General features: G+C 36.6%; 1 protein-coding gene across 5 annotated transcripts; it reads left to right on the top strand.

Annotated features, from left to right (window-relative positions):
• Window positions 1-60,636: 60,636 nt before the first annotated feature.
• Window positions 60,637-110,982, top strand: MDFIC (MyoD family inhibitor domain containing). 5 transcript variants are annotated; one of them, XM_010706768.4, is made up of 5 exons: window positions 60,637-60,778; window positions 62,666-62,818; window positions 73,434-73,565; window positions 94,933-95,202; window positions 107,444-110,982. In XM_010706768.4, the coding sequence occupies exons 2-5, from the start codon at window positions 62,728-62,730 to the stop codon at window positions 107,689-107,691; spliced, it is 741 nt and encodes a 246-aa protein (XP_010705070.1). In that variant the 5' UTR covers window positions 60,637-60,778; window positions 62,666-62,727; the 3' UTR covers window positions 107,692-110,982. The 5 variants fall into 5 exon arrangements, 4 of the variants coding, with proteins under 4 accessions (XP_010705070.1, XP_085075325.1, XP_085075314.1 ...); XM_085219199.1 differs by lacking the exon at window positions 60,637-60,778 and adding an exon at window positions 61,818-62,020; XM_085219188.1 differs by lacking the exon at window positions 60,637-60,778 and adding an exon at window positions 62,109-62,299.
• Window positions 110,983-144,179: the final 33,197 nt, after the last annotated feature.

Genomic DNA, 144,179 nt, shown 5'->3' with positions numbered 1-144,179 from the left:
CTTACTTCTACACTGTCAACTTGAAAGTATTAATCATGCTACCAGAAGCTTGGCTTTACCAATATTTCCTATGCTCAGAATCAGTATTAAAGCAATACTGTACATTAAAGAATACACCTGTGTGTTTCAGGACATTGTCATTTTGGGCACAGACTTTTGCCATTTGGACTCCTGACTACTGATTCACAGATCTGAAAAGATGCGTATAGAAACTGGCCTTTACTTTTATTTACAGATAAGTTAAATATGAGCTATTTTCATGGGTTGGTTTTAATTTCCTGGGTCCTTTGGAAAAACGAAAATAAAGGTATTCATCAGTGTTTCACAGCTCTCAGTCTTTCAGCATTCATTCCATACAGAATAGCAAACCCCTCTATCTCTTGATTTTCTGCGTCTCTCCCTGTAAGACAAGTGTGGATGCAATATACATTTTTGGGAAAAGAGCTTAACTTGAGTGCTCTTCATTTTAATATTTTGGATAGGGATTATCTACACTTTGCGTTCTGGGAACCAAGAAGTAACAGTAATTATTAAGTTGATTGATTTGTCTTTCAGCATCTTCACTGATCAGGTAAGAGAGCAAAATGATACAGAGGAAAGCTGTGACTGGCAGCTCCCTGTTCCAACAGCTGATTCTTTTGGCAGATCTCTTATCTCCCAGTCTCTGCAAATTCAAAGCAACAAGCAATGGCCAGTCCCAAGAAACAGCATTTCCCTCCTCAGCACTTCCCCATCTGAAGACAATCCCATGAATTTTGTAACATCTGTTCCATACTAGTTTCCTATGAACCTTTTTATTTTCTCTCCCAGGATAAGTTGAAACTTGAACTTATTTGAGATCCAGTTAAATAACTAACAAGAGACACATTGAAAAAAAGGAGACAAAGTGACAGAAGCGCACATCAATTTGCCTGTTTGCAAATGTATGTCATAAATAAGAAGTCCTAGCATGTTTATCTCCTATGGAATGCTCTTGTTAAAACACTCAGTTGCTAAAGTCTCCACTTGATTTATGATAAATCAGTAATGGGTAACACTAACTAAATTATGGATACACCTCAGTCTTCATGCTGTTATTTTCTGGATTTTCAGGGATTAAAAGTGAGTGAGACATTAACCCCAGTTTTGTAGCCATTTTTCTTCTAACCTGTTTTTTTTTTTTTTTTTTTTTGGCTCAGCCATCAAGCTATGAGGAAGCACTGGGGTAATTTTGACTCTTCCTTATATTTGAAAAATTAGTTTGTTAACTTCAGGCAGGTGAGCATGCTCATTACTGGCAAAATGATAGGAAAGGATCACAGAAGCAAATCAACGTAAACAGCATATATACATAGCATAATCTCTGGAATGAATGCACTCTAATAACATATTTCCAGGCTCTGGATTATGATGGATGTACCCAGCAGGGATAAACTACTTCTCTCCACAGCATGACTGTGCCTGGAAGACACATGCTTTGCCTTGTGTACTTTTATCTTTCCCTATACTTCATAGAATCAGAGCAGTACCAACATACAAATGTTCTTGTTTGCTTGCCCCACATAAAAGAACACATGCCACTATCCTGTTCTTTGCAACACAGGGCTATACTCACTGAACTGGATGCCCATCTTCACAGGCAACTGCACAAGCACATTTCATTTTGTTGTTAGATTCGCTCTGCTGTGCTTTAGTTATTCCCTTGGGGCTGGTATCTAACACAGGGGAGCTTGACAGCTAATGGATGGTGTACATTCTGACTTCCAGAGTCTGATCTGGCAAACACATACGCATAGTGGCTGAGCCATTTAAACACTAACAACAGGGAAGGGAAGTTTGTGGGGTTACATCTTTCTGCTATTATTGTTATTATATCGGTACAGCCATGAGTACTTAAGTTGTGTTTTAGTTGCCTCTGGTTGACAGAGTGAGACTAAGACAAAAGAGAAAAAATACTGATAAAGACCAGTGAAAATCTTTTGCTTGCAGAGACATTTTAAGGTGTACAGAAGCCAATCCAAGAGAAAAAGCAAAGGTCCCTTTGCTTGTGACATTTAGGTAGAGAGAGCACAACAAAATGTACAGGAATAAACAACTCCTAGTTCTCAGGCAGAACTAGGGGCAATAACATCTTTGGGTTTTACGTTTGTGTTGATTTAGGAATCTTGTTACCCATCAGTTCTTAAGAGATAATGTTGTCTCTCAATATTAGTAGGTAGAATAATAAATCAGCAGTAATATTTACGTCAGTTGCCAATGCATTGTTTTTTTGTGACAGCTTTCACCTTGGACAGACTTCTAGTATAAACCCTTAGTGTCTTGGATCATAAGTCAGCTAAGTTCTGTAACAGATAAGGAAGAAATTTTCCTGATTTTACTGTGATTATCAATAACAAAATCGATAAAGCAGAGGATAAAATGAAATAAAAGTGGCTACAATCATGAGCAATGTAATACAGAAGGACATAAGTATCAGTAAGGGTGATAATAACCAGTGGTGTACTAACTAAGGAAGATGTAAGCATTTCGGCAGTTGAAACAGATACTGGAAAGTCTGTAGTTCCCTATTTAAAAAATTATCACCATTTAATATGAAGCAACAGAAAAACTGGATGATAATAAATTGAACCTGAGAAATGAAGTGAGAGAATTGGAGCTGTTAACATAGCTTATGAGACTATGTACTTACAAAAAGTGTATGCATGTGATAAATAGAGTAGATCCCAGAGTAAAACACTGTTACTAACGTACATACTTGTAAGTAGCAATATATAAAATAATTAAAACATTGCTGTGGAAATCTGTATTTAATGACATGACAGTCTGTAAAGAGAAAAGGAATATAGAAAAATACTTTTTATCATCAGAATCGCTTTGGTGGTGAGCAGCCAAAGTGGTTTGAGTATAGGCCAACGAGCTCAGATTTAACAGGATAGGGTCCTCTTCCTTCTGGGCAATGGATTATTCACTTGTATCTTGATTTTTTTGCAAAGAGGGCATTAAGAAAAAGCTGGTAGAAAATAACCTATTATCAAATCATCACTGATTTATTCTGTTTAATTAACTGGAAGAGAAGTAGCTTGGAGGGGGATCTGAGGGGAGCGTGGCATCCCTTTCTATTAACAACACTTGGAGCATCACGGGCACCAACTGACATGCCAGCACCAGCAGCTGCACCACATTGCATCCTCCACCCCCACCAACGCAGCTGCATCCAAGCTTGTAAGGATCTCAATTTCAAAAGGATAAACTTCGAAAAATTAAGGAAACTAGTTAATGAGGTCAACTGGATTAAAGAGCTTAGGGATTTTAATGTGGAGGAGGCGTGAAATTTCTTTAAATCAAAGGTGTGAAAACTGTCTGGAACTTGCATCTTAATCAAGGGTAAAATCTTGTAGGGAAGGACTCCAGAGCTGACTGGATAAATAGCCACTTCTGAAAGGGCAGGAGAAATATGCAGATAGCCTAAAGGGACAGGGAGTATACTATGTCTGAGAGGCCAGAAAATAGAGAGCTAGAGATAAGTGCCAAAAGTCAAGCTGAATTAGGCCTTGTAAATTACAACAAACAGAACAAACATTCTTTTTCTTTTTTTTTTTTTTTTTTTAATTTTCCCTAGCCATGTATGTTTAAATGCAACAGACAATAAAGGAGATGCTCTAAACAGTGTAATGGATAAGAAGTCAAGAAAAAATGCAAGTGTGGCATCAACTCTGAATCAAATGTCTTGTTCATTTTCTGCAGGGACGGAAGTGCTGACTGTGGGAGGCAAGGGCAAGATGGAAATTAGAATATCCAGGCTGAGAGTCATGCTAAAAGCCCAATGCCGCTGTGTTATGTAGGCCTGAACATTTCTATCCCAAAACACCAAATAAGTAAGTACATGGCAGTGGAGATACAGTGGCAGTGGTCTGAATACATCTGTCAAGAGCAATAAAGAAGCTCCGGGCAGAGATCAGCAAATAGGGCCCTTATATTTTAGATGACGTTAGGGACCCAGAGTAGCTTGAACACTAGGGGCCTATTATTCTTATTGCAATATTATTCAAGACTACAGGAAAAACCTTGAAGGAATAATTAAGGAAAAAGAAATAAAGCATAAAATGCAACACGGGTTTTCCAAAGGCTTGTCTTGCCAGACTACCTTGATCTGTTTTTCTGATAAGATAGATTACTTCCTAGGCAAATGAAATACAGTAGATCTAATCTATTGGCATTCAGTGAAGAATTTAATTTAATGCCACCTGGGAAATGTTTTAGAAAAAGTTTTAAAAAATGCTTGGGTAACCTTTAAGGGGCTGCCCAAAATAAGAAAGGAACAAATATAAGTAAAGCTGAAAAGCAGTTAATTCCCCTGAAACAGTTCATACAACTGGGGAAAAAAAAAAAAAAAAAAAACAAAAAAAAAACCAGCAAACTAAAACCATAAATTTGTTAATTTTGTTTTCCACTGTAACACAGAGATAACTGATATTGAAAGAAATGTGTGTTGCATTAACCAATTTCAGCTTATATTTATTAATGTACTAGCTGGACAGAATATTGCTTGTTTTTCAGTAGAAATAATGAAACAAAATGAAATTACATCATTAGAAAAATATGTTCATTTTAAGTACATCATATGGAAAACAGGAGAAAAAATGGTTATCTACACTGGTGCCGAAATGAATCAAGCATGGTAACAGATTGCAGAAAATCCATGTTTTTGCTTAAATGTATTAACTAGAGAGGCCAATTGAGATTACTATAGGCAACCCATCCCTGTACACTCTCATTTACAGCACTGCCTTGGAGAATAACGTGCTGGCGCATATTTCTTTGTTGTTGACTATGGTTCCACTCACTCTTCAGCTGGGAACATTTGCTCAATTTTTTTTCTTGGTAACGGGTGTTTTCATGCTTCTACTTTCTCTGTTTACCTGAGCATTTGTGTGAAGTCCATCCAGGGTTTGTGGTTTGAGTATTGATTGTGCTCCGAATAGTTCTAAATTTTTTTGGTGCATCAGTAATAAAACAAGTTGTAGTTGTGTTCCTTTGTGGGGAAAAAAAAAAAAAAAAAAAAAAAAAAAGCTTCTATGTGTGCAATGTTACTTATCACTTTTTACAAAGAGTCTTTCCCCTCCTTTTCCTGTATTATTTAATAGCATTTGGTATATCTGTATTTTTAAAAGCCTGGGTTTGGGGAAATAGCCAGTGGTATTGTGAAATTTACCTTCCTTAGCAACAGTTCCAGAAAACAGATCCCTAAAGACTTTTTCTCCTGCTTTAGCCTCCTACATATGGAGACAGAAGATGCAATAGAGAAACCTGAATATTTTCTAAAGCTGAAGTGCGGCACTTGCTAAAGCACTTTGTAATTCACTTGCTTGGTGGAGATGCTCTGATGCAGATTATGTTTCAGTGGATAGTGATTTGTGAATAAATACTTGGCAAACAGTTGGGAGGCAGAGATGTGAAACAATCACAGGCTTGGCTATTGCGTTAGCCACATTTTAATGCTTTTTTTTTTCTCTTTTGAGGGAAGCTCAGCAAAATTGTAATTTCTTTAATAAATAATTAACAGTGTATTATTTCAATAAATAAATTAGTGTTTATATAGTAAAGAATACAAATGTTTTGTACATACATTCTGACCTACTTCTCCAGTCCTTCTTGGCTGTTTCCCAAAGAATTATTTTTAAAAATTAATGATGAACATCAAAATATTTCTGTTTATAACATCATATCAATGGTAGTTAGATCTATAAAATAATTCAATCGTTTATCCTTCTTATCTTGGGAATGTTTAATCAAGCATGATATTTGCTTTAAATTAGCACTGTCAAATGTACATTTGTATAAAATCTCCCAAATCATGAAAGATTTATAATTTGAAATGTATTTGGATTATTCTCTAGTTAATCAGTTAGATAAAAATTAGTGGAACTGTAGCTAGAACAATTAATTGGATTTAAAAATTAAAAAATAACTGACACATGCTGCATCATGTATTGCTTCACTTTAGAAACACATAATATCTTATCTACATCAAATGATTTTTGTGAACTATTCACTAAACCTTAAATTCCTTATTTTATCTGGCAATACTTTTCCTAACAGGGTTTTGAACAAGAAAGGGTGGAATACGTACACCACGTAACAATCTCATAAAAATATTTATGTGCTACAGTTCAGTAAAACACAAATGCATCGAGCCACAGATGAAATATACAGGATTACAATCTTAGTTTAAGTTTAGGGGTCGGTATTCCTTTATTCATCATTGTCACAGAGGTTTCTAGGAAGTGAGATTCACCTACACAATATTCTCACTTAGCTCTATACATTATTTTCATTAGAAACTGTTAAGTGCTTAGCATCATTAATGATCAAAATCAACTTGTAAGTGGGCAACCAGTGGATAGATTTTTTTTTTCATGCATCCCTGAGAAATGACTTCCCTGACAATTTTCAGAAAGCTCCTGATGATTTCACCATTTCTGTGAATGATGAGCCGAACTTGTTGGTAATGGTGGCATGGAAAGCTTCAGAGGTAGTTTCTGGGCTGTTTAGAAGAGTCAGCTATGGAGCAGGGAGTTTAATGTCTGGCAGATATACTCAATGGGGAAAAGGAGAATTTAGAAGGAAGGCACGTTTGCTCTTGTCTGGGAAAGAATAAAGAAGCTGAAAGGCAATGGCATGGGCAAGGAGAGGCTTACAAATGTCTTTTGCTCCTTATATTGTAAGGAGTATTTATAGTTTCTGTAGCTTTTGGGAAAGGAAATGAAGAAAATTTACTAAGAAAGGAAAGAATAAACAAGATGGATTTACATTTATAACCCAATCCCTGCATCTTTCATGCCAGTTCATATATTAGAGAACTGTGAATGTATTTGTCTATCATCTCATAATACATTTGTTTGAAGGAAGCCATGAGGTGAAGTGCCATTTGAGTGAACAGGACTCTTGGTAAGGGTTTCAGGAGACCATTAGGATGCAAGCTGAAATAAATTGATGGGTCACATCTCCTGTGTTCTCCAGAAGAATTTCTCTTTCTTATTGCATTCACCAAACATTAATTGCCCCTGTATTCTACTGAAACCCCTAATCTCTTTCCTTGCAGTCCAAAATTTTAAAATGATAAAATGTAGGTCTCCTCATTCACAGCAAGATGTGCTTTATTCATTCTAGCAGGCTGGCCATGCTTTGTGCCTTTAAATTATGTAGATCTGACAGATAAGTCAGAATCTGTTTCATGTGGACCTTGTTGTTATACTCTATTTTTTCATCTCACTGCCATTAGTTTTCACAGCCAAGCTTTACAGGCTAATACAACATTTGATTCATCTTCTGCTACTGGAAATGCTGCCTTGTTTTTTTCCTAGAAACCTCTTCCAGATCTCTAAAGCAACTCAGACAATTCTCTGGAGATCTGGAAAATAAACAAAAACTACCATATAGGGTAGATGCAATTTCCTATAATGGTTACATATGCTTGACTAGCCTTCTATAGGCAGATCTAGATTTCATAATGTGAAAATTATTATGGATTTTCATTGTGAAAGTAATTTAAACAGTCACATTGCGGACATTTTCTGAAGCTTCAAATAAAAGAAGCACCTACAGTAACAGCGGTCTTATACTACTGAAATCATGGAAACATGGAGCTAAAGGATCAAGGAGAAGGCTGGATTGTTTCAACCAATACTGTCTTACAGACGAGGCAGCTTAAATAAGGCAAAGAGTTCAGCAAGGCCCCTCTGCTCCACTCTTGTACTGTAAAGAAACTACATAGCAGTTCAACATTATCAAGAAAGTATTTTGGGATTGGGCTGTATGGCCAGGTAGCAAGAGGTATATTATTGTACTGCTCACCTCTGTTTGGTGAAATGGCTCCTTAGCACATAATTGAAGTCTTGAATATTGAGTGTGCAATTCTGATAGTCTTCCCTCTCCTTGACTAGTAGACTTATATTCGTGCATTTGCAACCTTTTTCTTGGCTTTTTGAGTATACATGCTAACAGTATCTTCCAGACAGGTGTAAGATACCTTGCTAGGTGCCGAGGTTCCCAGCTGCAGGCCAACACTTCTACCTCTGCCTTTTCACATGGTCCAAGTGCAGTATTGGCTCATCATTCAGAGTCAAATGGCTTGGAGAAGTCTACCAAATGCTGTTATGAATTGCTGTGGAGGCTGAAGTTGTCCCTAAGAAGTTCCCAAGTGACACAAAATCATTTCTGTTTATTTTCTATCTTTCTACCAAGAAAACCTGGGCCTGTAAGAACTATGGTTACGAAACATGAAGCTACAATCTGGCTAACGTGGAATATGAATGACCTGTCTCTCACTTAAAAGTATTGTTCTGGTGCAATGTGGTACTATCTGCTGAAGGGACATACAAGGAGTAAGAGAAGGAGGAAGCCAGAACACAGCGTTTATCTGGAGCTATGTGATCTGCTCAAAAGAGGAAATTGTAGCTGTGGCTGCAGTAGGGAAATGCACTGAAAGCATTATTTGCTTACCTCAGAAAAGGTAACAAGTTTTGTGGAAAATTAGCTTATGCATAGACCTGCATAAGGTTTTAAATTAGAAAAACCTATAGATCTCACACCTGACAACTTTCTGGCCCTGAAAGTCACAGGAAATAGCAGGTGTTCACAGCACGGCCTGGTGCCTGGTCTGTGACATCATCGTGTCCCTTAACATTCCTCACACATGGAAGTGCTGGCAGCACCACAGTGGAGGAAGGCAGGGGGGAGGGCTGCCTCTTTTTTAGAGCTTCTCCTTTCCTCCTCTCTGGAGAGTGAGGGAACTACATGCACTGAAGAGAACCCAGGCCCTCTTATATTTCAGACAACACAAAAATATTTAGTTGTATCCTGTATTGTTGACAAAGAAAAGAGAAATCTGATTCTGCTCTATTTGGACTGTGCTGTCTTGAGTTTGGCTGTTTTGGGAAGCCCTGTTTTTCATGGTAGTGAGTTCTCACGAATGTTATCAATTTAAGAGTAGAGAATACTGAGGGCTTTCTGTTTGTTTGTCTTTCCTTCTCCTTCATTTTCCTTGTTTTGGCTTTCTAAATATTTAAAGGAAAAACAGAGGTTCTTGTTTCTGAGATCAACAGAAAGATATAATTGCTCAGTTTTCTTTCTGTCTTGTTTTTGTTCTGTGGCATGGCGACCACTAATTTACAGCAAACTCCCAGCAATGCTTCTTCCCAAACTTTCCTTATTGCTGGCTGTCCCACTAAAAATCTCATCTCAGCAGGCCCTAGAAATGAGAGCTTTTTTTTTTTTTCCATTCATATTATCGAGCTGTCCATCAGCAGCAAGAGTCTGCAATACTGGTTTTCAAGAAATACCACAAAGCAGAATTAAAATTGTCTAAGTCACAGACTCTACTTTTCTGTTTTCATCACAGTAGCTTAGTCTGGAGATCTCTCTTTCCAGTGGTATTCAATCTGGAAAGCAAAACCATGGATTTTGGAATTCAGATTTGGCAAGAAGGGCTGAGACATGATTTTCCATTTTCTGTCCTATCTGAGTAGCCCAATGTGCATCTCCTTAATCTACAGGAAGGAGAGAGCAGGGACCAGGGCAGCATCTTCATCCAACTAGGCACTTGTGCTCTGTAGGTCAGGGCTTTCTGCCATCATATTATGCTTTAGGCATGGGGTGAAGCTTTTAGCTTCTGCAAGAAGTTATTAAGGCTGTGACATTTGTGCTGCAGCCATCGATCAGCTACGATGTGATTTTCTTAGTGATTTCCTGGTCAAGTAATCCCTAGATAATTTAAGAAAACACAACATAGTTGTGCTTCTTTCTGCTGCTTACGTGACATGAGTATTTTATCAAGAAGAAGAAAATCAGTGCTCAAACTCATCCATGATTCTTTGCAAGTTTTGGAGGTAAATGTATTTTTTGCTATGATGTTTTGATTTCATTAATGTGTCTGTAAAGTCAGGATTTATTCTTTGGACTCTATTATCTCTCAAAGAGACCAGCGGGCCTACATTACTGCTGTGGGTTTGGATCTTCACTCATATTTTAAACCTCACTGCAAATCAGGGCCCCTGGGCAAAAGGGTTTTGGGTTTTTCTGGTGGCTGTGCCTGTTTCTCATTTTAGAGAAAGAACAGCTCAAAGTCTTGATACAATGAGATTTCCCACTGCATAGCTTAGCTTTCTTTACAGACTCCACAATGTTTAGATATTTTGTGATATTTAGATATTGGATTCTGCTTCTGTTGTAGATTATGACCTGGACAACAACAGACATTCAGTAATCTTTATTTATTCATTATTTTAGTCCTTATGTTTTATTAAATTTCTTTGCATTTGAAAGAGAAAGAAGATGAACTTTCAAACACCAGCCAGTCTTTCACTCTACCAGCCACATTGTCACTTTTTCTGGATCTTTCAGTTTTCAAGAGGGGAACAGAGGTTTCAGAGGTTTCAGTTTCCAAGAGTTATAATGATTAAATCAGCATTTTTGTATATGAAAAAGTAATCAATAAGTATGTTACCAAATAATGATATCCTTTAGTCTCCAAATGCTGAAAAATATTTTTTGAATGTTATGTCCAGAGGAAAAGATATTTACCTGGGATGTTTATAGTGATGGACAGAGCTGCATGGTGATTGGGAAGGAGACTGGGCAGCCTTCAGAAGCTGCTGGTATCCAGAGATGAAAGAATGATGAAAACCAACCAGAAAGCTGCAGGATAGATATCCCTGACATAATTACATAGCGTACTCATAAATTAAACTTATCTCAGAGATCATAAAAAGTGTGCTTAGTTCACAATTTTCAAGATAAATTATTTCGGCTGTTTAATTTATTTTTTGTTATTTCAGATTAATTTAAGCAAACGTTTTCATCTGAGGAGCATGCACTCTCAAACAAAAGCAAAACATTACCAAGCTGGTTCCAAAGGAGATTGAATGTTTTCCATTTTATAAAAGCACAGTGCTAAAAATGTTTATTTTTTAATACTCTGTTGCCCATAAAGTAACAAACACAACTATGGTATTTCAAAGTTTATTGCTCTGGGTAGGATTGGATAAAAGGATGTATGTTTCTAGCAGGGTCTCTTCAGACCTATAAATGTAATGTTGCTTTGCTCATTCAGAGCAGAGAGATTCAACTGTATAACCCTTTCAGTTTACTACAGAAGCTTCACTACAGAAACTTTTACTGCAGAAGCACACCTTTATCCATGGGGGCACATGTTTTGTTTCTATAATGCTAATAATGTCTTCCTTCTTTCTTGGAATATTTAAATATGATTATTATAGCTGGCTGGCACATCCTTTGAATGCCAAAGTCTTCTCAGCCTTCTTAAAAATTCTGCATTGGGTATTATTCATTTAGTTTTTAATTATTAGCATTTATATCTGTTTTTATATCTTTTGCATATCACTCAGCTTTTCAAAGAGAGTATTCCCATGCTGCTGGTCTGAAGAGCTTCTGTTTGAAGGTACCGGCAGCCCGGGGAATCCTCCCATATGCTGTCTGTAGCCAATCCAAAGGGCTGACAACTAGGTTCTGCCAGTGTATATTACACTGATACTATTTTGGAGATACATTATCTGTGATCTTAATGAGCTCAAAAATATATATATATATTTAGTGTCTTTCTAAAAACTTATGCTTGCTTTCATTCCTGCACTTTTTTCCTACTCATAAGCACTTTATTTTCTTGTACATATTTATTCATTAAAGCCTGATGCTCTAGTCACCTGTCACTTCTGAATGAGTTCAAGGCTGTTGTGACGGACTTGGCTGGGAATCTCCTGTAGAGGCTGCTAGAGAGATAAAAGTGCAATTATCAGCATTATCTGGGTAGTGTACATAAAAACTGTATTTGATGACATCTAGAACATTTTTCAGATGAATTACTCAGTATTTCCACTAGTTTTCTTCACAGTTTCTTTGTACTTGTCATTTAATAAGTCATTTAATCTGTAGTTTAAATAGCATGCAAACAACTCTGTGAGTTTCTCCCCATTTTTAGGGACAAAATTAAATTGTATTAAAAAAAAAGTCTTAATGCTATAAACCTATGAACTGTTAAATTTCCAAAGGTAACGTCTGTTATGAATCTTGATGTCCACTCTTCTTGCTCATACTCTCACACTCTCATCTTTTGCTCTCACATTTATCATCTTTCTAAAGATTCTTATCATATTGTACATGTTCATAGCATGTATATTTAACATTTAACAATATTAAAATTTACTGATATATATCTCAATACATAACTGTAAATAGCTACCATTTTTGTAGAAATACTTCAGAATGCAGATCTTGATAATTAATCTAGAGATAGTTGCAATGTTGAAGCAAAATTGTATTAGATATCAGAGATAGAGATATTTTAGTTGGGGGAAAGTAAGGGAGACTTTTTTTTTCTAAAACTTAAATACTTGTATAAAACTAAAGTTTGCACTGTATTACAAATCAAATTATCTGATCTTCAGTTAGGTTTCTCTATAAGGTTTCCTGTGCCTTTTTTATTTTCTATTGGAATTTTTATCTTGATTTACATTTTTCCTATGATTAGGTCATTATGCTGTTTCTTCTCCTCTGGATTATCTAACAGTTAGGCTTAGCCTACTTTGCCGCCTTAATATAATGAAGAATAAAAAGTGAACCAACACAATTTCTTTCAAAACCAGTCTGCCTGCATTCCACTTTACCCAAAACTTCTGTTTGCTTCACAGTTTCCTCTAGCCCTTAAATCCTCTAGCCCTTGGGTATCTTTATATCATGCTATCATCTGCAGAATAGAGAAACCCTTTCTGTTTGCTAAATGTTTTGTTCTAGATTTGCTGTTTCACTTGAAAAGTTGGATGAATTGTCTGATGTTTAATACAAGGTAAGCCTCTGCATGGGTGTTAGTTCAGAGGAGTTAACGAACCGTGATTTGCCCACCTGTATACCAAATACTCATGTGAACTGAACGTATTTTGCCTTGTCCCACTGATACTGTCTGCACACTTCCCAATTCCTCTTCATAACGAGATACGTTCAAAACTGAAGTGTGCATGACTTTTAAAAATATTGTTGTCTTGTCTGGTGGGAAATTTTTGACCAGCTACAATTAATGACTGAACTTACAGAATAGCATGCTGCATTTTGTTTCTTGCTTGCTTATAGCTTTTTTACCTAATGACACAGTGTTCTGTGGGACAGAACAGTACTTTGTGATTTCAGAAATGTTTGTGGGTGTTATTAGCTGCTGCAGTTGCTATGCTTGCATAATGAGTTGCAAAAACCCCACGGTGCAGTAGTTGCAGTATGGGGCAGCAGGATTAGATTTACATTTGATGAAGTTTCACCTGTTTCCTGAGCATAAGCTGAACGCACTTCAAAAAGCACAGCTCCGTTGCCAGTGAGGGTTTTATTTTTGGGATTTTGCTCACTAAGAACAGCTGTAGCAGTAGTATTTTCATGTAGTCTTCCCCTTTTTATTAATTGCCATGTTTTGCTTTTTTTTTTTAAATAAAAATTAAACCTGGAAAGACTAAACATCAGCCATAGCCAATCCTTGGTGTATTCCTTTGTACTCATCAACAATGGAAACATCTTTAGAAATGCCTGTAATATCAAAAGTTAAAAGCTTTGCATTATGTTTCAGGTATCTCGGATGGTTTCACATTGCTTAGAAGCTAATGGGGTGCTGTGAGTATGTGATCCACTTGCTCGACTGCAATGAAAGCTGGCTAATGAAACGGTATAGAAATTCACTACCTCTGTCTTGGTCTACCAAGTGCATTTTTTTTCTCCACAACAGGTAGCTCTTCTGCTTTTTTTTTTTTTGTAGGTCGTGGAGATAGTTTTTCAAACAAAACGTTTCAAAACTCAGATACTAATTTCATTATTTTCATTATTATTTTTACCACCCTATAACATTTCAATATCAATTTGAAATGTTTAACCTTGAGACAGAAGGCACTGTAGAATCTTAAAGGAGACGAAAAATGAAGTGTATGTACGAAGTTTCTAAAAGCTAAAAGTAGTTTAGAATAGTTTGGGATACATCTGACAGTTGTCACGTGGCTGCTTTCAGTGGATGCAATGCTAAAAAGGAGACAAATGTTGAAGAGTTTTTCACAGGTCACAGAATCACAGAATTAAGTCCTTGAAGTCTTAAGATGTGGTGCCAAATCAGATTATACAGCAATAAGCATGCAGAAGTATTATATCATATATTATCTCTGGTGCACATAGGCATTTGGATATTGTAGAAGACACTAATACGTATCTGTACAGTGGTTTTCTTAAGGGGAGAAACGGTACCTACAGAAACACATAGTACTTCCAAATTTCCACTCTGATGTTTCCAGTTCCTTGAGGACAATGATAGACAGAAAGATGGGGAGAGAAAAATGTACATACCAATCAGGAGAGAATTTGAAGGTTACTGGTATATTGAAGTTTTACAGAGCATTAGAGTTCTGGATACTCTAACATGAAAAAGGTCTTAGGAAGAGATTTGGTGCAAAGCTGGTAGAAAGGTGAAGTACAGCAACAGACAGAGTACAGAAAATGCCCCTCTAAAATGAACTATTTCAGAAATACCATTTACTGTGCCTAGTCAACTTACTAGTGCTTTGAAAATCTGAAGCATGTGATGCACACCATCAAGTAGAGGATTTCTTAAATTACAGTTGTATGCTAATTAATCATTTTAGGCAGTGGTTTGTCTGAAGCAGTAAATGATCCTAGTCTTTTTGTCTTAGTAAGAAAAAAACCTTACCACTAAAATGTTGGGGACTGTTAGTCACTAGTGCAGCTATTGCCACTTTTCTAAACCTTGAATAGAAATGAATTCAATAAAAAGAGACATAATGACAGATTTATAAAAGTAACGTTCCTTTACATAATGGATTTTCCATTCTAATGTTTCTGTACTATAATCCTTTAAAATTATGCAAAAAATTTATTATTTAAGTGATAGTAAAGAATTCATTAAAAGATTAATAGTTCTGGTTTACCAATTCGCTTACCAGGTCACTTAATTATTTAGTTCATTAATTCTGTAAATGTCAGACTTACCGTGAACTCTAGTGATTTGCATAACTAAGGTTATAGTTCTGTGAGCAATTGTCATTTAACAACTTCAAACAAGAATTTGGCATTATTCCTCCATTTCAAATGAAATAAAGTTTATTTGTCTACTTTTATATATGGGTAGATGGGAAACCAATCTAGCAAATTGATGTATCAGTTCTAGAAATGACTATTTAAAAGGCTTTGGGGTGGGCAGCTGAAGGAAATATTTTTTTCTGAAGCATCAGTAAGACTTCAAATTGAACTGTATGACAGGGACTTCTTTTAGAGCCACATTTCCCATTGAAGGAAAAAAAAAAATCACTAACTGAAAGAAATATAAATCTTCTAAAGTTTCTTTCTTTTTTTTTTTCCCTTTTTTAATTAAAAATGATTGCACATTGAAATAGTGAGATACTCATTCACTGTATTTTTCAAAAAGATCCTAGTGCAGAGCTGACATGTCAGATGAAATGGACGTTTAAACTAGAATATGATACCAAAACCAGTACTTACATACATAGAATTACACATATACACATCTATATATTCATGTTCACAAACACACCTTGAGGAATACAATAAATACTTGCAAGAACACTGGAATTAACCCAAGTGGCCATTAGCAATGATTTAATCTTCGTTAGTAGCCATCAATGCAAGACACTGTACAGTGTGGCATGATGAACCTTCCTTTTACATAGGTGAAGTTTTCCATTCACTTGGTAAGCTTGAGTGGAGAACATCAATAGCTGGTCATTATGCACCATGTAAAATAATTTGATGCCCTATGATGCATACACGCTAAGTAAGGCCATCTTAAATAATTTTTATTGTGGAATGATTTCTTCCATTACAGATTCTATGCACTGTAAAATAGCACAGAGCTGTAACAGTCACAAGCTGGTGTGTACCCATGTATCTTGCTGCAGAGAACAGTTCAATGTGAAAATGAATCCTTTCTGGCAGGCTAAACTCATGGCTGTCTGTGTTAGTGGCATCTGCTCTCACATGTGAATCAGCCTGAGTTCTAGTGAATATACACCGAGCAAGCACAGGTTTCTAGGGGGCAATGCATAGTTTGTTCAGAGCCAGACTTGCAGCCCCTGAGACAAGATCCGTTAAATACAGTAACTTGTGTAATTAAGAGTATCAGGTCCTTCAAGTTTTATTTTTGTATTTTTGACTGCACAGATCAATCTCGTGACAGCTTCCCTGACATAAAATCTTAGATTTTGGTAAACAAAGTGCAAGGCTTATCTGTAAGATGACATCAAAGTCAGTAAGTCATGAGCTGCTCTTATACAAATCTGACTCCTCTGATCTGTGGAGTAAATAGAATGATGGTAAATTCAGAGTTTTTATTTGTTTGTTTGTTTAAAAAAAAAAAGGAAGGAGAGTAAATGAGTATTACATATACAAAAGGATGTATGGAGGTATAAAAAAGTGACTTTTATAGACAAGAATCGTTGGGTATTTTCACCTAAAACATTTACATTTCTTCCTGGAATAAATTGTTGCTTTTGCATTGTCAGAAACTTGGGGAGAAGTGCTTTGAATTTTTTTATGGCGTTAGGAAACAGCTCAAAAGCTATTCTACAAAGAAACACAGAGTGGAAGTTTTGTGAGTAATCAGCTACTATGTGATTTCCTGGGATTGTCTCTGTGTGTTTGTGGACAGAGAGGTAGCATCTGGGCTTATATCAACAGGTCTGAGACACAAATGGACCACAGAAGTCCTATGTCCCTTAAAAAGTATTTTAGGTTAAAATGAGACCGTTAAGGAGAAATGATTGAGCAGGAAAAGAAAATGAATCAGCAGTGTCATTTGATGAGAGCTACCACAGAGCTGGCTCTGAATAGGACCCAAAGTTTGTAAACATTCAAGAATGCTGACAAACTGGAATGACCCTCAATAAATGACAGATATCTTATAATCTGATCTCGTTTTACTTGCAACATTGCTGGTAGTGTGCAATAGTTACTCAAATATTTTTATGAGCTCTGAAAACTTTTGGGGAGAACACAAACCCAGTCATACTAAGAAACATTCAAAAGTTTTCAAGAATAGTTTAAAAATTCTGTAGCCAAATTAGTTTGCCATATTTTTTAGTGTAATCAATGTTTTTATTTCTTAATTGAATGCTTGATTAAAGAAAAAAAAAGAAAAAACAACAAAGCAAAACAACAACAAAAATTCCAACTAAACAGATTAATAAAGACAAACATTTGTGCCATTAATTCACAAAATCAGAGGGTCACAGCCAACCTTAAGGCAGAGCATAACAAATCTGAAGATCTCATACTAATTGATCACAAGAGCAGATTGTAAAAGTCACTATAAAATCAGGGTATGACAGCACCAGTGTGGTCTTGCCTTAGTTTCTGATGCTTCAGTTCTTCTGTGTTGTATCTGTGTTAGTGAGATTCTTTATGGTTCACACAAATAGTAATAAACAGGTGAGTAGGACAGAGATTACTGACATCTGAATAGCATTAGAACTGTTTCCTTTTCTTGGTTCCTTTACTGTCAGCCAAAAGGCAAAGCAGAAAGACAGACTGACAACAACCTCCCTCATTCTGGTGAGAGGCAACAAGTCAGGTGGCCTCACCCTATAAAAATTAGTGGTTGATAATCACCAGATGAGTTAATTGCGCTGTAGTGCCTCAATTATGTTTTGTGCTTTGACGTTTTCCTACATTCTTGGACAATGACATGAATGCTGTAAGCCACAGTCAGGATGGCAGAGTACAATACCTAATCGTGTGCAGCTCAAAGTGGGCGTTGTGCCACTCTGTTGTTAACAAACATTACATTTCTGACCTTACACACATAAGAACGGCAAAATTGTACTTCTAAAAACCTGTTACTGCTTGTGATATATTGGTTTTGAACATGAATGACTGAAGTGATACTGGGCAAATCAAGGACAGAAATAGTTCAGGCAAAGTTTGCAAGGCAGTTCCCTTGTTGCTCGCAGCTGCAGCTGGTTTGGGTTGGAGGCCGCAGCTGGAAATGAAGTGTGGCTGGATGCGGCTTCTAAATATCGGGCCAGAACCCCAGCTGCTGTGTACTGGCACAGCTCCACTGAAGTAGTAATGTTGGTTTATACCAGTTAGGCTTTTGCTCAATGGCTTTTCTGATGTGCTAACTTGGTGTTACTGGCATTTGTTTTTATTGCTTTTCTGATCTAGATAAGATAATCTTGATTTCATAGAAAGACATTAGCCTTCTCAAAGCAGGAGATATTTGTGTGTGTGCCGTTATTAAAGTAAAAAGAAAGCTGACAAAACTAAAATGCTCGTTAAAAACGAGGAAAAAGCTCACACAATCACTTTATGTTGTAAAATAAAGTGTGTTTGGAATAAGTGAAATGTCACTTGCAGGGTGTATTTGGAAATACAATGCCTTTTGGAAGTGATGGATGTCAATGTATTGTCAGCTTTGTATTACTGAAAAATTTTAGGGCTTCCTAACAACTGTTAATAGCCAATGAGTATATATTTGTTGCTACCTTCTGGTCAGTAGAGTATTACACAAATGTGCTTCTATCCATCAGATGTGTCTCCTCTGTTACTGTGATCAGTGTTGTATCTACCTGGACTTCCTGATTCTAATAGTACTTTGAAATTTGAAGATTTAATAATGCTTGTAAATTATGCAGCACATATAAACTTCAAAGTTATAAATTAAGAACTGAATCCATTTACATCTTTACAAGTGCCTGTACATTAAGTGTTTACCTATATTGTGTGACAGGAGAATGAATTAGATGTAAAATCTCGTGTATTTTATGTTGTCAATGCAAAAACATTTAAAAGATATATATTTTTAACCACAAAAACTAAATCTTAAAGCAAAAATTCTCCTTCTGAAGAACTGGAGAGATCTGACATACTCAGTTCTAGTTTGAATTACAAAATTTAGCACTACGAAATAACAATAGGATTAATATTCAACCTGTGACTGTTCAGACTATTTCTCAGATAAAATGACAAAAACAAACGTGAAAGTTCTACAAAAAAAAAAAAATCATCCAAAGCAGTGAAAGTCTAAGTATAGGGACATATTCTGTAGTATCTATTCCCCATCTTTCTATGGTTTAATCAAATACCATGTTAAAAACTCTGATTCTGTAAGACCTTTTACTAGCTTGCTCTGATGTTTCTCTGTCAAGGGCTAACTAATAGTTTTAGCTCTCCAAAGAACAACATAACAAAGATAAGGCAAATGCCAGGAAATGTATTCATTAAATAGTCAAGAGAATGCCAAGGACAAGCTCACTGTATAATGTGTTAGGAGAACATCAATATTTGAGAAAAGGAAGATGCTGCTTTGGTATAACATATTTGTGAAAACTGGAATAAGCATGTTTTAAGCAAGGCTTCTCTTTAATTATTGTCTGAGTTTCACATAAAGTCTGCTTCATCAACTGGATAAATATTTGACTGCTGTTCAGTAAATTGCATTAGTTTACTTTAACTGTATGCTCAGCCTTATTCAGGCATCCTACATTAGGCAATGTAGTGTGTAATGCATCTCTGCAGGTGACCAGAGCTATTCTCTGTATGAGGTAAATTAAAACTCATATTTTAAAAATTAAACATTCTTGCACTTCATGATTTCAATATTTAATTATAACCTGTGTCAGGGCCTAATCTCTGACTGAGTCAGGCATGAAATTAATCAAAAACGAGGCAAAAGCTTAGCAATTCCACTGCACTGTAAAAATAATTCTTTTTTTCTTTCTTTCTCTCTTTCTTTCTTTCTTTTTTTTCATCAATTCTGATCATTACAGCTGTTTTTTGAAAAAGATGGTAGTGATCAGGTAGTTAGGGCAACAGTTAGAAGGCAAGTAAGTTGCTAAAATTCTAATTTTTGTTAGTTGCCTTGAAGAAAACTGACAGAACAGTTTACTCCTGAGACATGAATGCACAGAGCACATTGTAGCATGACAGACGTGATTAGAAAACAAAATAAATCTTTGATTCTAAATCTATTGCAAGAAGAACGTTAAAAAAATTAACGAAGAACAACTTTATCATTCTCATAGAAGTTCCATCAGATTACTAATACAGTAGATTATTTTATGTGCAGTTAAGTATATTGTAGCTATACAGGATGCAACTATATTTTACTTTGCAAATACTTATGCAAATTAATTTGCTATAACTTAACCATACCTGGTAATATTTTTTGGTGAATAGAAGGAGCTGATAAAGAGAAGTGATGAGTTGCTTTTTCATTGTGGAGAATTTCTCCCTTATAACATGCATATTTTAAACTTAGCAAGTTTACCACCAAACTTAATGGCTAAGAAACAAATGGAAAAGGTGGGCTTCTGAAAGGGGCTAAAAATTCTTCACAAAGTTCAAGCTTCTTTGTGCAAAGCCACGAGATTGTTCTTTGGTATTAAATGGGAGGAAAAAAAAACAAAACAAAACAAAAAAAACAAAAAAAAAAAAAAAAAACCAACGGAATTCAGCCAGGTATGGTTTATTTTGATGAATTTGCATAGTTTTTGTGGTTTCAGCACTTCCTGAAACATATCATAAAAACAGGATGTGCAGATGCAGCCAACAATGGTGGAAAAATTCCCAAGCAGGCTCCTAAAAGTTGATTGAACTATTTTACACACGAGGATATAAAGTATATAAATATGTTGAACATACAGTATAGATGGTAACTTTCTCCTAGCTTGGCAAAAAAACTGACTGTCTTGTGAAGGCACTCAGGTGACAGGACGACAGGACCTGCAATTACTTTATTTAGCTCAGCTCTCTATTCTGCTCAAACAGCAGCTGCTGTTGTGATTTTAGGGTAACCATATGGAACCTCCCATGTTTCACCTATTGAAAAACTGTTCATACTGCTAATGAGTTGTTGAAAATCAGGAGGCAAAAAAAAAAAAAAGATTTACTGTTCCTGGAAGAAAGGTTTGAAAGGCAGTAGCTGCGAACTATCTTAACTACTAGCTTGTTTATTTGCGAGAAGAAGTAGTTTGAGCAGTTAGAAGTCTTGAAGTTTATTTTCTTTCTTTTTCTTTTTTTTTCTCCAAAGAATTTATGCATACAAGCTTTCTGTCCATTACGTCCCTTTGCAGGGCTTGCCTTTCATGACAGCTCCAAAACCATCAACTTGGTTTCACTTTATTTATTTTTCAGGATTATCCCTTGGCTCTGAACTTCATTACTAAGAATGTTTTGTACTTAGTTGCAACAGTCTGAAAATCAGCTGTCAAGTCATCTGTAAGGGAACTGTTATGTCATGGCCTGAACTGATGATCGAGCACCTGGTGAAGGGAATGCCTGGCCCAGGGAGCACAGGTAGAAGCAATTCATTTGTGCTTCACACCTGACCACAGAATCATAAAATCACAGCATCACAGCATGGCCAGGGTTGGAAGGGACCTCAAGGACCATGAATCTCCAACCCCCCCTGCCACATGCAGGGCCACCAACCTCCCCATTTAATACTAGACCAGGCTGCCCAGAGCCCCATCCAGTCTGGCCTTGAACACCTTCAGGGACGGGGCATCCACAACCTCTCTGGGCAGCCTGTTCCAGCATCTCACCACTCTCTCTGTAAAGAACTTTGAAAGAGTGGACCCAGGGTTCACCATTCCCTGGGCTCATTTAAGGGCTAGTGGCTGACTGGAGAGTGTCCCTTGGATGAAGGTTACTTTCTGAATAGGAGTGTTCTGTAGCTAAAGATCCTATTACTAATCAGGTGATTTTGTTTTTTCCCTGTATATGATTATTGACTTTTCCGGTGATGCTTTGCCTGGTATTGCCAAGAATTTCTCAGAAGCAATTTCCCTGCTCCAAAGGACCAATACTGTGACAATGCTAAGAAACTAGAAACATACGTAGCTTCAGCTAGCCAGACTGGTGTTTGCAGAAACATATGGCTTGTGCATGCTGCTCCCTTTCTTATGGTGGGAGAAAGGTTTGGACCCAGATTTCACCAAAGAGAAAAGATATTTCTCCAATACCTTGTATGAAAATACCTGTTTAGTACTGGCCTAATGTTTAAGTGAAATCAAATAACTTATTCTATTTAAAATAATGAATTTTGCTGTTTGTTTTTAACTTCAGATTTGACTTGATATATTCAACAGTTGCTGTAAGAATGTTCACTTGCATTTGCTAAGCCTTACAAGGCTGCATATGTTAAAGCTTATTTTTATCTATTTTTCTCATTTTAAATTATATAGAACACATTGCATTCAGAATGATAGTTGCTTTGTTTATAGAATTAATGAAAGCTAGGATATTGTTATATGTATTTATTGTTATGCAGCAATAGAAGATGAAAAAGTAACCACTTTCCTTTAATGCAATTCAGAAAGGCTTTTCTTAGCAGCTAGAGAGTTATTCGGTGTAACACCCTATTTACTGGGAAACTTCAATAATTTCCCAATATTTTCATTTTTAATAATGGCATAAAACAATTACAGTTTTAGGAGTTCTATAGCCCTTACTGCTCTAGAGGTTTTCTAAATATTTTCATTATCTGATAGAAAATGGCTTTATGCTCAGTATACCGTACAAATCTGACCATGAAGTTACTTACTAGGGTAAGTGGAAGGTGTTGGTCTGTGCTTTTATTGCCCTATTTATGGAGTGATTGCTAAACCCAACAGTACCTTATAACCTCATGAATAAATCATGGAGTCAGTCACTGTATTTATAAAAATGTCTAATACTTCTTTCCAGTTTCCAGCATTTGAACATCTTTGGGTGACTGAAATACATAATTACTAAATGGCAAGCAAATAAAGATATCGAAGCTGGCTTTTGTGCTTCAAAATGCTCACAAGGGCTTCCCTGAATTAAAGCACTCTTAACTTCAAAGCTAATTTGTCTATGTTTACATGTATGTACACTTTTTCATATTTTTGTGCTTGCCTGGCCAAGAAGGAGTTTACACTTCTTTTTGAATGTAGCAATTGCCTTGCACTGAGAGGCAAAAATCTCAGCTTTGGAGAGGTTCCACAGTGCTGTACCTTACCTAACCTTCTTTTCTGTATGGTCTTGAGATCTGGAAATGTACAAGCAGAGCAGGCAGCTCTTTAGGCAGACTGTTAGAGTATTTCCACAAAGGGGCAATGATAGCACCGCTGACTGCATGCTTGGCCTGCTGCGTGCAGTTCTGTTGTAGACACAGAGGAGGGGGAAAAAAAAAATCATAGAATATCCTGAGTTGGAGGGGGCCCACAAGTGCTATCAAATCCAACTCCTGGCTCCACACAGGACTATTTGAGAGTGTTGTTCAAATAAATGAACAACAGGTCACCAGGTTCTATCCTATTCTGTGGTGTTAGGAGATGAGAGCCTGAGGGACAGAAGTATGGATGTTCCAAAGGAATACTGAACAGAGTTCACGTTCCTCTCGTTCCACTGAACCTTCAACCTGGCTTTAGCAGAGGCTAGAGAGAACAGTCAGATTTTCCTCCTAACGTGCAAAGGCAGATTTAAACCCATGACATACATGTTGAGAAATCTAATGTTGCTGCCAGGGCTTGAAAGCTTTCTTGTGCTTTTCTTGACTCTTACATTGATATTGCCACCCATTTCCTATTGCATGGTTGAATATTGAAAGAAAATGACTACAGCAACAAATCTCATTAGCTGCCATACAAATATAATGCTGCATTAATATTCTATAGACCCACATGCTTGCTTTAAGATGCATTTTATGGCTTTTATTTAAACATCTGCCATCTCTGCTGATGACTTTATTAGCGCCTTCTAGACAGCTGTGGAGATGTTGACAGTATTCAATTTAAAACAAGGTGGTAGTGCTCTCCTAACCTTTTGTGCTATCTCTTCCTAAAAGTCAGTCCCTTATTGCTCAGTGGCCCCGGAGTTTCACTGAGCCTGGAACTGTTAGTCAGTTCTGCAGGTGGTTGGGAAGATACTGTAAGTGGTGGTATTGATATTTATCCTCAGGCACTCATCTCCAACCACTGGGTCCTGAAGTATCACAAAGCTATGACAAAGGTTATTCCTCCCATTCACAGCTCACCTACTGGGAGAGTGAGAGCCACCATCTATGCTGGCTCTTTGACACCAAAATATGGACAATATACACAACAGGGCCAAAATCCAATGAAATCTTTGGTACTTAATGGTAAAAAGCTGGTTTAATTTACTGAAAGCAAGTGAAAAATCTTGTAACAGAAACTGTGACTTTGTGTTGTTTTCACTGCAAAAGATTCTGGCTGGTGAAATTATTCTTTTATCCATGTGCGGTATCAGTTTGGCTGTAAATACTCCAGTTCTGCAAATAAGGAAATGATAAACTGTTTTTCCTTTCAGTGCAGTAAAAAGAAAGTTTACATGATTTACCTTGAAGGAAGTGTAAACATTTCCATGCAAATTTGGTCAGCCTGGGACTCTCATGGAAAGGATATGAGAACATTCATTCTTTGAATGCTGAAGATATCTAACCTAACAAAATGTAGATTCAGTGCTTCTGACAGGCATAGGCTGCTCCTTAGAGATCTCAGGAACAGTTTTTCTCTGTGTTTGACTTGCCAAGTGGAATTCCTTAACCTTCTCCTGCACCTGCTGCATTGTTTCACATTGGTTCTGATCATATTTTGAATTGTTTTGTCTTCTGTACTATTTTGTTGTACACTTCAGGTGCCTGAGAATAAGTCAGCAAGACCTATCTTTCAATATCTGAAAGGCTGTACTCACGTATATGTATATATAAAGTGCTAGGATTAGATAGAAAGATAGATCACTTAAACTTGGACTTTCATGTAACAAGTTTTTTGTGCACTTCTGATACGTTTTCAATCCTTCTATCTCTGTGCACACTAAAGCAAAGTAAAATAGATAAAAATTCAACCCCTAAACTCTAGTATAAAAACAGTACACTCTAATATTAAGTCTAATGACTCATTAGTTTTGGAAATATTAGTAGCAGTCATACTCCATGCCTGCATGATGCTTCAGTGATAATTTTGGTTTTGTAAGCATTTTTAAATCGCTTCTGATACATAAAAATCAAATGTATTCAAAATGTGGATGGTTTAAAACTTATACAAAGACAGTTCACTTTTTATGCACTATTCACTTATCAAAATATCAAGAAAGTATAAAAAGCTCTTCTCGAGTAATTAGTATGCTGTACATAGGTTGCTCCAAAAGTAATGCTTCCTATTTCCATGGAAAGTACAACAGATACAAAAACCACGATAATGCTGTTTGATAGAGCAAATTCTAGCTGCAGAACACTTCTTTTCGACATAGTCACCACCATTAACTGATTCATGAGATGAGCTGATCAAAGTGTTCTTTATTTCATAGTGTGACAGCAATCTGTGGCCATCTGGAATGTGACTTGTCTTTCACGTTGCAGTTGCCACTGCTGAAACGAACCACCACCACCTCACTGTGTTCACACCCACTGTTTGGTCTCCAGAAAAGTTCAGCAAGCGTTGATGAACGTCAAGGGATGCCATTTTTTTTTTCCACATAGAGAAATTCAGTGATGCACATTTGCTTCATATGCACTTCCATGTTAAACATCATTTTGCCAGATTGCCCCTCTGCTGCCATCTCCTGCACAGCGACAGAGTGTAATGGAACATCGGTGGGAAAGTTCAGCCATACTGTCAACATCTGGCTCTGATTTCATGGGCTGACATAATAGCATAGGAGGCATTACTTTTGGAGCAGCCCTTGTAGAAATCTAATTTTCCAAATAAATGAGGAAAACAAACTTATTGGTAGTCTTAGGCATATTCTCAGTTAACTGGAAATCTATTTCTATTTAGATAATGTCCTTTGCTTTTCAATATTACCTTATCGTTAGGAGGGCAGAACCAATATGAGGGGTAAATAGATTTTTCTTAGTGTTCTTCAATATTATTGTTTTTCATATTATCTGAAATATCTATCAAGAAAAGGAAAAGATGATTCAGAAATCAGGAATGGTTTACACTGCATTTATCTTGAAAGAACGAACAACTAAGTGACTAAATGAAATAAATATATATTTTTGTTACAAGCTTTTTCCTATGCTAGTGCCCAAATGATGTGGAGGGCTTATTACTGTTTTGTTTTGTGTTTTTTTTTTTATATCTGATCCCCACCTATTTAATAATGTTAGTGAAAAGATATTAAAATGAGGGAACTTAACAGCTAAACAAGTCTGTCTCCAGTACAGATTTAAAGCATGCTGTCAAGATAATGCAAGTGAAATCCCAGAGGCAATATACAGAACACATGCGTTTAGGGCAAGTTTTAGACAGAGAGACATAAGATTGCAATCTTTTAGGGGAAGGGTTGATTTTTTTTCCATGGAGGTATCATCCATGGTCAAGTTATCTTCAGTGAATCTGATTTATTCTCCTCTGTATGTTAGTATAGTTCTATGCAATTGGATTAGGCTATGAGAATTCCTCTCAACTTGTCTGACGTTTCCAGACATCTTGAATCTTTGATGAAGTAGGATGAGTCCTTCCCAAGCAAAAACTTTTAGTGGGAAAAACACCAAGAGAAATCCAGACATACAGTTGTCTTACTGAAGATAAAGCCTTACAGCCAAAGAAAATGTTTAGGTAAAATGGCAGGATTCTCTCACATACCTGCATTCCCACTCCAGCATAGATAACCATAAGTAAGAGACAGAAAGGAATAAGGAGAATTTGTGTAAGACCCAGCTGTGATGAAGCTGTGCCTTTTGACTTCCACTGGTGTAGCACAGAGGAGAAAATAGATAAGAGGTATGATGTTAGATAAAGAACTTGGGCTCTTGTCCTGTAATACCTTGTTGCACCCTGAGAAAGTATTTTGATCCTAAATGTTCGTAAAAGTCTTTTGTTGATTCAAGATACAATTTGGGTAGTAAAGAAATCCTTAATAACACAATGATTATCACAACTTTTGCAAGACATTTAGCAGTTTAGCTGAAGCCAAGTTTTAGATTGCTGGCAAAGGATGCATGAACAAAAACACAATTCTTTACTGCCACATCCAGCTTTAGTCAATGCTGTTTGTTATCGAATAATATGCAGCAAGGGAGGCAAAATTGCAGAAATTCATGGCCAAATAAAAAGATATCAGTAGTGCCATATTGGAAATTGCCAGTGAACTGCCAGTTTTTGCACCATACAAATTAGATTTCAAGGAGAATATGCTTACATATTTTCTGGCTTAAAACCAACCACCAACCCTGACTACAGGCAATTCTCTTGCACTGGAAATTCAGTGGAGAAATATGGAATATTGTAAAAACGATACAGTCATGCAGAGATACAAGAAAATGATAGGAAACACATAACACAAAAATCAAACTCATTTTTATCTTTAACACATCTCAGTGAGTACTCAGAAACCAAAATATAGTTACATTTGCCATTTTTAATGAAGAAAATATTGAAGCTATCACATTATTTCTGATCAGATAATCTGGTAAGAAAAAAGATAAGCTGTCATTCTAAATTTGTGGATAATTTGTATTTCAAACTTATTTTAAAAAACAAATACCTTTCTGTATAGAGTTAATATATATTGCCTGTATTTAAACTCTTCAACATTAGGCATTATTAATTTCTTTTTTTCTGAGTTTAAAACTTTTTCTCTAATTTGTGCTTAACAAAATGCCAAAAGTATGGCTATTTTCCTCATGTCTTGTTATACTTCACCTTGTTCCCAAAATTTATAATTAACATTCATGTTAATTATATGCAGAAAAACCTAAAAAATTATGCATATATGTGACTAATATAGAATCATAGAATGGTTTGAGTTGGAAGGGACCTTTAAGATCATCTAGTTCCAACCTCCCTGCTATAGGCAGGGACATCTCCCTCTAGACCAGCTTGCTCAAAGTCCCATCCAGCCTGGCCTTGAATGCTTGCAGGGAGGGAATATCCACATCCTCACTGGCAGCCTGTTCCAGTGTCTCACCACCCTCATGGTAAAGAATTTCTTAATAATATCTAATCTAAATCTACTCTCTCATAAAATCATTGTCCACAATTTCCTGCTAGCAGAGACAGAAATCTACAAAAAAAGTTACTATGAGGTGTGAGCATTTCACCTATTGAGAATGCTCAATGAATGTCTTAAAAGAGAGCCTCTTTTACATTACTTTAATTATGGTCTCTTGCAATTAATTTTGATTAATAGTTCTGTGGTATCTACACCAATGAATTTTGAAGAAGCAGTTGTAAAGAAAAGCTTGCAGTGTGTTTTGCAATGTTAACGTGGTGGCACTGCAGTAAACAAGAACCATCAGTATCATTGGATCAGTCCAGGCTGAAAAAGGTAAGTTGATAAATATTTAAAGCATGCCGTGGTCAATCTTGTTTACCTCAGCATAATTGAGCAAGTATTTATTTAACAATCTGTGAGTTTTGTCTGGGTTAAAGTACTGGTCCTCTCTTGCTGGACCAGGGGCAGAGGCTTCTGGGGGCTGTGTGGAAAGCACAGTTTGTGGGTGCTGCTGTTCCTGCTGCAGAGTGTGGGGACCCCTCTGCTGAGGTCCCTCCCTCCCTGCCTCTGCCACAGCCCTGGCAAACACTGTCTTCTCTGTGTCACTGCTGGCACCGTCTTTTCTGCCTTTTCTTCCTGCAAGTCAACAAAGGCAGGCTTAAGGACTGGGCAAAATCTGACTCTACGCAGAAGGCCTGTAAAGCAGAATTAGGCAGTTCAGTCAGTGGCCTCTAATTGGCTCTATTTATAGGCCAAATAGTAAGCAAGTAACGTGCTGCAGGCAACATTCTGCTGTTGGCTTTGCTTTTTGCTTTTTAATATATACTGGCATGAAGTGCACCAGAAGATCATACGGGCTGCCAAATTGGGAATTACTGATCTAATGGTTATAGCAGAGATTTCAGAAACAGGACATCTGGTGCTCCTTCCTACTATTTTCATCAGCTTTCTGTGTGATCTAAAGTAGATCATTTCCCTCCCCTTTATATTAATTAGCTTACTACCTATATGATAAAGATATTAATTCTTACCCATCTTGGCCTAGATTAATTATTATTATGCTGTTGCTTCACGTGAATGTGAATTGTATAAGTAAGGAGTATTTCATAAATAAAATTATTTGAATGTCTTTCTTTTGTTTTGTGATATGTCAGTTAGATGCTCTCTTCAAATCTGAACATGGTTGATTGTCTCCTATATCTTAAATGATGCTTCTGTCTGAATTAATCAAAAAGAGTTGTTTCAATGATGATTAGAACTCCTTCATTTGTCTCTAATAGGACCATTTTTAAGATTGGAAAAGCTGTTAGTCCCTCTTTCATGCAATCAAACAACCTTTATCTGCCATTTGGCATCACAAGTAGCAGTTTTCTTTATGCCCAGAATTCACCCAGCCTCTTTGGTACAAGAAAATAAATTTTATCCCCTTCCTCTATTTTATTTGCTTCATTTTCACTGAATGAATGGATGGGATATTCTCACAGAACGGAATGTTATAATGCCTGAACTTTATCCCTTGTGTTTCCAAGCGACTGGATCATTTCTTTCGATCTAGTAAAATTAGGCAGTGTACTCAGGTTTTCATAATACCATGACACAGGCTGGCAAATAAACCACAGGATACTTTTTTTTTCTATTTCAAAGTGACAAGATCATCAGAAACTCAGTAAAGAGACTTTGCAAGGGGGTTAAGAACATTTTTCTGCCTGTTTCTTCATGAAGATAAAAGGAACACCCCTTTTTTTTTTTTCTTTTTTTTTTTCTTTTTTTTTTTTTTTTTCATTTGGCTGTGGGTGGCCAATTATAAAGAACTGTCTTTGGATGAAAGAAATAGGGAGAGTCAGGCACCTACCTACTTCAATCCTCCTCATACAGAGATACTTTGCACTATGTGGAATCTCGGGTCCAGCAAGCTGTTTCCTGGCTGTGTAAATGCCTACAATTTAGCCAGTAAGCGGGGTGGGGGTGCTGATGCTCTTGTGTCCTGCCCAAATGTCAACACCTGCCCCAGTGCTTACCACCTGCCCAAATGCCAACAAAACTCTTAGCTTAAGTCCAAGGCACAGGTTCAAACCTCAGAAGTGTTTCTGGACCTTGCAGAAATTGGACACTGTAGCAGAAACCAGCTGGAAAGGGATGCTGACTTGGTGTGTCTTGATATACAGGGCAAGACCTCTCAAGATGCTGCAATTAGTTTAACTTGAGACAGGAATCTGAAGCTACATTCTCTGCATCTGATATGAGAATGTCCAAATCACCAGGCTTCTCAAAAAGGAGTTAAAGCTTCCTCAGTATTTCCTGTTAAGGCTATTAAAGGCTTTCTTAAAGAACTACGTGTGAATTAGGAGAAAGGGTAAGGGGGAAGGTGGGCGGGGGGGGGAAGAGAAGGAAGGGAGGACACATTCTTCTGGAACACAGGAAAAATATTTGTGTACATGTTCCAAAGAATGCTTCATTATTTATTTGAAATGCAGGGCATTTGATAGGTGAAACTTAGAGGTCTTTCTAATAAGTGTCAATTAACTGTACTTAAAGTTCGTAATCTGAGCAGAAGACAAATGCATTCTTCTTGTCACTTCAGACCCCTTGCTATTACATTCATGTTTTTGGTGGGTAATTTCTTTCTGATAACATAAGAGATGAAAAATAAAGTATTTTCATATTGTCCACTTAAGCTGCAAATGATTCCTCCCCACTCCCTTCAACAAGGTGCAGTCATACAGGTACTGCATAGAGGGGCAGCAGAAGCTGGAAGCTGGTAAACTAATTTAATTCTTCTGATTTAGATTTAGTAGCAGCCCCTTATTGTGGAACTGGCACTCCCAGTGAGTAATCAGGGAAAGATGGTTTACCTTTCAGTTTATACCAGTATGGGTTAGGCTGAGTAAATGCTAGGTGTACAGGGTATCATCTAATTGTCTAGTTTTCCCTACAGGGGTCTATTCCTGTTAGGCAAATGCTGTGCCAGCCCAGCGATGGCTTGAACCTAACCTAGGTAATAAGTGCACATGAAATTTAGTAGCTCAGCAGAACCCTAAGCTTTTGACAATCAAATGGTTAACCCTTTCACAGATCTGTTTCTTGGGAATTGAATAAATGAGGGTATTGTAATGTAAAGAACATTTGTTGGCTGAAGGCCACCATGAGGGAGATTAGTGGGGGGTATTAAAGATGAAATTATAAAGTCTCAGTGAAAGAGATTCAGTTGAATTCAATGATAAATGACAGTGAAAGGAAGAGAGGGATATTTCTGAGATGAGCTGTATTTCCCTAAAGAAAAATACTTGTGAGATCAGATTTTTAAAGAAGGAGTATTCTTTTTTTATTATTGAAAAGGTTAGATTATATCATTTTTGAGAGCTCTGTTCTACTGAATGTAATAAAAATTGACATGAAGTGTTTTAAGTTTGTTGATAATTCCATACTATTCTGACCCACTTTATCTGAATATCTTAAAATTCAATTTCACTTGTAGAAGGTATTCTCATATTATCCTGCTATATAGGCTACAAAAGGCTGGTAAATCCATAGATGTTCACGACCACTCATGCAGAAATGAAATATTTAACTACAAGGGTATCTTGTATTTCAGAAGTTATTTGCTGACACTTCACTCTCTGATCCTTGTAGTCCATACAAAATGATTTGCACATAGGAAATATAAGTAAATGCTTTACAAATTGACTTTTTGAATATTTTGTTACTACTGCTAATAGATTTTATTAAGTGCTTTCTGCTCAGAAATGCTTCAAATGTTGTGCTGTTTTTTTTACTATCATTTAAAAGCACATTGCATGTATTAATCCTCTTAACAGATTCATTTTTCGCCAACAAAAACAATAAGAGGATAGGGGTGTACATTCTCATAACAAGACATATGAAAGCTGATGTGTATTAATTATGCTTATTAATTTAACTTTTGTTGAAAGAAAGATTAATTATAATGCTTTTATTACGGGGAGAAAATCCTTCCATATTTTACGTAAGTCTAAACAGGTAGAAGTCACTGATTTTTTTGCTTAGTTTTGAGTGGTTATTAATATAGAAATCTAACTAATCTTCCTCTTTTAACATTTAGAACAAATTACACTGCACATTTCACCGAGTAAAAATGCAGCCTCATGTCATTCTAAATCACATTAAGAATCAGTTGAAGTTGGGGAGGTGGATGTCGAACTGTCAGATTTTAGAAAGAGTGGAAAAACTTGAGATCAGATTTTCAGCCTACAAATTCAGATGGAAGAATTTAATCAGCCACTTTCCGTGTGCTTCACTGACTATCAGAAGTTCTGTCTGTCACATACAGATGTGGATGTGAATGTCTGATGTGTGTTTCCCAGCTCTACCTAATTGGATAACTACAGAACTGGTATTAGGATAGACAGTTAGTAGTCAGACCTGTAAACTGGTCAACAGCCAAATTTGGAACCAGATGGTGTTTATTTTCAGTGTATACCTTCTATGTCAATAAAATGGTAAAAAATACTAGTACTGAATCAGCCTTTCTGCATTGGATTTTAATATGTGATTTCTGTTAAGGAAAATAGGTTTACGTTGTTTGTTTGAAAGCATGACTTTTTAATTTCTATGTGTGTTTACATATATAGTCTTTATTTCTATTATGTGTGCCCCGGAATGGAAGGAGAGTAGAATGACACTTAACCAATGCTAAGACATTTGTCTTTGGCCTACCTCACCCCAAAATACTGTTGTCGTGTTTGAGGTTAGATTTTCATATTTAGCCCTCTTAACCCATAGGTAATCCCAAAGTATTATTAGCCTCTTTCAAGGAAGAAAGTGAGAACATCACAAATTTCACCACTGTAAATGACTTTCTGAGCCTGCCTCATGCACTGTGCAAAGGCTGTTATGCCATCCAACTTAGCAAACAAGCTGTCCCTTATTATGTGTGCAATAGCATTAGCATCACAGACAGTGTTCATTTTCTTGCTGTTCACCAATACAGGACATGTAAAGAAAAAAGATTCATGATTGGAGCAGACACTGTTCAGCGGGATTCGAGCATTGACAGAGTAGGTTGAATAGTAATGCGCTTTTCAAACATTATATTGTAAAATTCCTGTAACATGTCTGGTCAGTGCTGTTGCAAGAAGTCATAGCCTGACTCCACTGGGCACACCGTTTTGCCTCAGTTCAGTTGCTTGCATTTAAATACAGCCTAGGCAGAATGGAAAGGCAATGAGATTTTGAATAATTTGCTGGAGGGCTTAAAATATCTTACTAAAACAAGACGACTATCTAAAAAAAAGATTCTCCTGGGTGGCACATTCATGGCTTCATGACTAATTTGAGATGGCATAATTTTAGAGATACTAAGAAATCCTATGACGAGGACAGAGCTGTCGCATCCTAAGACTTCAACCTACTGTCATAATGTGAGGCTATTAGGACTCTAGAAAGGGTGCAATACTTGTCAATTAAATTAAAAGTGCCAGGACGGTTGTCCATGTTGTTGAGTTCCTGAAATGGCAACGTGTCTTGTTTTGTTTCAGACATTACTGAAATCCATACTTTCATCGACTCAGCTTTGGAGCACTGCAGAGTCTCTGCATAGAGATGCAGTTTAAATCAAGTTGTGAGGTAAAGCAGGAGATAAAATGTTTTCTGATTCCTATTCAGTTTTGGGTAGAATTTAACATTTGGGGTTATGCAACTTTAAACAATTTGAAAACTGCTTATTTGTGAGAAGTTTATCTGTCTGTGAGATGCAATGCCAAAAATGGCAAATGGAAGTACATTCAAAGTAAGGGCTTTTCATATGATCAAGAGATCTGGTACTTGGTGTTTTCCAAAGAAGTTCTTTAGTTCATCAGACTGGCATGCTGCCTTGGTCTGAAATATTCCAAACAGATGAGCTTAAAGGAAACATAGGAATACCAGATTTTTATTTATGATGTGAAGAAAGCAAATTGTCTTGTGAAACGGCTCTTTGTGATATGATAAAGAACTGAGAAGACTTTTTGTGTGTGTGTGTGTGTTTTCTCCTTCTTTTTTTCCCCTTTTCCTTTTCCATTCTGTTTCCCTTTTTCTCTTCTTGTAGAATAGGAAAATCTGTTATATTAAATGAGTTCTTTATAACTATTTTGGGGGAAGCACCGAAATAATTTTCCATAATTTTCAAAACAACAAAAAAGAAAGTGGTATCTAAGATAGCTAAGACCCCCAAGATACTACATTTAAATTGAATTTATTGATGGTAGAGAAGTAAGGTGATTTTAGGCCTTCACTCCACATTTAGTGCTCTTAGGTAGGACACTTACAATAGCATGGCTGCTTTGCTGTGATGTCCCAGTGTGTACTCCCCACTTTGCACACTCCTTTCCAACACATTGTGCCTACATCTTGAACGTATTCACACATTACTAACTGTAAAACTAAACAGACAAAGAATGAAACTTTTTAGGAATTTACTGGAAATTCAGTTTTCCAGATTCTTAAGTGTAATATCACTTGAGTAGTTTGTGCCTTAAACTTGTGATACTACAGAGTCTGAAATTTTGATGCTGGGGCCTTCCAAGATGCAGCTATATTTAGATGGCAGAATAATAATGATTTAAAATAATATTCAGCAGCATTAAAATGCTCCTTCTCTGGCAATAAATAAATAAATAAATAAAAATCTGGGTTTCTTTTGGATTATTACTGTTGTGTTAAGAACAAAATGGGTTGAATATGTTCTTTTACTCTATTACCAACCACCAGCACATAGAAATGCCAGATGGTTTGGTTTTATAGCCAGCAGTTTATGTACATTAAAAAATATTTAATGACACTCTAATCATACTCAAGAGTAGGCTGGATTTAGAAATAATGTCTCAGCCACCAATCACCTGCAAACAATGAATAACCCCTGAGAAAGAGTGCCAGAAAAAACAAGAGATTGTGTATATGTTCCTGGAATTATGAACAGATTTCTGACTTGATGGAAATTCAAGTAATGTTGAAAGTTGTGGAAAAGAAAGGTGTAGAAGAACCATATATATAATAACCCAGAAACACAGCTATATTATTATGGCAGAAATGTTTAAGTTTAGCATGACAAGAAGTGTGAAGAAATTGAGTTGAAGTGCAGCTAGATATGGAGATGCTGTCTCAATGAAATTTTTCACCTCATGTCTGGAAAAGGTCTTTAGAAAGTTTAAGTAAGAAGAAAATGACACAAATATTACAGTACTTGAGTTACGCTGGATTTGAAGATGACACTTTCATGTCTTCTGAAAGCGTTAAGGATCTTGAAATTATGAGTAAGGAATCGTGCAGAAAAATAAAGGCAGTAGTATGAGGATATGCATGTGGGATGTAAAAACCCTTGTTTTTATAAAGTTTTTAATGCACAACCTGTTTACACTCTAATAGAGAGAGCTCATCAGTCCTCATAATTGTTTCATGCTTCCCAAAGTAAGTGCGTTTTCTTTGCTTGTAATTTTGCCAAGCCTGAAACATCTGTTCTGAAATTTCCCTTGCAGACTGAATTTTTTGGAAAATTTTAGTTCCAGTAGATAAGTTTCTTCCAAGAGCAAGATTAGACTGAAAAATTGGATGACTTATCCTTGGTCAGAATGGAAAATGAAAGAATTTAGCTTGCACCTTAGAAATTGTAGCATAGTATCTCAGTTACAAAGTAGCTCTTCTTGCAAATCAACATGATATATATTTTTTATAATTCAGTGTGTTTTAATAAAAATTTGTGTCCCCACACAGAAGCACTTGCCGTAGTTATTGCTCTGTGTTAACCCTTCCCCCCCAGACACAAACATGCACAAACACTTCTAATGGGATAGTCACATAAAATGGCAGGAGCATAATTAAGTAGATACCTACAAGCTGTAATATGTTTTGGGTTTTTAGGAGATGGTAATGTGTAGCATGGTAAAGAAGGAACTGATGTTGTAGATTTTTCCTTTGTGTATATTTTGTTACTCATTGGCGTAAATAATAATAATGTATTTTAATTGCAAAAAAAAAAAAAAAAGGAAAATAGAAAAATAGAAACTCTATCAAAATACGATAGAAGTGCAGAATTACTATTGAAAAAGGTTTGAGTCTTCTCAAAAGAAAGTTAGTTACCCCAAGAGATTTCAGTTCAGTTCTCAAAAGAGCCATCTAGAGATTATTGTTAATGGAATTGGAGAGGAGCCTTAACTGAGAGCAGAATTTAGCCCCCTCTATTAGGAAGAAACCTGGATCATGAGCCCAGTTTTGCACATCGGGACCATTTCCATAAAATTCAGAGGGGTTTAGTTCAACATCTACTATTTAAGATGCACGTAATTCAAATAGCCTTCTGCAGAGAATCTTCAGTGTATTCATCCTTCCACAAAGAGGTTCTCCATAAAAGCTCTTTCTTTCAAGCCTGATAGTTCCTGCACATGAATAACTTTCACCATAGGAACTCACTGAGGCAGCAAACCCTGAACTTAGTGTCTTTTCAGAAATAACAGGCTCTTGGAACAATATTCTCTTAGCTCCCTTCAGAAGCAATTAACTGCTTCAAGTACACCTGGACCTTATTAAGTCTGGGAGAGGCCTTAAAGCTACAGTTCACATTTCACTTCAGTCTGGTAAGAAATCAAATAAAAGAGTGAATTTAAGAAGTCAGGTAATGCTTATTCCATATTTCTGGCAAGCAAAATAATCTATAGAAGGTGCTTGCTTCCTTTGGCAAGAGAAACCCTATTTCCAGCCTAGGAAGCCTTATATTGTATGAATATTTCATTTCCCTTTTATCTGGAGAAAATGTACAGTAGGATATTTTAAAGGCTTTTCTCAGTTTCCAGCTGTGTGATCTATACAGCCACATAAAGATCTATGGCATCTGGTAGAGCTGCCTGCTTTCAGAAATGACATAGGTGTAGCAGTGGTCACTGCCTTGTGGATCTGAGATGTCTAATTATGGGACCACAGCATCAACCTATTAAGTAATAATGATACTTGATGACACACATTAATTAAAATCACCAAATTAATGACAGCTGTGTCTCTCTAAAGATTCCCCTTTTGCTTTGAGTCTAATCTCAGCACAAGGATGATTCAGATAAAATCTAATAATATGATTTCATTACTTCTGTTTGGAAAGTGCATGTGCATTCTCTGCTGAAATTTTTGTCCCTCTGTACATACTAATTCACAAAGGAAGGCATTACCTGGATTTGAATTTCCTTTTCCCTGGGGAAAATAAGAAAAGCAAAGAAAATCTTTTAGAGAAATGGAAGAACATCTAAAGCTCCAGCTTTCTTTTAAAAATCAGATAAGACTTTTGGATGGTGCAAAGCTCTTATGGTCAAAGAGGATGAGAAATAGTAGGAGTACATATATCTCAGCATCTGAATTGAAGAAACAGATTTCATATGCTAATCAAACCAATGATGGCCCTGTCACATTTGATCATGCTCCACATAAAATCAGAGTTGTGAATGAAAATAAACTGTTTGCTTTTGTAAAACTGCATGGACCTCTAGATGAAATCTAATTGGGATCTAGCAGAAAGAGTAAAATACTGATTTCCAGCATGGAAGAGCCAAGACTTAAATGTAAGCATACCGCACTTCAGAATGAATGTGACAAATCTACATGGTGAGCTTTATTATCTAAAAGAGACTGTAGAGAACATGTCAACACATTCTGGAAGATTGATGAGAATTGATCAGCATTCTTGTTCCATAGCTTGCCTTGTAACTGGCAAACAATTTTTTTGCTAGTGGTCTAAAGGCTCCACATAGACAAGGTGATGTTCTGAGAAGTGAAAAACAATGCATGTTCAAGTGGCCAAGGACGTAAGAATATGTATGAAATTTGGGTAGATAGTCTTTCAATTGGTATGCCCTAATATGTGAATCCTCTCTGAGACACTGGCTATTCAACTTTAATGTTCTTGAACATATTTTAAATAGGCATAAAGTAAAGGATATTCCCTTAAATTGGCACTTCTCCTGGGACTTGCATGCCTTAGAGCATTTTTAATAACTTCCATTATATGAATGCAATAGAAAACTGCCTATTGTTCTTCCAGTGGTCCAAGAGGATTTACCTTATTAAGAGTATCAGGATGTATCATGACTCTTTCTCTCCAAAAAGCAGCTCCAGCAGGCCAAAAGTAGAAAGTCTATACTGATCATGGCATTATTTATTTCTAGGTAACCTGTCAGACTGGGCAGAGACAAAAGGAAAGTTTACAACATGCACACAAATAAAAATTACATGAAAATATCCAATTATCTCAAAATGAAATTTCTGCATTGTTCCTGTTATCAGTAACCCATCCAAGATTAGAAAGGGATCGCTTTAAGTGGTTTCAGGAGAAAAAAAATCAGAATAAAGCAGAGTAATTTGGGAAACGTCGGTGAGAATGATGACATGGGGGTCTCAAAGAAAACAGTAATAAAGTTGGGAGATTATTCCCAGGTCCTGTCTAATAGCTTGAAGCGTGTAATCAGACTGGTATTATATGTGTTCCATCCTCAGTTGTTTATTTGGTGTTTTCATAAGTAGCTGTGCACTGCCACAGTGAAAAGATTCTGGAGATAATTGTACACTGACTCTTCAATTCACGTCTTCTCAATATCTACTGCACTCTAAATTTAGGAAGAAATGTTTTTCTTAAATATATTTTGTTTCTTTTCCTGTAGGTGTGGTGTTATGAGGATGTGATTGGTGGTAGTGAGCATAGATGGCATGGATCTCTGTAAACGTTTTCTCTTCTTAGGTAAAAAATTTGTGAGTCTTAACATAATTGCTTGTTATAAAGTAATGGGAATATGGCATGATACTTAGAAGTAAGACTAGAAAAGAGAACTAGTGTAGGAAAAAATTGTTGTGTGAATAGTGCAAAAGAAATAAGAGAAATGAGAAGAAAAATATTTTAGAAATCTTTAGGTTCATATTGCTACTGCTTTGTGAAAAGCGTGTATTTTTGTGGAGTTCTGTATTTTACAATTAAGACAAAGTGAGAGACATTATGTATTTGGCAATTAACTTTGTCAGTTAATAACTGCATTTACAACATTGAAGTGAACTGTCCATTTGTAACATTGTAACATCAACTACAGTAATTCTTAGAAAGCAGATATGTAAAAACTTCGTGTTTGGATATAATAAGAAGTGTACATTTTCCATGTAATGCATTTCTTTATATACTCGGTTTGCTGGAATCCTTCCCCCATCCATTTCCCTCAGATTAGTTTTTTCCTGTTTTTTAAAAGACTTTAGCAGAAGGAGGGAAAGCAGTTTAGATCCTGTCTCTGTGAAAGCTGTTTCATTCAGCAAGAAGTTATCTTCCTTTAGCTTGCATTTTTGTACTCCTGCCAGGAAGGAAAAGGATGTGGTATTAGGCTTTGAAGATTATTGCTTTCATTTTGTCTGCTTCGTGCAATGTTTTTTAGCTATCTTGAAAAATTATGTACAAAATAAAAATGTTTTAGCACTTATTCTGGGTATTGGTTTTATATCTAAGAATGCCTAGCTAACACTCTTTCAAAACCAATGGGTTTTTCATCAGTCTAAGTTTTAATCCTTCCAGAAGATGCTCTTCAGATAAATCATTAAGTTCTATTACTGAATTTAGATCCACTTACATGAAATTATGTGAAGGCCCATTCACTTCAAATAGCTTGCAGGCACCTAATGTTTGCAGGTCAGAATCTAAGTCTTCAAAGACATCGCTGTAGTGCTGTGGGTGTCCAAGGAGTTACCTATAAAGGACGTGTCATACCTTCTTGTAGGTCACAACTATGATCCTAGTGGTATCAACAAGACAACTACTTGAAGACTTTACAAATTCATCTTTTTACCTCTTCATCTAATCACGTAGATTACTTCAGATTTCCCTTACCCTCTGCAAAGCTTTTAGAATCAGAAGAGAGTTTGCGTCTGATAATTCAAACAGGGAAACAATCATCAGTGTCCTGCTGGAGATGGACCTGGGAGTTATCTACCTGGGATTGCTGATAGATATCCTTATTGACATTTTTTACTTTGTGCCATTTCCCTGGTTCTGTGGGTCCTACTCTCATGAGCCTATTTATTTGGGGTCTCAAGGCAGCAGGAGGGTGCGTGCCTATCACGGAGTTCCAGATTCTACTGAGATGCAGGATAATTAAGTTCAACATTGCAACAATTTAATTTGAAATTTCTTACATGGATGTAGCCTTGTTTATGACTGAAGGATACAGAGTGGAATACAGGGATAGTAATCTAGAATGTTACAAAATATAGCCCCAACAAATAGTATCAGGAAAATTACGAGGTCTCAGAATAAAGGAATTAACTTCATAGTTTATAAATAATGATGAACAGTGGAAAAAATGTGCTTTTGTTTTCGGAAACGAAACAAAGGAGCTAACAGTATTCACAGATAAGTAGAAGCATAACATCTACAGCAACCTCATCTGTCAGAGGTCATTCTGGAGTCACATTTTACAAGTCTCAGGCTTTAAGCCTTCTTTGGTAAGATTTCAACAAATAAAACAAAAGCAAACTTCCAAGATTTCTCAGTAACGTAGCAGCTCTTCATCATTCTAGATCTCTATCGGCATTTCAGAGCTTTTCTGTCACAGTCACCAGAGTGGCAGGAAATTCCTGTACGGAGCTTGTCTTTTCACCCAGCAGTTCCAATTACTTCAGTCCTTGACTGCTGCGTTGACAGCATCGCTTCTGAGTGATCCCACAGTGTGATAAAAATTAGGAACAACAAAAACAATGCCTGACTTTTGAATAGGCTATTTCTTAAAAAGTGTTTCAGTACGTGTCAGTTAATTACCATACTCCATGGTCATAAACCAGAGTGCATTTCACCATTTGTATTTCTTTCGTCTGTAGTCAGGTGTTTCTTCTTTGATATCTGTCACAATAACTGATACTGCTTCTCTGTGTCTTCATTGCGAGGCAGAGTTGTTTTTCTTTTAGCTGTTACTGAAATTATCCTCTGCTTTAAAATGATCATAAATGCATTATTAAAAATAAGTAAGAATGGTCAGAAATTCCTGGACATTTTTACAGATGACACTATTGCATTTTAAACCCAAACAACTTCAACTACGTGTTTACAACTAATTCTAAAGTATCGAAAAATTGAAGTAGAAAATAGCAATGCTCCTTTTGGATGAAAACTGCACTTTTGCAATTTATTAACAGTCTGTGTTTTGTGTGCATAGTCAAATAGTCTGTTTATTTGAGCCATTCCTTGGGAACAGATTTTACAATAATAACATTTTAAACTGTATTTGTGTCCACTGGGCTCATAAAGACCAATTTCTAGAAAAGTGAGTAAAACAATGACAGTCCTACTGAATTTTGTGAAGCCTTAACACTGAGTTTCCCATTGTTAAGAATCAAAATGTGTCAGAAATCTACTGACTCAGAATAAAATTGCAGGTTACAATTTCACCCTTGGGCTTAATCAAACATGTGGTGTAATATCAAATTTATTGTGTACTTTTGCTTTGAGCTTTGCTGACATTTCAATGCCATCAGCTATAGAAATGTCGAAAAATGTGATTGTCTTTTTCTGCATTTGGATGTGGTGCCACAGTTCACCGTGGCTTTAACAAGTTTCATGATATTGTCCATTTTTTAAGCTGATAGAGGCCATTTTAAAGATCATATTTGTGTATATAAAGAATCACATATCACTAAGGTTATTATCATGAAAAAAACTACCATTCTGCTTTTTCACATTACTATATTGTTGATTTTAATGTCCACATTTCATGATTACTGTATTTATGAATGCAAAGATTATATGATGTAATACAATGAATAATTTACTGGATATTTTTCTCTTCCAGGCACTCACAGTTGTTGTGTATTAAGCTCCAGATATATTTTGTATTTTAATCAAATAAATAGATAAGTCTGTGAGAAATACAGGTATTTGGTATCATATTGAAGATATGATTTGTTTTTCAAGCTGATATAAATCCTTCAGGGTAGCTAGGACGTATGCATGATTCCTACATACGTGTAATATATATATACTGTTTCAGTATGTATATATTAAAAATGTATAAAATAAAATAGGGATTTGAAAGCTTGTTTGCTTTCTATTCTAGTTGTATTATGAAAACTGCAGTTTATCTATATTTGGAACTAGTCTTGAGCTTTATGCTATTCATGTCTTATTTAGACATCTCAAATTTTTGAGGCAATCTTAACAGTATTCAGAAGAATATAATCTTTTTTCTGTGTTTGATATAGAAATTAAAAAACAAGCCTCCTATTCAACAACATTCTTCCTTCAAGGATCACAAACTACTTCATGAATGCTGGAAATGAATGTTTGCACATACTGGTGAAGATAATATTACTTCTGTATTTTAAAAGCAGAACAGATGAGATTGTAGAAGAACTGGAGTTTAGATCCACAGACCGAGGTCTCCAACTACATCTCCATTTTGAAAGCACTCTCAGGCCACAGGCTCACATATGATGGTCATGGCAGTAGCAACACTCCTATGTGAAATAATCCCTGCATGTCCCCACTGCCACTGCAACAGGGGGTAGCAACTGCATGTGTTGGTGTTGTCTCTCAAGATTTATTGTGATGAAACTGTTGCCTATTCTGCCATCAAATCAGGTTGGTGCTTCTAGTCTTTTTAATAGGAGTTTCCACCATCTAAGTTACCTGGTCAACTATGTGACCACTTTCACCTATGTCCAGACACACTCAAGTCTTGATACTGCTGACATAGCAGACACCCATCTGCCGCAGAATTGCAACAGGATAATTTTGTTCAACCACAATGTTAAAGTAGAACTGGTGTAAAATGTACTTCACACATTTGCACAGGATCACAGCTGAGAAAATGCAGAACTCCTGAAAGCCAGTAGTGAAACTTCAGAACTGTTTTTTTCTTCATGTTGTGTTGCTGATGTCTTTCAGGAAATCAAAGGCTTTATTTTCTTTTTGGAACTACGAAGTCCATATGAAATGCTACTTATTCAGTGCTGTGTGAATATCAGTGATTACCTTTTAACATAAGTGCAACTCAAAAGACTATTACACTCTGATTAGCGCTTGTTATTATTGTTTGTTTCTCTGCTCCCATTTTTCTGCAGACCCTCATCTGCTGCCTACAGAGAACGCTGGAAACCATATGAAACAGAAATGAGCTTTAAGTGACATTCACACCTCCTAGTCTGAGCCATTTGTAATTATTTTATAATCTTACAAGAGAAGCATTAACAGCTGATTGAAACTAGAAATGCTGCAGGTAACAGCCACAATGATAAGCCACTGAGAGCTTGCTGTTGCAGTTCTGGCTAGGATCCTTCAAATTCTAAGCCACATGTTAAACACAATCTACATATGACTGACTAAATTCTGGACTGCTCTTTGGAAACTCTCCTAAATAGGAGTGACTTTGTACTGAGTATTGAAAGCTATCACATTATTCCAAACTTCTGTGCTCAAGCTCTGCCTCCATTAAGCAAATAAAATGCATCACTGTGTTAGCTGCTAGTGCATACTGTAGTATCCCTTACTTTTCTTTAACCATTCTGTAAAAAAATCAGTTGCCATCTCTGTCTACTTCAATGCCATTTTTGCCAGTCTTATTCCAATTTTATCTATTTATTGCTTCCTCTTGTATTTGGTTTAATAAGTATATATTTATTCCCAGCAGCCTACTGCTACATTCACGAGGCTCATACGCCATGTGCAGAGCATTCTAGGCTGGAGGACCCCCTTGACATCTGATCTACAGGTTGGCTAGCATCAGGGGCTCATGGAAGGCTCAGTAGAAGTGTTGTGACTCTAACGTGCTTTTGTGTATCTCTTTTCAGTAACCATCCCTTCTGCACCATGTATAAGCCATCACGTCAGCAAGCAGCCCTATACAAGGGCTTTGTCTGTCACAGAACTTCACCATCACAATGACTTCACTGGGGAAATATATTGGAACAAGATAATGTTCATCAGAGGAAGGTTTAAAGAAAAAAATGAAGCTCTGGGCAAGAAGTGAACATGCTGTGATGCGAAGTAATACCTCAGAGCTTGCTATTGCAGCAATCGTTTTCTGACTGGGCCTGAGGGCTGCAAACTATTGCTGATGCTGGTCTCCAGCTCAGCAACATGCATGGAACATTATCTATCTGTGCAGGCTGCAGGTGATGTCAAAGTTGCACTGAGCCATGATGGTTTTTGGCTACTGCAACTCCCTAGCTTCAGGAAGATCAAGAAAAGAGTTTAATTCCAAGATGCTATCATTATATTATGTACTATGCCCTTTTCTTGGGACATCAAAAGTTCATTTCACTTCCCTGATATTAAAATAAATGGTGTTAATGTAAAATTTATTGAAATTATAGCTAAAGTAGGTTTTAATTTTATTTTTTTTTAATCTTGGTTTGCAATCCATACAGGAAGCTTAGCATGGTCATAATGTATTTAATTGCAGAATAATTGCCAGAAAAACAAAGCCAAAAATCCCATAAATTTTGTAGAAGGGAACTACATTGAAATGAAGAACCTTAAAGAAGAAACCGAAAAGGAGAGCCAAAAGGGGACAGTAGGAATTGAGGAAAAAATTGCAGAAGGCATGAATTAAAAATCTTTCTCTTTTTTTTTATTTTTCCCCAAATAAATGAAAACCAAGAAGTTTGTAAGAAGGAAATGGGAGATTGTAGAGATATTGGATAATCAGATATGCCAAAAGTATTAAGGGAAGACAAAGCTGTAAATACAAGCATTTTTATATATTTAATGTGATGAAAGGACTATGAGATCTGTTTCAACAAAATAAGTCATGGGAAGAAGATCAAGACTAAAAGGTTGATATTGATATAAAGGATATGGATATAATTTATGAAATCAACAACTTTAGAGTAATTCAGATATGAGGAAACCAGACAATTTACTATATAGTGAAATCTTTTGCTTAAACTGCTTTGATATCTCAGAACTGGAAAGCAAATAAGTGATGCTGATTAAAAAAAAAATAAGGAGGATCAAGGAACCTACTTGTTCTGGCATGAACTTGGCAAATATGAACAGAATAGAAAAAAGGAATTAGCAAACATGTAAATAAATAATATATGTTTTGTAGGGGAAAGCATTGGTCTTTGTACAGAGAAATCACACATAAAAAATCAAGAATGAATGAAGAGCCAGTGATCATTTAGAGAAGAGAAGTCCGGCTGCCAGTCTTCTTGCAATCCCAAAAGGCTTTTTACAATGTTATTAAATACCTGTAAAACAGACTATGTTGCCATTGAGTAAGAAACAAAGTTTTGAATGGATGAATAATCACTTAAAATATAAAGGAAAAAAATCTAAGTTTATACAGTCAATTTTCTCAGTTGAGAAAAGAAACTAGCAGAGATCTACAAAAGTGTGTGCTAAACCTATGATCTTCAACATTGTCATAAATGAGGACAAAGGGTGGATGAAGAGTGAAACAACAAAGTTTTTTGGTACTATAAAGTCATTCAAGACAAGAGAGTTGAGGACCATCTGAGAAAAATTGCAGAACATAATATTTGGTAACAAAAAGCAATTTAAATGAAAAGTAAATAAACATGGGGAAAAATAATCTCAACTTCAATTATATATAAATTCTAACTTAACAGATGCAGCCTGTCAACCAGGAACGAGATCTTCAAATTATAAATAGTAGATAATTGTAGAGAAACAGTTATATGAAAATGTCAGCTTAAAATGGAAAATATTATTATACCTCTCTGTAATTTCACAGTGTGCTCACATCTTGAATGCTGTAAATATTTTTGGCCCACTTTCCCCTCACTCTTTCTCCAAGTAAGAATGATACAGAGAAACTCACAAGGATGATCAAAAGTATGAAATAGTTTCAGTACAACGTTTAATTAAATAACTTAAGAATCATAAGGCTAGAAAAAAAAGACAAGAAAAGAGGGATGTTTATGAAAACATCGAGATTATGGAGGAGTTAAACAGGGTCTGACAGCACCAAACAAGTGGCTCTCAGATGAAGTTAGTATATGGCAAGTTCAAACCTAAAAAAAAATAACTCGTTGTGCAATTAAGTTACTACAGGACATGTGTGGTGTTAAAAGTTGATATAAGCTTAAAAAAGAATTGGAAGAAAAATCCACAAACTACTCAAAAAATGCTGTTGAATAGCAAGAATTGTCCAGTTAGTTCTAAACTGCAAGTATCTATGGCCTAGAAGAGTAGACTCAGGAAATAAATAAAATTATTATTATTACCTGAGGCCTTCTGAAGGCAAGTAACTCATCTCTTTCCTTCATTTCTCTGCCCACAGCTGTTGCATTTGAGCAAATTCTGTCTTGCTGCATCCTAGGACCTTGCTATTCTGCTGTCATTGTTGTGCTTTCCATTGCATTACACCAGTATAATGTGATATATGACTTACACCCATGTAACCAAGCTGATCACCTTGGTTGCTTGAAGCTCAGCGTTATCTGATGATCCACTTTGCACATTGGTTAAGTTTCAACCTCAGCTGGAAGCACTTATGTCAGAGGGATGAGTGAAAGGTTTATGGAAAGTTCAACACCCGATCTGCAGTAAGGGCAAACTCTGTACCAGTTTTGTTGAGGTCACAGAGCACTTTCCAACCTGGATTCAAGAGATGAAAGAAAAAAAGACCCCTGTTTTTCTACCCTGATATCTTTTCTGAGGAATGTTGGAGCAAGTTTAAATCTAATCAGGCACTTCTTCCTAGACAGTATTTTAACAGCACTGTAACTGCCCTTTGCACTTCCAGCACTGAGTTCTGTTTCCCAGCACACATCATATTTCACATGGCATATGAATTTCCCTTAAATAAATAACAATAATAAAAAAGACAACACCCAGCTCATGAGAATGGAGAAGGCAAGCATTGGCAGGAAGGCTTCTGAACTCAGGCTGCTACTAGGGTCAGAATTCGGGAATTCTTTTCATTCCTGGTTTTGCATTGAGGTCATCTTGCTCTTTGATGTAGCTTAGAAAATGAAACAAACTATTAACATCTGGATATGTTTCTCTGTTGAATTAGAAACATTTACAAATCCAACACTACATGTAAAACGTAGGATTTCTCATGATACACTGCAACTAGAGTTTGTTTCCAGTATATTCTAGACTGGGTGACCAGTGGCCTCCCTTCCTCCTCTTGGCTTGCATTTTACTTCGTTACATAATTGTTACATCTTCTTAAAGGTCAGCCAAAGTATAATTATATTTCACTGGAGGTGAGATGTAAACAAATGCTTGATCTTGCCCTGCCAGTTTTCTTAGGTCTTCTGCAGAGCTGGCTTATAGTGTGCCAGTATTCATAAAAGGAGATCATATTTTCAAATCATATTGTATTATTCATAAATATTTCAAGGTACCTGCGAACCTAGGTTAATAGCTATCGTGTCTCAGGAAACTAAAAAGGCAGCTCGTTTGCACTCACTGAATTCTGTACAATAAAAACATGCTTCTGTGCAACTGGACGCATATGAATATTTACAATGCCCACTTCATTCGCTGCTTCCCCATCCTAGCTTGAAAATAATTAAGCTCAGGAATGCAAACAAGGAATTTTTGCAAACTTTGTTTCACTAGATGTAAACTCTAAAGCCCAAATATAAATTATTGAATACTTGTTTTAAGAACTTAAGCATTTATTCATTGAATTTTTACTTTAAACAGATGCTGTAGATACAGATGTAGCCTTTTCGCATTCACATAGGGCTGATATTATTAAGAATATCCACATGAGAAAAGGTTACAAAGGTGAATTGGCATATATAGTAATTTAGAGTACTTTTTGCTGTAGCTGACTGACAGACGCATTTAGAAAAGCAGATACTTTGATGAGAAGATCAACTGCACAATATTCTCCCAGTATCTTCTCCAGAGTCTCAATGCAAACGAACATAAGTATGCTACGTATGTGTCAAGAGAAATAAACACACATTAAAACAGACAGTCATTTTCCTCAAACTAAACTCTGAAACCACATGCAACAAAATACTGGGAAAAGGTAGAACTGCCAACTTAATAGCAACAGTCACATTTCAGATAAAGAAATGCTTTTATATGAAGTTGTATCCACAGTGTCTAGCATAAAATATTAATAGTACCAGCGATGTCATTTATAAATGGGAAGGAAATGTTCACAAGAGAGAAGCATTTGATTTAAACATTCTACTGTTCAAAAAATACATAGCATTTGTAATTAAAAATGTTCATCTGTTGGCTATTATCAATAAGAATACTGGTGTTGTATGTTCGATGACTTTATTCAGGTGTATGACCAGAGCTTAACATAAAGCAGCTTTATCTAAAATTGCGAAGTATTAATACTGAGCTTGTATACCAACACATTAAATAGCCTTATTCTTAATAACTTAATTAACCTAAAATGATCGTCCTGTTTTTTTTTTTTTTTTTTTCGTGCAAGGCTAACTGTAGTTAAATGTTGTATTCGTTTGTCCTCTTTTCTTAAAATAGCCTGGGAGGAACTGAGCAGCATTGTACTTCCTCTCTATACATGCTGGAGGTCAGGCAGTTTTGTTTCACACAGGGCACCTCTGCTTTACATCACATCTTTCCTGCACAAGGTCCAGAAGAGGCGGCAAGCAGCTTTTGACAACGTGAACCTTGCTGTCCTCAGTGTGAAAAGGGACCTGGTTGTGGTCAGACGTGGGCAGCAAGCTAGCATTTAGGAAATAGTTCTCAACTAATGGATAAAGTATTTTTAAGCATGCTGGAATGGCTCCACAGCCAAGCTGTTATAACTGAATAGGCCTTTTGTTGGGAGCCTTGATCTCTTCCCTCCTTCCTCCCTTGCTCCCTCCCCCTTCCCCTTTGTCAGGATGAGTCAATATCTTTCTAATTGGGTGTCCTTTCTGGACGTTTTTTTCCAGGTTTTAGGCATTAAGAAAGTTCAAATCCTTAAACACATAGCCTTGGCGCCCAGAAACCATTTTTCCTTTAACGGATTTATTGCTTCAAGAGGTATTCATTTCAGAAGGCTCAACAGTATTGTTATGGTTTTTTTTTTTGCTGCGCACAGAAAATGTAAAAGGCGCTCAGTTGTACTTCAGTGAAATGGCATTATCATCCCTAGAATGAACAAACTGATTTGTTATGTCCTTAACAAGAAGTCAGTCAACTTCTAAATAGTGTTGTGGGATTGTTCTGAAGCTGTGCCTTGGTATGCTTTCTGAGATAACTATCCTGCTGTCTCAGTGGTAGCTCTTATTTTGTCGTCATGTCTTCACTAACTCTTTGAGGAAAGAGAAAGGGAGTAAAGCGATCTCTGTCAATAATACTGCCAGTGAGACAGGCCAAAACTGAGGACCAGAGTCAGAAACAAGACTGAAAATCCAGCAATGGTGCCTCCTAATGGAGCCTCCTGACATCCTCTACAGGATGGCTGCCAGGTACATTTGCTAATTTCTCAGATAGTGGTCTGGAGATTATCAACAAAGAATTACAGCTTGGAGTTTGCTGGTGAGAAGCTAGACTATAGCTTTCCTAGGAAGTAAATCCTGCTTTCCTTACTTCATAGGCAACAAAAAGAAGGCACACACAGACTGTTTTGCTTGTTGAAACTATGAAAGTTTGTGCTAGATTTTAGAAGAGAATTGAGGTTTCCTACATTATATTAAAAAAAAAAGAAAAAGAAAAAGAAAAAAAAAGAAACAATGGTAGTGTGAGATTCAGATTAATAAGCTGTGTATTTATGGAAACATGGCTGGGACTCAGAGTTTAGATGCACTGAGATCATATTCACCCTGAGGCTTGAGCAATTTCTAGAGGGAAAAAAAGGAATTCCTCATCACATTAAAATGTGATTTTTATACATTTCTTTGTGAAGACAAGAGTGTAATGTTTGAATTGTATGAACAACTTATGGATACAGATAGTCTCTTAAATGGACAAAGTCTGATGTCAGAGGTAATGGAAGAGCAACGTATTGCAAATTAGTGTAAGATCTCATGGTGTGTAGCTGTGTAGGAATTAGAGCTCATTTTGTTACTAAGTTTTTGTACGTTTCCCTGGTATACTTGCTGTTGACTGCTCTCCAGGAGAGCAGATGGCTCTAGGAGAGTTTCTGGAGTGAAACATGGCAGCTCCTTGCTCCTGCCCTCTCACTGCAAAAGCGTTATGGAGCACCTCTGAGTGAAGGGGAGTGAAAAGCAGGGTCCCCCCACAACAGTGTTTCTCTGCTTATTTCCTATCTGCTTTCTGAAATTCTTTAGGGAGAAAGAATTAGACATCCAAAGTTGTATACAGAAGTACTCATGTACTTTACTTTCCAGTAGTAGCCCATCTCCAGTTTTTCTTAGGATGCTGTTGAAAAAAATCTGTTAGGTATGTTCAGCAATTTGGATTTTCTTCCTTTTACCCATGCAGATAATTGCTAGTACATGTACAGAAAACTGAAAGGCAGGAAACTGATGGGGCAAATGAGATCTTTCTTTTTCTGCCTACTGGTCAGTAAGACGTAAAAACATTTTCTATTTCTTTTTGATTAGCATTTATGACAGATTATCACTGGAAGCAATGTCACCCGCTTCCAATATAGTCTTTGAGATGTTCTCCAAAACAGTCTTTCTGACTCTTCAGCATCTTCTTCCTATTTTTCCTTTGATTCCACTAAAAGAAAAGAGAGTTGAATTTCTTGGCACTTTAGACTGAAGTATGTGAGTTCAGAATAGGACAAAGGAGTATCCTGAGCAGAAGTACCATGATGAGATTGGTACAGATTACAGTGTCACATTCTTGATTTTAATGATTTAGCTGCAGAAGACATTGTCTGTTTATTCACAAGAATACCACTGACGCCTTCTTTAAAAATAAAATAAAATAAAAAATTAAAAAAAAACAAACAAAACAACAAACATGGTTATTTTATGGACAACAGACTACCACGTGGGTTCTGTGCATGATTTGTATCTCCTGGTATTCACTGTCTAAATAAAGATGGAGTAGGATCTCAGCATTGGTGTTTTTATTTGTGACTCACAGCATTAACTAAAAAAAATAAATTCAAAATCCCCCAATCCCTCAACTCCAATTTCCTCTCCAAGCTCTCATAGGGGTTTTCCAGCAGAGCCTCCGTTCTTCTCATTCCATAGTGGCTTACTTCTACAGTGTCATTCCTTACTTCATTTATACTTTTGGAGGTATAAATGAAATGAGCCCATTCCCAGCAGACAGGAGAATTGCGGCCACTTTAAACCTGCTTCCAACATGGGCTAACAGGCCAGCTTAGTAGATGACAGTTGTTACTCATCTACAGCAGCAAAATGAAAATGAATCATAGATCTTGACTCAAATCACAAATATTCTCCCCTGAATCTCAGCCCTCAATTTCCACACAGGTAACTCCCTCGCACAATGATTTCCCTTTAGCTCAGCTCTTAGGGAGATGATCATGTTCCTGATGAATTCTTCATGTGCTTTACCTATATCTGCCCTTCACGTGAAACAAGTGGGAGCTCTCACCTGCATATGCATCACAGCATTTCAAAGTTTCATTTATCCAGCAAAATCTGTCTTTTTAATGTTGTCCATTGAATGGTCTTATCTTGCTGGCTGATGGGAAAAGCGTGGCTGGAATATTCTACCAATAAATAACTCCTGTGATTATCAAATGCCTCAATTCCACTTCAGCATTTAATCACCCTCAAAAGCCATAAATTGCCTCATATACTCCTCCACTATGAACACTGTCTCTTAATCAAACTGGACTAATAAGTTTAAGAGACATTACCCACTTATATGTGGATTTTGGTAGGTCATAAGAATAATGAGCCAGATGCACAGGAGATGTAAAGAACAATAAAAGTGGCAAGTCCCTAACTTAGAGCTCACACAATATGCACAGAGCAAAAAAATACATGGTATTAATAGAAAAGGCTACCAACTGGTTCATGCTCATTTACACTAGACACGATGTATTTATTTACATCCAGCATTTAAGTTTTTATGTTATTTTTCATCTGTAACTGTGTTTAAAAAAAAAAAAACAACTAATTTAGATCTGTTAACAAGTCTGATTTTCAATACTGTCTGAAAACTAGTACAGTATTTTTACTTGGGAGAGGTATTATATTAGAGCTAAATCCTTTATGTATTAATTCTATAATACTGTGAAGGAGATTTCTTAAATGGATGCATTATGGCCTTTTTGGACATTCTTATCTGTGCATCGATGGCTGTATGTATGTCATTTAATTATATTTTTTAAAAGTTTCCTGAATATGTGTTTATACAAGGTGCTGTAAGCATTCTTGCTGAGAGCTGTCCATAAAAATCTAGTGTACAAACCTGATCACTGCTCATAAATTGTATTAAGAAATTAAAGTTTTTAACAGCTTGCCTATCCCTAAGCACTAAAACTCAACAATGTGAACTATCATGAGTTACAAGATAAGCAAACCACAGCTGTATGAGGCAGCACAGTGTGTGAGTGTTTGTGTTTTGAGTCATAAAGTTACAACGAAATTACATTATGGTAGGATCCTCTCAGTCCCTGTTCAAGTCACAAATTCCGGCTGTAATAATCTAAATATAATGCTGACTCGATACAGTATTGTATGTGTTAGCAACAGGAAATAAAAATCTGTGGCTTTCTGTATGCTTGGAGGCATAGCCTATGCTTTGTGAAGATAAGTGAGACATCATAAACTGAACAGTTTTAAATCTTCTCTGATTTTGCTCAGTGTATGGCACGGGTGACGATTCTACAACTTTTCTGATCTCAATAGAGCCATATCTCCTTTAATTGATAGAGCTATATTCCCAATTTGCCAAATTGCACACGGCATGCAGAAAGCTGATTCTCTTCCAACAGTGGTATTTCATGAGATTGACTGTAGATTTATAAACAGCCAGAGTGTTTTAAGAGGAGAGCAAAGTCTGAAGGCTGAATGGAAGAGTAAAGAAGAAAGAACCTTGTCATAAATTAATGAGCCTAAATATTCTTCATACATTAAAAAATAAATTGTAGTATTGATTAGCGCAGTGAGCAGCCCAATTCCATCCCATATTATTGTCACTTCAACCTGAACTTGCAATTTTCCCATGTTTCAGCATTTATCTTTGGAACAGTCACCTGTCATGCTTAATAAAACTAAGTGACAATTGTATTTCTTTTAGTACATTAATATAATTAGGGTTTTTTGAAACCAACTTCAGGGTTAAAATAAATCATAGAACTTCATTAACTACTGCAAGATAAGAAATACAGCTTTCTGCTTTTTTCTTAAGTACTGTAAGGTTTGCCTTACTGTTACTTTGTCTCCTTTAATAAATATTGATTAGGATTAAATACTTTATAATATATCTTTTTCCATTCAAGAGTTCTAGGCATCCACCTTCACAAATGAGGATAAATGTGTAATCTCATGGTCTATTGTGGCATATCCTTTACACATACACAATGTGAATGTAGTTAAATGTGGGTGTCTAGATAGATACTTACACAAACACTAATGTATATGAACAGAAATCTACTGTGTATTTCTAAGACATTCACCTTGTTTTGCCAAACAACGCATTTCTTGGCAGAGCAAATATAGTATCTTGCACATTGCTATATCCATGGACCAAGATTCTCATTTTGTTTGCATCAGAGTCATGGTAATGTTCTCAAGTTCACTCATTTATGTTGAGTAGGAAAGATCAAACGTGTTCTGCTTTATTTTAAGAAGTCTCTGTTGTCACAGGAGATGGTCGCTGTTATTCACCACTTCACATTCCATAACAAATGTTATATAGAAAGAGAATTTGAAGTGTTTCAAGATAAAAGAAGCAGCAGAAGTTATGTGAGAGGGATTGCTGTTGTTTTTTTTCTTTTGTATCATAAAGGAAAAAATTACGTATCTACGTGTTTCTCCTTACCCTCATGTTTTTGTATGTCTAGTTTCAATTTTATAAATGGAGAAATTGACGACCAACAGCCCAGATGCTTCTGAAGATTTAGTTTTTGCATACTAATCCTCATGCATGTTTTTGCAGTATGATTTGCAATAATTTAAAACTTTTTTTTTTTATATTTTATTTGTCAGTATATTTGATTCCATTACTACATCAGGCATAAGGAGGCACATATTGAATAGAAGACACATTCCTATGTTGAAAAGACTTGTTGCACAGTTTTATTGTCATTTTAGTCAATGACTAAACCTGGGCTGTGGGATGAAGAGCATCATGCATACATTTCTGAGCTATGTTCAATACTATGTTTTGGAACTCCAAGCTGCTGATGAGTAGGAGAGTTCATATTAGTTTGAGTGCTCTGCAACAGAAACTTTTGATGTAAATCATATTTTTTCCCTTAGGAAAATGACACCTTGGTGATACTACAGTGTTTTGAGAGAACACTTCAAAAACTCTTCTCTAAATTAGCTATGACTCTTTTTCAGAACTATTCACAAATGGTAACATGAGGAGGCAAGACATCATCAAACAGTCAGCAGCATTTACTGTTTTGGAGTGCAGGGTCACCACAGACGGAGCACTCCTACTTACAGCCCCAGAACAGACTGATGGTCATGTGATGGAAAATGGAAGGGGCTGGAAGTCTCATGTCCTTGCTGCCAGTGACAAATAGCTGAGAAAAAAATGGCAGTACTCTGTGTGAAAAAATATTGTCTTAATTACATTTATGGTGTAAACTAATTAGAAGTATATCTCTGACCCTAGAAACAGGTGTGCAAAACTTAAACTAGTCTGTGTAAAGTACTGGATGAAGTTTCGGATAGGTCCAGTACTACTGAATTAAAAAATCTGACATCTTTTTTTCCATTTTCCACTAAAACAAAATTGGGCAAAAATTGGAGGAATGGATAGATTTCCAGGACTGGAAAACCAGTGACTCTACTTTGCAGTGAAACCAGCAGTGATACAATGCTGAGGTTGATTCAATTTTACTTGGCTGTCAGAGACAGTTACCAGAACTTTACTTTTATTATAATAAAACATACTGAATGAAAATACAAACAATTTATTGCAGAGATATAAAAGTAACCTTGGAAAACTATGGAATTTATTTAACTTTTTTTTCTGATTCTTGACGATCACAGTAATTTGTGAACTGCTGGCATTTGTATCTTGAAACAATCTGAGACAGAACAGCTAGCATGTTAGAAACCTAAAATAACTGAGTACAAACTATCTTACTTTTATTTACAGTCATAAAAGAAAGAAAAAAACAGCTCAGACCTCAAGATAACTGGTTGTTTAAGTTTACTACAGCCTGTTTATAGCTCTTACATGTAAAACAATGTTAAATAAAATTATACTTTAACATTATAACTTTTACAGTATTTTCATTAATACTTTAAAATGGTTAAAATAAACCACAGAAAGAGAGAAATGGAGGAATTTGTACACGGCAATAGCCTTCCTCACTATACTAAAATGTAACCATTTATTTTAAAGGAAATCAGTAAAATTCCACTGATTTTATGTACATACTCTCTCTCTCTCTCTCTCTCTCTCTCTCTGATATGTAACAGACATTACACATTGTACCAGGGAATATAACCACACCCATCATTCAGTGGGTAGGAACATACCTCCATAAGCATGATCTGAAGGTGCTGCATGTGTGGGACTTTTTGATTCTAATTTGAGTTTTCTAAGTTTATTATTATTCTAGATGAGATGTTATAATGTTTATCTATAACGGCATAAATATTTAATTCTTATATGGTTTTCGGTTTATACTTGCCATTAATTGCCAAAGTGCCTATCTGAACACTTTTTGGAGCTAATGTCTGCATTAGTATAAAACCCATGAAATACTTTTCAGTACTACTTATTAAAGTAATACAACTGAAAATATTTTAAAACTATTACTTGTCACTGTGCACCATGGACGCAATCTAGTTCTGGAAATGATGTGGATAATTTCATTCTTTCTGGTTATTCCAGTTAGTCTACAGGATGAGGAGGGACAAAGCCAAGTCTTCTCTAGATTTTCTTTTGCTTCCTGCGGAAAACCCCCATCCCATGGGAACAGACACAGAACTATAGAGACCTGGACTCAAGATTCCAAGATCTGTAATACTTTCATTTAGATAACAAGAAACTGAAGCAGAAGACTTTATTTACTTCCCTGCCTTTTTTTCCATCTTTATTTGCATGGGTTGCCAGGATGTTCATTTATCGATGCAGAAAACAACAAATTGTTGATTCAAAAACCACCATATTGTGTGATGTAGAAGAAAGAGCCTTGTCCAATCCAGACTGCTGACTGGGTTAGCAGAAGAATTGTATGTATACTTAATATTCAAATAAGCACTTGATGCTAAGACCTTACTTACAAGGATGCAAAAATGAGAAATGGAGACCATGTATTCAGGCCATTTAAAAAAACAATATTTTGATTATAATTAGCAGATAGGAAAAAAAAGAGTGGAAAAAGAGATATCATTAAATATTTTACTTTAAGAAAGTCATAGTTTGAAGAATGTTTGCAAAACTGGAATTTTTTTTTTTTTGTGAGTTTTAAAGATCACGGTGAGAAATTACTGTGCACAGCTTTGAGTGAGAAGCATAAACAAATAATTTCTGCTTGTCAGTAGAGAAACAATTTTTTATCAAAGGTTTGATTGTGCTTTCAGCATTATGGACTCATAATATGCAAGTGCATTCTGTTGTTAACATATATTCACAGCATACATGCTGGAGGTTCCAAAGGAGCTTTTATAACATACGCTCCAAATATGCATTAGGAATAATATGCAATACATAACTAATACCATTCTGTATTACAGAACTGTAACACAAATGCACAATATCTTTAATATCTGTTTCATAGCATACTGACATCTCCAAAGCACACCTGTACTGTACTGTGCATTATGAATTCATATTGAAGGTGCACAAATTTAGCTAAATGTTTAGAGATCTCTGGATGTGATTCCATGATGTCATACAGCAAAATAGCATACCGTCTTTCATTCCACTGCATTATTTACTTACGTGTAAAATATGCTTGTTCAAATATTTTTCCTTTTAATATAATTGGGAAGGATTGATTAGGTATTCATTTTATATGGAAATATTTTTATTTTTGTGAAATTCTAGAAATGGTATTTTTGCAAGCCTCATTTGATATTGGCAGTTAGTTTGGTAGTGCTGAGAAATGATAATGTAAATTTCATGAATAGTCACAATTGTTAAGAATGTACATAAAATACTAAGGTAGAATAATGCCAGATGCAGATACTGCCCAGCTTGCAGAAGCCTTGCTAACTTGGTTTTCTTTCATCTGTTATAAATGAAGCTTCTGGGACCAGGTCTAATGTAGTTCTGTGGCAATGCCACAGGATGGGGATTTCCCCCAGGAAGTAAAAGAAAAGCTGGGGAAGACTTGGCTTTGTCCCACCTCATCCTGTAGACTAACTGGAATAACCAGAAAGAGTGAGGAGGAAATTACCGACATCATTTCAAGACTCGATGTCCATGGTAAATTCAGTAAGCTATTCTAAATTTACTAAATCTCTATGTATTCCATGTTCCTACATTTTGTATTTAGTTTAGTGTATTTAGTTAGCCACAATTTTTAATCCATATTCATGTAAACTGCTTAACTGTCCTGTTAACTCAAGAGATGGTGTTGTCCATCATTTCTCTTTGCAGAGATGATCTGTAGTGTCAAAAGAAATTCCAAATAATCTTGAATGCACTGAAGAGTCTGAATAGCCTTTGAAGTGTTTGAAGCGTTCACTTCTGCTGAATTTCAAGTTTCTTCTGAAGAATTAAATAAGTTTTTTATTAAGGTGCAATATTAACTGCAAAGTGAAAAGCTGAATAACTGAAAAGAATATATGCAAATAAATTATATGTTGCAATCCAGCAGACTTAGTTTTAATTGAATATTGAATATTTCTTTGTGACTTATTTGTAGGAATGTAATAAATTACTAGTTGCCGTTTTGTTGTGATGAAACGTCATTTTGCATACCTCAATACATGATCTGTTACTTTTTCATGTGAGATCTATTACTTGCCTGAGTGAACTACTTGCTTGAGCTTGCTAAGCAATAGCTGAAACTACCATAAACCATATCATGTGATGTGCTTTGCCCTAAGTAGGATAAAGCTTGCTGAGCTGCATTCATCTTTCATACAACTCCTTTGGCTTCACTGGAGTTACACCAGGAATAATTCTTCTCAATATATTTTGTTTCATTTTACAATTTATCAATTTTAATGAAATCTTTGCTATAATATTTCACAGAAAATAATTCATTATAAATAGGAAACCAGCACAGAGAAGAAAGATATATTTTTTATTTTCTTTTCTTTTTTTTTAAATTCATATTTACTTTAATTCTAATTGCCAGCTTGAGTCTGCACAAAGCAACATTAAGCCTCACATTCTTTTTCTCCCCACTGAGGAGTCCATCCCGTGGCAGAGAAACACTAGACCTGGGCAAGAATCATTTATGGTAGAAAGACTTCTTCCAAATGGCAGAGTGCAGCATTACTGGAATTAATTGCTTCTCTGCATTTCTTGACTCCATTTCTGATTGTGGAAGGACTTAAATCTGTATGCCTCCAATTTAATTTTGGCATTCTACTGTTTATTTTTCTCTCTGTGCTCTATAGAGATGGATTTCCTTGGAATAGAAGGGATTGGTTGCCCTGTTACGACCAGCTGATGTTTAAAGTGCTGTCAATCCCACCGCATTTCAGTGGTTGTGTTTTAGAGAGTACAAAACCTAATCTAAAACAATCTGCAGGTAGAATCCAGCTATGGTGTGGCTTCTAAAGATGTTTCGGAGAAGGGTAATATACAAATTAGGCCATGAAAACCAAGAGCCCATCCGGTTCAGGCATGCTAATGTCCTTCAAATTGCCCTTTAGTGTGTTTCTCTTCTGCTGAACTTCTTATATTACATATATTCTTGATTTCAATATGAATTAAAATGAATTTTTAAACTTAATTTGAAATGCTGTTATTTTATAACATGATTTATCTTTAAAACTAACTTTCTTTTTTTATCCCTCTCAACTGTAGTGGTCTTCCCATTCCAGTGTTGCCATGCTATAAAATATTTAGGGCAGAGAGCCTGCCGGTATCCTATCAGTGAAAATAGTTGTGAAGTTTAAAATAATAAACATATGCTAAAAATGCTTTTTACAAAATTGAGAATTATGCTTTTAGGTATAGGAGAAGGATGACTTGAGGTCACAGGTACTAAAGTACTAGCTATCAGTCATGGGTTTACTATTTTTGTTCATCTTTCAGAAACCTGAAAGTTACATGGAACATTAAGGACATAAAATCTTTGTACTTTCCCCTGCTCTTGCTGACAAAAGGAAGACAACATCTGTTTAACAGTAATCTTGAGGATGTAAAGGTATGGGGAGCAAATCTGGGCAGCTACACCTGTATCGATCCAACTATTCAACAATTGCTCCTCTTTACCATGTAAACAGTAATATTTCTTTGAAGATACACACAAACTTTCTGCAGCATTGCAGAGAGAAAAGTAGCTCTGCTAGCCAGAACTTCCTCCTTAAGAAATTGATATTCAAAAAAATTCAGACTGAAATTTTTACTTGGAAAACTCAAGCTACAATACAGCATAAAGTTAAAATAATGTAAGTAAAAATACCCTAAAATTTGGAGCAGTTTATTTTGGGATATAATGGATTTAGTTTAAATAATAACTTGTGTCTTTCTAAAATACTTTCACTCAGTGATGAGCCTTATTTTGGTTGGAGGTGATATCTACTTTATGTCTTGTGTAGAGGTCAGTTTTGTCCTGAAGACATATGACTGTGTTCTGCATTTTGTGTACTTTTAATAGGATTTTGTTTTCCAGAAATGTTCAATAAGGAAAGAAACATAGAGCAGGCTTTTAGAAAATCTTTACCTGACTACAAACCATACTTACTTCACATAAAAATGTTTTGAGCTTACCTTCACATTCACCTCTCAGATCTACCATTATGGTCTTGAAAAGCATACCTGAATTTTCTGATATAGCAATGAAAGAGTGTAGTGGAATAGTGCAATAACCTGTACCCTGGCTCCTGTAGTAAGATCCATTGTGTCTCATGTTTGTAACATACTTGAAGGGCTGCTGCTGTTAGGCTGCCCACTCCCTCAGAAGTTTCAACAATAGTTTAGAAAAATTAAATAAGAAACAGTATGAAACAATCAGTTTAGATTGGCAGTGTTAGGCTGCCAGGAGTGTGCCATATTGTTGGCTTCTGCCAATGAACTTTGTCTACCTGCGGTATCTCACTAACAGTGACCACATCTGGATCTATCTTTTCACGATCAGTAAAACAACTGTGGTACAAGCAGCACCTCAGCTTTTCAATGTAATTGAATGTGTTGCACAGTATTTTTAATGTTATTTCAGCGAACTGAACTTTTTGCATATTGAATTATCTGAACTTGTTTTATTTGATTTTGCTTGGGCTTATTGCACACTGCATCAATGGCAGTATGGCAACACCATCTGAAGATCCAATTCAGCTCATTCGTTTGGTTGTTTCAATCTCTATGTAGGCAGCTACACAGCAGAACCTTCACACAGTGAGTTCATGCCATCATCTTTTTGAAAAAGATAAACTGAACACCAAGACATTTACCATGTGTGTGTTATAGATAAGGTTAAAAAAAAAAAAAAGCCATAAAACCTGCATGATATCTGCTAGATAGACACATATTATCCAATGAAACACTTTGAAGGCAGGGTGTGGCCGGCTAAATTGTCGCTCCTCCCACTGTTCTGTGCTGTTTCCCAGTTTCAGAGGGAAAAACACAGGCTTGGACGTTGAGGATGAGTCATAACCTCTCTTCTGCTACTGACTCACTTGTGAGTTTGAGGTAAGTCCTTCTACCTTATGCCTGAAGTGCTCTGCCTCCAGGCCAGCAAGGAGAGAAGCAGTGTTATATGCTGGTGCTGTGGAAAATTAGGCAATGTTTTCTTAGATGAGGAGTGCAGATATTGATACCCACATTATTATTATGCAATGCAATATTAAGTTTGTGCATGCTAAATGGAATTTTTACTTGGCTTCTTCCGGACATAACGCATTTTTTTTTCCATTATATCATGAAAAAGCTTAAAGAAATACTACGTTGTACCAAAGAACATTCTAGTTTACTGAGAGACTTAAAAACGATCGTATTTCTCGGCAGAAAATATATAAACCTGAAATAGCATGTCTTTTTAGTTGCATAACACTTGCCTCTTGCACCAAGAGTGACCAATAATAAAGCTGAACAGTGATGGCTTTTGCAATTAGAAGAGGCCCTAAAGTGGGAGGTGTCCCAAAGGAAATAGCTCCTACTCAGGTATTTATGCCGTATGGTCAGTTTGTGAGCGTTGCAGGGAAATGCTCAGCTTTAAGAAGAAAACTTTTAATATCTGACCACATTACTTAGTGCTTACGATATCAGAAGCAATAACCATCAGTTTTCTTTTCCCATGTTAGGATGCAGCCAAATTTATAACTTGGCTATTTTTAATTCCTAATTCCAACTTCCTAGAAAGTACCTGCTTGTCCACTGTAATGGGAGACAGCAATAAAGCATCTTCACTAAATTACGCAAAAAATTCTATCTTTTAAAGAAATTACAGACTAAAGATGAACATGTAATTAGGAGGTGTACAGAGCTGCAGTAGGATGTGCAAGGTATCTTAATGTACAGGTACAGTGGTGCAGTAATGGCAACGCTCCATAGTGTGGGCAGCAGCAGAGCGTAAGCCAACCAAACCAATTGGTGTAATGGGAAAGAAATGTGTTTGGAGAACCACAGGTAAGGCTGCTAGGCAGGTACTAGCGGAAGGAGTGGCTTGCTCTCTGGGTTTCTGCATCTGAAAAATACTTGTCCCGTCCTTCCTCCTCGCATACCCGTGCTGTGGGAGGGACACAGGCCGGGGCAGGTGTGAGGGGCGGCAGGCCGGGCGGGCAGCAGAGCCCACAGCCCTGACCAGGCTGCCTGCTTTCTGAGGCGCGACGAGGTGAAGGCAAACAGTAACCACTGCAACGCACAACTTCTGAGGCAGCGGCTGCACCACGAGAAGTGCCTCAGCCAAACCCTACAGCTGCAAGCACTGTCCAGGCATGAAAGCCTTCCTTTCAGGGTGGTGGTTGTTTTGGTTTTTTTTTTCCTTTCTCCCTATTTCTGCCTGACGGGTTTCGGCCTCCCGGGGACTTCCCGTGGCGGGAGGCCCGGCTGGGGGCGGCCCAGCCCGCGGCCCGGCGCTGGCGGGCGGCGGGACACGCACAGCGGCCGCCCCGAGCCGCGCTCGCCGCCAGCCGGAGTGGGATGTTTCATCGTCCGGAAATGATGGCAAAGCAGTGACTGCGGCGGCGGGGGGCCGGCGGGGGGCGAGTGCGGGTGCGTGAGTGCACGCGTGTGCCCGGGGGAAGGCCCACGGGGCGCGCGAGGCGGCGGTCGCCGGGGGAGCGGGGGCGCGGAGGAGGGCCGGGCTGCGCGGCGGAGCGGGAGGAAATGCGGAGGTAGGGCGCGCCCCTCCGCGCCGCGTGGGGCCCCGCGCCCTCCGGCTGCCGGGCCGCCGCCGCTCCCCCCTCGCCGCGGCCGCCGCCCCCCGGTCCCGCGGGTATCGCCGCGGGGGGCGGGCGGCGCTCCCGGCCGCGAAGTTGCCGCCGCTCCGTCGCTGTCCCTCCGCGGTCCCGCGCCCCGAGCCGTGAGTTTTCTGCGTAGAACGCGCTAACGAGTCCTTTCGCGTGCTTGTTCCTGCAGGGCGGCGTGTTAGTTCGGCTGGAGGGAGTGCAGGCTCTGCGCTACTCGGTGAGAGCTGGCAGATGTCCCAAGTGAGGGAACCTCTTCCTCCGGGGCCTGAAGGGCCAGAGCGGGCTCCGAGTGACAGCGGCGCTTTGATCTCGCTCCCTCGAGGTGAGTCGCTTTAAAGTTTCTCGGTAATTGTTGCGCCTTTTATTTGAATGATGCGTTTACTGACTCGTTCTTTGGGTTTTAACCCCTCGCTGCTCCCCGCTTCCTGCCCCTCCTTGGTGTACCTCTGTAACACTTTCACTACCCCGCCTTTATTGTTTCAGCCAGAAATATCCTATGTAAAAAACGCGAAATGGGAAGAAGTAAAGGATGCACTGGTGTCAGCGCTGCTTCTCACTGCTTGAAAAACTGCAGTCACTGAGAGGCAGATGCTGCTCCTTGAAACCGCCTCCTCGTTGCTCAGCTTTGGCGTTTGCTTTTTGGAGCTCTTTGCCAAGCTCCTCTTCTTCTCAGCCCTGCAGCGAGTTGAGAAGGGCAGTCCTGGGCCAGCAGTGCTGCGCAGGTGGGAGGGCACGCTCCTGTTTCTCCTCTTAGTTTACTGTGGTGCTGCACCTAATGCCTGTTCAGAGACTATTCACTTGTTTTGTGTTTACTGCTCTACTGTTCTTCAGAAGTGTGTTCATCATAGCGAGAAATCCTTCAAACTGTGTGCCGTTTGCACTTGCACAGAGTATATTGATGCTCTGATCACCTTCATGTAGAGGAGTTTGACAAGGTGTTCTGTAGGTTGTCCTCAAAGCAGGGCAGTGTGTTTGCCTGCTGAGTTCTGGCCTGTGAAGATGAGACTTATTTCTTTTCTTACGTTTACAGCTACTGCTTTGTTTTTCAGAGTTCTGACAGCAGTTTTCTGTCTCTGAAGAACAGACAAATAAGGTTGTTCAAAGGCTGTGACTTTATACATAAGAGGTTAACTTAGCAGAGCCTGGTAACTCAGTTGTGCAACAGCGGATTAAAGATGCAGCCTCTGCTTTTGTAACATGGAAAATCAATAGCTGTGTGAAATCAAAGTTGAAGACTCATTTGAGAAACCAGAAAGTATCCGTAGCAAAGTTTAAAAAAAAAAAAAAAAAAAGTCTGGCAGGGAGACATATTACATTGGCTTATACTTGTCTTATTGTTTTGGGTTTTTTTTTTTTTTGTCCTGGAGAATGACTCATAACTTCTAAACAGTAAAAAAAAAAATAATAAAAGAAGATTAGATACAGAAGATCAGGCGGAACAGAACTCTCAGAACCATGTTTTGGCCAGAAAAGAACAGTATTTGTGATACATGCTTATTTTCTATGCTTTTCTCTGTCATGTAATCCAGTGGCCACCCTGGTTAAATGCTTTGTGTAGGCCATACATCCAAGTTAGAGGAGTTTCAAGCCAGTGAGCGAAGTAGCCTGGAGAACAGTCTTCTTACAGTACCACTTTGAATTGTGTTTTAACTATTAAATAACGTTGTATATGATTCAATTTCCGTAAGATTTTCAATACCTGCTCTTCTTCTTATGGAAAGTAAGGAGAAGAGCAGTGGCCTGCACACAGACAAGTTCTTTGCAGAGCCTGAAAGGCACAGCTGCAGCTCAGAGCTGTCAAAGTGAAAGGTTGTAGAGTGACTTTTTCAGGGATCACTAAGGTACAAAAAAGTGTAATGTCTTGACTCAGGCTTGCTCACCGGCCACACCTTTCAAGGCACATGATCAGTTTTAAGGGATGTGCATAATTCACAGAAAGATAAAGCCTTTTTCATTTTTTTTTCTAATTTCAGCATTCAAATGTGCCTTTTAAAAAAAAAAAATTCTAGTGAACTTAGATTTAAGGATAACTGTTGATATTTGTTGCTTTTTTCAAGTCTAATTCTGTTGGGGAAATGGGGGTGGAAAGAGGAAGAGGTGAGTTCATAACATTTCCAGTCTATATTCCAGCATTTCTGTTGTCAGCTTTGCAGTGTGTGGTTACAGGGTTAGGTAGTTGAGATATTCCAGGACTGAAGATCTCAGATAATATATCTGGAACTTTCAGCACTCTCCAGCACTTTCTGTACCATCCCACAGGGCACACAAAGTACACTGACTACTGTAGAATTTGGAGATAATTGTAAAAGCTGTGGCTGAAATTCACATTATTTCTGGAAATGGGCTAGAGTTGTAGTAAGTTGAAATAATTATTATTATTATTAATAATTATTACTTGGAATCATCTCCTAATCACAGAATCACAGAATCACAGAATTGTAGGGGTTGGAAGGGACCTCTAGAGATCATCGAGACCAACCCCCCTGCCAAAGCAGGTTCCCTACACCAGGTCGCACAGGTAGGCGTCCAGGCGAGACTTGAATATCTCCAGAGAAGGAGACTCCACAACCTCCCTGGGCAGCCTGTTCCAGTGCTCCGTCACCCTCACCGTGAAGAAGTTCTTACGCACATTCGTGCGAAACTTCCTGTGCTGCAGCTGATGTCCGTTTCCCCTCGTCCTGTCTCCACGTACCACTGAAAAGAGACTGGCCTCACCGCTATGGCCGCCACACCTCAGATATTTATAAACCTGGATCAGGTCCCCTCTCAGTCTTCTTTTCTCAAGGCTAAACAGACCCAGTTCACTTAGCCTTTCTTCACAGGGGAGATGCTCCAGGCCCTTCACCATCTTTGTGGCCCTCCGCTGGACTCTTTCCAAGAGATCCCTGTCTTTTTTGAACTGGGGAGCCCAGAACTGGACACAGTACTCCAGATGAGGCCTAATAGATGAGGCCTAACAGATAGCTGATGACTCCCTATATTTACGATGACATCTTTTGGGTTTGTGTCCACCTAGGAATAAAAATTCTTTAATCAGAAAAAAATAATCTACATGCAGCAAAGTTTTAAGTACATCCTAATGAGAAAAAAATTCTGTTTGGTAGCAATATGTGTTCTATATTTGTTTACCTGTTGTAGATATCTTGCTTCCTGAGAACAAACTTCTGTTCTCTTCTGAAGTTCAGTGAAGTGTCATAAAAAAATCCAAATTTTGAGGTGCTCATTTTGTTTGCTCTCATAAATATTCAGATGCTGAAACCTAATTGTTCTTTTTCATAAAAGGAAAAGAAACTCCAGCTGACCTGTAAATACTCAGCAAATAACTATGCTACAATGTTAAGTTCTTTTGTTTGTTTCCTCCACTTTGGGTTGAGATTTATCTTGGCCTACAGATGTGGCATTCTCTGACTTTCTCAACTTGAGAAAACGTTCATGCATTGCTTTAAGCAGTAGACTCTTATCTTCTCTGCTGCCACTGTTCTTTTCTAGTTCATTTTTGATTTAACACATATATAAATATTTGTGAGAATCTTGGGACTTTGCTCTCCACACTGTGAGAGATAGTTGATGAAATGGTACTCTTTTTTTGGCAATATCAATACTTGGTTTCAGTCTTTCAACCATTATTTGTGTGAATAGTGTGCAGCTGAAAGAGAATGACAGATTTAACCTAATTTCTGCAAACACTGGGTTCATGTTTTGCCACGTCTTTGCAAAAGCATAAGTCTAGTTGTGAGCTGTTGTTCAAGATTTTGCTCACATCATCTCTGATCTTCTGGGCTCCATAGGTCTTGGAATCAAAGTATGACTATATCTACCTGTGTGCAGTACAATGTAGTCAGAATGCGTATCGTATCTATACCAGTTTACTTTGAGTGTGATCAAGTATTTTTAGAGCTGGCAAATGGCGGAATAATTCAGCATCCCTAAGCAAGGAATTTGACAATTTGTAACCAGCAGCCTTTCTGCTTTAAGGAAAACATTTTGTATATTAGAGGTCACACCATGATTGTTGCTTAGACTATGGGTAGACTTCTTCCATTAAATCCTCTGCGTTTGAATAAACCAGAGAGTGCAAGAGAGAACTTCGACAAACATGGAAGTATATTTTGGGAATCAAGCCACATTTTAGAAGATGCAACATTATCATCTATAGAGTATCTGGAATGCTTCTACTTTTGCCCATTATCAACTGATTGAATAGAATAACATGTCAATTAAAATTTAACTTTCTGAATCTGCAAACAGTCTAAAGAAATGAAGAATAAAAATGATAATCACACTTAAACTATTAGAAATTTCGAATAGCCATTTAGACAATGGAAATCCATTAGATTTCTTTATTGTGTGATGTGGTGTGTATGGCAGAGTCTAGTAGAAGTACTAAGAGATTCTGTAAGTGGCTGTTCTCTTCTGTGCAGATCATCTTGTTGTTGCTGAGTGGAGATTCAGTTATGTTTTGGTGCCTGAAGAAACCATGTACAGCAATATTAGTTCATTCAGAACCTCCACTCAGAAAACCACAAAAACAATGTTCTCTTCTTCAGCAATGTGATTCAAACCCCTTAATGTTCTGTGCCTTCAAGTGTTTTCATGACCAGGAGCACAACAGCGCTAGGTAAGATGAGGTGACAGAAAACTCAATCTGGGAACATCTGGGAATTCTTGAAGCAGCACCTATTACTGTCACCGTGACTGTTGCGCTTTACTAGCAATGCCCCATTGTTGAGAGTAATGGATTTTTGTTTTAATGGTTAAGTTATACACGCAAATTGCTCAAACCTAGGAAGGGTTTGCCCTATTTGAATTTCTACTTAATCTGAAGAGAGTTTAGAGAATCTGTGTTAATTAGTTTTATAGTTTTCTGTCAGCAGTAAAGCATTTATTAAACGTTACTGATTACAGTACCTAAAGCTTCCAGAAGTGTCTGACTCTAGCTAGTCATAATAATACACTTCTGCTTTCAGTTTCATGTACATGCAGTTCCAGTAAAGTGATTCATGTCTACATGGGTGTGATAGACTTGTACTTCACAGAGCTGACTGTTAAGGTCTTGCATCAAATTTGAAATATTTTTGTTCTATCTCATAGGCAAGCTTTATATTGCAATCATTCTTCTCAAATTCTATTTCAGACCTTCAGAAGTTAGGCATCACTTTAAACACTTGATTTTTCTTCCTGTTAAGTAGTATCCAGCTATGAGCGTGTCTTTGCTAGTGTTGTCATTTGGATCAGTAGTGCTGTTTTGAACTGAACCTCCTGTTCACCCCTGCTTTGATTTGCTTTCCTGGGGAGTGACCTGGACTGGATTCCTTTTGAACTAAATAATCTGGAAGATGCACTGTAGGAATGTGCCTGATGCAGCCTAGCCAAGAAATGATCTTGAGACTAGAGCACTAGTCCAGAGTGTGTAGGTCGCTCCAAAAGTAATGCCTCCTATTTATTTCCATGGGTCTGCAACAGAGACAAAGAATACAGTGACACTATTTGATACAGAAAAGTCTCAGCTAAAAAATGCTGTTTTTCAACATAGTCACCACCATTAGCTGTTTATTTTCACTTGTGATGAACAGGAGCCTGCATACTTTGCTTCTAAAAGTCTGTGTCAGCAGAGGTGACCCACTGTCAGTGTCACCACTGCTGAAACACCACCCACTGGCTCACTGTGCTCACATCCACTGTTTGGTCTTCATAAATATTCATCAAGCATCAATGAATCTCAATGGACGCAATTTTTTCCACATGCAGGAGTTCACCGACACGCCTTTTCTTTATACACCCTTCCATGTCAGACGCTGCTTTATAAGACTATCCCTCTGCTGCCATCTGTCGCACAGCAGCACCGTGTAAAGGAATGTTGATGGGATGGTTCAATCCCTACTGCCATACCACCAACATTTGCCTCAGACATTGCGGGCTGATATAATAAAATAGGAGGCATTACTTTTGGAGCAGCCTTTATGCATCCCATCAGTGTCATAACTAGGTGTCTAAGTAAGCTTTACCTCACGCTTTCATCATTCTTCTGCCCTTATATAGTGAAAGTGTTGAGTTGTTCTGTTTCGTGGTGGTCAGCTATGCAAGTCCATTCTGCTTGTTCCTGCATCCTTGATGAGAATGATGCACTCAGGTTTCCAGAAGGCTTTCCCAGCAGCTGCTTTTACTTGATTTGGTGCTGCCTCCCATATTGTTGGTGAACAGAAAATGAATGCCATAACAACAAAGCCTTTAGTTGTGACAATTGCAGGATTTTTAACTTTTTTTGTCTGCCACGCTCTGTATCACTACGTGAACTTTGAACCAGTGTCTGAAGTCCAGTTTGTCATGTTTAGGTCTAGCACTTTTCATCATTCAGCTTTTTGGAAGAGAGGGCTATGTCAGTTTATGGTATTATGTGTCATATAAGAAATAGAAATCAGCTGCCGGTGACAGTATTAGGTTATCTGACGCACTCAATATGGGAAGTCGATTTTATTTTTTTCCTTGTGGAGGGGCTGGATAGTACATAGTTTCTATGCATTAAGGTATGTTTCTATGTTTGATATCTCAGTCTTGCTGTAGCTCTGTTTGAACTCATTGGGACATATTTCTGTGTGAGCTGAAGAGAGGCGGTAGGTGGTTGGAGACAGCTAGCAGGTAAAGGTATGAATGGACAAGCACTTAAAGAAGGAGAGGTGGGTGTTTGTCAAGGACTGAGGTGTGTTCTTCAAATGCACATCCTTTACCTGTTTTTATTTTGTGTTTTCTGTCAGTTTGCATGCTAATGAAACCAAAACAGAACTTAAAAATCAATATTGCAGTCATTTGCAACTGCAAATACAAAGATTTATTCCATTAAATATAGATGTATTGCTATGTAGTTCTAGAAACAAATATAAAAAGATTGTGACTCAATGAATTAATGTAGCATAAAACAAATTTATATATGCTTTAATAATTCCAAATAACTCAGAAGTAGGAGTCCACTTTGTTCATTTATTTCATGAAACAGACATTTTTAGATGTGAATCAAGTTTTTAATTTTTATCTTGTCCATAACATAGATACAATTTAGATTGTTAATTGTCCCTTTGGCCTCCATGTTCCTTCTTTTCCTTATTTAAACCTTACATTTGTATAATTCCCTGCACGAACAGAGTTTGTGCCCATGCTTATGTTCATGATAAATCACAGAGTGATCTGTGTGGCTATCAAACCTACAGGACTCTTGACTAGGAGCTCAGCTCAGGGACTGCTGCTCGTCTAGAGGAGGTACATAGCCATCCGGGTTACTAATCAGGGTGCTGAACACATCAGTAGAACCAAGTATCTGGGTAAGAAGCCTGTGTTGCTTTTGTGACATAACCTAAAGTAACTTGCAGTGGTTTTGAGGAGAGATTGGATTTCTAAGCACAGCCAGACACAGAACATAATGGTTCTTTTCCTTCCATCATTTGAACTGTGAGGAAGAGCATCTGGTTTTCTTCTTGGCTGTCAGTTTTGAAGGTTAGTCACCGGAGAGTGGAAGAGTGTACTAGATGAAGCAGAAGCTAACATACCAAATAAATATTACATAAAATTTCTTAAGGCTAAGCTTAATTAAAGCAGAGAAGTGTTACAAATTTATTTGAAAATACAGCGGAAAAATGACATGCTTGACTGTGGCAATATCCAGCCATTAGTACTGGTGGTTGCTGCAGGTTTTATTAACCCTGTTCTGCCACAAGCATGGCACATCAGAGAACACTGAGGTCTTTATGTGCATTTTTACTGGTCTCATGAATTCATTACCTTTTCATTACCCGTAACTATTCTTACGCACCTAAACCAAAAAATAATGACATCAACAAAATACAGACTCATGTGTGATCAGTTGATATGTTGATGCTACACTTCAAGAGGGATAAGAATAAAAAGAGAGATACTATGATCACATCATCAGTTGTTTCTTGTAAGGAAATAGTAAATAAATGCCTTTGTACTAAAATTTAGGACTGGTGCATTTCTGAGAAAAACAACAATTAAGACACCAGTATTTGTTTATTTTCTGTTCTTTGCACGTCAGTTTTTTAGTAGTGTGAACTTACAAAAAAAATTTAAATACACACAACTTAAGGCAAACTTCTTCTAAATCCCCACTGCATCAAGTCTGGCTAGGATGGAAATAGGTTTCTTCATAGCAGCCAGTGCTGTGTTTTGGATTTCTGACTAAAACAGCATTGATAACACCAGTGGTTTTGCTGTTGCTGAGCTGTGCTTGCACAGCATGTCCCTTAGTCACTTGGTGAGAGGCTGGGGGTGGGCGAGAGGCTGCCAGCTGGAACAGCTGGACTGAACTGACCATACCATGTACCCTCATGCTCTTCAGCAAGAACTGAGAGAAGATTTTTTGGGAGGATGTATCTGTTGCCTGAAAACCCGTGGGAGGTGGTGAGCAATTGCCTTTGTATCACTTGCTTCTGTTTTGTTTCTCCTTATCTTCACTTATTACTAGTGTATTTCGACCCACAAGTTTTCTCACTTTTGCTCTTTCTGCTCTCTCCCCCATGCCCCACCGGGGAGGGAAGGAACAGCTATGTGGTGCCTAGCTCTGACCTACTACATCCCTGTGGAAGCATCTGACAGGAGTCTGGCTTCTCTGTTGGGTGATGAAGAAGTGGGAAGTAAAACATCAAATAAATGCTTAATGTCACTGATGCAATTTTGAAGTTATTGTTAGGAACATTCATGGGGAAGATTTAATACAAATTTAATAAATCAAAGAGTAGTCACTCAATTCATGTTAATTGGTATTCAATTGCAATTGTTCTCTTTGTTTCTTAATAGCGCTTCTTTCTTGTTAACTAATAATATTGTTTACAAGGTTTTGACTGGCTGTTTGTCATATCCAGCTAGAACAATGGAAGTAAACATGAAAAACACAAAACCTGTAAAGAAAACTGTTTATGTATATACTGAACAGAAAACACGCAGAGGAATGAAAACTAAATTCCTATGAATAATGATGTTTTGATTGCATTCTGCACTCCTTCAATTTTTGTAGATAAAAACGTGATCTAGAACACCAACAGCCCCACAAATGCTAGTAACTAATCTTTCCTTACAGTTGTTTGTTGTTTACTACATCAAATAGTAAGGCACTACAAACTTGTATCCTATACAAGAAAATTGTATACAGCAACTCTCCTGTTTTTTACTACAGCTGCAGGGTAGATATTGTTCTAATCTTAAGTGTTGTTACTGCAGTAAAGTAGTTCAAGAGCAAAATCTCTTAAAATAGCTCATTTAAGCTTACTCTGTATGAAAAGGAGATTGTACTGTGCTTGCAGTTCTTCACGCTAGCTCTCCCTAGGACACTACTTATTTTCATTCAGCCTATTTCAGAGCACTTTTCAAACACTTTTGAGATACATTTGCACCTAATGCCCAACTGCACAGACAAAATTGTTATACTTCAATTCAGTCATATTTGTGTCTGATAGATATCTGGGATAAATAATTTGTGACTGAGGTCTGTGAAAGAGCTTCAAGAAAATCTGTGATTGATTTTGGTTTTGGTTTTGGAGAGGATGAGTGTCTAGATGAAGTTAGGTTATAAAGGGCAGTATGCAAAATTCCTCATTGAAGTTGATGAATATCTTTCCAATCAGTGAGGTGACTTTACACCAATCCTGATGAAATTATTCATCTTAGGATGGACTTGAGGAGATATTGACAAGGTATTGAGGAAATGGTGATATGAGGGAGCACTGAGAGAGAAGTAACATGTAGGTAGCAGGATCAGAAATTTCAGAGGCAGAAAATAATAGAAGAGGAGCAGCAGTGCTTGAAGGCTCATGCTACTATACATATAATATGGCATATATTATTTTGAATGATGTTCAGTGGCTCAGTTTAATAGGGTGAATAACAAAGGCAGAAAGTTAGGATTTAAAGTCAAACTACTGTTGGCTACATAAAGAAACTAACCATAGAAGCTGTAGAAATAAGTGATTTTTCTGCATCTCAGAGCCAGAACAATTGCTTTACTAGGGGATATGAAATCATTACATTGTGATAAATTTTTCATATATATGTGTATATATATATACACACACATATATATAGTTTATAAACAGGTTCTAGTTTGAAAAAAAGAGATCTAACAGTTTTCAACAGCTGCTCTTTTACAGTAGGCATTACATCTCATACATGTACTGAAAAGTAATCCACATTGAAAATGATATAAGCTAATATTCTACAGCAGTGAATATGAAAGCTGTCAGTCACCTTGGTTTGAGAATATAAAGGCCATCAGAACACAAATACCTGCTATCTTTTAAAGTAAGCATAAGAATTTCTTCTCTGGAAACTTCCCTGCATCTTGTATATGCTCAGAGAGGAAAAATAATTCTTTTCCTTACAGGCTGTTGAATATAATTACTAATTCACAATCTAATTTTTTAGTGGCATACTGTTAAAATAAATTCAATTGTAGTCATCATTGATGTTTCAAAAATATTGATCTTCAATCATAAGTTGCATTGTAAATAATGGAAAACAGACTTTTGTGGAATTTCTGTAGCTTTTATGTGCCAGAAGCACATGCACATGGGCAAAAAGTAATGTTTTTTTGTGTGTGTGACAGATTGAAATTGTTATCTGAAAATGTCATGGAAAGTAACTGAACATAAACAAACTCAATTGTTGTTGTTACAAAAGATGTTATTGTGATGACTGTTATTTTGTGTGACTAAACAAATGATAACTGAAAGACTTTTTTTTAAGGAGGGAACATTTTCATCTGGTTAGGAGAACAAAAATTGTCTTTTTTAGGAGTTATATCTAAGGAAAATATATGAGATGTTAATGAAAGTTGCACTGTACGTTCTCTAGTTTTTAACTTTTAAATACAAGATTTGCTCACCCAGAAGAAAAATACCAAAGAAACTAATAATCTCACATTTCTTTTGCCTTAGAAAAAACTGACCAACAGAATATTGCAGCAGGAGATAAAGACATAAACCAGTCTTCCAGTAACCAAAGTATACAGCCAGAGATACAAGAGCAGTCTGTCTGGGGAAATCGCACTGATGGTGACCTCATCAGAAGTAAGTATTTCCAGAACAAATTGCTGCCATTTAGGCTTGCTTTAGTCGTGTAAAGGGGATACTGCCTGTTGACTCCCTTAAATGTGTGTCAAATGCAATTGTTTTGCAACTGTCATGCATGTCTGAGAATTTGTTTCCTGGAATGACTTCTGTCAGCATCTCTAAGAAACAATTTGAAATAACAGTGTGATGAGTGTGGTGTAATATAATATATACCTCTACAGGATCAATATTTTAACTCTTAATTATATATTCTTCTAGTAAAATTTGTGTCATTTAGTAAGCACGTGAACTGCAGTATGCAGCTGTGCTCACTCTCATCACCTCAGATTTCTCAGGTTATGGAGGTAAACCATACTGAAAGCAGTTTCTTCCAGATACACTGAGTCAGATGTAATTTTAAAAAGAACCTTTGAATCTTTAGGTAGCTAGTCCTCTCAAAAGTTGAAGAGTGCGGTATGACTAGGTTTTAGACCTAAAGTATTATAGATTGGGGTGTTCAGGTGTTACATTTTTTTTTTCTTCCCAGTTGTTTTTTTTCTGTAAGCCCACATTCCTAGTTTATGTCTTAGGTGCTTTGAATCATAAAAAGTGTAAGATTATTCCCATTTTTCTCTCCTCAGGATCATGTGTTGTCCAAAAGATCATTTTCAATTGTACCCTCCTGGGGAGAAAGTATTTTAGTTACCAGAGCTAATGCTACTTTAAAATTCTGTGAATTCTTGAATCTGGATGTTGAAGGGAGAGGCAGCATGAAAAATTCTTCTTAATTATAGGGTGTATTCAGGAAGCAAAAGGGCTGAAAGGAGAGTGGTGCTCCAGATTCCAGTCTGAGATCGTTGTTTGACCACATGCTTTGGTCTTTCTTTACACTGCACATACACTCCACTATTCAAGACAGATAAATTCATATTTTTTGAGCCCATTTTTGCAATTGTTCATTTTCTCTGGAGTTATACAGTTTATTTTTCTCTTTACATGATCGATTTCTCACAATTTATAAAAATATTTCTTCATGGGCAATAAAAAATTGTTTTACATGATTTGGGAGTTTCCTTAATCCCTAAGGATTATTAATTTAGGCCTAGTACAAGCAATTGGCCAGTGCTTTTGTTGAGGATGTGGTGTGTGGATGCAGGTGTGGTGTTGGCTATTTTTGGAGTGTTCTTACTCTAATTCCCCATTTAGTCCCAGACCTTTGGGAAAGCAAATTTATCTGGTAGTGGTTTAACAGCATGCCTGAACTATGGAAGGAAGGAAGAATCAAGGACAGTAGTATGGCAGTGCTGTGTTTCCTCTGATCTCTTTGATACAAGGGTGTGTATTGGTTGCACCAAGGAACTGCATACATTTTTCATTGTATGGTAGAATTTGCAGCAGATTTTGCAAGTTGCTGGTAGTGAAAGAAGTGTGAAGTGGCTCGACAGGTGCAGCTGTATGTTTCTGGGATGGGAATGAAAAAAAAAAATAGAAAAAAGGCTAGATGCATGGTAAAATTCAGAGGTATTTTTTTTGTTCTGTGCATAAAAGTGCCCTTCCTGGAGTTCTTCCTGGTTCACCTTTGTTGAAAGCAAATTTAGGTGAAAGGTGGAAGTTTCTGTAACTCCTTGTCTTGATAATTGTTTAATATACTAGTGGTTTATTATGAGTTTGAGTAGCTGTTGTGACACACTACTTTCTGTTTCAAGTTTGATTTTTTTTTTTTTACCCTTTAGTGTTCCTATCAGCAAACAAAATCTTCTAGAAGGAAAGAAGAATTGAAAATGAGGAAATTAATGCAGCTTTTTTTTTTTTTTAATTTTTACTTTTTTTTGTCTGTGTCTATGAGTAGAGAAGTCAAAATTGAGGAACAGTCTAAGACTGAATGACAGATATCTCTTGTAGCATGCAGGAGGTCTACAAACTAATCTATATGGTAACTAAAATCAGAACAACGGAAGTAGGAGAGAGAAAAGTTGGTTTATCACAGACACCACTTAAACACTTAGTTTTTAATGACTGGCAGTGTAGCTCAGAATCACTTTCATTTGACCAACTCTGTTATCTCGCTAGACTAAATTTTGTGGAATATCGCATATTGAAAGAAACTTGAGGTTAGGAATAAACAGTTTTGACATTCAAAACTGTTTTAAAACTGTTCCTTTAAGCTGCTTTAGACAGGACACACTTCAGTTTTCTCAAGAATTAAGCAACTAGTCGCTACTATCCTAGTGATTTTCTCTTTTTTTTCCCATACACATTGTTTTCCTGCCCCACAGCTGATACTTAATCCATTAGTGTTAGTTAGTTTTCACTTTATAAATGGTTCCAGCATTTATTTTCCAAGGTTCTCCTTGTTTGCAGCTGTTTTATCCTGCTGTTATATGGAAGTAGATTAATCAGTCAGTTTTACTGGCACACCAACAACGAAGTCCAGTGTTAGAGACTCTGTAATGACTTCATTATGTATGATTTCTTATTTGCACTTGTAAACTCAGTTTACCAGGCAACATCAATAAGCTGAAATACTGCACTCATTTTCCACACGAAGACACTTTCAGTTCACCTTTACTTCACAATCCCTTTCTCAAGCCACTTTTAAAAAAGCTGTTAGATTAAGAGACTTCTCCCAAATTACCCTTTCCATAACCTGCTTTGGAGCATCCCTTATCCTCAGAATGAAAACTATCATAGTATTCTGGCCAAATGGCTAATCTTGGGAAAGCATTATGTATTTATTTAAGCAAGGAATTAATGGGCTTTGAAAAGAGCTTGAGTCGTGATAGATGAGAATTATCTTCCAGTACAACCCTGTGCTTCAAAAGGCTACTGTATACTGACATGTAAACAGGGAGAGCTAAATAAGATGGAAATGTTTATATTATCTCTCAGTATTAATTGTTAATGGTTTTCATAACTGTTACTGGAATACTGTGTTCAGTTGGAGAAGGATCAGGGAAGAACCACAAATATCTCAGGAATGGTTGAAAACATGCCGTATTGTGAAAAAACTCCTGGAGTTCAATCTGTTCAGTATTAGCAAGGAATGACTTAGAATCATAGAATCATACATCTTTAGAGTTGAAAGGGACCTCTGAAGGCCATCCAATCCAAATCTCCTGCAGTGAACAGGAACACCACAGCTTAGGGCCTTACCCAGCCTCACCTTGAAAGTCTCCAGGTCTCTCAGCCCATCTTCATTGGAGAGGTTCCATTTTGTGAATCATTTTTGTGGCTCTTCCCTGGATGCACTCCAACAGGTCTACGTCTCAGACTTGCTTAGTGCCTAAGAAGCATGATGCCACAATGAACAAATCCGGTAAGATCGGTAAATCTGGTAAATGCTCTGACTGTAGCAGACAAGAACAGCAAAGGGAGAATTAGATTGAATGTATGGAGGTTCATTTGGGCTGGAAATAAGGTGCATTTATTTAGTTTAAATTAAAGAATATTTGAGAACCATTAGAACTGCCAGATGTTCCTTAGATGCGTTAATTTGACTTTGAGAAGTGACCATTGCTTTTCAGATCCTTCAGTTTTAAAACTTTAGTGAGACAGAGTCTCTTTTCAGTGTAGTTCTCCAAACTGGAATAACTAGATTTTTTATACGTTTTTTTTCATTTATTTGGAGCAGTGCTGAGACCTGTTCCTTACCCTTCACAAATGCATACATAGTTTACATTTTGTTTAAGACTATGGTGGTCTTGCTTTTAAAAAGAGCTTAGACTTACATAGCTCCATCTGCTTTTTCTTTGCTTTCTGCAATGTATTTTAAATATCTGCAAACACCTTCTTCTTATTTTCATTTTATGATCTGGTAGTCTTTACTGGAGACGTTCTGCTTCTGTTATCACTCACCTTTGGCAAGTGAGAAAGAGCAAGTGTTAAACCACGTAGCAGCGTAGCCATCGGCAACAGGAATGAAACGTAGGAGTTTTTGCTGCTCTGCATTACCACAATGACCTGCTTTGTTCTCTAGAAAACATAATTTTGTCCTTTAAGAAGAAAAAAAAGTGGTAAAGGTGAATTTCAGAATGTTTAGTCAAAAGTTCTACAGAGGGTAGAGGGTAGGTAATTGGCAGTGTGTGCTGTTATGTAGGGGAAGGAATGCTTAGGAAAGAAGAAAATGCCAGTGCCAACACTATTTGCTTGTGAGGATTTAATCTCATTTCTGGTTCTCAGGCAGGACCTTAGCTATGTGATATTTAAGAAAACAAAAAACATCTACCATAGATTCAAATTGTCATGAATAATTGATTAATAATAATCCAATTCTCAAGATTAAATACCTAAAATATGCCCATGTTTTACAGATAGAAAGGTCATTGCTATCCATCATTTCCTAGCTTCAATTGCCTCTTTCTCCTCCAGGAAGCAGCCTCCTGATAAGAGTGGTTCTTTAGGGAGGGAGATGCTTCATTCAGCTCTGTGGGAATTAAACAATTTAGCATGTTCCCGTGCTCACTCTTTTATTAGTACTTTCTTGCGTTTTATTTTATTGAAATCTAAAATTAGATTTTTTTATATTTTTGTTTGAGATATTTTACATTGATGTTTTTACTTATAACGGCGATTTATTTAATTATAATAGTAATATTTGGAGATTCCCTTTTCCTGCTGGCTAAGTGGGTGACTTCCATAGTTATGCAAGCTTGGATTTGGGGCTATTTTTGCAAACGAGTAGATAATTTGTTGTTAGAGCTGTTTGTTCCATTTGATAATCAAACAAAAGTACCTTTTCTTGTATAGAGCACAGTCATCTTACTGTGATTGTGATTATTTCAGATGACTGTGTTCATACTGTCTAAAAAATAGTACCAGTTCTTGAGATAACTTAAATGACTCTTTTCAAAGTTAGAAAGTATGACACTTACAGACTTCTTTCATTGTAACTGAATGTGTGAGTATGGAAGTTGTGTAGAATAGATTAATGGAAATTATTCAAAATATCTTGCTGAGTCTGAAGGGTGTATTCTTTTACTTCAAAAAGTGATTGCATAATGTTCCCTATATATGCAGGTACTTGCTCCATCTGGCTGTGAAGAAATTTGGGGGGGAGGGCGGCTATGAATGAATAGGACTTCAATCAATTCAATACTTAAACATTGAAATACAGGAATGCAATATTTGATATTGTCTTCTTTAAAAAAGACAAGTCTTTGAGAAATCTGGCTTGTAGAAGTTAATGCAGTGTGAAGCACACATCAATATACAAACTCCCCTCCCAGAAAGATTTTCTAATCCTTTCTCCAGCAGACAGCTATCCTGTGTCTCTCTCCCCCTGACCTGGCAGATCTTACTGTTTCTGTTCCAAAATTCCTCAATTATTCTCACGCTTATCAATGAGCTTGATGTTCTATTGTTATTTATTATTTATTTGTATCATTATTTTTTATTCCAACATATTGTAGTAAGATGGTAAGCAATACATGCATTTTTGAAAAATTTCTTTCAAGGTAATGTGCATCATTAAATGCCTCTAGAACACACAGAAGCTATAACACCTGTGCAGGACCTTTGGATTTAATTTACTTTGAAGATGAGCCTGTTTGGCTGAAGAGAAGAATAAGGATTAGCTCTTGCAATGGGCTGAGAAGTGCAAATAGGAAGCCATAAGTAGCTGCTATTAGGATGCCAGTAATTTTTAGCAGTTTGTAGGTGGTGCACACATACCTCAGATTTGATGATTCTGCTGACACTGTTAAGGTTTTTCTCTTGCGGTTTTAATGTGTAATGATAATGATTATGTCCCTCTTCCCAGTCTCTGCCTGGAAGACTTCTGCAGAAAGAAGTGTTTTGTTTTTTTTTCCCCAGACTGTGTATCTGTCTTCTTGCCATTTTGGTTTCCTCTTGGAATTTTTGGGATGACGTGACTCAGATGAGAAAGTTTTGTATCCAAGACATTTCACAACTCCCTGTTACACAACCATATCATTTTCATTTAATTTTCATTAAATACCATTCTAATCAGGAAGGTGTAATTACAGTCTTCACAGAATCACAGAATCACCAAGGTTGGAAAGGACCTTCAAGATCATCCAGTCCAACCATCCACCTATCACCAATAGTACTCTCTAAACCATATCCCTCAACACAAAATCCAAACGTTCCTTGAACACCTCCAGGGTCGGTGACTCCACCCCTCCGTGGGCAGCCCATTCCAGTGCCTGACCACTCTTTCAGAGAAGTAGTATTTCCTAACGTCCAGCCTAAATCGCCCCTGGCGATGCTTGAAGCCATCCCCTCTAGTTCTGTCACCAGTTACACGAGAGAAGAGGCCAACCCCCAGCTCACTACAACCTCCCTTCAGGTAGTTACAGAGAGCAGTAAGGTCTCCCCTGAGCCTCCTCTTCTCCAGACTGAAAAGAATGTAATGTAAGACTGGGTCTTCAGTGTTATCTGAAGCCATTGGTGATCCGAGTGTCACTGCTGCAGTTAATGGGATGCAGAAGGTTTCCATGTAGCCTCTGCCCTTTGACTCTAGGTTGAACATTTTGAAGCACTGCAGTTAATAATGGAATGTGGCTAGTGAGGAATTTGCACACCCTGTGGTGACTCCATGCTAAAAAATAAAATTTTTGCTTTTGCTGATCGGTCTGTAGAACAGTAGTTAAACTTCAGCGAGAACTTTACGCTGTACCTGATGACCACTGATAAATGCAGTATTGTGCATATCACCGATAGCCAGAGTTACCTGAAACCTTTCATTTTTTTGTTTTACCTTACTTCTGACTCTGACTACATCATCTGAATATGTGGTCTGAGGCTGAGGTTTGGATGACGGTAATCATCAATGCCAGACAAAGGTGAAGTTCTAAGTAATGTAAAGTAATGCTTGCTGTGTTTTGGCTTGAAGTAAATTGTATCTTAATCTCAGAATATTTTCATTTGTTGTATCAGTACAGTCTCAGAACCCATGTGCTGTTGTGCCTTAGCACAGAATAATACTTATTCTTTTCCTGATTAGTTCCTCATATAAGGAAAAAAGCACAATATGTTTGTAGTGGTTCCTTAAAAGGAAAAATAGATTTCTTGAGTGGGTTCTGCATGAAATGTTATAATACAAAGCCAATGAGTCAGTGTAGTTTCAGTCTGCTATTTTCAGTAATAACGGTATTCAGTTAGCCAGTTTTAGCAAAAAAAACACCAAATTACAAAGTGCATGGAAGTATCGTCATACAAGTTGTACTTTTGGGAACCTGTTTTCTTGTAGAAATGTCTTGAATGTAAACCATGGCAAAACATCTGGTTTTTGTTTTTTTTTTTTCTTCAATGTTTTATTTTTGTTATCATTTGTGGATCACTCAGAGTAATTTTATACACCTGGGAAACAGTAGTGCATATTGTGTGTACATCAAAATTCTGAAATTAATTCTTCAAAATTTAGAGAGCCAAACTAGTTTCTAATCTTCTGTATTTACTGATATAAAAGGAAAAGATGAAGAGGGGCTTAAGGTCACATCAGAAAGCTTAACTAAGTAATTACGGTTAAATATTTTTCTTCTTTAAATAGCAATCCAGAGGAAAGTAAGGTCTGAATACTACTTACTTATTCTGCATTCTGGTAATATCTACAGTGCCCACAAGTGCCCTTTCCCTGAAGGTATTTTTGTAAAGGACGAGGAAAAACAGGGGCCTGTGGCCTATTTGCATGTTATTGTGTTGGTTTTCTGTTTTCTCTTAAAAATAAAAATATAAAAAAAAATCATGACCCAGACCCAGAAGGTCCTTTTGAAAAACATTCAAATGTCAAACAGCTGTGGTCACTCAGGCTATTTCTAATACTGGTTTTAACTCATTATACTAGTGAGGTATGCTTCCAGAAATATTGAGGTTTGATTTGAGGAAGTGATGAAATACTTGCCACCTGAGTCTTGGCTATTCATAAATGAGCTGTAGTGTTCTGGCATGTAGGAAATACAGTTTTCTGTGGTGACTTTTCTTGAAATTTGTGATCATGAGTACTAACTAAGAGCATTCTAGCAGCATTCTAACACAAGAGTTTTCAAATGCCAAGTTCTGTATTGGGGCACATGGAAATAAGAGACAAATTTTACTTGAAAACTTGCCTCTCTCAGAGTCTGTGCAAAATCTTGTTTGTCATGTTTTTACTTTAAAGCTGTAAGTGCTGTGACATTTGCTTAGAGAAAATTGTAAGATTGAGCAATGTTAATATTAATTACAGAATTTCAAGTAAGAAACTATTTCCTGATACAGAGGTTCCTCAAGTTTAAGTGAGTTTTATTGATTTATGGCTCAGACTTAAGGTTGTATAATGTTTGCATAAAGTGTTATGAAGTTTGCTTTTGAGACAAGTCAAGTAGAGCAAACTGTTAGGCAAGCCTATAAAATATGTGTCCTGTGTGTCAGATCTGACCTTCAGGGCAAGTTTTTGCCCCAGGGAAACGGTATAGGCTGTTTGCGTGTTCCTTAGCAGAGCAGGAGTAAGCTTGCCTCCATGTTTGGGTAGCTCCAAAATGCATCTTTCTTAAAAACTGAGTCTAATCTGGTTAGAAGGCACTCCTCTTTATTAGGAGACATGCATCTTTTGACTGCTATTCTGTAAGTTGCAAGTTAAATAAAATTCGTATTTTAACAGAAAAGCAATGAAAGATTTGTGTGATGACCACAATTGGCCGTAAGAGCAGTTAAACTGGAGAACGCTTTTTAGGTCTTCTATATAGATTAGTGAATAATACTCATTTTGCTTGAATTCCAACACAAGGAAAATGTTGTGTTTTGACGAGGTGATTTGGGATCTTCCTGACTGGAAAGATTTATCTGGATCATCAAATTGAGTTTTTCGTAGAGGTGACTGAAAAAAAAAAAAAAAATTCAGATGATAAGCCAAAATAAAGAGCTAAGTTGGGATAATGCATATGGAGATTTCATGTAAGTCATTCTATCAAATTAAGCCAACTCATTTAACAATTCAGTATTCACTTTGTGAACTTAAAAATAAACATATTTCCCTCTTAAATAAATGCTAATATAAGTATACTGTCTCTTTCTAGTGACAGTAGTTTATATTGTATTTGTAGTGTAAAATTGGTATTGAGAAATATTTTTACATGGAAATAGACCTTTCAGTGGAACAATGCACAGACCACTCTAGAAAGTGTTATGTAGTGTACCTTTGTGTATCTGAAGTAGTCATAAAATTCTTCCCCATGTTTCGTAACCATCCTCATAACAGCTATTCTGTAAACTGTTCTGTTCAGGCTTGAGACTTGGAAACTTTAATCCAGTATGAGTTTTGTATTTAAAACAATGAAGACAGTGTTTAACTTCAAAAAGATGCGGAGGGGGAGAAGCAGCACAGAAGGAGAAATTTCAAGGGAGGAATTTTGTTAGTGGTTAACTATTTTGTTCTTTGCTCTTGTTATTTCCTTTGTTGTTTAATTTACCACTGTGTCTGCTTGATTTTCTAATTCCATATGTATGTTAGTGTTCTGCCGAAGGAATCTTTTCCCTATAATTCAAGTGATAAGCTCAGTTCTCATTTTAAATAAATTCTTCTATTTTGTTTGTTTGTTTTGACCATTTGTGTATTACATGGTATCTACTCTGTGACCAAAGCATTCTAATAGGGAGACCTCATTTACTGTTATGCTCACCTGTTGAACACGAGCAAATAACCTGGCAAAAACTTGCTATTATTGACATGGCTACATCCACACTGGAGATTCTGCTGGAATGGGTGGAATAGGGTGAGAACTATAGCCCACATTATCAATATTTTTTCAGATATTTGTGGAACAAGTCCTTGTGGAAAGGGAAATATGGCTTGTTTTCTTAGCTCTTGCAGAGGCAGGGGTCTACTTTGCTCTCAAAACTTAAACTTAGTGTTAAAAATAATCTTCACAGATACTATAAAGGAATGGCAATTGAAGGTTTTAATCCTAAAATCTTTCCTTTAGAAATTATGGTAATTTTGAAGGAAAATAAAGAATATGGATTCTTGACATCATTGGAAGAGATGTGGTGGCTATCATGGTAGAGTCAGAGTTGGAGGGATGTTGAAGGTTTGTTCTCATTCTTAATAAACCATGTTCAGTGCCCTCTTTTCCATATTAATTTTATAAATTATGAATAGAAAGAAAAGGATGATCCGTTCTTGTTCTGGTTACTGTGTCTCAAGGGCATTTTTCTCTTCTCTGCATTTTCTTTACCACACCCTTACCCCACTTTTTTTTTTTAATTATTATTATTACCAATCCTTTTTAGCATTTCCCCACTTCTTTCTCTACTACAATAACACAACTGTAAGCAGTGACAGGAGGGTCATGTTTAGAGGGTGGCTGGAAAACTCTTTAAAGCGCTTTAGTATGAAGTCCTGTTCGCTTTGACTTGGTGTGTTAACATCAACATTTTAAACAACTTCATAAGTAGCAATGAGAACCTTCTTACTAAAATCATTGTTTTTATTACTGGAGAGTGAACAGTAAATTAAAATTGTGAAAAGGTATGGTATGGTGGATTCAGGAAAAAGACCAGCAGTTAAATATAAGAGCACACTATGAAAATCTCTGCTGTTATTATGTGGGATTTAAATTTTTATAAAACAAAAACATTAACTTGGTCTTAATCTTTGTAGTTTCTAACAAAAGCTGAAAGTTAAAGGCTCAAAATTGAGAATGCCAATAGAAAGGATATATTTAAAGATAAAATGACTGATAGTGTTTACATAATCTGAGTTGGCAGTACTGTGCTGGAAATAAACCAGGAATTCTGACTAATTAAATATAAGGTAGCCTGGGGATGTTCCCATTGTATTCTGTTAATCCCAGCAGCCTAAGAAAACAGTGTGGCACAGTAAAACGTAAACGTAACTAGTTATGATGGACGGACAATAGCAAAAAGGGTGCTGGTGTTAATTCATAGAGGCAAGGCTATAGCAGCAGTGCAAATAAAATGGCATGAAACTTTAGTAGAGTTGATAAGGATGTTTCAAAAATGCTGCAGTTGTGTCCTTTTGGCAGTTAGTTTGTTGTTTCCTAAGAGTTTTTCTGCTTGGGGCCAAGAAATGCAAGGAGGGAGGCTGACGTGTTCCCTCAGTGCCAAAGAGCTGCACAGCACAAAGGGATGGAGGCAGCAGTTTGGCTTGTTGATGACCAATCTTCTTGAGCTGCTGGTGCTGCTGAAGGCCTGAATGCTTCTGAAGGCTTTTGTATAAAGCAGAGGAAGGTTGTTTGCACATAATGTAGTTGCTGTCTTTGCTATGGAGTGAGGATTGGTACTGGCCTTTTGATCCTTCTGGGAAAGAAAGGGTTTCTGCTTGTGCTGTGACTTACTGAGGCTCTTGAATTGTGAAAGGACAAAAGAACACGGGCATAACTTTAAACTGTAATGTTTTCATTTAAAATGCTGTTTCGATCTTATGAGTCCTGCTTATGTGCAAAACCTTCTAACCAAGAGTTCTTAGACGTAAAAACCGGTACTTTTCAGTATAGAGAATAAAGCTGACGTAGTACAAATTTCACTGCTCTACCTGCACTCCATTTAAAAAAAATAATTGTGATTGGTGTGAAAATTAATTTTCTTTTTCCCCTAAATAAAAGGAAATGTGTCTTCTAAATAAAAGACAAAGCAGAAGGTTTTATCGTAAAAGATCCTGATTCAAAGCATGGGCCTTATCCAAATTTAAATGCTATAGGAGTATTTCTAAATAATAGGTGAACTAAATAAAGTTTTATAAGTTGAAAGAAGTATTTTTAATATTTAATAGAGAACGAAAATGATTCCACATGTATGCTGAGTGCTTTTGAACATGTTGAAATAAGAAAATTCGCTTTCTGTACGTTAGAGATAAAACCCAGTATTCTACTGCTATTCAATCAATTTTGTAGCATAAGGACTTGCAAGTGCTACTAGCCTCTACTATATTGAAATGGTTTGAGCATAATAATTTTGCAGAGATTTATATCTTGTTTCATGAACAGAAAGGAGAATCAGAGTTTTAGCTCGGTTGCAGGATGAAATGAAAAAAAGTTGTATGGATTGTTTTATACAACTAAGACAATTTACCTGTTCCCTCATATGATCTGGTACTTTCTCCTTTAAATTAATGTGATTGTTTCTCTGAATTTTTGTGCTCGTCACTGGTGATTCTTAATGTGACGCTATATTTTTCTAGCAGTACAGATTTGCAATTGTGTGACTCTGATATCAGAGCTTTCTTGGGAATTGTTTGAGCAGCTTATGTTTTGTTTCCTTTCAGGAAACTTAGTGCATCGTTTTACAGGAAGTTCAGTCTTCACCAGATACAGTCAGCACTCTGACATTTGCTCTTCTGTAAGGGCTGTGTGCATGAGCAGCAGGCAGAAATGCCGATACTATGCAGATACATCTTGCTTCTCTTTCTGCTCCCATTTTGTTTTTTTTCAGGATTGGGAATTGGACACCTCATACATTCTGCTAGTTTCCCTTTCTCTTTTTCCCACTGACAGTCACTTTGTTAATCAGCCACTCTGTTGCAAAGACAAAATCAAGTACTGTTGTGGACCTCACGTCCAGTCGCTGCTGACACGGGATTTCCATTTTCCATCATTCCTCTGTGGCTGAATGTGGCTGATTGCTGGCCTAGGCTCCTGGAGCCTCTCTGACCTTTAGCAGAAGGGGAACTGTTGTTTCAACTCTGTCTGAATCACTGTGCAAGTATGATCTTCATTTTATTTCATTGCTTATTGATGAATGACTTATCATTTAATTCTTTCCTTACGTGTAAAGTTTGTAGCAAATGCTTCATCTCTAGCGGATTTTACTTAAAATTGTCCTTCTTTTCTGCCCTCACAGATCAAGGGGACTCATCTCATCATGTATTTTTCCCTTTCCTATATTCTTCCCCTCCAGTGCTGTCTTCTTCTGGGTGTTTACTGTCTGCTCCTTTTGATGTTTTTGCCCTGCTATTGGCTTAATAGTGTAAAATCCCAACTTTTTGCATGTTCCTTTTGGCTACTACCCATTTGCTTCTCCTCTTCCATTCTCCTCGCAGCTGTGCTTTACTTCTTTCTTCCTTTGGATTTCTGGTACTCAATAGTTGATGCCAAACTTTGCATCAGCTCTAGATTGCTAGAAATAATAGCACAGAAAAAATGAGTGCAGCGGAGAGGTCAGAATCTCAGATATATCAATTTATATGTTACTATTTTTGTTACGATCATCTATTTTTTTCCCCACTCACTACCTTTCCACATTCTCCATTCTTTCTTGTCCTGTTTTTAATCCTATATCTTTCTTTCTGCATCTTGTTAATTTTGTTGATAGCAGTACTGTGAAGTGTTTAGAATTACAGAGATGATGCAAGACAAAGCGGTAAGAGCAGGAGCTAGAGACATCTGAGCTGGAACACTTTTTGGAGTCTTGGGAAGTTTTGTATATAGGGTCAGTAGTGAATAAACTTGACCTTTGGGTGTTTGTGTCTCAAAGGTGAGTGCTGAAAGGGCTTGGCTGCGAAGCCAGCTCTGCTTTTTGCCTCACCATTCCACCTTCTTTCCTACAGTTCAATGATAAGTAGTTTGTGGTTGTTGACCTTTGGAGGAAGGGAGTAGAAGATACTGGAGCCAAGAGGACCTGTTTGTGCACTGGTATAGCCTGTGGCTATTAATGACATTCAGGTTATCTCTCCTGTCTGGTACATCCTGTTGTGCCGCTTATGAGGCAGTACCCAGCAAGAGATATCCTGTTGTTTGTACCTTCTCTTTGAAGTTTGTTTGATTTGGGAACAAGTAACACAATGGTGAGAGGCATCAAAACTCTTCCAAATATTTGATTTAATGTGTTAGTTTCATGGGACTCCAGTGTGCCTTTATGCATTGATATAACCATATGTTGTAATATGTACTAATTGCATAAGTGCTGTAATTGTCGTGCCAACAGCTTGGATTACTTTTTTGCGCCTGGTGGTTAATTAACCTTCCCTTCAAAATTAGAGCTCCAGAAGCAAACAGTGCTGTTCCTCAGTGAGATGGGATTGTGTTGGTTTTGCACCCTTTTGTATCTTTTATAGCTTTGGGGACTGTCTTCGCATTTATTGAATTACCAATTATTTATGGTCAGGGAATAAATCACTTTTGCCACTTCAGAAATTAACAAAAACCCTAATTCTCTGATTCTTATTTTGTGTATCATTTTGTTTTCATATTCAATTTCTATAAGTCACCGTTCCTTAAAAAGCATCATTTAACAAGAACAACAGAAAGTGAATCATTATGCCCCTAGATAAGTAAGCTATGTGGAAAACATAGGAAGAAATACCTAAGCGTTTTACCTAAATAGAAAAAAAAAAATCACCTTCAGAAGTCATCAGTGAATATGTAAACCACCATCAGTATGCACACAGAATGCTGGAATGATGACTGTAAATTAATCTGGCATTGCACATGTCTGTGCCATGACTGCCACTGCTGTGAGTAGTTGAAATGAGCAAATACACTGCAGTTCTTTTCTAGTTCCCTAGCAGAACATACGAGGTAGAAAATGGGTAGATCATTGTTTTAAGGGGAATGGTTGGAGTAAACTTTCCTACTTTTGAACACAGCTTTATATAGAAATGTATTTCCCAGAAATCTGAGTGCTTGTTACCTACAATGGCTTGTTTTGTGTTTGGGTTCTTGTGGATTTTTTATGGCAAGCTACAGCTGTTTGTTCTCATGATTCTGCAGAGAGAGCTGTGTCCCACTTTATGTAGATGTAGTATAACAATCACTGCATTATGTGAATTGCTTTTATTTCTAACTGTATTACGTTCTAGAAAGAATTTTTTATCGTCTGCACAGTTTATCGTAGATGTCGATAGTTTCAGTCTCACCAAGAAACACTGTGAATGGTGGCAAGGTTTGTGTGTGATAAAAAAGCAGAGTTTGCTGATAATCTAATGGTAATTAGAAGACAAAAGGATGTTTGGAGTTTTGAGATAGCTCTTAGATGACAGGTAATTAAAAAAATGTGAAGGCTTTACTCAATCTAGCAACGATGAAAATTTGATGTTGCTGTCATTAAAAAAATCAGCAGGCATTTCCACATTTTGAGAAAACACTTCAGGGAAGAGGATTTGTAAATACAGGAATTCACTCCACGTGTTCAGTTGCCTATCAACTTTGTAAACCTCTGGCTACTGGCCCTTTTCATGCTTCCCTGTGGTAACTGCTTCTTTTGGAGTATGTCAAAGACATCTTTAAACAATTTCTGCAACTCTTCAAACAATGTGCGAGATCCCGCGGTGCTTCCAGAGGAAGGCACTGCAGGTGTCTTTGCACAGATTGAAGAGTACTTTGGCACCTTCTTGTGCACGTGTGTCACCTTCTCAACCCGTAAACACACATGCACACATGCCATTCTTGTTGGCCCTTCTCAGATTGAGAGCTGACAGCCTTTTCCCTTTGTCCCCCTCCAGCCCCATTTCTGTTATACCTGGCGCTCCCTGGATGTTCTCAGGCATATTTTAACAAGGTGTTCTCAGTGTGGGTCTTGCAAAACTCATGCCAGCAATTTTACTGCAGTATTTTCATTACAAAGGGCATCCTGTTTCATAATAATGTATTGTATTCATTTTGAAGATGTCCTCGTGTCTTACAAGAAACCACTAAAAAAGTGGTTGATGTCGTTAGTTGAACTTTGTTTTCCTTGTAAAGTCAGCATGGTATAAAAAATTCAGTGTGAAAAATTGATTTTAAAAGATAGATTGTACCTTGATGGTACCTTGTTATTTAGTTAATGTATGCTTTCTATGATATGGAAGCTGCAGTATATGCCATTTATGTCCTAGAAAATATTCAAAAATAATTGCTGACAAAAGCCACTTCACACGTTGACTCAGAGGCACATCTTGTAATCTGAATGTTAATATTCTGGATAGCTAGGCAGAGGAAACTATTGATGTAGTTTGAAGATCCACATAGAGACTAGTCAGGATTTTAGTTAAAATGTGGGGAGGGAGAGAGACTGAGATATGTGAGTTCTCCCAGTTTCACTGAAATTTTATGCTCATTGAGCATATAAATGCATACATATAATTTGTAATATTTTTGAAAAGGTGAGATTTTTCTAGTCACTTTGAAATGTTGCCTTTTATATTTCAGGAATTTATGTCTTTTCCAGAAGCAGTGTGGAATTACCTTAATTTTACTCTAGAATACAGGCAGCTCCTGGTTTTACTGTACAATTCATGTCTATCTGTCATGTGCTTTATTTTTCCCCTCAAGCTTGGGTTTGTGTTATGAAGCAGTACTGATAAGGAACAGAGGCCTGATTCTTACCTTCCTCGCATGTGGTCTCTTCAGTGTGATCCATGCGGAGCGAGCAGGAGCAGCTACCACTGAGATCAAACAATTTCCCAAGCTCAAATTAGCATGTAGATCTTGGCTTTCAGCATTAACAGACCGAAGCAGGACCTCTCTATTTCCTAAAAGAGTTCATCGCTTATTGCAGATGCAACTGCAACTTTTTGGGGGAGGCAGAGAAATGCGAAGGATATTCTGAACTGAAATCCTATTTTGTATTTTCCCAATATTTGAAAATGCCAAAGGTTATATTTTTTAACACCCAGCAGTTGTACGTTTTTGTTCCACCCTAGTCCACCTGGAAAAATATTGCCTTTCTGACCTGATCTGATGTCGTGAACCGATCTGTCATAAACGAAGAAAATAAGTGCTCTTAACTCTCTGGGTGTGTGGTCAGATGACAGGCTGTAACTGGAGAGTACTTTTTCCATCGGTGGCGTTGGCCAGCCTATAAACTCCACGGGCATCTGTATCAGCTGCCTTGGAATTGCTTTTGATGTGATTAGGCTACTAATTAGCTGTCTCAATTTTTTCTCCCTCCTGATGCTTTCTTTTGATTCGCTTTGACTCTGAGGAGCCTGTATTCTGTGCGTGTTTGGTTTTTTGTTTCATCTAAAATCCCTAATGATAGCTTAAACTGTCCTCTTTTTGATGAGCATTTCCCTGTGTTTACATACATTTTTCTGTTAAATGCATACGTCAGGATTTTTCTCATATGAGTAGCTGTTATTTTGTAGAGGTATAAGCAACGTACTGTCAGTGGGCATACATAACCATTTTAGGATTATACAGTCAGAATGTGCATATTTACTTCATCCAAAACCATTAGAATCACAGCAAATGTTTAGTATGTGAATATTCACCAGATAGTAACCACACAATTAAATAAGAGCAGAAGTGACTGTGCTAAGGCCCAGTTTTCATGTGACAAGGAAGCAGTGAAACGTGCTAATAGATTATATGCTATAGCAATATATTGCCTTTTTATTGCTTTTCCACAGGCAGCAGATTCATGTATAGTTATTACTAGCTACATTATCTGCTAGTTTTCTATCAAAAAAGATTCAGTGTATTGAATCATTAATCCAGTATTTATCATTCTTATTGAAAATACACTAGTGTTACTACTGTATGAAATATTGATTTAAATGTACTGGTTTTGCTAAAGATTAAAAACATATTAACCTAAAAAGCACAGTATTTTTTAGTACATTTGAAACTATTCATTGTGGATGCTTAAACTGACAGTATTTCTATGTTGTGTAAGAAATTAAAAAAAAGTCTTCAGCATATACTGTGACCAATGCCATCCTGATTTGAAGATGCTGAACATTCATCCAACTCATATTTGAAATTTCGATGTGTATTGCTGTTACTGACTATCAAGAATAAAATTTTTGCTCATACATAGAGTGTAAAATGGGATCTTTTGTAGCAGCACACGGCCTGTTTAGAATGATATAACAGGCGCTGAATGTTCACATATCAAACAAAATGCCATCTTTCTGTAGAAAAGAGGTGTCAAAAAGTTTCTTTGTACCTTTAACGCATGTGATTATGTAGTACAAAATGCAGAGTTTGTAAAATTTCTTGAATATACAGGCAAAAAATGAATAATTCAAAACAACTCATAAGTTCTACATTCTATTGTATCTTTTATAACGCAGGCAGAAGATAGCATTGTGTTCCCAGTAGAGCTGAATTTGCACAAGTTACACCTCTGAAAATGCCAGATGGTCTATGGTCTACTTTTGAGAGCTGTCACATATGTAAAGATTTGAAAAAAGAAAGACAGCTGAATGAGAGCAGTGGATCATTAAAGAGAGAGTGAGAGTCCCTGGGTATCACTGTGTTTTAAGAAGCATTGTGTCGTTCCCCATATTACACTTCTTTTTTTTAAGATAGACACAACCTTTAAAAAATAAGGTAAAAATATTTCTGTTTTAAACGGAGTGGTTGTGGCTTAATCTTGGAACTGTCAGTTGCTTTTGTTCTTTATGCTAGAATGCGGTCATATGGTTCCTAATTGCTTTCAAGTGTTTTAACCATAAGATTCAAGTCTCCCTAATGCAAAATTATCAATAAAGTTAAAATAAATTTAAATTAAGATAACTAATTCATTTGGGATTTTGTTCCGTTCTGACTTGACCTGCGTATCACATGTGAATACTGTAAAGTCAGTCAGCTAAAAAGTTGTGTGGTAATAAAAAAAGACAGAAGTAAGGGTACTTTTGGAACAGGATTATGAAAAAATGAAAAATAAAAAAGCACAACCCTCCTCCACTGCCCCCCCAAAAAAACCCAACAACAACAAAAAAAAACAATCTGCCCACCTTAGTAAAAGTGATAATAAAAGCAAAGCCAACTAACTTCTTAGATTCCTATTCACCCACAATTTGATAGAAAATCTCGTAATTTTGTAGATTGAACATGGGATAATTTCTTAAGTTATTGCATTATAATAGAGTACCAGAGGTACACGAACAGTTGCAAACTGCAGCCACCAATTTAGCTGGCTTGGAAAAGGTCATAACTGTCAGTTTTAGAAATTTGCATGTTTGCGTGTCCAGGCATACCGAATTTTTAGTATCGTCTGTTGCTTATTTGTACTGAGGAACTCTGTATTATGTTTAGGCTATCAGGACCACTCCACAGCTGAGAATCGTAGGAAGTGCAATATGAAGAAAGTGTCTTTGGATGGAACATGAAAAACGCTTTTCCTTAATAACATTTACATTTGAATGGGATAGTGAGAATAAAGCTATGAGGAGTTATGAGCATGAACACTAAACTTCAGAGAGTATTAATTTTGATTCCTGATGCTGCTGTTGATTTCATTATTGACTGAAGTTAGGTCTATGTTAAGATTTTTTTTTAATGGAAGGAATAGCTTTTTTTTGCGCATACATGGAAAATGCTACACAAAGGATTCCTTGTATTATACTTCTAATGAATCTACTCCTGTTTCACAGTTGTTTTGGAACTCTTACGATAGTCTGGAAGTGTTAACAGAACATGTGTGCAAAGTTGAAAAGTCCCTGGGGGTATTCATTGAAATGTGTGGATGTAGTACTTCGGGTCATGGTTAGTGGGCATGGTGGTGATGGCTTGGATATTGGACTAAATGATCTTAGAGGTCTTTCCCAACCATAATGATTCTATGATTCTACGCACTAATGCAAAGGTATTTTCAGTGGAAGGAACAGCTTCTTCAATATTGCTATTGAAAACATTTTGGGACAAATTAATTCAAGTGCTCCTTGATAGCTTTGTGCTGCTGCTCTGAGCAGTTACTGCTGGTCTTCGAAGGGAGTCATCTTTGACCCTGCTACATCTTTGGGGAGACTAATAACGTACATGTCTACCCCAGCAGTTCCTTTCTTTCCTGTAACGTACAGTTCTCACTTCTGTAAAGTAAGTGTGCTGTTAGAGTTGCCATGTCTGAGGTTGTCAGTGTGGATTGTCTTCTTAAAATTGAGCGTGTTGTAGCTAAAAAATATCCAACAAAAATATCCAATAGAAAGTAAAAAAATCAACCAGTTCTTTTTTTTTCTTCAAAATTTAAACTATTCTCAAAATATCTCTGTTTGCCTATGAGTGTGACCAAGACTTAGATTAAGACTTGTCTAAAGTTTAATCTGGTAAATTGATATCATTTGAGGAAACAATCTGATGATGGTATTGATGTCCTTGATAAAAGTCCTTGAAATTTTGTTAGGCCTGTTCAGAACTGAGAGTTCTTTTAGAGACTTTGTTGCTGTGCGTGTGCTTGTAGTATTTGTCCACGTTTAGTCATATCAATCTGATCAATGAAGCTGTTTCTTTTAAAGGAAGTTAACTATAATTATCTACACATTTTTATCTAATATGTAATCTACAAACAAAGCTACACTGTGAAATCATCAGAAAATTTATGTGTCTCATCTGAAAAGAAAATGAACTCCAGTTCTGAGCACTGTTTTCATTTACTATTGATTCTGTTTAATCTTCCTGCATTCAGTAAAATATGGGCTTTTTCTTCTGCATAAAATCTGAAATGGTTGAAGATAGGCCTGCTTGAAAACCTCTTTATGTCCAAGCATGATAAAGTAGTATTTTGATTAGGAGAGGTGATTGGGCTGATGCTTTTTGATTATGAAATCTTGTTTTGTTACTATCTGTATAGTTTAATTAGTTTCAGAAGCAAATTGGCTTTTTTAAATAAAAATCCTTAATTGGAAACTAGTGTTTTTATTACGAAGATTCACATTAAAAACTTATCTTCTCTTTTCTTTAGATATATAGACTTTAAATACATGAAGTATTTCCCATGTTATTAAAAATAGGTTCCTTTATGATACTGTAGCTTAACAATGAAAGGAACAATCAAGTTTCATGACCTCTCATTAGAATGATTTTATAACACATTCTCTTGGAGTCCTAACCGGGATGTTGCAGATTCCTGCCTTGACAGATTTCGTATTTTTTTGTTTGACCATTTCATTTTGCTGTCATTAAAACCCTAATATGTCCATTACGGCCATTTGTAACTTCGTGATTGTGAAATACAGTGGGGGGACTCTATCCTGCCATGGCTTTGTACTGTGATCCCCCCACTTCCTGACGATTTTGAATGTTTTTGTTCTTTCCAGCAACCCACAAGCTTAGTTTCTAGCTGGTATTAATTACTTGAATATTCTTATTCATATCTGATATACTGGTCTCTGGTGGCTGTCTTTTGGGGTGGCCTTCCCTTGTCGCTCTGGTTATTTTCTAGAGACTGGAAGGTTGCCCATTTCTGTTTCCCTAATTCTTCGTTGGGCTCCCCTTAATTTAAGTTTACCTCAATTTTCATTGTTTTTTAATCCCACTCTGGGCTTTTTCCTTCTTCCCCTCGCTTGCCTTGTTCTCTCTGCCCAATTCACAGAGAACCACGAACAAGTACAGTGCTGAACAGGGATTCTAGGCCTCATCTAGACATGAGTGAGGCACTTTATATAATTTAATTATAATTATTGTTAATCTTTCTTGTTTTGTCTGGGGATGCTAATTTTTGCCCAGTCTAGCCTAAAGTATTCAGTGTTCAATTTACAGTTTTAATTAACACTTTCTTTCTCTTTCATTTTAAGCACAACCTCAACGTTTGCCTCAGCCAAATACTTCAGCACTGGAAAGGGGTGAGGAAGAAAGCGGCAAAGTGCAGAATGGCCATGCGGGCTTGAGTAATGGAAGTGGAATGCACAACGGGGTCAAGCATGCGTCTGCAGACAACAGAAAACTTTCATCTCCTGTTTCAGAAAAAATGCACAGGAAAATTCAGTCCACCTTGTCTGTCAACAGCAATGGCAGCAAGAAGAGTAAAATAAGCTCTGCGTTTTCTCAAAAGCCTTCACCTGAAGGTAAGCAGAAATTCTTATTAAAAAAACAAATGGAATGAAGACTAGCCAAACCCTAGTCTCACTAATAATTACACAATCAACTGAAAATAATTGAAGAGCATGACTCATGCTCCAGAAGCAAATAGAAATCATTATGATAAAAAGCAAGTTACTTCCCCAAAGGAAACTATTAAGTATTTGAAGGAAATTGAAGCAATGGGAGATTTGTTGCTTTCAAATATTTTGCCAACATAGTCTGGTGATGTTTTCTTCTTTGTAGTTAGTATCGTGAACTGACAGAAACTCCTGTCAACATCATCACAATTATATCAGGGAAAAGTTAAAGCAGTAGTTGAAAACACAGTAAATACTTAATTGCATTAGTGGCAGGCTCCACAAGAGTAGAATTTGCTTTTGAGAATGTTGTGTTAGAAGGTATTCTGACTACCTGTGGTTTGAAAACTAACTAAAATTTAGACCTTTGTTTTGATGATGAATGTGCTTTATGTTGTAAATAATTTGCATGAAGAAGCTTCACACTTCCAGTGCACAGCTTAAATAAGCAAAAGTAAATAATTTTGCTTTACATTTTAGCTCTGTGTGTGTTTTCACTGCTTGCAATTACTCTAATGGTTCCAATGTTCCTGAGCCTTTCCTCAATCCATTGCTGTCCCATTAGCACTGATATACTCAGTGGGCTTTGCTTTTGCCCATTACAACAAAGGTGCAGAAGCTATATAAATTTTATTTGTTTGAGACAGGCTTTCAGAGTGCAGGCAGGATGCATAGATGTTACTAGGTAAAAAAAAAAAAGTGAGAGGTGAGTAAAGACACAGATTTTCAGAGAAATGGGAGACTGTACTGTTCAGTGAAATGGGGAGGATTCATAGCCTGGATGAAAGCAAAAGGGATCAGAAGGACTGTATGTACTGGCCTGAGTGAATCCCACTGATTTCAGTGGAGTGACTTCTCTTGGCTTCCACTACTTCAATCAAACCTACTGAGTGAATCTATGTAATAATATCAAGTAGAGCTTCACTTGTACTGTGCCATGGGCTGGTCCTCCTTGCTGTAGCCTATTTTCATATGTATCTTCAAGAACCTAATATTATTTTTCAGTTGGGTATCCAGTCCTTTAAAATTTCTTTCCCAAATCATAATGCTGTACTTAATATATCCCTGTTGTGTCTTTCTATGTTGTGAAAACTGGTTCACCCTCCAGCATGGTATTTTTTATATACATTGTTCCTTCACGCAATATATAGAATGTATGGAAATGCAGAGTAATCCTTACTATAACATTCAGTTTCTTGACTTATGTAATAGCTAGGATTGATTATATTCAGAATTATAATCTTGTAATGTTTTAATTTTCTTTATTGTAAGATGGACATGTGTTCTGAGTAGCTTGATGCACCTTACAGATGTCTGTTGCTCTACGTTTTCTGTTCATCAACACAAGTGAAACATTAGTTGTATTGTGCAATAGCTAAGGTGTATCCAGAGTACACAGATATGTCAAAAAGGGGAATAGTTGTTGGGAAAAAAAAATTGTATTTTGCTTTTCAGTTCTGTGCAGACATGTTTTAAATTTGTGTCTACACAGTGCACATATGCAAGCCTTCTGACAGTTTCTTCAGTTTTTCAGTAATTTACCCTGTGAGGCTGTGTGGAGAAACTGTAGGCTCTGAGTAATAGTCTTGATCAGGGTCTCTGGCAATGGTCACTTGACATTCAAAAAATAATAAAAACAACAAGTCATATTGTGAAGAAAAATAATTTATCCATAATATAAAAAAAAATGCTTATGAATTTAAGAAGTGTTAACTCCTTATGAATACTTCTGGAAATCTATACTATAATCTGTATGTACAAAAAGTAGATATAATTAGGTTATTTGTTCAAAAGAGCTTTATTGCATTTAAAACAGTAATACATATGCCAGATGAGTGCATATAACTATACAGTACTGGAAGAGTGCATTAACAAGTTCTGTAAATGGGGATTGCAAAGACACTCTTTCAAGATGGTCAGTTAATTGAAACATCTACAACTTATTCATTCTGAATCTTTGTGGGTAGCGTTATTTTTGTGAGCACCTCTGCTTTCTGATCCAGTGACATGGATCTGTTGAAACTACTGAAAAGATTTACAGAAAGATACAAAGGATAGGAAACAATTTGAAAGCTTCTGTATTTTTCTTATCAGCTTGACTTTTCTTTAACTTGTGCCATACTAACTTCACAAGCCAAGTGAAGTGTTGAAGAGCTGCTGGATTTGCATTTACTTGAAGGTGTGTGTGCTTGGGCACATCTGTACAGTATAGCATTATAGACTTTGTGTGATCTCATGTGCAATTTTATGCAAAAATAAATTATGTTAATAATATCATTAATATCATCTGAAGTTAACTTAGCCATATCAACTTACCAGTGTATCCACACAATTTCAGTAGAAAGAAATACAAGTAAACTTGTATGTTCTAATTCAATTTAATTAAAAAATGTAATTCCTTGTTTGACTTTGGAGTGTATAGATTTAATTTATATTTATTTTTCTCTTAGCTTCCCATCACTCTGCTCCTCTGTGCTCTGCTTTGCTTCACTTCAGTCTACGCATTTTTTCTTTGAAACACATTCCTTGTGTTTTTACTTCATCTACCCTGCCCAGAGGATATCTTGAGTCCTCTGCACTATTGGCAATCAGGAAGATAACTGGTTTTGTTAAGTAAATAAAAGTGGCCAGATTAAAGTCCAGTATGGAGTGCTACTCCTCACCAAAATATCCCTATCATAGTTAACAACTTATTAATTGTTCCATCTGCAAGCTCGACTTGTACTGAACATTACATCTCGTGAGTTTTAGGAATTGAAGTTGTATTGGAAGTGCTTAAAATGTGAAAAACAACTTGGTAGCAATGGTACAGAAGCTTAATTCTGTCTTTTTAAATGAGGACATCATCCATGGAGTCAAGTCATCATACCAAGTTATGCTATTTAGAAACACTTTCACACACGGTGAGGCTTAGGAGGATGTAAGTGTACTCAATAGCTCTGCTCTTTCTCTGCATCTGTTATTAGTCCATATCATCCCTGAAGAAATAGGGTTGTAGTTATATAGGATTGTATTTATATAGGGTTAGGGTGACTTACACTACCAAAAAAAAAACCACCCAAAATCCCATAACAAAGGAATTATGAAACTGAAGGTGTTTCTCTCTTAAAGAAAACCAAAACATTTCTGAACACTTTCAGTTCTAGCAATTTTTCAAAGGGACTGGATAGATTTCGCTGCATATTGGGAATAAAAGTTGTTTGTTTGTTTGTTTTTAATTCAAAGAAGTATTAATAATATTTAAAATGATCTGTGTTGGAGGTGTTGCAGTTCTTCCAATGCTGTATTCTGCAGACGACTGGCAGAGTGCATTGTCACTCTTACAGCTATTATGCATAGCACAGAGAAACCTTGAAAAACTGAGAAAACAGTTGAAAAGGAGTTTAAAAAAAAGTCGAGCTGCTGTATTTAGAAGCCTGTGTTTATCTGTAGAAAAGGAGAGAACAAACTCTTTTCTGCCCAAAGCAACTTAAAGAGGGAAAGAAGTCTAAAGGAGACAGCAGTGAGGCAGCTGTACGATAAATCTAGGTGTTAGGAAATGAAGAGAGTATTAATAACTGAGTACGTACACATGTATCAGAATGATGAAAGGTAAATAATAATGACATACTTAGGGTTGCAGAAGGAAAGAGAAGAAGCATGTGGGAGGGATGGAAGTAGAACTTACTGTGATGGAAAGAAGCAATAAAATGAGTTAGACACAAGTTATTTTGTTAAATAAAAAACAACCTTTTCTACAAGAATCGTATGAAGCTTCACGGTATGTTTTTTTTTTATTTTTTTTTTTTTTTTGAGAAAGCAATTATTGATAATAGTAAATAAGTAAATGATGGACAGAGGGAATACTGGTTTTGAAATTGATCTCTTGCTTGTGGTCAGGTTGCTGTGACCACACAAGTCCACAAGTCACTACATTTCTTAGGGCAGTTACCACAACTGTAACAGCTCATCAGAATCTGAGTTTAGGGTGACACTCCTCAGAGTCAGGGTCGAGGTCATACACAGTTACTATGCTCATCTGGAAAGGCAGCTTGTTAAACTAAGATGAGCAGATTGTGAACCTGATTGCTTTATATACGTAGATTTTACTTCATTTCTTCCCAGGCCACCTAAACCAGGAAGGCAGGAGAAGGCATCTTCTTCCCAAGTTCTGGTGTTTTTTTTTAAATAAAGATAGGTTATAGGAAGTGAGATAAGCCTGGTTGCAGGAGAGAGACGAATAAAGAAAAGTCTTCTGGATTGTATATCCTGTGTATCCTGCATTAGAGATACACCAAGCAATCTCTCCCAACATGTGGTTTTTTTTCTTAAAATCAGAAGTTGAAAATTCAACACTTCAGAGTGCATTTGAATGTAACAATTTTTCTTCAATTTAGTATCAACTTCATCATCTGCTTTAGATTTGGAAGTGATGGACCCTATTTGACTTGTTTTGCTGTCCACATTAATTAGAATATCCAATGAGATACTGATGTCTTAATTGAAAACAAAACAAATCCAACAAACAATCTTATAGCTGTGGTCTTAAGAGTCAGTATATGCATATACAAAGAAAGTAGTGAGTAGTTGTCTAGGAGGATAACAGACCTCTATTTGAAGTAGTGGATCTTGTTTTGGTTTATATAACTTTATATAAACTGAGATAGCTTTCAGTCAACTTCCCTTTCCTTTTGGGCGTATGATTTTGACTAGGATTTTTTGTCTCTCAAATGCAGTAGTTTTTCTGTATACTGTTCTGTCTCTGGATTGGTATCACAGATAGCCTAATACTGCAGAAATATCTACTAGCCATTAAAGTCCCTCCTTTCCTCTTTTATTTTCCTTTGTCTCTTTTTCTCTCTTTTCATTTCTCTCTTTCTTATTTACATTTCTGAAATCCATCCCACCAGCATTTAGGCAGCTACTTAATATCTTTCTAACCTCTTTACTTGTGCCAAAAGTTCTGTTATCTTTTGGAACTTGATTTAATCTGGAGCTCTGCCTGAGTACTTCATTATTTCTAACAGTATTTTTGTTAGACAAGGTTGTGGCAGAAGGCAGTTATCAGTCAGTGTGCAAATAACATCATATGATCAAAACTGTAATTTTTAAGAAGGCATTTTGAAAAGTGCTGTATTTTAAGTGTGGTTTATATTTTGTTTGCATAGAAATCTTGGCAGTGATTTACACATTGTGTTAAATGAGCAAGTGGAACACGGGGCCTGTAATGAAGAAAGGTCTTTCCACAGCATCTGTTTTATAAGGTCACAGTCCAGCTGGCATCTGACTAGTCTCAGTATTTGCCATGATGAGCAATGGGAATGAAAGTTGCAGATTCAAAGGAAGCCTTAGGTATTGGAAATTTGCATGTTTCATAGTATGTTTACCAGCTGGATCATTTTTCTTCTGAGGTTATGGCTATATTAAGAGTTTAAAATATAGGCTTTGATGAAAGTTTCCATTTGTGTTGTAATGTAATTTAACCATTCAGGCAATATTTTAATTTTCTTGATCAAGAGAGACGATCATTTCATATTTTAAAATGCTAAAATACCACCTATCATAATGTGTAGCTTTCTTGTCCCCCATATAAATGTGGCTCTGTTATCCAGGGATAGCTATATTCCACGTGACACATCGGTTTGTTCTCTCTGGATTTCTTATTTTCATGTCACAGTTTTACTGGGTGTAGTGAATTTTCTAAAAGGGGATGTGTAGCAGAAGCTGCAAAGAATCTGCATACATTATAGCCACAGTGCTGCTCGTGCACACACGCAGCCACTCTAAGCTGACATCCCAGTGTGGGTAGCACATACCTCCTGCAAACCTGGACTGAGGGTACTTCTCCATGGCTCACTCCTGTTGGTAGGTGAGTGCTGTGCCGCTCTGGTCAGGGCTGTTATTCCTCGCAGTGGGTTTTCTGGGTGTGTGGGTTCTCCCAGCCTGTGCTGGCAGCAGGAAGCCCACCGTGCCTGCTGGGGCTTCTGTTCAGGGCGCTGCAGGGGCTTGGCCCGATCCCCCACTGAGGTCCTCTTTGATTGTGGTTTTGCCCTTTTTTGATTCTTGCTGTGAGACAGCGGAGTGCCTGGAGATTTGTTTTGAGTTGTCTGAACTCGGTGGATATAGTTAGTAAAAAGCTGACCAAGGTCACCATTCTGTAAGTGAGCTTATTTACCATTGCAGACAGGGAGACCTTTTATCGTGTGTGACCTGCCTGCTTGGAATGAAAGCATATTGGGTCAGTTTGTGAGAGGTTAGTGTCAAATGTTACAAAAGCAGCACAGATCAGCCTGCCTGTGCGTTTCTCTGTACTTTTTTCAGTTTAACTTCTGCAGATCTTATACAGTTTAGATGATCTCTTAAATCTCTTAAAATCTGTCTCCTAACTGGAACTGCACCTTTTAATAAAAATGAATATGAGAGGATAAAAAGGAAGTTGAAATAAAAGAAATGTAGTTGCAGTATTTGAAGTAAATTAGAACAACGTGTACACAAATATTTTAAGATAAATAATGTTGTATGTACTTGCACAAATGTTTGAAGGCATGCACTTAAAAAAACTAAAGTTGTTTTACTGTTAATATTGTTTCTTTTCCCTAACAGAACGTAACTTTGTCAGTGGGATAAGATACAATGTTGGGGTCTATGAGCTTTGAGTATCAGTGGATAAACATTTTTCACAGACTTACTGAATCATAGAATAATTGCATTGTTTGCATCAAGAGAAGTGTGACCAGCAGGTTGAGGGAGGTGATTTTGCCCTTCTACTCTGCTCTCATGAAACCCCACCTGGAGTACTGCATACAGTTCTGGGGCCCCTGACACAAGAAGGACATGGAGCTGTTCAAGTGGGTCCAGTGGCAGATCACAAAGAGGATCAGAGGGCTGGAGCACCTCCCCTATGAGGTCAGGCTGAGGGAGTTGGGGCTCTTCAGCTTGGAGGAAAGAAGGCTCTGGGGAGACCTTATAGCAGCCTCCCAGTACCTGAAGGAGGCCTACAGGAAAGCTGAGGAGAGCCTTATTGTAAGGGCAGGTAGTGACAAAATGAGGTGAAATGGCTTTAAATTGGAAGAGTGTAGATTTAGGCTAGATATTAGGAAGAAATTCTTTACTGTGAGGGTGGTGAGGCACTGGAACAGGTTGCCATTAGTGCTCTGAAGGCGTTCGAAACCAGGCTGGATGGGGCTTTGAGCAGCCTGGTCTAGAGAGAGGTGTCCCTGCCTATAACAGGGGGTTGGAACTAGATGATCTTAAAGTCCCTTCCAACCCAAACTATTCTATGATCATAGGAGATCATCCAGACCCACACCTTGCTAAAGCAGGTTCCCTACAGTGTGTTGCACAGGAAAGTGTCCAGGTGGGTTTTGAATATTTACAGAGAAGCAAATTCCACAGCCGCTCTGGGCAGCCTATTCCAGTGCTCTATCATCCTCACAGAAAGTAAGTTTTTCCTCACGTTCACATATAACTTCTTGTGTTCCAGTTTGTCACTGGGTACCACTGAAAAGAGCCCAACGCCCACCCTTCAGATATTTATAAACATTAGTTAGATCTCCCCTCAGCCTTCTCTTTTGGAGGATGAGCAGCCCCAGATCTCAGCCTCTCCAGGCTCCTCAGCATCTTCATGGTCCTTCAGTTGACTCCCTGTAAAAGTTCCCTGTCTTTTTTGAACTGGTGAGCCCAGACCTGAACAGTGTTCCAGATGTGGACTCACCAGGGCAGAGTAAAGGGGGAGGATCACCTCCCTTGAGCTGCTGGCCCTGTTTTTGGGGGTGTAATGCACCCCAGAATACCATTGGTCTTCTTGGCCACGAGGGCACACTGCTGGCTCAAGGTCAGATTTTAATATGCTAGTCTGGATATTATCTGAGATACGTGTATCCCGCTTAAGTATCTATTATTTGTAACATAAATGCTCTTGCGCTCCTGCACAAAGTAGCTGGAATTGCATCTGTGATCTAAGCAACGAAAGCTTGACTGAGTTTGTTAAGATTCTATTTGCCTTGGCATTGTTTAAAGTTCCCTAACAAATCTGTCACTTTTGGAGATGTACCAAAGAACTAAGGAAACAGCTTTACTTACATCTGTATATAAAAATGCCTCATGGAATGACTCTTTTAATTTGGGTCTTACTTCCATCCAATTCAAAATGAAAGGATAACTCTGAACGAACTTGCATATCTGAAAGTGGATCTGCTTTTTTTCTCTTTACTGTGGATTGGTCTAGTGAGAGATACTCTCTCAGCTGACAGACCAAGCCTAACATAATTTATGCCATTCAGCAGAGCCTTTGGAGCTTGAATGTTAGTCAACAAATTTGATATGGTGTTGTGATGAAATCATAGATGCATTTGATAAAAGAGCAAGGGCAGACATACCCTTTTTCTATTTTAATGTGCAAAATATACCTCTGTGCAGTGTTTAACACCCCATATCCATATTTTTGTGCAGCATTCATCTGTACTGCAGTACTTCAGTGTTAATTAGTGAAATTAGAGATAGAAGAATTGAAAAGCAAAGGAAATTTGAGATTGTTACAGTTTAGTTTGTAAGTCATGAGGAAAGTCTTATCTTCATTAATGGATTTATATAAGGAGCGATAGGCTAAGTTCTCTCTCTTTGAAAGTATTTAGATGAAAACTTAAATTTCAAAAAACTTATAAGTTAGTTGTTCAGCAGCTGTCCTGTATCATCAACAGCAGGGCACATGGAGTGTGGTCCTTGGTAAAATCGCACCCCTGATTCTTATTTGCATGACTATACCTAATGGAAAAAGAAGAATGGAAACAAGTCTGGTTCCTAAAAAGAAAAAAGAAAAAAGTTAACCTTTCAAAGTAACATAGATATTGCATCATGACTGATATTGCTTTATCATTTCTTGAGCAGAAAAGATTAAAATATGTTCAAAGTTTCTGGAAAATGTGTTACTAGTCCTTAAGAACATAAAATTTACTTTTTTACATTTTATTTCCCTACTATAATAAATGAAGTTTAATTCCAGTGTGAATGAAGTGTTCCACTTCTCACTCATCTGCAGAAGCTGTTAGGATTTTATGTAGTAAGGTCAAAGAATGGAAGTTAAGTACAGTCTTAATGTGTTAAAATAGTTGGTCATGGAACCAGGGAAGAATTACCAGATTGTGCAAGTACTGAAGTACATTTTAGTTGTCTCCAAGGTACTGATACACCTGTGATTATCTCTTTGGGAGTGAGTATGTTATAGTATCTTCTTCATGGCCATGTCTCTTTGGCTGCGGCACACCACTACAGCAACCAAAGAAAGCATTTTAAACCATGTGATTTCTTCTTACGAGCTGACAGTTTGGAGTATGAATAGGGGTACTGTAGAAGGATGTGTGAGTTTTGTGTAATATGTTAATATGTTAGGAAACCTTAAGGTCTCATATCACTGCTGCTACAAAAACCAGTCTGATATCTTTTCATCTTGCTAGTATTATATCAGTAGATGAGAAGCTAAGATGTAGTTTTCATACACAGAAGAAATTCTTCCGGTCATCTACCCAAAAAGAAAGGTGTTGCAGATGTATAGAGTTACGATTCTGAATTTAGCTGGCTAGTTAGGGCGAGGTAAGAGCATGCTTTGTCATGTGCTTAGTAATTGCTACATGATTAGCTATTAAAAGCCAACACCATGAAGAATATAAAAGCATGATTATTTCAATTTTGTCATTGAAATGTGGATCGAATTTTATTTTCACTGTACAAATGAAGACTGGGGAGATCAACAAAAGGTATCTTAACTTCATGTTAATAAATGCTTATGCACTTCAAGTAAAATTGTTAGGTAAAGATGAGTTTTACAGTCCTGGCACAGGGAAATCAAACAGTAGGAAAATACTCTTACAGTGTTTCAGTCAGTAAAGAAAAAATGGAAAGAAAGACTTAAAGAGATTGCATCATAGCACAAAGCATATTTGTGTCTGCTGCTATCTTGGAACTATCATCATTTAAATCAGCATGGTCTCTCCTTGTCAGTATTGACTTAGTGTGAAGATTTTTTTGTATTTCAGGGAAAATATATTTTGAGTCCAGAATGTGCTTTTGTTTTAACTTATGGATTGTCTCTCTTGTCAAGTAATAAATACCTGTGTTAGAATTTATGTAAAACTTCATTTCTCACCCTGCAATTCTATATAGCCCTATGTGAAGCAGACATAATGACATTATTTATTTGAGCATCCTATTTTCAATATGATACTAAGTTTCATTGAGGTATTCTATTTAAAAATATATTTGCAGTTGAAAATTTGTTATATTAGCTTCTTGCAGCTGTGTTTTAAACATGCAAAACAGTAGATATCTCAGTTCCTCAAATATGAAAGCTTCTTAGATACAACTCTTGGCTTATTTATCTTTCTTTTTCACATTAAAAGAAAATCTGAAAGGAGATTGTACCTGAACAAATTTAACACCATCTCCATGACAACCAGCTAATTAATTGCTATTGGTATGGCTTTGGTCCTCTTCAGTGAACTGATACTCCCCAGCTTTTTTTCACGTATCTTCTGGGTTTTCTGTGAAGGTCATTTATTTAGTGACAGCATATACTTAGAAAAAGCAGCCTTTCAATACAGGCAACAACTTTCTTTAAAAATAGATCTGTCTTACCTGTGTTTTCCTCCCAGTTTTACTTCTTGCACAGTAACATGAGTTTTGTGGCAGGGTTCTTTCTTCTTATTTTTCATTTCTTTTGATTGTTTATGTTCATTATGTATGTTGTGACTAGGACAATAGTGCAGTACAGGCATTCCCCATCTAAGTTTGGATACGACTGTAGTAATGAAGAGAAATTCGTCTACAGCATTCTGGTGGTAGTGTGGGCTAAGAGCTAAGGTAGTTAATTTCATTCTTGGGAAAGATTTTCTAAATTATGTTGAACTTTGAACTGCATTTCTGTATTTGTGTATGCTAGTGTAAAGATAATAAGATAATAACATGATCATTTTTGATGCTATAAATGTTTTGGAGTCTTGGTATTACTGTTGGAATCAACTGCGAGCTTTCCATTATGGTAACAGCCTCTAATCTATGAATTTTTAAGAAGATTCTGTACTTGGTCAGAATAAATGTCCATGCAGCTCAATATCCTGTCTTTGCTAATGGTTTCTTGTAGCAGATACTTGTGATGAACTTTGGGGACAGGAAAAGAACGAGTGGTGAAGGATATTTTTCCCAGAACACCTTCCCAGTGTTCAGTTGTTTGTGACTAAAGGAGTTAAAAGCTTGCAAGCTGTAAAATGAAGAATGAAAATTCAGTCTAGAAAAAAGCAATATTTTTAACGCTGAAAATTTTGTGTATTTTTAAGTTCCAGTTTTCTGTCTGGACTGGTTGTTCACTGCATCTTACAATCTTCATAGATAGTACATTTGTTATGGGAGGATATTTTATGCTTACTGTTGGTTGAATGGTCTCACTTGAAGTGTTGTGGGCAACAGCTCAATATTCAGGTGGACACCAGTGATGAGTGGTGCACCTCAAGGAACAGTGTTGGGACCGGCACTGTTGAACATATTTGTTGGTGACATGAACAGTGGGGATTGAGTGTGCCCTCCGCAAGTTTGTGAATCACACCAAGCTGTGTGGTTCTGTCAACACAGCGGAGGGTAGGGGTACCATCCGTAGGGACTTTGACAGACTCAAGAGGTGGGCCCGTGTGAACAGCATGCCATTTGACAAGGCAAAGTACAAGGTTCTGCAGCTGGGTTTGTGTTGGTCATGTCTAATTGATGTATGAATTGTTTAAAGCTGTTCTATAAATTTATTTGGTGGGTGCCAGATTTTTTGCTGACAGTTTGGAATACTTCTGCAGTTATCTCAGGTAACTTACTAATACCTGTGGGAGATGCATTTTGATGTTCAGTTATTGTTATGAACTCTCTTGAAACAAAGTAAAATATTAAAAGGATTGACTAGAGACTTGCATAGGAAAAGGAAACTTCCACCAGAACTGGTAGTAAATTGGAGATGTAAGACTGCTTAAGTGACCTTGAAGATAGGGAACATGTTCTTTATGATACTAGATTATGTCTATTCTGAATCATTGTCTTTCAGCTGCTTATCTGACATTGTGCATTAAGAATGACATATTAATGTTTTTTTGTTTTTTCTTTTCTCTTTAATATGTGACGTTCTACTGAATATGTGAAGATTGCTGTGTTCACTGTATCCTGGCTTGCTTGTTCTGTGAATTTCTCACCCTCTGTAACATTGTTCTGGGACAAGCATCCTGTGGCATCTGCACATCGGAGGCCTGCTGCTGTTGCTGTGGGGATGAGATGGGGGATGACTGTAACTGCCCGTGTGATATGGACTGTGGCATAATGGACGCATGTTGTGAATCTTCAGATTGCTTGGAGATCTGCATGGAATGCTGTGGGATCTGCTTCCCATCCTGAAATATTTTCTTTTCCTAGTTTTTTCTCTTAAAAACTGGAGACAGCTTTTCTTTAAATACATTTGAAGAGAGACAAGGTAAGATTTTCACACAACCAACTGGTATTGCACTGCTCATTCCTGATATATATTTTTTAAGCAATCCTCAAGTCTGTATTCTAACACAAATTGTATAGTTTTGTATGTGAATCTCAAGCTACATTCCAGCTTTCTTTTGGCTTTGCAAATGGAAGATTTTATTGAAACTGAACTATAGGCCTGCTGCTGCAAGTGATATATGAGGGCAAAGTTGCCATTTGAATTTAGTGACAGGTTTTGGCCAGAGAAGAGACTACAGAGCAAAGCCTTAAGTACTTGTCTTTACCTACTTTAATATTTAAATGCTCAAGTGGCTCCATACATAACATTCCTTTACAGGAGTTTTTAAGTTCTTTTTTCAGTCTGTTTAGGGGTTGAAAACAACCTATAATTTTAATCTAAGTTGAATTCTTAGCACCAGTAATCTACTGTTGATTTTGCTACCGACATCACATTGACAGTGTTTCTTTTGTTTTGAATATCTCATTGGTTTGAGTGAGATTCTTCATATTTCCATTGTTGGTAATACATGAAGATTTGGCAAACTAAAGTAAATGTAGGTTTTGCCGTCTTTTAGAATACCAGGATTTTGTTGCTATCAGTCAAGACAGAAAAGAGAACTTATCTTTTACTTCAGTACTAATATTACTTGAAATGCTTCTTTTTAGAAAGAGACTTTGGCAATTTATGTAGACATTAAATATATCCTTACACTAACAAACTAATAGACTAATAAATCTTTAAAATTTGGCTATAAAAAGGAAATTATCAAAAGTTTACTCAAGAGTCAAAACATAAATGATCCTGTCAGTTTTTGTTGTTTCACAGATAGTTTTGCATAATTTAATATTTATTTCTTCACTGTGTGGGAAATACCCATAGAGGATAGCACCATTGAAACACAATATAAAGACTAAATTAATACTGAATCAGTCAAGGAATTCTGTTGTCATAGGCAAAAAGCAAATACAGTATTCTTATACATGCTTTAAGTGTTACTTAAAAAGAAGCTGTGTAGAAAATTTATACTTTGGAAATGTGTATTCTTTTCAAAAAGAATAACATGATCTGAAATGTTTGATAAGTTGGGATTTGGTTGGCAATTTTTTATCTATTACACCATTAAGGTTTTCTAGTTAATATCTGTTTTTGTCATTGAAACTGTGAAATGAATTTGGTCCAACATATAAAGAGGTTTACGACATTCCCAGATTTAGGGAATAATGGTACCCATTTTCTTTCCCATTTGCTAGTTTCTCTCCTCTACATCTGTAAACTATTAACTTTTCTGCACAAACCACCTGTACATCTTGATTTCACATAGTGTAACTTTCCTATCTACACTCCAGATTTCCCATTTGTAGATTATTGTATGTAGTAAACTTGTTAAAAGGTCATCAGTAGCCAATACCTTACTTCTGTTAAGTGAATTGACCATTAATGTCTCTTTCCACTGTAGTGAATTCAGTTTATGTAAATGTGACAAACTAAATATTGCAGGAATGTGAAGCTAAGTCAACAAATTGTCTAATATTAACCCAAGCTTCTCCCTGTGAACACTGACTAGTAGTGCTTACTACTGCAAGTTATCACTGAAGGTAAAATAGCCAAATCCTCAACTACAACAGGAAGCTAGGAGGTGCCTTAACATCTGCAGTGTTGTGGTATATTCTGGTGCAATGCAGTTTTACTCAGAAGGTGTCTTTTCTGTTTCTTGATTCATATTTTTTGGTTTTGTTTTATTTCCCCCTATATATTGGGCCAGATTCAGATCAGTGTTGCATTAACTAAGTACGTTTCCATTAATGTCAGAATTTTCCATTGGTGTAGCTCCAGTTAGGGAGCACAAAGGTATTATGGTAATAGGCAGGCTAATAAGCAATCATATAGTTAAATTGATAAATTCCCCGAGCTCAGAATCAGGCCCATGGGGCTCAATTATGACTCCTAAAAGTCTGAACCACATTGGGAAGGGGGAAGAGGTGCATTGGTTGAGTGGCAGTGCCTGGAGGCATTTTGCCTTTGTAAGGCATAATGCCTCTGGGGAAATTGGGGGCATCACGGTGAGCACTGGGACTTGATGCACCTTGGAAAAACTGTAGACAGTGCTTCACCCATCGGAGGCCTGTGGTTGACACAGTGGTGATGGGGACATGTTCTCTGGGGCTAGGTAGCAACACTAGCTGTCCTTCCTTGTGTCCTCATCACAGAGGGGTAAGTTATGACTGTTTCTTGTCTGTTTGTGCTTCTGGAGGTGGGAAAAAGGACTACCTGTCTCCTGTCCTGCTGGGATGTCTCTGCCTGAGCAGTTCCTGCTTCGTGTTTGGAAAACTGCACATTTGCATTTGAAGCTTTCAGTGAATACTGGATGTTAGTGAAAATTACTTTTACCACAGGTTAAGATAGTATGAAAATGTAAATGTCAATCCAGGGAGTCTTTTTTCTATGTAAAAATTCATACAGTTTACATAAGCCTTGTTTCTACTTACAGGAACTCACATATTTTTTTCCTTAACTGAAATTATGAGATCCTAAGAAATGTATTTACTATTAAGAATGTATTTCCTGTTAAAATACAAATTCTAAATACGAGAGCTCTATTTATACGTACATGCATTTGTACAAACACTCCTACACATGTGTACACATACACACATATACAGATACATTACTTTTTTCCCACTTCCTTTGTGAAATACCAAGAACTGAAAATGCTGTGTTTGTTTACCCTTGCAGTGGTTAGAACTATCAAAGTATTGCAGACAACTTAAAAAATAAAACGTGGGATTTGTTTGTCATTTAAATGTAATCTGCTACTATTTGTCATAGAGATATTAGCACTTTTGTAAAATGTATCTTCGTAGCAGAGAATATTAGTGTGTAGTTTAAGGACTTTCTTTCTGTATTTATATTATTAAATTCTGTTTTGTAATTTTTCACTCCATAGGCAATCTTATAAGCACCTTGTGTAATTAAAATAAGCAGAATTAGAAGGAGACAAATGTGAAAATATAGTATAAGTAAAATTAAAACATCAGAACTTAACTGTGTGTTTTATAACAGTTCTTGTGAACCTGTACAGTGTTTCAGTATATAGCTCTGCGAACTGGCGCATTTGAAAAAATGGTAACTTGCTTTTTGTATTTTATATTAACTGGATGTGCTATTCTCAAACACTATTTTGAAATAAAGATCTTTATTTTGAAACTTTGGGATATCGTATTCTACTGAGTTTTTATTATGAATAATAATTCAGTGTCTTATTTGTGCTTTTTCTGTTACAGCGTTTATTGAAGGCTTTGGCCTTCGGCTGCTTTGCACAAAGAGGTTGAGCCAGTGTAGGTGAGCAGAATTACAGGTAGATCTGTAACAGCTCAGGTGCTCCTAGCACGACACTCCATCGTACAGAACAGCAGTGGAACAGTTTATCATTAAGGGGCCAAATTCATGCCTTAGTGTAATTAATAAATGGAATTCCAGTCATTAATAAAATTGATCAAAATAAGAATTATTTAAATACAGCTGCTGCAACAGTATTTGGTTTTCTAAAATCAAGCTGAGTATTTGGTTGGTTCATAATAGTGCTGTAAATAGATAATGATGAAATGGCCTCTGTGGGCTATGAAACTGAAGGTTTATATACAATACCACTACTTTAAATTGAGGAAAATTTTTAAAATCAGTTTGTTTAAGACCATTTCATGTGTGATTTAAGCAGTTATTTCTTCATGTGTCTCAAGCAGATGAGAACAGGTTTATGCTACTTTAGAACTGCAGAAACAGTACTAATTTGCGCTAATTTTCATACATCTGTTTTAAAGTTATTGAATATTCTACTGAGTCAGTGTGCGCGTGGGTTTTCAGAATGTCTAAAATAAAAATACACCTTTTTGAGATGTTTTCACAAGTAGCACGAGACAGAAATTCTGTGTACCATAAGTTCTTGGTACTGAGACTATGCTGGAAACTTCTCATAGTAAATAATTGGACAAATAGCTTCACTTGAGACTTGCTGCAGTGTTCTAGGCAGTATCTATATCACCTAATATTCCCCTCAGCTCCTCCCACAAAAAAAAAAAAAAGGCTCTTATGAAAAAGGATCGTGATCAGCAGCATAAGGGAGCTTTTGGATTGAATGATTCTATTTCAGCTACAGTACTCATGCATGTTGAGTATGGTGAATCCTTTGGTGTAGTCTCTGGATGAAAAGCTTTTATCCATGCTGTTTTTTTAATCTTAATGGTTGCAATAAATGATGTATATTCTTCGAGAACATTGCCATTTATATTGCTTTATTTCTGCAGAAAAGCTTTTATCAGCAGCCTAGTAAACTTGTGCAAGAAACATAGGTATCTGAAGTCTTACTCTTAGACCCAGAATTAAATCAAAGATTTGAGAAATATGTCTGTTATCTTCTCTCTGTCTCTTATTCTATGTGTATATGTGTACACCACATGTTGAAGGACTTAATGTTGATAGTGACAGCAAAAGCTTTAGGCATTAGTCTTACAGTATTATTTTTAATCTTCTAAACCTTCTGCCAGTTGTTTTCACTTACAAAGAGAGCAATTCAACTTTACCTCAATCTTTAGAATCAGTATATTGAAAAAAGATAAATAAAAATTATACCCTGCACCCACTTCCGCGATGAACTTTTTTGCTGTACTCAGTAAACTCAAATGTGGAGTTGATTGCTGCTACAAAATTCAACCTTCTCATAAGCACACGCTTATGCTATTTACCAATGATTTGATGCTAGTGACATAAAAGGATGGCCTTCCTCTCCTTCACAAACCTCTGATGTGATGTGATTTCTACTGTAGATGGAATATGAGAATTTTCTATTAATTACCATTCTGCAAAACAGCAGGTGTTCAGTTTGATGAGGTAGTCTTAAGCTCTGTATAGGTTTTAGCATATCAGCTCATCTCTCGTGAAAATAATTTAATAAAACACTAGATACAATCCAGGTTGCCTCTTTTATGTATATATATTATAGCAATTGTTGTTCATTACCATTCAGTACTCATAAAAATGTGATGTTAGATGAAAGATTGTATAGTACCTTTTTATACCTTTAATAGTATCTTAACTAATTTTCATTGATATGCATATGCTGTTTTAAATGACAAAATACTCCACTGTAATTGAAGCTCTTTATATCATCTCAGTGGTATGTAATTGGTGCCCAAGCACTGTACAATTCCTCTTCAATCAGTGGCATAGGCTTCTGCAATTTTTCTCATCTCCAAGTTGTTGCAAGAGTGACCACACAGCGAATATGCTGTACTCCAGTTTGTATGCCTCTCACATTACCATCTTTTTTTTCACAGTAACTATTTCTTTAACTTAATCACACTGTGATTTTTGCTGTTGCGTATTTACTTACTTTTTTAAGTACCTTTGTTACTCAAAGAAGAGCAGACAAAGGACTTCTATGTGATAGTAGGAAGATATTACATTGTAAGTTACTTCTTTCTTTTTTCTGTGTTCACTGCCATGTGCAACTCCTAATCAAAGACTTGTGAAACTGGTATGTTTGGAAATTTAGAATATATCTAATTTACTGTAGTTCATTTGTTTTACGTTTGACTATGCAAACTTCAAACAGACTTGAATTCTGCCTTGCTCACCGAAATAAGGAACTGAAAGTTCTGTTAGTTGAGATTTTCTCTCCAGTCTTGCAATCCAACAGTCTTCAAAATAGTTCTCCCCACAAGAATAAGACCAATACATTATTTTAAAATTAATAGATTTTGCAGTGTCATACAGGCTTTTAGATTCTGTGCTACTTTCAGTTACTAAAGACTAATAAGAACATGCTTGGAAAAAGAAATGTACTAAGCACCATGGGTTTGCTTTCCTCCCTAGGAAATCTAGCTCCATTTGTCTGTTTCTTCTGTGATGAGAAGACACCTTGATTACATATTTAATGTAGACTAACAGCGATGGTTTAGAATCCATGATAACTTCAAGGTCATTATGAGTAGTGTGTGAAGGATAGAGCGAAACACTGCACAAGTATTTCGCTACTGTTGACAACTGCTGTCTGTGCATCAGTAATCTGCTTTGCAGCTACCATGCTTTTATAAGGTTAAGTATAAAAAAAATTAAGGTATCCATGACTGAAATTTTATATTCTGTCTTGTTTCTTCAGAAAAAATAATTAAACTTATTTACACAGTTCCATTTTAGTAAACTATTAGCACCAGCTTAACTGTAACACATATTCTGGTGAAAGTACATTAAACAGCAATCCAAATGCAATTTAGCTGCTGAAGGCATTATTTTCTATCTAATTATTCATAAATTAATGAATAAAATTAAATTCCAATCACTGAAAAAAAATGAAGCAATGGTGGGAATCAGAACTACAGATTAGTTAAAGCTATGCAATGCATAACAGAATTAAAGCTTTCTTTTATTCAAATTCAATGCTTAAAAAAGAACAAATCCATCATCTTGAAATTTGACTTGTAGCTTGACATTAAAAATAATATGAGTAGAATTTTCAGTGGGGTAAGCACAAAACTAGTTCAAGTAGTGTCACTCTCAATTAATGTACTCAGGTGGTGTGCCCATTAAAATTCCCACTTGTGGGTTCAGCTTTCTATGCAAATGGGGTCATTACCTGGAGAATTTAATTGGGTATGACACTGGGAGTAGGAATTTTCCTTTCAAAATAAACCTACTTGCACACATTTTCACTAGAAATTTGATTGTTACATATACTTCATATTGTTTGGCTCTATAAATATTTACCAAAATTGAGAATGTCTTCACTTATTTATTTTTTTACAGGGGATTCATAATGTATCAAAATGATTTTTAAATCATTCCGTGTATTGCATATGCAAGTCTTGTTACAAAGACCTCTGGTGAAAATGTGTTTTGGGTGTTAAATTGATATTTTTGCATGTTTCACATCCTTTTAAAGCTCACATTAATTTTTATAGCATCTGAAACTAGAACTGTAGTATTTTTGTAGTATACGTATGTGTTACTGAAAACAGATTATATAATATTGAAGTTGTATCTCTCATTATTTTGAACGGACAAAATTATATTGTGTTTCTAAGTAATACCATCTTCTAATTTTTGCTGCAAATTACTTTGCAGAATCACTTTTGTAAAGAAGGCTAATACTGCAAGACATTAATTCCAAAATGCACACATAAATATTGAGGAAATGCAAACGTATATGGCTGGAAGGAACTTCTAGAGAACTTGTACTTCTGCAGTGTAAGCTGAAAGAGTGTCTATGAATGTGTTCCTGATTACCTCCAGTGAAGGGAGTAGAGACGGTAGGCACTAGCGCTACAGTAGCCGTTAGAGAAATAAAGCTTCTTTCTAAGATCCCATTTAATCTTATTTCTCTAATGCTGACGTATCCATGTTCTATTCCCAATGGATGTGTAGAACAATCACCATTCTCTTGTCATAACCTTTCCTGTATTAACCTTTCGTATAATTGTGTACTTCTGCCTAATTTACCTAGTCCAAAGAAATCCACTCTAACTTCTTCAACCTTTCTTCTTAAGTGCAACATTTCAGTACAACATTCATTTCGAGCATTCTATACTGTATGATTTTTGTTTCTTGTTTCAAAATACCACAAGACTGAGAAAACAACTTGTACAGGGACTTTTCTGGAAATAAGAAGCTTAGATGTTGCACACAGAGTTGAGGTAAGAAATACGTTTGTGTCAATAACATTTATAGATTTCTGGGCAAGAAAATTGATGGTACTTCAATTCCACCTTCTCTAAAGGAAACAGTTGAAAGAATCAACATTGTGCAATATGGAAAAGATTTTATTGGGATTTGTAGAAAACTTTTTAAAATTTCCAGGATGTTTATTTGGATTGCTGTCTTAACAAATGAGAAGAGAAACTGACTTTAGCACATCATTAAAGCTTATCCTCATTTGTTGATGCTGTTTTCACCATCTCAGCTTTCAGTGTCTTTTTCCTAACCAACATCCTCCATGTTTTCACTGAAACCCCTGTCCAGTTCTATTGATTCTCATTGCTTCTTTGATGAATAATGCATACTAACCTAAGCAGAAAAAAAAAACAAAAAAAAAAACCAACCCCTTATACTGAAGAATGTTGTTTTCTTTATTAAATTAGTGGAGATTACCATAATACTCTTCATATTCAAAAATGGGAATTTGGAGAAATCTGATTTAATTCCTTGGGAAAATCACTGGTAACTTTTTTTCTGGAAATAATGAAAAATTATAGGAAAGGTACTAATACATGTCAACATAGTTTTATGGGAAATAGGTCTTGACTGTTATTAACAAATGTGATTAACAGTTTGGCAGATAAAATAATCATATTACTGTGATATACTTGAGTTCTTATGACATCTGACTTAGGATTCATATGACATCCCGATTTGCAAGATTATGCTGTAATACATACATATGCTATAGACTGAAAATGAGTTAGCTGCTAGGTCTCAAGAAGTAGATGTCAGATGAAATAATTGTTAAACCGGTGATTTTAGAGAGGTTCTGCAAAGATTGGTACTGTGCCTGGCGCTATTCAACATTTTCATCAATGATCTGGAAAATTTTCCAGCAAAATTTGTGGACGAATCAATACTTGGTGGAATAGTAAATTAAATACGAACTGTGTTATAAGATGCTCATTTACAGCAGTTTGGATCTCATAGGTGGGATGTATTCTGAGAATTTTTTTTCCACACTAAGAAAGATAAAAGAAATATTTTCTATTTTCTTCAAAGAAAGAAGATATTGAAACACTTTGAATGAACACTGGTTTTCAGTTGAAATGGTTTGGCCTTTCTTGATGACCTTTACACTTTTAAATGGGCAGTGCAGTGAGAGCAGGGAAGTGTTTCTGTTCAGGAACCCAGTTTCTTTTTGTGTTTTGAAAAATATCAATAGTCTGAAATAGACCCACAGAAATGATTTAGTGTCATGGAATTGCTTTATAAGGAGAGAGCTACAGAGCTTAATCTAGTCAGTATGAAACAGAAGACTGAGATGGGATATCATTATACTGTAGCAGCAGTATAATTGTCTTCACAGGCAAAAATTACTTTGTTCTGAAGTTTTTTTTTATTTTTTTATTCTGTCAGGTACAGAATGCACTGAAATCAAAAGGCAAAGAAATATTGTTCTTCAATTTCTTATCTGATTATATCTGTGAATATATAATGGGTAGAACAAACTATTAAGGCAGCATTTGATTACATGCCTCTTGATAATCTTAGCTCAAACCTGAATGCTTTTCTGGAAGATACCCTGGAAAGCCTGTCTGTATGTATGCATAGATGTTTATGTACATACATATGACTTACAGAGAAAATGTAATTTATTTATATATGTATATACAAGGGCACATGCACACAGACACACACGCCTCTTATGTTATTCTGTTGGCCCAAGACATCAGAAGCAGATGTTGGTGGCACAGCAGTAGAAGCTGAACCTTCCCCTCAATGTTCTGTTACATTTTAATGCTGTGTGACAGATGGCAGCAGAGGGGCACTGACAAAATGGCGTCTGACATGGAAGTGCATATGAAGCAAAGGTGTGTTGTTGAATTCCTCTGTGCAGAAAAAGTGGCACTCATTGATGTTTATTGATGCTTGCTGAACTCTATGGAGAGAAAACAGTGGATGTGAGCACAGTGAAGAGGTGGGTGGTGCAGTTTGGCAGTGGAGACATGAAAGACAAGCCTTATTCCAGACAGCTGTGCACAGCTGTCACATTTCAAAACAAAGAGTATCTCCATAAGCAAATTGGCTAATAGTAGTGACTATGTTGGAAAAACAATGTTTGTTGCTGAGGGATTCCCTCTATCAAATATTGTTATTTTGTTCTTTGTATCTGTTGCAGTTTCCACAGAAACAAATAGGAAGCATTACTTTTGGAGTGACCTACATTTGTAATCAGTGAGTGTTGAACTGGCTGGAATTTAATTTCCAATCATACTGGAGAGGTTAGATGATGGGCAGACCTTATAGCTCTCTATAACTGCTTGAAAGGAGATTGTAGTGAGGTGGGTTTTAGCCTCTTCTCCCAGGTAACAGTGATAGGATGGGAGGAAATGGCTTCAAATTGCACCAATGGAGGTTCAGGTCCGATATAAGAAAGGATATAAGAAAATACAAGGATAGCGGAAAGAGTGGTTGGGCACTGAAAAAGGAGGTGGTGCACTGTTCCTGGAAGTGTTGAAGAAATGTGTAGATACGGCTGTAAGGGACATGGTTTAGTGGGCAATATTGGTGGTAGGTGGATGGTTTGACTAGGTGATCTTGGAGGTCTTTTCCAACCTTAACGATTCCATGATTCTGTGATTATATGTGGTACTGACATATTGTCTAGCGGTGCTAATACACTATTTTAAGCATTTGAATGGCTAGAGAATTACTTTCATCAAACAGTAGAAAGAATAGAAAGAAATGTTATTTCATAAGATTATCATTGGCGTATTGCCTCTTTATATTCTAGATCTATAATAAAAGCACCAGAATTCCAGTCTACTTATCACACCTTTATTCAGAGATAAAATCTAATCAGGAAGTTATGTTTATTGTCCCATGCTGTGCAAGTATGACAAAGCAGGGACAGGTACTTTGGGTCTCCAACACAAGTTGCTCCTTGACTATCCTTCCAGAGCAGTTTCAGCAATATCCCTATGGGTTGTTTATTTGCCTTTTCCTTCTTTACTTCTTTTCACTTTACTGGTGAGGGCATGACAAGTACCAGCAGGTCTCTAATCTACAGAATGGGTTTGGTTTTTTTTTTTTGCTAGAGTGGATTCTCCTTAACAGAAAGGTGTATGTCCTCCACAGTAGTGGTCTGGGAGAACATAGCAGTCACAGATGTTTTCAATACCAACATTCAAATACAGTGAATGAAGGTTATAGTTCTGGACTAATAATTCAAATAAAGATTAATTTCTATTGGGGAAAAAAAAAAAAAAAAAAAGTAAGACATTAAATGTTAATTTCAAGGGCAAAGCTAAACTGAAGTCCCAAATAAAATACTTTAGATTAGATGAATTACCTGTAAAACAAACATCATAGATAAAAAGTGAATTTACTTAGTATAAAAAAAGTTAATAAAATGGGCTGTAAAGCAAGATGAGCAGCATTGTTAAGATAAATAGTCCACTCTCACTGAAATAAAGAATGAAAGTTCATCTATGATATAGAAGTTCATGGAAAATTTGCAAGACAAAATGCAATCCACTGTCCACTGGGATTGATGTGTTGTGAGCTGTCAATAGGCTGATCATAACCATTACAGATCTGCTCTGAAATGTTAAAATAGCAAAAATACTGAGCTAGAAGGTCTGACTCCCCTGGGCTGATGAAAAAAAGAATTGGGTGCTGGCTTTTTTTTTTTTTTTTTTTTTTTTTTTTTGGTGTGTGTTAACATGGCACCTTGCAATGCAGAAAATTACAGAGCAGGTGGAAGGTCAGGAGTGTGTAGAGACTTTGAGCATGTTTCACTTCCCTGCTCCTTAGTTAGAGGTTAATGCAACACTGTGCTGAGTTGATTCAGCAAGATTTTTCTATTCTCCTACTCCAGGAGAAATGTAACTCACAAACTATACCTTATTTGTTTGCTTTTTTGTTTACTTTCGTCGTGCTGCTTCTTCACTTATATGTTGCTCCTGAGTTACTCAAATAATAAATGGAATATTGATCCCTATGGAAATGATTAGTTTGTTGCACTATTAGATTGTTACACTATATTTTGAGGGTTATGGAAATTTTCCTGAATAGAAAAATCATTTTCCTGCTATTCTTAGTGTGAAAGTGTCCTGATACTCCATTGTGATATATACATTTGCTTTTTTTTTTTTTCCATTTCCTTACTCCTTAGTAATATAATTTAAGCATGTTGGTCCCAGGTAAACCAAATGAAAAATGGGAGCAATTAAAAAACATAACAAAGAAAACTGCATAGAGAACAATGAGGCATATTATTACCCCACTGATGAGGAACTTGCAGAATTTGCTCAGCTCTTCTAGAGCTGTTAGACCACACAAGGATTCTAAAAATGTGTAATTGTGCAAAAAAACTGCTGCCGAAACTCACATTGTATTAAACATAAGGGAATTAAGCTGACAGATGCGAATCATACAACTGGAAAGAAGCAAGTTTTCTTTAATTCTACTACTCACGGAACAAACTGTTTTCTGTTACTTAAGCCCAATCCCCATGAATGTGAATAGTTTAAGTTGCTTTCAAAATAAATCCTAATTCTTTGACTCCTGTTCTGCAACACTTGCTTGATGGTATTCCCCACTAACCAAGCTTTTTTTCCCACCAAATAGTTTTTTAAATCCATTGTTCCAGGACAGCCTTCAGGTAGCAAACTAGAAAGAGCTGAGAAGGTAACTTGATAAAAGGCTAAGAGAAAAACTTCTGTAGGTTTCAAAAAGAAACCGTATTTCTATTAGGACATGTTTTTATTTATTTTCTTTTTTACTAATACCAGTTTTTGACTCCAGGCTAAATTTTAAAAGTTAGTCCCATATATAGTACTGAAGCAACTTATTGCAACAAAAAATTCTAATGAAAAAATAAATAATGTACTGCATAATTGTGTACCCGGTTAGCATTAATAAAGCATTATGTGTGCAATTTTTAGAACTAAAAGTAGCGCTGCGGTTGTCACGTATTACTGTACACATAGTTTGATTGTCGCAGAGTAGACATCTGCCAGAAACATTTCAGTTTAGCATGATGAGCATACCGTAACCCTGTCAAAAATCACATAACAATGCTGAAGTATTGCTTTGAATATGGGTTGAAAAACAGAAATAAGCGTATTGAAGATGGTTTTCAAATTCTCTCCAAATCTAGTCATTACTGGTGCACTGGCCAGGCGTGCAGGAATGCTGCTGCTCCATGGGGGATTCCCGGGAAGTGAACATTACTTAGTTAATCAGGGTAGTGAAAGAAAAGGCACTGTTATAGACGGTAGGTGCTCCAAGTGGGCTCTCAGCCCCGCAGCGAGGATGTGAGCACACTAAGGGCATGCAATTTACACAACAGTGTAAAGATTTTTGAAGTATCATTGTTGAAGACTTCTATTAAAAGTAAAATGGTGGGGGTACAATTTGTTTGTGATGTCTTCTGTGGTGATGTTATTCCAGATGCCTAATTATATATGGAACGCTGTGAGCGGTGCTGCTTGGCTTAATATACTTGAATCCTTTTTTTTTCTGAGTTATTTGGGCCCAGTTCTGAACTCAGATAAACAGTAGAAGGCACAGTCTGGGAAAGCAAATGCTGTCCGGAGGCTTAAAGGCAACTCTCTAGGATCCTGACATTTCAAGAAATAGTGTATCAAGAACAGTAAGTACTCTTACATCTTTGAAAAAAGACTCTTCAGTGTGGTATGTGGCTTAAATAAATGTAGGCTATCTCACTTTTTCCTCAGGTTACATCTTTTTGTATTTTCAGAGGCCAAAGGAGTTCCTGCATATTTCAAACAGAAGATAATACATGATCCTGGGATGTAACTCAAACACCACATTTGTATACTTAATAAATCTTTTACTTATGAAGGGGAATTACAAATGTCCAACCACATCTTCACAGGCCCACTGTCTGCCCATCTCTATGAGTATTTTTATAGTCTTCAGGTAAACACTAGAATCAAAGGTAGGTTTTCAATGTGTACTCTTATTTAATAGAATTTTAAACTGTAAGCATCCAAACTGCTTGCTCATATGTAGGTACAATTACTGTAAACGATTGTGTCCTGATATTAAATGCTGGATAATAAACATGCATTGTTTGTTCTATTATAATTTTCTATACTTAAGGAATTTAAAAAACTCTGTAAGTCCAACAGCAGAGTGGCTGTGCTTTATGCCACATGAACCTTTGCTTATTTGAGTAAAAAGCTTGAACTATTGAAATCAATACTGAACAGAGGAACCTGCATATCTCTCTTCCTTTCTCTTCTCAGAAAGGGAATCTGAGAAGTGATAGCTTGCAAATCCAGAAAATATGTTCCAAGACAGGCAAATGGAGAATTTCCCAAGTCAGACTTGGACAAAGTTCCTTAAGAGAACTTTGGTGAGATAGCTGGAAAAGGCCCCATTCTGTAAAATTTCCTTTCAACATCCATCTACAATCACTAAATTTATTTCTATAAAATGTATCACTATTTGATAGCAAATGTTAACATTTAAACACAGAGCTGGGTTTCTATAGATGTGTATTGTAACTCTAAATAACTGTTCTTACTTGGATTTGTCACAGAGTTCTCCTCCTGTCCTCAACCTCCTCATTTCACCTGGCTGTTATGTGTAAAGCCTTGCTCAGGACTGTTGACTCTGTCCTGCTAAATACCATGACTAGGAGTCAATCATCTTACCCCATAAACAGTGAACACCCTGGCAGACCCTTCAGCTCTAATCCTAACAAGGCTGTGTGTGGCTTCCCCAGTTTCTTCTAAATACTGTGAAGCTTGACTGACTACAGTCTCAAGGTGAATTATGTAGAGTATTTACCTATGTATTTACTTATGTTTAAACAGCTACCTCTTGAGAGAAGATAAAACCTCCAGGGTGGAATGCACTGGATAATACATTCAGTGATAGTTCCCTAAGCAATGTGACCTGAGACTTTAGCTGTTAGTAAACGCTGTAGCAAGCATCAGAGGAGTTCAATGTACTGACTATTAGAAAAAAACAACATGGAGTGTGGAGCAGAGTCAAGGTCCCAGAGCCAAAATCCATGATTATCCTGCAAGAATGAGACTTGATACTATTGGAACTAATAAACTATTCTGTTTTCCTGAGCCAACCCTGAGCCAGCAGTTTTCCACTTTTCTGTCAAAAATATTTTTTGAGTAAACATTGCAAGACTAAAGTATGTTTGACTAGAGTCACTCAAGCTCATTCTGAAGGTAAGAAAGTAGTATAGAGTGGCTTAAGAGAGAAGGAATTTTGGGGAGTGGAATCAACTCCTCCTTGGTTGTGGCCAAATTCCTTAAGCCTGGTTGTGAGAGCCCATTCAAATATAATAGACGAATTGGGCAGTGCACTGTTTGTGAATCCATAATCTTGATAGATCATTTATTGAACACAACCACACTAATAGTGCTGACTTGGGTATCATTCAGTATTGATGCTCAGCTCACACAGATTCTCTGATATCTGAGGACAAGCTGGAGTACAAGCTGGATTTATTTTCTACCAAACTTCTCTGCCCTTTTCATGCAATGGGAGTGCTTATGGTTCACATCTTTCTCTGTTGTGCTCTTGTGAATAGCTCAATGTACCAAGTGACTGACAAGACACCCTACTCTGCTACAGCTGAATTAGGGCTGATACACATGTTACACACAGCACTGCCTGACAAATTGAATCAGCTGCTCTAAGTGATTTTGCCTGTTTCAGAGTGCTGGGAAACTCAAAGGGCATCAAGTCAAATTACACATTGATCGCAGTTTGCCCTGTAGCTTTTGCACACAGAAGGAATCACATACTATACTTAGAAGATTAGTGGAAGAGACTGCAACAGGGGAATATAACATATGAGGATGTAGAAGTTGAACTTCTCCGGATGGTAGTAACATCAGAAGCCTAGCCAGCCAGGAAAGAGCAAAATGTATGTTGATGTGAGCTTCGTAAATGATGCAGTTAAGACATAGAATTCATCATCCCTCCCCTAGACCTTGTAATTCCAATTTAGTCATAGGATAACTCCTGTTTGGTTTGGGGTTATTTTTCCTTCTCCAAACAAAAAAAAAAAAAACAAAACAAAAGAAAACAAAAACAATTAAAAAAAAAAAACAAACATAACATCAGAGTATTACAAATTAGAGCAATGTCTAAATTTGTTTCGTACAGAAATACAAATGCATACGTACTTATATTTATGAATTTCTATATGTTATAATATTATCTATGGAGTGATCTTATGGAGATCACTGATCTACTACTGTATGATCACCAAATATCCAGAGTTTGGCTGACAGACCAGTAGTTTGGTGCCTGACAACACAATTTTTGTTTTCAGACTTTTCTTTGGAAACACAAAGGCTAAATGCTTATTTAAACAGTGGTAACAAAACAACTTTTTAAAAAGTCATGCAAATGATTATTATACAAACTGTTTATTCCAGTGGATGACATTTAAGAGACAATACATGATACATACAATACTGTATGATTTGCAAAGATGCGCCAACCAACAGCACAAAGGCTTATCTTTATTTTATTTGCAGTGCTTGCACAAGCTAAGGCCTGCTCTTTTTTCTTGGTACACTAATGAGCAAATTTTGCACCAACTGGCTACATGCTACTCAAAGGAGCATCATTGTGAAGCATTGCTAAAATAAATTCAATAAACCCGCGTGTAGTGGATGTTAAGTTACTGATCAGTACATGAAAAGTTGAACCAGGTACAGTGTAGATGGCTGTGGTTCTGCTTTTCTGAATGGTATTCTGAGCCATTTAGTCCATTAAACAATCCTGAAGATTTCTTTCTGTTTCCAGGTAATTTTTTGTTTCTCCTATATTTTCTTGCTGTTCATAATTAAAAGCATGATTTTATTATTATTTTTTTTTCAGTTTGGCTTCTGTTTCTGAGAAACTAGTCTATTCTTGATGTCTCTTACAGTTGTGGACCTTGTAATCATTGTGCATGTACAAACATGAAGGGTTGTTTCCTGTGACATTCTCTTTTGAACACATTTAATTCTTGCATATAATGTTTTCTACTCAGTGACAATAAACACTTAGTGAAGAACACACTGATTCAAAATTGCTTACATAGTTTCTGATCTTTTTTTTTGTTGTTTTTTTAATATATGTTTATTTCAGTGAATTTCTTCCTGAGAAGTAAATGAAAAATGTCTGGTTAGTAGATTTTATCACCAGATATAGAGATGGTCTCTAAGTATTGGATTCAAGAACAAATTCTTCTGACTGGACTTAAAAATCTACTTTGTTGTTCAGTGTCTTTTGCATTTTTTTCCCCCAGATTTCATTATTTCAAATTAACCATGATGGTATTTGAGTTTTCTGGGAATTTCTACACTGATGCGTTTTTTTCTAGTTCTGCTTCTGGGCTGCCTCTGATCTTTGTAATGTACGGAGCAGTGTTCTCTTCCCTAGGCACTTCTCATATCATTTCTTAACTTGTTCTGTTCTAGTACCTTGTGGAGCTTTGCAAAGGAATCATGCACAATGATTTCTAAACTTCTGCTAAACTGCAGAAAAACATTTCCAAAGTATCTACAGAAATGAAGAATTAGGAACAGTTGCCTTTAAAAGCTCAAAATGAGGAAAAAATGAAGATCTCACAGTCATCCAAAAATCCTTTTCTCTTAACCTGCAAAACCCAACAAATATAAACAGTTTTACCTATTACAAATGCAACATTCTTCTCTAGGAACTACTTTGCTTGGGATTGTATTAAAATCAGAATGAGTAATGAAAAGACTGCTTAACCAAAGGCAAACTGGTCCACAGATTTAATCATTTCAAAACCTGAACATCTTTTCTTTCTTCCCTCTCCCTGCAAGAATCCATCCTTCATACAAAGCAAATGTACATCAGAAGTAATTATTCTTCTCTCTGAAACAAAAGCTTATTTTAATTTTTTTTAATGAATTCCCTATTACTTTTTTTCTCTAATTTCAGCTATTAGTACTATATGAAGTGCTGAAATTGATCCTCTCTAAATTTATTTGGGACTGTGTTCTCTGCCACTAATCTCAGCTTTGAATGCTGCGGTGGCTGCGGTCCAGGCAACTGGCCACCTCGCATAGCTTACAGCATGTCCTGCCAGCTGGCACTGGGAGAAAACCTTCTATATCTTACCTACTCCTTCTTCAGCTTCATCAATACAAGTGCTTATAAGCATTTGCTTTTTATGTATTTATATAATTACATATTTTAGCTAATTTGGGCTTGAGCAACACAAGAAAGAGATACACAAAAAGTTCATCAAAGAGAATATTTGATTTTAAACAGCACCTTACTAGCCAACACTCAACTTGAAATATTAGAATCGTGTACTTAAGGACACAAAAGACCATCCATGTACAGAAGCTTAATGCATCTATGTCTGTCTACACTACCTCGATCATCAGATGGTTATTCGCTTGGTTTTCTACTTTGTTTTTACTAAGAATGAAGCAAGTAGATCGTAATACCAAACTTGCAACTTTGTTTGCTATGTTGTACAGGGTTATGCTTACCTGCTAGACTGTCTTATCTTTGTAGGGTCAAGTTGGCTGATGCTTCCAGAAGTATTTCTAGCTTGCTGCTTTTTACTTCTGACTTCCCAGGATGGATATTTATATTGTGATGTACTGAAGAGATGGCCAATATAAGAATCAATCAAAATCTGATAAATTGCCCCAGTTCTCCCTTGATTTCACTGGTGATTTTAACAGGAAGATTGGTGCTATTTTGATAACAGAAAAATTTCAAGACTTTTGAGGCTACCACGTATGCTTTTCACCATTAAAAAAAAATTCACTTTACCCACAGAAGGCTTAACATTGATTTTGATGTTGCTTTTTCCAGTGTCACTTGGCTATGCCTCTTTATCTTATTTGTCCTTATTTATTTATTTATTTTTCATCTCCCTTTCTCATACTGTGAAGTCTTCTGGACTATCTTTTTCATTGGTTGTTCATGACTGTATCTTGTCCATTTGTACAGAGCTTCTACCTTTATCGTTTCATCACAGCATGGCTGGTCAGTCAGTCTCTCCAGCAGGAGTTAACTAGAACTTGGGGTACATTTCCAGTTGAAGGACAAAACTGTTTTTCCTGCAACCTGTATTTCAACAATGAGCAAGAGAAGTTTTGTAGTCAACATTAAATAAAAACACATGGTTTCCTGCAGCTGGAGTCTTAATCTTGCAGTCAGTTTCCCACAGTTAGTGCTGCTAGTGGCAGCTTTTAAAGCTGGTGGTACTGCAACCGTTGGCTTTGCAACTGCAAAACTCTCTTTTCAGGTGAACTTGAGTTAATGGCTGCAAAAAGTACAAAGCTGCAGAAAGAGTAGGAACTTTTTCATCTTCTTACTTTTGGAAGAGCTGCTGGGAAATCAGTGTTGTTTCACAGGAGTCCACAGTTTATGTACTGAGGCAGAAAAGCACCGTAAGCTTTATTTAGCAGCATTGTTCTCCATTTAATTAGATCTTACATCCCTCCCTCTTCTTTTCTGGAATTAGCAGTTCTCTAATAGTGTAGTTAAAAAGTCTGCAAAAATTATGCTATTCTTATTGTTTTAAAAGCTGCGGTTTTGGTGTTCCCTTCCTACATTGCTCTTGTGGAAGGTGCGAAAACCTTAAATCCTCATCTGAAAATGTTATTAGTCTGTCACTTTTTTTTCTCTTGACTCACATTTCAAAGAGATCTGCTTCTTTTTATCAGCCTGTCTGCCTTCCCATTACAATTTTACATTATGATATTGAAGCAGTCTTTGATCGTTTTGTAGTTTGCGTAGGTCCTTGTGTAATATGTTCACTTGCTTGTCTCATAGCATGTTCACTTGCTTGTCTAGAACACTGCATGTCAGCAAGACAACCTGCACGAGCCTAATCTCATCTGCCTCATTTTTTTGAATAGCTGGCATATTTTGTCTGATGTGCTATATAAGTTGTCTGAGTGTTTGGCTGAGCCCTTTTTGATAATTAATATATTATTCACCAGGGATTTTTGTGAACGCATTTCCTCCAACTTTCTGTTCTTTCTTTCTCTGAATAACGAGGATTGCATCTGCGCAGGGAACTGTCACTACATCTTTCTAGTTGTGCTCCACTCCCTTCACCAACTTGATTTTATCACGTTTGCGGGTCGTTTGATGTTCACTATGCTAATGAAGGTTACCACATAGTAGTGAAAATTATTTTCCTGTTGTCAACAATTTTTTTTCCTGTTGTCATAAAATTAGTCAACAATGACTGTTATGATACAGATCTTTTGAAACCGAAAATGTGTTTGTTATTTTGGCAGAGGTAAATTACATTTTCATTGTGAAATGAAAAAGGTAAAAGAGAGAGGCACAAGTGTGAGTGTGAGTAACAGATGTTTCTCCCTGTTTTTGGGTGACTACAAAGGATTATCTCCTCACAGCACCCCCTAAACTGAGCTTTAGTGGTTGAAGCCTGTTAAGTGTATTCCTGATCATGCAGAATGATGATCAGGGACTTGATTTTTATCAGGAATGCTTATGAAGTAAACTCATATGAATCTGTGTAAGCATTCAGGAGAAAATTAAGGGTAATAGAAATGTAGACAACAAGAAAAACATTACAAATTCCCATGGAAAAAAAAAAAAATGTTTCTTTATTTTTAGGTCTCCTCCCCTTTTTTTTTAATCTTTGACTTGCGAAAAGGAAGGACAGGATTTTTTGTTACTGCTGTAATACTTGAGCTGCTAATGGGAAACGGGGAACAGCCAGCGAAGTTCCTGTAGGGAGAGGAAAGGGGAAGGAAAGGGACCTGAACTTTCGTTTTGGCTGCATTCTGCATAGCCTGAAAACCTCAGGGAAGCTTCCAAGCGTTACGGTAGGTAGGCTGCAATGCACTGATCCAGTCTGAAGATAACCAAAGCGCAGCTCAGGGTGGGGAGGCTTGAAACTGATTAAAAGTAATCACAGCCCTGTGGCCTGAGGCATGCAGAAAACAGAACCATTAATGCTATCCGGGAATCCATATAATGCCCTACATAGCAATTGCCAGTAAAGAGACGAATAAATTTTGCAAGCACTTCAAGTCAGGGAATTTCTTCTTTCTACCAGAGTGGTGAATAAGGGCATTATCCCAAAATGTCTCGAGCGTCACCGCTTTGTTGGTGGGAAGTGAGGTCTTTCACACAGAGCAAGCTTTCCATATCCATGGGGTACCTTGACTTTTTGTGCTTCTCAATTTACAATCCAATTTATAGCCATCTTAATTTATAATCCAATAGGAGATATAGTGAGAGTTACCAACGTCTTATTTCGTGCTCGATGTATTAGAATATATAGAATAGCAGTGGGAAGAAATTGCTGAAAAATAATTGCAATGAGATATTTCAGTGATGGCTTATGGAGAACCTGCTGGGAATACCTCATATGCTGTTGATTTCCATTAGAATATTTACAGTAATAAACACAACAGAGCTCTATTTTTGATTTAATATAAAGGTTTGTATAAAAAGAAGATGAATTATGTTACTCAGTTCTATGTTGTGAATTATCTTAACCATGTGGGGTTATTTTTAAAATTAAGCATTTTATTATTTTCTAAAGAGCAGCTAGGGAACTATTTAATATATAAGACTGAAAGCAATGTAATTACAAACAGAGGGGCAGAAGTAATATGTAGTCACAGTTTAGAAAATGACGCTTGAGTATTTTAAAACGTGCCTGCATGAATGATTACTATTAGCTTTGTTCAGCACTTATCTGAACTCAAAGATTTTGTCTCAGCATGTTTATTCCACCTGTTGGTAAAACAGTAAACCACCCCATTCAGTTCTGTTAATTTTTTTTTCCTTCTTATTTGTTCTGTTTTCAGCTTGCTTGAAATAAATTCCATATTTTCATGCATGCATAAAAGTAGATCGAGTCACCAAGAAAGCTGAGAGCATTTGTAAAGGAGTTTAAGAAATTTAATTTAATTGCATTTTCTGCAATTTAAAAAGGACATGTGTTTACATGTGTGTTGAAAATGATAATGTTAAAGATAGTCTTTCTGAAAGATATTTCAGCATCAAAAGATGCATATGTGTTTCATCTACATAATTTGCAACTTTCTGGATTTTGTTCTTGGATGAAAAAGAATTCTGTGCATGCTGGGTAATGACATAACCATTATCGCTGGGTCTAACTGGATTCTGTTCACATACTTGTAAGGGTTAAAATTATAGAGGATTATGTCTTTTTAACCTAGGTGACCACTGTTTTTGAAAATAATGGTCATAGTTTTAGAAATCAGGGTTTATTGACACGTCTTAGCAGACATAATTCTGTACAAGTGTCATAAATCGTAATAGAATACTTCTGCATTATTTAGGATAACTCAGATAGGGTTCTTTGAACTAAAGGATCTTTTTCTTACTTTATTAAAAACACTGAATTTTCCTTGTTTTTTCAGTGTTGTACGTTTTATAGGGCTTCCTTATTAAGCCTTTGTTTTAAAAATGGGGCAGAGAGACTCCTGATCTCAGCAAATATCTTAGTGAGTACACTTTTGCTTTGGGGCAAGCACAACTTAATATTCATAAATCTTGGAATGCAGAGGAGGAACGTGAAGAGAATCAATGTAGATTCTCAAGCATTAGGTATTGGGGCTAAATGTCTGATGTGAAGAACTTATCAGAGGATTGGCAACATTATTAAAGTATCATGTAGGAGCCAAGCTATTTCTAAGTTGCAAAAACCTATGGAAAGATCCCTAGTACTAGTTGACATTTCAATAAAATATGGCTAAGAAGAAAATATCTCATATAAAGTGATCTCAACAGACTAAAATAAAATGAAACAATAAAGTAGAATCCAGTGCAATAAAAAAGTGTCCTTATAGATGGTGTTTGAAATCTAAAAATCAATTAAATCTAGTTTTTAAAGCAAGTAGTTTTGGTTGTAAAAGATACAGCAAATCATGTTTTGCACGGAGTGCATACGTTGTTTCAACAATATTTACTTCTGATTAAAAAAAGTCTCAGTAGGTGCCCATTCCACGCACTGCTTGCTTCATAGTCACATTAACAATCATCTTAATTTATGAAATGGATAAAAATTCAATGGCAAGTATAATAAAAACCATTTCCTAACAAATACAGACTCCTATAACTGAAGCTCTAGTTGTGCTAAAAATGACCCAAGAGGAAAACAAGCTTTGTTACACATTGAAGGTCAGCAAACCTTGGCTGACGGCAGATCAACAGCAAAAAACTTTCCCTGCATCAAAAACATTCCCCAGGAAAAGCCTTCTGCCAGCAGTTCTCTTTCTCTGGAAACAAGGGGAGTCTGTGCTCAGCATTGCAGTTGATAGACTCAGAAGTTGGTACAGAGATGATTACGAGCAGCTGTGACACCAAAGCCTGGCCTAGAATTGGGCACAGGTGCTGTGATTATGGGGTTGCCTCAGGTGCTTCAGAGCCACTGGTTTCTGGACTGGCATCAGAGTATGCTTAAATGATTTGGAGGAGATGAGCTATTTTTCACAGCTCATGTCAGTTCCCTTCTACATTTGATTCACAGAAGATATACATTGGTTCCAAGTCACTGCCCTATATAAGGCGCAGAATCCTATTTCTTTACCACAGTTGCCAGTGAACTGCTATGTTTAAAGACCAATGACAACTGGACCGTTCAAATTATTATTTTTTTATTATTGATATTTTAAAGAATTAGATTGGAAATAAACAAGAAGGAACAGAAACCATCTTTCTCAGCTTTGCTGGTTTTGCAGCAACAAAAAACATTACAATTTTTTTACTGATGTCAGCATCAGAATCTCAGATTACTCAGAAGGGCTGGCTCTGCGGAGTAAGACTGTGCAATTATTACTCTGTTTTACCCATGGATTATCAATGTAAACAGTTTGTCAAATGCTTATTCTTTTTGTCCCCATTAGTGACTTTTTCTATAATATCTGCCTTCAATTGCTTTTATTTGTGCAGATTTTTTTTTTGCTGCTTTAAAAAAGAATGTTTGAATGCATTGATATCTGTATATATTTAAAAAAGGATTTTTTTTTTTTTCATGGTACTTATTTCTCAGATCTTTATATTTTCAATATGCCAGACTGTAAGTACTCCAGTGAAATCTGGCATTCTCTGAAAATAGAATATGGTTGTCCCATAACACTAATAAAATAGAAGTATCAATATTTTGTTTTTGTATATTTTTATTTTAAAAATGTTTACCACTGCAGTGATTACTGTAAAATTTGTGAAGGAAGTTATGCATGAGAGATAGGTTCGACACTTCTGCTTTAAACAATTTAATCAGGTGAAATTTTCATACTGTGTCTTTATCAACATGCAACTTTTAAAGCAGAGTGTGGAGTTGAAAAGGTCTTTATACCACCATTGTGTTCTACTTTACGAATAAGAACACAGAAATCGAAAGCATTGGAGTTGTTGTAGTATAGCAAATTATTGCCTCTCAGCTCTGCTGTGGTCATGGGCCATATGTGTGATCTTTAAGTCACCCTACTTACATTTGTATATACTTACTATACTTACATTTATATACATTTATACAGTATAATTCTATTACTTTTGAACATATTCTGCTTTGTAGGGATATTTAAAGAGCAACTATGACCTTCAAAGACTATCCTCACTTTCCTTTGAGCCATGATTATAGCCAGAATCCATTTTCTTTCCTGGATTTTGTTCCTGCCCCTCCATTCCAGCGCTCTCTGCTCCTACCTTTGGGTCTTGAACCAGCATTTGTATGCAGTAGCAGAAGTTGTCCTGCACAGATTGCATAACAGGTTTTCCCTTACAGAAATTATATCCAAAGCTATAATGCTCTTTCATGCTGTCAGAACAGCATAAAAAAATTGAGAATAGCCTTTGTACACTGAAGATTCCACAAACATATTTTAAACAGAGGATAAAAGATAATAATGTGAGTAAATTTGTCCTCAGTCTATGATTTTTAGATATCAGTTGAGCAATTTTTCTGGTGGCCAACAGGTTGGCCATGAATCAGCACTGTTCCCTTGTGGCCAAGAAGACCAGGGGTATCCTGGGATGCTTTAAAAGGAGTGTGGCCAGCAGGTCGAGGGAGGTGATCCTCCCCCTCTACTCTGCTCTGGTGAGCCACATCTCGAGTACTGTGTCCAATTCTGGACTTCCCAATTCAAAAAAGACAGAGATCTCTTAGAAAGAGTCCAGAGGAGGGCCACAAAGATGATTAAGGGCCTGGAGCATCTCCAGGCTATGTAACCTGGGTCTGTTCAGCCGGAGGAAAAGAAGACTGAGGAAAGATCTGATAAATGTTTATAAATATCTAAAGGGAGGTGGGAGGAAATGGATGAGTCCAGGCTCTTCTAGGTGTTGTGTAGTCATAGGACAAGGAGCAATGGCCTTAAACTTTACCGTTGGAAGTTCCGTGCTAACATGCAGAAGAACTTTAAGGTAAGAGTAACAGAGCACTGGAACAGGTTGTCCAGAGAGGTTGTGAAGTCTCCTTCTAGGGAGATATTCAAGACCCATCTGGATGTCTACCTGTGTGGCCAATTGTACCACACCTTCTTTAACAGGAGGGTTGGACTTGATGATTTCCTGAGGTCCTTTCCAAACCCCTGCAATTCTGTGATTCTATGATTATAACCATGTGAGAATGCTGTGAAGAAGGAGTTGTTTCTCTGTGGCACAGATTATGTGAAATTTCTATTAATGTATTTAGTGTGAACACTTCAATTAGAATCTGATAAGAATTATTATATGAGATATCACAGATATTAAAATTATGTGGAGAAGGACTTAAAAGAGCATATCAGGAACACAGGCTAAAATTCCTGATATATCCAGAGAATCAAAATGAATGTATATATGAGGACTGCTCTGAAAGCAATGCCTCTTATTTTTTTATGTTGGCCCATGATGTCACAGGTAGATGTTGATGGTATGGCAATATAGGCTTAACCTTCCTGACAATATTCCATTTTGTTGCATGAGACAGATGATAGCAGAGGGGCAGCCTGACAAAATGGCGTCTGACTTGAGAGTGCCTATGAAGTAAAGCTGTATCACTGAATTCCTCCATGCAGAAAAAATGACATCCGCTGACATTTTTGGACCATGAGATTTCAGAAGAAAGATACTGATTTTACACTAGTCCCACCACTTTGTAATGTATGTTTATGTCTTATCCAGTATTTTTTTGTGGTGCAAATCTGGAACTGTGTAATTTTATTTACTTATTTATTTATTTAGTAACTATTTCTTTAGAATTAGAAATTTGAGTGGATCTGAGTTACATGCACTGTGAAAAATTTTGTGACTTAGTAGATAACAGATTGACATGCCTCATACTTCCTGTACCTAGTTTCCTAGTTTTAATATTTTAGTTCTGTTAGTATAGTCTACCAGCTACTACTATTTGTGAAAATAGTCTTTGTTTAAGAGAAATTTGCTGGCATTTCAGCATGAGAAAGGTGATATGAATAAGTTTCTGAAAAAAAACCATGGATCTTATTTTCCATGAAAAGAATTTTTATCCTAAATTGTCCATCAAAATTTGTGTTACTTAGCAGATTGAGAAGTGTAAGAGCTTTTCAGAACTAGGCTGGTTAGAAAAGTGGTGTCACAAGGAGAGATTTCTGACTGGAAATTCCTGAAGAATTGGGAAGAACAGGAGAGAAGAGGATCTGGGTATGATGGCTAATTTAGCATGAACCAGAAGTATACCCTGGCAGCCAAGAGGGCGAACAGCATTTTGAGGTACATTAAACATCACCTAGATAGCAGGTCAAAAGAAGTGATTCTTCTGTTTTCACCACTATATTTAGCAAGGCTTCATCTTGAATATTGTGCGGAGTTCTGGTCACCGGACATAACAATGTAGAACGGATATTAAGAACATAGAAAGTGTCCAAAGGAGGGCAACAAAGCTGGTAACAGGGCTGGAAAGCATGTCTTGGGAAGAGAGACTGAGGACACTTGAATTGTCCAGCGTAGAGAAAACGAGGCTGTGGAGGCAACCTCATTGTTCTCTGCAGTTCCACGGGGAGGGGAAGTACAGAGAAAAGTGCTGGGCTCTTCTCCCTTGCCACTGACAACAGAATGTGTGGGCACATCACAAAGCTTTGCCAGGGGAGGTTCAGATTTGACATTAGGACAAATTTCTTCACTGTGAGTAAGGTCAAACAATAGAACAGGCCTCCTAGCAAAGTGATCGATGACCCATGCCTGTCCATTTTCAAGAGCAGTGAGACAGTGCCCTCAATAACATACTGTAACTTTTGGTTGGATATTAAGAGTTTGGGCAGTCGGACTAGATAAACTTAGATCACTTAAAACTGGACTATTCACCTCACTTCCATTCCATTCCATTCCACTCCATTCCATTCCATTCCATTCCATTCCATTCCATTCCATTCCATTCCATTTAAAATGAAGACTTATCAGTTAACTCTGGACTGCCACCTGGTGCTCACAGGAATAGAAACTGCTTGCCCAAGCCCTTCCTTCCCCCATTTTCTAAATTAATTGCAGTACGCAAGAGAACTTGTCAATTTATTTCATTGCTCATAACTTTAAGTCTGTGCAGTAGAAATTATTATATTTTTTAGCAATGCAGTAATGTAAAATGACAGCTGTTCTTTTTTTTTTTAAGATTAAATTTTATCTTTAAATTATTTAGAAGTCTTAACTGTTCTTTAAAAATCACCTTCATAAAACATGTTATTGTGTTTTTACAGAAGAAAATATGTATATTCTGGTGGTGGCAACACTTTATAAGTTTAGCTAATTAACTGTTTCTGAACATTTATTTTGATTAAATATGTGGACATTTTAGCATTAGTTGTCTTAAACTGTTTTCTACAAAAATGATAATCTAATAGAATAAATCTGGTATGCACTCTGGATTCCTCTCAAAATCACACTGATCCAATAGATAAATAAAATCTTACTCCTTTCATATAAGCTAGGCCACATTTTCTTTAACTTCCACCACACTGAGTGTATAACTGAGCTCCTCCAATGGTCAGTAGAAGATGAGAGGCATTTCCAGACTGCAATGCATCCTACGCCTCTCTGGTCTTGACTTTAGCCCTAGAAATCAGTACTGATAAATAAAGTTAATAAGAAGAATTTTTCTCACAGTTTTTTACTCAACTTTTCTTTTACATAAAGAGCATATCCTAGCTATGTACTGTGATTCGCTGATGCTGCATATTAATTTTCAGTACGTTTCCTTCCATGCTGTGAAATAATCATTTAATAAAGCTTTCAGGGGCAGTGTGAACCTTAGTAATATAGCTTTAATAGATCTGTTGCCTGGGAACTTGAATCAAGGCTTAGGCCCAATGCCAGCATTAACGTAAAGACCCCCGTAGGCGACCTTGTCCCTTGTGTAGGTCTTAGACATTCTGAACCAGTTTTGGTAGTATTTTTTCTAAATGGAAATGTTGACAATAGTACTCAGTGCAGACCAATGTCAGAGAGAAATCAACATCCCAGTATGGCAGAAGCACAAAAAAAGGTCAAATACTATTATTTTTCATTGTTGAAACCCATCTTGTATTACCTGGTCCCAAACGTTAAAGAAATTATGGAAAAATACTGTATTGATTACTTTGACTCTTTATTAATTTTTATATTTTCAAGTACTATCATTATTATAATATGAATATTCTTTTTGATCTACATATTCACAGAATCATAGAATTACAGAATGGCTGAGGTTGGCAGGAACCTCTGGGTCTATCTGGTCCAAACCCTGCCCAAGCAGGGACACCCAGAGTACATTACCTAGGATGGTATCCAAAAATACACAGTAACATGTATCCAAAACCAGCTCATAATGATTCAGTCTCAAAAAAAAGGTTTGGTAACCATAAATTGGACAGAAGGAGTGGTTAGTCCAACCTCTCCTGACAAAACAGGGTTGTGTATTTCACCTTTAAGTAGTTTTCTAGCTCTGTTCCTGTTACAGCTTAATCATTTTGAATATAGTGTACATGTAGTGGCAAGTTTTAATCTAGAAAATATCTGAGTTCTTCTTTAATTTATATCTTTGGTAGATATTTTTAGCCAAGGGAATAGCCCACACTTCCAGTAAGGGCTGGTAACTGGTACTTCTCTCTTGGAGCTCTAGAGAATATAATTTGGAAATAGCCATCATCATATTTGGAGTTGTTGTATAGAGTGTTTTCTTACTCTGTGCTTACGTAGGGCTAAGATGTATTGGAGAGACAAGAAAAACAATCAGATCTTTGGACAGTATGAGTACCAGCAGTCCCTCTGAGATGAGATTTGTATTGTAGCTGCAAATAGGGCAGATAATATAACAGAATTATTGTATTCTTTCCAGCATTTCTGCAGTGGAAAGTGGTAGTCCAAAGGACCACTACAAGCTCTTGATGAAATAAGTTCCCTTACAATGGGGCTTTAAATCAATGACCGGGCCGACATCTACTCAACACAGTATTTTGTACAGCAAGGACGTCATTTTTGTAGTCCTTTGGTATTAAATAATTTAGTCATTATAGTAAATATAGTAAATATAGTAAAAATTCTATGTGTAATTTTAAACAGGTTAAATTCTCCCTAGGTGAATATCAGCAAAACATGTATGAAAAGATTTCATGGAAGAAATATTCGCCCTTGTTATTTTTAGAAGCATATTTAAAAATATTTGGATAAAACATTTCCTAGCTATATGTCATATTGTATACAGCATTATGTATCTGTGTATTTATGTGTACATATGTATGTGTATATATATATATGCTCATTTATATGATTATATATTTGAGCAGCATTCAAACAAATGAAAGATTAGCCATGAGTTAAGAATGTCCAGCCTTAAACTAATACATTACTAACACAGTATTTTATTGTTCTTGAAGCAAAACAAATTCAGTAGCAGTTGTTGGACAAGCGTAAAATGTGGAAGCAGTTTCCACCAGGACAAATTTAAGATCTGATGATGACATCCTGGAAGACAGTATAATTAGAGGTATACTTCAAGGCTGTCCCATAGTTGACAAGCCATCAATTAGCAAATACTTTAAGGACACTTTAATCAATGACAAATAAATTAAAAAAAAATCCCCATGACCTTAATGATCTTTCAAATCTTAAAAAAAAAAAAAAAAAAAAAAAAAACCTACCAAAAAACCCCATGCTAATCTCAATCCTTGATCTCCCTTTTGGCAGCTTTTGCAAGTGAGCAGTGTCTGTTAAAAAGAAATAGCTCAACTGAAACAAATTCCTCCTGCTTTTGTCTCCAAGTGAACTGCACTGTGAAAGGACATGAAATGTGAATGCAATGCCTAAGTAAAAGATAAGGTACAGTCTGAGGGTAACTATTAACATCTCCATTGTACAGCAAATAATCAGAATGGTAAAAGGTTGTTGGTCAAGAAACAAGTGAAACAAAGCTTTCGTGTTTTTTAAAGGTTGTCTAGATATCTAAATTTTTCATGTGAGCTGTCCTTTTAACTTTGTTAAGAGCTGTTATTAGAGCTGCATGAAGAAACAGCTAGTTATTCAGGTGTGTGAAATTATATACAACAAAAAGTGTTTGAGAGAAGTGGGCAAAACATCCTTGCATTCACCAATATATTAGATTTTATATATAATGTATATATACATTATTATATAAATGTATATATACAAATATATAATAATATAATGTATATATTATATAATGTATATATACATTATATACATTCAGCATTTATACATATATACATATATACATTATATACAATCAGCATTTATGCTGGTTTGTGTTCATTTATGGATCAGATCAAATAAATGAGCTTTATGTAGTTAAATACGTAAAAAGCATTGTATGCTTTGAATTGTACTGTAACTATTCCAAGCAGGGGCCTGGATAGAGGCTTCCCGTGAAGTCCTTGGAAATGAAAGGTAAATAATACCTATTGATTTGGATGGATGTGAAGATACAGATAATTCTGAACTTGAACACAAGCATACATTTCATTTATGTATCTAGTCTTTCAATTACTTTCCTGCACCTGATGTTTTATGTGCCATAAATACGTATGTAAGTCATATTGCTTTATGGTAGAACAGGGCTCTTGCAAATATAAAAAACAGGTCTTTCGCTATTGATTTGAAATTTTTTATGGGAGATTTTTTTTTTTTACTTCTGACCGTAAGTGCATTTTAATGAATTTGTGACATTATTCTATTTTGTATCCTAACTCCAAGGGAAAAGAGGGTACATGTTGCCATCAAGTTCTAAGAAACCACTGAATGAAAATTCAAGTCTAATGCATACATTTAAAAAATACTAAATGCAGGCAACATAAGTGATTTTATCATTTAAACATTGATTGTTTGGTACAAGAAAAACAACTCACACAAATGCAGCCAAACATACTTGTTCAGAACTCTTTTAATGGAAAAAAGCAAGGCATTGATAAAATAGCTTTATTTTCAAACTGTATGCTTATTAGACAATGTTTTGACAACTCATTGGAAAAAAGATTTTTAAAATTCAATATTTTTCCCCACAAGAATGGGAAATATTTCTCATTTGTATGTAATTTTTAATATATAATTGCTGTTGTTCAACTCATAAGTGCAAAACAAATTTCTTCTTTTGTAACTCACTGTTGCAAAAATAGTTAGATTGAGTTAATTTAGATCAATCAGACTATTTTACAGTAAAACATATAGCTGATCCTAATTTCCCTTACTGATTATAACAAAATTAAGATAAATTTGTCATTTTTCTTTCACTCAGAAAGTTTTTCTCCCAGTGTTATGATCTCAGAAGAACATCAAGATGTGAATGCTATATACACAAACACTCTTGACTTCAGTTGATGATTCTGATTTATGTTGCCTCCCTCTTACTGACTGCTCTCACCTACATTCCTCCAGGCAAATTAGGCCATATTTTACTTTAAATGATTCTCAGGCTTTAAGGGTTTTTACAGTCCCTATGCCATTCAAATCAATGAGTCTCTTCAGCAGAAACACTGCTCTGTCTATTTGTCATTAAAGTGCCTACCATACTTTGGCTCTAAACAAGCAAGTTCCACATAAAACCACAAATTTCCTTCCACTGAGGAAGGAAAAAGGCTAATCTGTAATAAAAGAGTAAAGGACACACTGGAAATAAACAAACAACGCAGTCCAAGATGATGACTGAAAAGATAATAATTAATTACGATTTGTTTTCAAACTGTTTGAAGCAGGAAGAGACAAATAATATGCAGTTAATGCTGTATTTTGGTAATCATTAATATAACACATAAAGCATAAAAGTAAAAATGTATTTTACTTTCTTATTTTTCTGCTTTGTGTTGACTATGGTATTGGTCTCTTCCTTTAAAATAAGATGTTTTGTAACCATAGATGCGTTTTAGGCAAAACTGAAGTGCATACCTAATCCAGTTACACATAGAAGTTAATAAACCTGTGTAACAATTTGGCTCTAAGAGTAAGGTTTGTGGGAAGCTTCTATTGTCAAAGAAGTGTGCAAGCAAACACAATTGTTCAAAAAAGGCTTTAAATAAAAAATGCTATATATAATGCTTTAAATTTTTAAATAGTTTGGTTTTTTATTCTGTGATAGATCTATTCTTTTTGATGTTAGTGATAACATACATTCTATCGATCTATCTCCCCAATGACTTCCTGAAGTTTGGTGGTATATCTATTAAAGTGTTACTTAAAGTTCATCCACCTTGTTTTTCCTATACTAAGTTATCCCTTCACAAATTATCCCTTGTTGAGAAGTAGGGAAAAAAAAACAACAACCAAAACAACCACTGTGTGTATGAAGAATATTTTCCACTGGTTTTGAAAAAGCAATTAAGGAAAGTTCCATTTATTCTTCCAAAGCCAATGTTTACCTTTTTGAATACTTTTGATTATTTTTCCTTCTCAACCCATAGTATATTTTTAAATTTTGCTTATTGCTTTTAAAGTAACACTATGCCTGTTGATGTTAGGTTTGTATCCTTACGTAATTGAGTATGCTTGAGATTGAGACAAATGAGTGGAAAACAGAAAGGAAAAATCAGAGTCTTTTAAATTTCTTCACATTTGAACACTTTGCTGTCTAGTTTCTTGAAGAAATACTTGCTGGAAAAATATACCTATGAACCTATACTATTGTTTTAAAGGTTAGTGTGATATGAACCAATTTCTACTGAAAGCAGTGATCATATAATCTTGAATAAAATTTATAATCATTAATGAAAAATGAGTTTAATGTTTGTTGTATTTCTGTACACCACAAATGTCCAAATCTCTTACAGTAAAAATGTTCTAAAATTCAAACTACACTCAAATTATTTCATTTTGCCTTGGTTACTCTGAACAAAATGACTTACTCTCACTATGTAACACACAGACGGATTTTTGCATGTTATACTCAGAGTTATGCAAGATGGTCATATTTATTGTACTGCTAAAGAAAAAGTCCCTTTAAAGATTAAACATCACTGCACATATTTTAAAGATTCATTGCATGAAAAAATGAATTTTCACTGTAATTTAGGCAATGAAAGTTTGAGTTTTAAAGGATACTTATATAGGTGTGAACAACTGTTCTAAAATCCTTTTGTACAGCTATTTTGCAAAGAAAATACTATAAAGCTTGTAGAGATGGTCTGTGTATGGTGGTTATTTCTTAGAAATTATGATTATTAAGGAAAAAATCCCCAACATAAAATTCATACATAAGAAACCTTTAGCATTATAAGCATTCTAATAACTAAATTCTGGAAATTCAAGTCTCAAAGAGTTCTATAACTCATCCTATTCAAATCTAATAGAGTACAATGCAATTTTTACAGTGCCCTTTGTGCTAGTATCCTGGAGCACTTTAACATGAATAAAGTTAAAATTAGCAACGTAGCACTCAATTTCCTAAAGGAGTTACTTTAGAAAAAGTAAAAATCAATGCCTTAAATGTTTGGATTTAAAACCATGCCAATTGAAGCTCTTTTTATTTCAAGTAGCAATGTATTCCAAATCTCTGAACAAAATGTCTGAAGGCTCTATAGGTTTAGAATATCAGAAAGTATTTAAGAATTATAAAACCATCATCTATCAATCTCTGAGTGCATACTGATAGGCATGGAAAGTAAATGTAATGGCTAGGTAGAGCTATACAGCAGCCTTTGCATCAAATAATAAGGTAGTAGTTTATTTGCATTTCTATAATACGTTTCTGCTGAAGATCTAAAAGCTGAAAAAAATCTCTGTTAATTCCAGCAGAACTATATAAAACACAACACAGAACAGTGAACTGTCATATCATGCTGGAAAAAGGAGTTTTGTATGAGCAGCAAGTGAGGTGTGACCCTCAGATAGACTACTGGGTCAATTATACGTCAAGAGGGATCACTTGCATAGTAGGGCTATTCATAAATGATTTTATTGAACTGTAGTTCTGCAGTTGATTACTTTAGATTCTGTATTTACAAATGCAAATGTAATTTGCAAGTCTTCTAGGCTATCAGCAACTGCAGATATGACATGTAACAATATTTAAGCAGTTGCTGTGTTCTTTCTTCTGTCCCTTGCAAAAGCATTTAAGTGTAATCCAGAATCCCTATATCGAAAAATAAAAAAAAAGAAAAAAAGAAGAAATGCACAAGTGAGATACTGATAAGAAAGCACAACTGTTGTTACTCTTGCTATTTCTGCCAACCATCTCGATAGTATCAAAAGCAACAAATCTCCTTGTTTTCAAATTGGAAAGTCAAGCTTCTAATTTCAGAAAAATAGTTATAATGTACTTTGTTGTTAAAGAAAAGCAGCAAGAGGAATATGAGAGTCACATGCAAATGAGAGGAACTTATGACCTTTTAAGAAAGAGGAAAGATGTCCCAAGGGACAGTAAAAGGCAACTCATGTTTCCAGATACCAAATGCAAAGTACAAGCTGATATTGGACCCAGGTTCTTTCTGGGGCAATAGAACAAAAGGCAACAGATACAAGTCGGAGCACAGAAAATTCTGTAAATCTCTGTAAGCTGTAAGAACTTTTTTTCTTTACTTTGAGAGAGGAAGGATACTACTAGTGGGACTGTTTTGCTAATTGTACCCTACTCCACTATCACTTTCTCAATTTTTTATTTATTTATTTTTTAATGATCCAACAAAGGAGGCTTTTTGGCGTAACAGGACAGATTTTGCATGACATGAAACAATGTACAAGCAATGATTATGCAAATTACTTATATTCTGAATGTGATCTTAAATACTTATTGTATTTTCATAAAGAGCCTTTCTACATTTGCTAGGTGATGAAAGGCCACTAAAACCTCACCAGCCCAAAAAGTCTTTTGCAAAACCCTTTGCTGGCTTTCCTTTGCCAGGAGTGCGGATGAGGGTGTGTGAAAGGAAAGAAATGAGACAAAGTTGTTCCAGGTGTGGAGAAAGAAGCTGCCTTTGGAAGCTGGAAAGAACTGACGTGTTAGAACACATCAGGCAAAGTGACAAAATACATTGATGTTGGGAAATTTATAGTTCCAAAAACTATTGTCCATGGGTGTTTAGTGTTATGAGAGATTGTGGATTTAATCCTGGGTTGTTGAGGTTCATAGCAGCCTTGCTGCTTGCTGATGTGTGATCCAAGATTTCCATACCTCTCTGTAATGGAAGGAGGTGTTAGAAATTTGATTTCTTTTGTCATATATCTGAGAAGAAACCAGTGACATAAGTAGCATACAAGGAGCTGCCTCCATGGAAAGAAGAGGATTTTAAACTCAGGCATTTATTAGCTGGCAGAAAGAGAAAGAAAGGAAAAATACAGCACACTTCGCTACCTTCATTGCGCAACTAAACTCTACAGAGAGTGACCTGGAAATGAAAAGAGAAAAACGTAGTCGTGACTGTTGCAAATGTAGGCTCTAATGAATATCTCACTCTTCATAGCCAGCCTTTTGTCTCCAAGGATTTTTTTTGAAGTTTCTGTATTAGGTTAAAGTAACACAAAAGCCAGCTTATAAGTTTCTGCTACATCTAGCAGAAGCAAACATCTTACCTTAACAAGAGAGTAAACATGGGCACTTTAAAACATTTGTACCAACAAGGGATTCCAAATCTTGTTCTAACGTTTTAGGCCTTTTCCTATTCTGTATATCTGTAGTGTGACATCTTTACAATGCAAGCCGTCTGTCACTTGCTATATATGCTTAGTGTTTTAGACAATTTTCAGTGTCAGTTTGAGCAGATATTGGCTCACAAGTAAAGGCCATCTAAACTTCTCCACATTGTCAGTGATGCAAGCACTGACTGGAAGAAAAGTATTGAAAGATGGAGACAAAAATCAGTGTTGTCTGGCAAGTGGTCTTCCAAAACTCATGTATTAGCTGCCAGGAAGAATTTTCTGACATTGTCATACATTCTTTTCTTCCTGATTCTTGGGTTTTCTTTGTTCATTTTTACTTTTCTGCACAGCTGTGTCTTTTCCCAAACCACTCATAAAACCATCACAGTGTTTGCACGATATAGTTGGTCACAAATGCTCTTGACCTTAGAAGGGCTGTCCATATTCCCTATCCTTGTTCAGAACTTCCAAGTCATTCAGTTTGAATATAAAGCTCCTTGTTCAGAAGAACATTCAATTGTTACTCTGTTGACTTCAGTGGGATTTAAGACTTGCATAGTTAAGTACAGGCTTTATATTTTATGGAGTGGAGAAGCCAAGGTGGAAACGGAAGAAAACTTCAAAATGCCATAAACAGTTAAAGAACTGTTTT

Source organism: Meleagris gallopavo, chromosome 1 (genome assembly GCF_905368555.1).
Source record: "Meleagris gallopavo chromosome 1, MGAL_WU_HG_1.1, whole genome shotgun sequence".
Taxonomy (NCBI): Eukaryota; Metazoa; Chordata; class Aves; order Galliformes; family Phasianidae; genus Meleagris; species Meleagris gallopavo.
The sequence above is the reverse complement of the archived record's forward strand: the minus strand, read 5'-3'. Positions and strand labels throughout refer to the sequence as shown.

Coding starts and splice junctions, on each gene's coding strand:
- MDFIC (XM_010706768.4), top strand. CDS start 62,728: ATGTCCCAAGTGAGGGAACCTCTTCCTCCGGGGCCTGAAGGGCCAGAG. Junction 62,819..73,433: donor TTTGATCTCGCTCCCTCGAG/GTGAGTCGCTTT, acceptor CTTTTGCCTTAG/AAAAAACTGACCAACAGAAT. Junction 95,203..107,443: donor TCAAAAGCCTTCACCTGAAG/GTAAGCAGAAAT, acceptor GAATATGTGAAG/ATTGCTGTGTTCACTGTATC.